General features: G+C 40.6%; 1 protein-coding gene across 1 annotated transcript; it reads right to left on the bottom strand.

Annotated features, from left to right (window-relative positions):
* Positions 1 to 47,005: 47,005 nt before the first annotated feature.
* Positions 47,006 to 136,517, bottom strand: LOC124805724 (sialin-like). The gene is made up of 8 exons (XM_047266294.1): positions 136,502 to 136,517; positions 132,938 to 133,125; positions 125,500 to 125,733; positions 85,530 to 85,617; positions 78,638 to 78,885; positions 65,648 to 65,840; positions 49,093 to 49,334; positions 47,006 to 47,161 (listed from the first exon to the last, which is right to left on the bottom strand). Exons 1-8 carry the CDS (start codon positions 136,515 to 136,517, stop codon positions 47,006 to 47,008), a joined length of 1,365 nt encoding a protein of 454 aa, XP_047122250.1.
* Positions 136,518 to 144,179: the final 7,662 nt, after the last annotated feature.

Genomic DNA, 144,179 nt, shown 5'->3' with positions numbered 1-144,179 from the left:
ACGCACACACACGCACACACACACACACACACACACACACACACACACACACACACACACACCTACCACAGTTGCACCAACATGGTAGCATGAATATGTTTGTGGGGCAGACTCAGGGTGCATAGTGCTTTGCCTTCGGTTTCTGCAGGGGAAAAGACACAGAACTCAGAGTAAGTATGTTACCCAGGCAGACTCAGGCAGTATGAAGTGTCTTTCACTACCTCCACTGGCAACCCAGAATCTGAAGAGCTACGATGATTTCTATAGGAATGCTATAATGAGCAGTGTTTCCATTGGTCCATTGTTCATAACCTGAGACATTTGCATTAAGCTTTGTGTGTACATGTTAACCAAGATAATTTCCCATATGCCTCCAGAATACATAAAACAAATTTATAAAGGAATTAGAAACTAGTTATATACATTTTAAAGCCATTGTGTATTGTCCTGAAAAACATGGTAATTTCCTGTACATGAGCCTTATTCAGAAGTCCTTGTCTGATATACTTAACAGCAGACACGGTTACTTATAACATCGGCATCATGTACATTGCATATAGGGCTGGCATCATTTCAACCAATAGCTCAAATGTAAACAATTAACCATAAATGAGGATCAAATAATCTTGAGTACATATCTCCATTTTTAAAGTACCTCACATAAATGAAAAGACGTGGATCCAATTTCTTAAGTTATGTACATTTATCTGGTAACTACAACATACCTGATGTACAATTACATCAGGAATAAGTATGGTGATCAACAAAATAGCTGATTATTGTATACACACTGTGGGCATAGGAAACCTTATTGGAGTACAGTTAATGCCAGTCATGCAACATCTTAAAATATTGGAATAAAAATCTTTGGTGTAACATCTTCTTAGCATTCGTCACATTCAGTGCTATCATTATTACTACAAAATCGTTGTCATTCCTGATGATAAAAGAGTAACATATTAATTATATTTTCATTAACAAGCTGCAAGCTGAAAATTCAAATATCAAGTGTTAACCCACAAACTAGCTCTGTTATCTGTTGAGTACATTCCTTTTCAAGACTTACATACAGAGCACAGATCTGACAGAAAATGTTCATTTTAAATGTATTTTGGTTCTTGTTTCAAGTGCTACACAGTGCATCTGTAAATTTAACATTAAACCAAATATAATATCATTAGTGAGACAAAAATCTTGCTTTACTCCTCATTGGCTACCTGAAACAATAATCCATAAAAACTTCCAATATAAATCATTGCTGCTCAAATAACATCATATTCTATTCATCATTGACTTCCTGAAGTACTTATTCTTAAAAACATCTCTTCACCTAGCTACACATCATAATTCAGTACTTATTATTTCCTCTTTAATGCTCTTTATGAGTAACGTTTACATTATTCAATAATATCAGCATCTTATTTCATCACACAAATATAGCTACATCATCATAAATCATTTCTCACTTTCGACATCGACATTTTCCACATAAATCTGAACAAATCCAGCTTTGCCTCACATCTTGCCCAACACAATCATTGAGCAAACAACATGAAACAAAAACTCCAAATGCTTAATTTTAAAAAAAAGGACACGTTTTTTGACCTTCTTGAAGAGCTCAAAATTTTTGTCAACAAAAACACAGCGTCTGACTACTTATCCAATGACCAAACTGAACTGATAAATAAATTTTTCCTTCAAAATTTTGAAGATTTACTGGTTCAAAACAGGTAATCAATCAACCTGCCCCAACCTTCTCCCAACACCCCCATCCCATAACGCTCCCTCTATCCTTTTCTTTACATCCTGACTATGTGGTGTCAACATAAATATCCTACCACAGAATAAATCCTGTACCATACCTCTAAATGTCAAAGCCCTCTAATGTGAACATGAATCAGTGCTTTTATACATATTACCTTTAGCTGAAATGAACAGAATCTGCCTTTACTAATATTCCAGGTCACATTAATTTAAGAACAGAAATAAGTCAACAGTTCATTTGTAGTTTTGTTCTTGTTTTTAAATATAAAGTTCACAGTCATACAGGCAGCTTTAGTTCATTACAAATAGTACAACTTTTATACATATTACCTCTAGCTGCAATAAACAGACTCTGCCTTTACTAATATTCCAGATCATATTAATATAAGAACAGAGCAAAATCAGCAGTTCATTTGAAGTTTTGTTCTTGTTTTTAAATTTATATATGAACTTGTGGTCATACAAACGGCTACAGTTGACTGCAAATACTAAAACTCTCTATTATTTTATTCCTAGGCATTCCCGTTAATGCCAATCTTGACTAAAGTATTTGATGATAAATTAACTGTATTACATATTAATATATGAATAGAAATAAGACATCAAATGACTTGAAGTTTGTTCTTGTGGTAATTTATTATTTATTTATTTTATTTTGGGCTTTCATGTTAATGGAACTTTTGATTAAAGTATTTGCCCATATATCGACTTTAATACATGGAAACAGAAACAAATGGTATCTCTAAGCAAAGTAGGCCTATATCGTATCTTTGAGTCAAGATCTTTCTAACAAATAACAGTTGTATAGCATATGCATGATGCTGGCAAAGTTTCGTTATCACAATGTATATGCATACATATGGTGTGAAAGTACGTTATGTGGTACCAACTGGTCGTCAAAATCGAAGCAGACAGATGGATACTAACACCAAAAGTCGCCCATACTATAGCAGTAAGTATAAAAAACATTTTGGATCCAAATCGATAAATACTCATAGCGATACAGTAAAGCTTGTTCCATCTTCTTGTCACAGAGCCAACATTACAGTACAGAATGGCCATGTATTCATTTAAGAAATCGACGCCCAATATCAACTATGTAGTGAAAAGAAGCACGATTAAAAAGTTGACAGAGAAGTGATAAACATGTCAAATGAAATCCAAACGTGTTTGGTTACTGACCTCTACAGTTTTACCAGTAATAACACCCTTAAGTTTGGTTCGTCACAACGGAAATGTTGAACAACAGTTGACCTTTGACGTTTACTGAAAGCTGCCTCACTGATAACCGAAACAGAATTACCAGAGTCTGCTACTACTGTTAAAGAAACCTGTCCAAAATGAACTGACACTATAAGATGAGTAAAGATGTTCTCACCGTCTATCTCCTCTTCCAACAAGGTGTCTCTAATATCACCAAACAGGACAAAATTTATTCGTCTCTCCTCCGAATCCATGTCACAAAATGCTTTTCCTAAGAAAGTCCAGTACCGTATCATTGGTTATATTCCCTATTGATTTTGGATATACATCTGTTTCACATTCACTATCATCATCTGACCACGACATGTAATTAATTACCCAGTCAAAAATACTGATTTCCCTGGAGTTTAGTCCTCAACAGTGTCTACATTAACAGCATTATGATCGGTTTCACCTAACATCTTTTCCTCATTTTGGTTACTAATAGGATCACACCGTTCATTTTCTTCTGTAACTGGTTCACAGTGCATGATTTTTATGGTATGAATGGAGGAATTCTCTGTATCGACGAACGAGTCGCATGTGCCTTATATATTACAGGGTTGAACTCCTCATGCACATCTTGCCTAATCTGTTTTATCACATCCTTGAAGCGCTTAATTTTTTTCTCTACAAAATTCTTTAACCTCCTCCTTAACGCTTTTGAACTCTGATGACAGTAGCTGCAAAAGATTGTTGTCCTTATCTTTGGCACAACTACCGGAAGGAACAGAGACTGGCTGTGGGTGCAAAACCTGAATCTTGAACAGGAGCTGACTGTTGAAACAAATTACATCCTTGGTCAGATGCTGATAGTGAATGTGTAACAGATGTACATCCACAGGCAGTAGTGAACATAACTAATGATATGGTAGTGGATTTTAGTGATACTTTCTATGGAAAATCATTTTGTGATGGATTCTGTCTAAATCAGAAACCCCAACTGCACTTTCTTGTTCTATGTTTGATACCGAAAAATTACCCCAATCAATCCTGTCAGGCATTGGCCTATCTGTCTCAGTTAAATCAGTGGTTTGTGAGGATCCCTCTCCAATTGTCGGTTCTCTGTCTACAGAATTGCCAAAAGTTACATCAGCTGCAGCCCTAGCATTTTACCTAGCTCTGGAACCATTTGAAATTTTAATGCAATTACAGCGATATAGCAAACAAAAAGGAAATCTAGGACACACTGAAGATCTACACAACAAAAGTAACTACTGAAAACACTTCCTACGAATATCAATGAAAGCAGAAAAATATTTAAGTTACCAGTGACAGAGTTTACTCTGCAAATGCAAGTTAAGCTTTTGATAGTATTACTATACAGTAAAATGGCTATACTTCAGTAAAGGACACACAGTCGTACATCCTATCAACATTTACTATCTATCTGACCAAATAATACTTAAGGATTTAGTAAACAAGAACACTTTCAAATTGGAGTATATGAATCAGTAAAAGAAAAGATCAATATCAGAATCATTTACTCTAAGCATATACATAACGCTACAAAAGCACGAAAGTGTAATGATCTCACCTACACTACACTCTGTATAATTCTGGTCACAAATCAGGGTTGAAAAACGCAGATAATAAAAAAAAATTCCTCCTCAAAGAAACTTTAGTTAGAAAAAAAAATATCTTTTGTGTTGCCTAGTGAAAAAATGCCAAAATAGTGGATAATTACTTCAGTTATTACGTAACAAACCTTAAAAATAATTGCTAAGTCAATATCTGTGATTGAAATTTTAATATGTATATGGTTGTAAAACAAAACCATTCCTTCTGACTGTTTCCATGCGGCCACCACGAATTCCTCCCCTGTGCAAATTCTCCATCGCAGAGAGGCACTTGCAACCTACGTCCTCAATTGTTTGCTGGATGTATTCCAGTCTCTGTATTACTCTACAGTTTTGTCCTCTACAACTACCTCTAGTATCATGGAAGTCATTCCCTGACATCTTAACAGATGTCCTATCATCCTGTCCCTTCTCCTTGTCAGTGTTTTCCACATATTCTTTTCTTCCCGATTCTGTGCAGAACTTTCGCATTCCTTACGTTATCAGGTCACCTAACTTTCAACACTCGTCTGTAGCACGACACCTCAAATGTTTTGATTATCTTCTGTTCCGGTTTTCCCACATCCCATGTTTTACCACCATACAATGATGCTCTCCAAACGTGCATTCTCAGAAATTTCTTCCGCAAATTAAGGTCTTCTCTTGGCCACGAATGCCCTTTTTGCCGGTGCTAGTCTGCTTTTGATGTCCTCCTTGCTCCGTCCAACATTTGTTATTTTGCTGCCTAGGTAGTAGAATTCCTTAACTTCATCTACTTCTTGACCATTAGTTTCTCGCTATTCGCATTTCCGCTACTTCTCATTACTTTTGTCTTCCATCAATTTACTCTCAATCCACTTTCTGTACTCATTAGACAGTTCATTCCATTCAGAAGCTCCTGTAATTCTTCACTTTCACTCAGAGTAGCAACGTCATCAGTGAATCTTATCATTGATATTTTTTCACCTTGAATTTTAATTCCACTCGTGCAAACCTTTCTTTTATTTCCATCATTGCTTCTTCAATATCCAGACTGAACAGTAGATGCGAAAGACTCATCCCTGACTTACAGCCTTTTTAATGCGAGCAGTTCGTTCTTGGTAGTCCACTCTTGTTATTTTGTCTTGGATATTGTATATATTGTACGTTACCCGTCTCTCCCAATAGATTACCCCTATACTTCTAAGAATTTCGAATATCTTGCACCAATCTACATTGTCGAAAGCTTTTTCCAGGTCGACAAATCCTATGAATGCGTCTTGATTTTTCTTTAGGTTTGCATCTCTTATCAACCGCAAAGTCAAACTTGCATCTCTGGTACCTTTACCTTTCTTAAAGCCAAACTGATCGTCATCTAACACATCCTCAATTTCCTTTTCTGTTCTTCTGAATATTATTGTTGTCAGCAACATGGATGCACGAGCTGTTAAGCTGATTGTGCGATAATTCTCGCACTTGCCAGTCCTTGCACTCTTCGGAATCGTGTGAGTGATATTTCTCCGTAAGTCTGATGATATGTAGCCAGACTTATACAATCTACGCAGCGATTTGAATAGTCGTTTTGTTGCCACTTCTCCCAATGATTTTAGAAACTCTGATGGATTGTTATCTGTCTCTTCCGCCTTATTTGATCTTAAGTCGTCCAAAGCTCTCTCAAATTCTGATACTAGATCCCTATCACTTCTAAATCGACTTCCGTTTATTCATCTATAACATAGGACAAATCTTCCCGGTCAAGTCTTCACTGTATTTTTTTCACCTATCTGCTCTCTCCTCTCCGTTTAACAGTGGGAGTCCCGTTGCAGTCTTAATGTTATTACCGTTACACTTAACTTCACTGAAGGCTGTTTTTATTTCCTTGTTTTGACTTCTCCTGAGTCAGTCCTTCCCACAATCATTTCTTCTTCGATATCTTCACTTTTTGATGCAGCCGTTTCGTATTAGCTTCCCTGCACTTCCCATTTATTTCATTCCACAGCGACTTGTATTTCTGTATTCCTGAATATCCCTAAACATTTTTGTACTTCCGTCTTTCTTCTGTTATACATGGTTTCTTCCCAGTTACCTTCTTTGTACTTATGTTTTTCTTTCCTACTTCTGCAATTGACCTTTTAGAGGTGTCCATTCCTCTTCAATTGTACCGCCTACTGAGCTTTTCGTAACTGCAGTATCTACAGCCTTAGAGAACTTCAAGCGTGTCTCGTCATTCCTTAGTACTTCTGTATCCCACCTCTTTGCGTATTGATTCTTCCAAACAAATTTCTTAAGCTTCAGCTTACTCTTCATCTCTACTACATTGTGATCTTAGCCTATATTTGCTCGCCGGAACACCTTGAGATCTAGTATCTGATTTCGGAATCTCTGTCTGATCATGATGTAATGTAACTGAAATCTTCTCATATCACTCGGCCTTTTCCAAGTATAACTACTTCTCTTATGATTCTTGAACAGTATATTCACTATTACTAGCTGAAATTTATTACAGAACTCAATTGCTCTTTTTTCTCCCTCGTTCCTTGTCCTAACTCATATTCTCCTGTGACCTTTTCTTTTACGCCTTCCCCATGACTATTAGATTTTCATCCCCCTTTACGTACTGTATTTCCCTTTAAATAGCCTCATATACTTTCCCTATTTCCTCATCTTCAGCTTGCGACGTCGGCATGTATACACGATCTATCGTTGTCTGTGTTGATTTGCTGTCGATTCTGACAAGGACAGCCATATCATTGAACTGTCCACAGCAACACACTCTTTGCCCTACCATACTATTCATAACGAATCCTACTTCCGTTATGCCTTTTTCTGCTGCTGTTGATATTACCTTATATTCACCTGACCAAAATTCCTTGTCTTCATTCCACTTCACTTCAGTGTCTCCTACTATATCTAGACCGAGCCTCTTCAGATTTTCTAACTTTCCTATCAGTTTCAAGCTTATGACATTCGATGCCCTGACTCGTAGAACGATATCATTTCATTGGGTATTCAATCGGCTTTTCATGGTCACCTCCCCCTTGGCAGTCATGTCTCGGAGATCCGATGGGGGACTATAACGGAATCTTTTGCCAACAGAGAGAGCGTCATGACAATTTTTCAATTACAGGCAACTTGTCCTGTGAATACACCGTATCTGACTATAATACAGTGGTTTCCATTGCATTCTACATCCTCACGCCTTTGATCATTGCTGATTCCTTCCGCCTTTAGGGGCAGTTTCCCGCCCTCTTTGACAAGGTCGTTAGCAGAATGAGGTTGACATCGGCCGCCAAAGGTGATTATTAATCAAACTTTAAGAGGTCGTGGATTTTGAACCTGGGACCAAGGAGGTTTTGATTACTAATCAAAGATGTTGCCAATAGACCACGGGTGCAGGACCAAATCTTTACCTGAATGCAAAAATCAGCATACTACCTTGTAATTACGCATCCTGTCAGAAAAGGCCAACAGGTGAAAGTTTTTGTAGGGCTATATTTAAACAAGTGTTAGTGAGTGTCTAGTTCATGTATGATAAAAGTGTAAATCTTCTTCTTGATGTCGAAGTATGTAAATTTCAGTGCAGGGCACCTGAACTATGTGAAAATTTATTTTTGAAAGGAAATATGTGGAGCTCACGCTACACCATGCAAAATCCACACTAGCCGGTACAGCAAACCGTTCTTATGCAAGGAAGCGATCTGTTTTGAATGAAACCTAGATAAGCCATCTGACTACAAAACAAAATTACTTTGTTTAAAATGTCGGCCCTGAATATTGCTATTCTTTGTCTTTAGTCCTGCAGACAGTCACTGTACCAGAACTTTTATTGTAATTACATACCAAAGGAACATAAAAATTAAGCCTCTGACTTTCTGATAAAACTGCTCAAAATTCACAAAAAAAAGCACTTTACAGAAACCTTTTACTGGTATTAATTCTCTGAACTGATACTGATAATATTTTCAACAATACACTCTGCCAATTACTGTGCCTTAAAGAGAACGTGTACTTTGATGGTAACCTAGCTGAGTGAACGAAACGCTCGTCTACTCTGCAACTTGTTGCTATTAGGAATAATCATGAGATTGTTGAAAATCAGATTTCATATTCCCTACCTGTGATGGGCAATGGAAGACGGTATCATACCAATTTTTATAATTCTTCTCAGTACACAACTCACAACTCACAACTCACGATGTGCAATGCGAGTGTACAAAGAGAGTCATGAAAGTAAATGAATATTGGGAACTAATCTTAACGACTGACAAATGAGAAGAAATAGTCCAAGTTTAACTGTGCTTCGTTAAGCCATAGCAACAGTACACCTTCTCATAAAGTTCTAACTCCTAGAAAAGTTAGCTAAATATTTCTTAATAACTCCTGCGTACAATTGTCCCCCTTGACATTATTGTTTCAACTATAAGACTAGACCATACGCTTCATTTTAAAATTTCTACAGCAAATTTCAACCATACGCAGTGTTCTAACAGCTACACAGCTACAAATATAAAAAGCTAAATTACCCTAAAAGTTGACTTTTATCATTTTACCATTAATATAATCTCATTTGCTCAATATCTTGCCTCAAAACGTATTATTACAAAATCCTTTTTAAATAATGCTGACTCCACCACATAACAGAGCAGCTTCCATCCCATTTAAACCACCTATATTTCCAGACTCTCCAACACACGCTGCTACTGCTATTGTCTTATTTACTCTGACAGAGCGAAGTTAACCTCTGTGACCCTCGTCTCTGGTCTCAAACACATGTTTACAAAGAATATGGTTTTATCGACATTACAGACGTCGAGAACATTTATCAAATTCGCAGCTTCGTTCACATTTATGGCCAAAACTTCCTGAAATTCTTCATGACAAGAGGGCAGCCCCTTTCACATATTCTAGCGTCCACTGTTCCACTGACTATCCCCAAATGAAAAATTGACTACATGTAAACCCACAACAACCAGAATACCAACATGCAAAACAAAAACGTTTAACTTAAGCACCAACCAAATACGTTTGATCGTTTCTCATTTTTCTATGCTAGCGGCTTTTCCTTTTTAATAGAAGAGTGAGAAGAAGTGGTTTCAATACGACGTCGCTCTGTTAACTGACTATTTCGCGATGAGAACTAAGCTATTATTAAGAAGTGCCGATACAAGTTGCCTGATTCACAAAACCTCTGTTAGCTAGTGGCACCAATCGTGACGTCACGAATGGCATCACTAGTGTCCGTCGGGTAAGTCTTGCACGCATATAACAGGCTGTTATGGTGAAGGTTGCTAAGATGTATTCGGTAGTTCTTCCTGTCTTTGCAGTCGCAGCAATACAATATATTTCTTATCAGTGATCAAGATGAAAGGTAGAAAATAATAAATGGATGGGCAGAGGTGGGGGGTGGGGGAGGGGGGCGAATGAGCAAGCGTGAGACATTTCTTCGCAAGAAACTTCACTTAAAGGACTAATATTCGATCCTAAATTGAGAATGAGCGAAGATAATTATGAATTCTTACTGTCCCTCTTACACGCTCCTAATTGTGAAGCAAGTGGACAGAGAACAACGCCTATCAAATACAAATAAACATATTTTGATACGTAAATATTGCGATTTCTAGCATAATTTCTCCTTCAAGTTCTGATGGCATCTCTTCGTGGCAGTATTGTTAAAGCGGAATTTTTATTTCCTTTTTACTTTCCTCACAGTTGTTTGTAGTCTACACTCTTTTAAAGCACGGCGTGTTTCTTTATTTCTCTTGCTTGCGGCAGTATTATTTTGTGGTAGTGGTCTTTCAGTGACAGTATGGAATTTGTAACTAGGTTTGCATGCGTATCAAAAATTTCATGGCATGTAGGATGCAGAACATTATGTATCTTTAATAGGCAGTCATCTACACAGCCCATGGATTGTAATAGCACTTTTGCTATTCACTCTACACTTTCGGAGATCTCATTCAAATTTGAGTTTTACTTGATGATCGACTTGGCAGTGAAGGTATTCTATTTTGTAAGAAGTAGTATTCAGGTAGAGATACAGGTATACCAAATATATGTCTGTCCAAAGACAGGCAGGTAGTTCTTAATGCAGACGAATGTAAAGAAGTGCCTGCACGAAACACGTAGGCGTGGCATTCTTTTCACTAATTTGCTTCGTTACTATTGACTTCCTGCTGCTATTTTGTGCTTCGATGGCAAAACTGTATTTGCAATATACTTACACTGACGGAAAAATATCGCAACACCAAAAAATAATCACTGCAGAATAATGAATGCTGATACATTAATAACCAGGGTAACCAGCAGAATGCTGAGAATAGAAGCATGCAAATGTTCATGCATTATTTTGTTCAGGTGTCCGATGTCAGTTTGTGGGATGGAGTTCCGTGCCTGTTGCTCTTGATCGGTGAGTGCAGGAACAGTTAATGCTGTTTGTGGATGACGCTGGGGTTGTCGTCTGATAATGTCCCATATGTGCTCGATTGGAGACAGATCTGGTGATCGCGCAGAACAAGGCAACATGTCGACACTGTAGAGCAAGTTGATTACAACAGCGGTATGTGGGCGAACGTTATCCTGTTGGGAAACACCCCCTGGAGTGCTGTTCATTAACGGCAGTACTGCGGGTCAAAAAAGCAGATCGACGTACAAATTTGTAGTCAGTGTGCGTAGGATAACCACGGGAGCGCTCCTGCCGCCATACGAAATGGCACCCCACACCATAACTCCAAGTGTAGGTCCAGTGTGTCTAGCATGCAGACAGATTGGTTGCAGGCCCTGAACTGGCCTTCTAACCAACACACGGCCGGCCATCACTGGCATCGAGGTAGAACCAGGTTTCATCAGAAAACGCAAACCTTGCCCTCCAATGAGCTCTCGCTTGACACCACTGAAGTCATAAACGGCAGTGGCTTGGGGTCAGTGGAATGCACGCTACAGCGCGTCTGTCTCGGAGCTGTTCTTGAAGTAACCGATTTCTAACAGTTCGTTGTGGCACTGTGGTGCCAACTGCTGCTCAAATTACTGCTGCAGATGCAGAACGATTAGCCACAACCAAACGCCGAACACAATGGTCTTATCTCTCGCCAGTGCAAGATGGCCGTCCTGAGCCCGCTCTTCTCGGGACCCTACATTGCTGTGACCACCACTGTCAGCAATCACATACAGTGGCTACATTCCTGTCAAGTCTTTCTGCAGTATCGCAGAACGAACATCCAGCTTCCCGTAGCCTTAAGCCCGGTCCACACGCAACGATCTGTCTGCGCAGACATCGGCGCAGATGTCTGTACAAGCAAAAGATCGCTGCAGATGTGGTGTGTTCACACGACACAAACCCCAATCTACTACTCGCCCGCCATCTGTCGGTGTAGAAAAGAAATATCAGTGGCAAGGGACTACGGTTCCCGTAAACGTCAAAAATTTAATTAAGTTATTTTGAAATATAGAAATGGCGTAAGTTCTGTTGTGGGTCTGTGTTCGCAGCTTGTGCTGCAGAAAACATTCAGACCAACCGCAGGAAGCAGAGAAAGCGGTCAAAATGGTGTAGACAGTGGCTGCTAAAGCGAAAGCAGTTCTCTCACGTAAATTTACTGCGAGAGTTGCAGGGCGAACTTAAGGACTGGCGAAATTATTTGCGGATGGATGTCGAAACTTATAATTATCTCTTAAAGCTTGTAACCCCTCATATTATGAGAAAAAATACTTGTATGAGAAGGGCAATTTCTCCTCATGAACGGCTGGCGGTAATATTGTTGTTGTTGTTGTTGTGGTCTTCAGTCCTAAGACTGGTTTGATGCAGCTCTCCATGCTACTCTATCCTGTGCAAGCTTTTTCATCTCCCAGTACCTACTGCAACCTACATCCTTCTGAATCTGCTTAGTGTATTCATCTCTTGGTCTCCCTCTACGATTTTTACCCTCCACGCTGCCCTCCAATACTAAATTGGTGATCCCTTGATGCCTCAGAACATGTCCTACCAACCGATCCCTTCTTCTGGTCAAGTTGTGCCACAAACTTCTCTTCTCCCCAATCCTATTCAATACTTCCTCATTAGTTATGTGATCTACCCATCTAATCTTCAGCATTCTTCTGTAGCACCACATTTCAAAAGCTTCTATTCTCTTCTTGTCCAAACTATTTATCGTCCATGTTTCACTTCCATACATGGCTACACTCCATACGAATACTTTCAGAAATGACTTCCTGACACTTAAATCAATACTGGATGTTAACAAATTTCTCTTCTTCAGAAACGCTTTCCTTGCCATTGCCAGCCTACATTTTATATCCTCTCTACTTCGACCATTATCAGTTATTTTGCTCCCCAAATAGCAAAACTCCTTTACTACTTTAAGTGTCTCATTTCCTAATCTAATTCCCTCAGCATCACCCGACTTAATTAGGCTACATTCCATTATCCTTGTTTTGCTTTTGTTGATGTTCATCTTATATCCTCCTTTCAAGACACTGTCCATTCCATTCAACTGCTCTTCCAAGTCCTTTGCTGTCTCGGACAGAATTACAATGTCATCGGCGAACCTCAAAGTTTTTATTTCTTCTCCATGAATTTTAATACCTACTCCGAATTTTTCTTTTGTTTCCTTTACTGCTTGCTCAATATACAGATTGAACAACATCGGGGAGAGGCTACAACCCTGTCTTACTCCCTTCCCAACCACTGCTTCCCTTTCATGTCCCTCGACTCTTATAACTGCCATCTGGTTTCTGTACAAATTGTAAATAGCCTTTCGCTCCCTGTATTTTACCCCTGCCACCTTTAGAATTTGAAAGAGAGTATTCCAGTCAACATTGTCAAAAGCTTTCTCTAAGTCTACAAATGCTAGAAACGTAGGTTTGCCTTTCCTTAATCTTTCTTCTAAGATAAGTCTTAAGGTCAGTATTGCCTCACGTGTTCCAGTGTTTCTACGGAATCCAAACTGATCTTCCCCGAGGTTGGGTTCTACTAGTTTTTCCATTCGTCTGTAAAGAATTCGTGTTAGTATTTTGCAGCTGTGACTTATTAAGCTGATAGTTCGGTAATTTTCACATCTGTCAACACCTGCTTTCTTTGGGATTGGAATTATTATATTCTTCTTGAAGTCTGAGGGTATTTCGCCTGTCTCATACATCTTCCTCACCAGATGGTAGAGTTTTGTCAGGACTGGCTCTCCCACGGCCGTCAGTAGTTCCAATGGAATATTGTCTACTCCGGGGGCTTTGTTTCGACTCAGGTCTTTCAGTGCTCTGTCAAACTCTTCACGCAGTATCATATCTCCCATTTCATCTTCATCTACATCCTCTTCCATTTCCATAATATTGTCCTCAAGTACATCGCCCTTGTATAGACCCTCTATATACTCCTTCCACCTTTCTGCTTTCCCTTCTTTGCTTAGAACTGGGTTTCCATCTGAGCTCTTGATATTCATACAAGTCGTTCTCTTATCTCCAAAGGTCTCTTTAATTTTCCTATAGGCGGTATCTATCTTACCCCTAGTGAGATAGGCCTCTACATCCTTACATTTGTCCTCTAGCCATCCCTGCTTAGCCATTTTGCACTTCCTGTCGATCTCATTTTTGAGACGCTTGTATTCCTTTTTGCCTGTTTCACTTACTGCATTTTTATATTTTCTCCTTTCATCAATTAAATTCAATATTTCTTCTGTTACCCAAGGATTTCTACTAGCCCTCGTCTTTTTACCTACTTGATCCTCTGCTGCCTTCACTACTTCATCCCTCAAAGCTACCCATTCTTCTTCTACTGTATTTATTTCCCCCATTCCTGTCAATTGCTCCCTTATGCTCTCCCTGAATCTCTGTACCACCTCTGGTTCTTTCAGTTTATCCAGGTCCCATCTCCTTAAATTCCCACCTTTTTGCAGTTTCTTCAGTTTTAATCTACAGGTCATAACCAATAGATTGTGGTCAGAGTCCACATCTGCCCCTGGAAATGTCTTACAATTTAAAACCTGGTTCCTAAATCTCTGTCTTACCATTATATAATCTATCTGATACCTTTTAGTATCTCCAGGGTTCTTCCATGTATACAACCTTCTTTCATGATTCTTAAACCAAGTGTTAGTTATGATTATGTTGTGCTCTGTGCAAAATTCTACCAGGCGGCTTCCTCTTTCATTTCTGTCCCCCAATCCATATTCACCTACTATGTTTCCTTCTCTCCCTTTTCCTACACTCGAATTCCAGTCACCCATGACTATTAAATTTTCGTCTCCCTTCACAATCTGAATAATTTCTTTTATTTCATCATACATTTCTTCAATGTCTTCGTCATCTGCAGAGCTAGTTGGCATATAAACTTGTACTACTGTAGTAGGTGTGGGCTTCGTATCTATCTTGGCCACAATAATGCGTTCACTATGCTGTTTGTAGTAGCTTACCCGCATTCCTATTTTCCTATTCATTATTAAACCTACTCCTGCATTACCCCTATTTGATTTTGTGTTTATAACCCTGTAGTCACCTGACCAGAAGTCTTGTTCCTCCTGCCACCGAACTTCACTAATTCCCACAATATCTAACTTCAACCTATCCATTTCCCTTTTTAAATTTTCTAACCTACCTGCCCGATTAAGGGATCTGACATTCCACGCTCCGATCCGTAGAACGCCAGTTTTCTTTCTCCTGATAACGACATCCTCTTGAGTAGTCCCCGCCCGGAGATCCGAATGGGGGACTAGTTTACCTCCGGAATATTTTACCCAAGAGGACGCCATCATCATGTAATCATACAGTAATATTACATACGGTAATATTAAGATTAGGCATTTTCAGTTCGCTACTGTGTAGAAGCAACCTGTTACAAACTTTTGTTCCAGGATACAAAACAGTTAGCAACGAATTTATTTTTTTATTACTGTTTCTCTGTTTGCCGAGGCGTCAACTGCCCGCAATTTTTCAATTAGAGCATTGTACGCTGCTGTCTTTATGTCTCGGTCATTATATTCTTTACTTTTAATATTCCACAAACATGGGTGGTTTCTATATATTTCAATGAACTCACTTACAAACTCTCGAGAACACTGACGAGTATCAGCTATTTTAATGCCCTGTGCGAACAAATACAAACACTAGACTAAGCAAACAGCTGTTTCGCGCCAGATTTGCGGCGATCTCCTGTCCACACGCTCCATCCTGTCTGCGCAGATGTGGTTTGAACCCACAGATTTGAGAGGTTTCGCTCAAAACTCCAACTCCAACTTCCAGGTTTGCACACACCTCAGGTTGGTGCAAATCTTCTGTCCACAAGCAACGATCTGTCTGCGCAGATGTGATGTGCGCAGACATTTGCGCAGACAGATCGTTGCGTGTGGACGGGCCTTTATACGCGACCTTGTTCAAACTAAGTGAGATGCTGACTGCGGCGTCTTTGTTGCCTTAAAAACATTCTTGACTAGCATCAACTTACCATGTCCAGTCTCAAAGACAACTAACGCACACGGTCGTTGTAGTGTGTATTCAAAGCATGCCTGATCTGCATCCTTATAGTCAGGTTACTAGCACCGCTCATATGCGACTAGTGCGAAATTTGATCAAACACCATCTTTCAGATGTATAAACACATCTACCAAGTTTCGTTTATGTCGTACAACTCGTTCTTGGTGCTGCGATATTTTTCCGTCAGCGCATATATACACATCAAAAAAAGTTTTGCATCATCTTGATTCCGAGGGTTCCGGAACCTGTACTGCAAATTGGAATAGAGGTCAACATAAACATCATTTCCTCCCTTTTTATTGCTCAAGAAAACCACACGTTGCATGTTGTACCACCATACAGCGAGACCCTCAGAGGTGGTGGTCCAGATTGCTGTACACCCAGTACCTTAAAACCTTTAATACCCAGAAGCACGTATTCTTGCATTGATGCATGCCTGTATTCGTCGGTATACTATCCACAAGTTCATCAAGGCACTGTTGGTCCAGCTTGTCCCACTCCTCAACGGCGATTCCGTATAGATCCCTCAGGGTCGTTGGTGGGTCACGTGGTCCATAAACAGCCCTTTCAATCCATCCCAGGCATGTTCGATAGGGTTCATGTCTGGAGAACATGCTGGCCACTCTAGTCGAGCGATGTCGTTATCCTGATGGAAATCATTCACACGATGTGCACGATCGGGGTGCGGATTGTCGTCCATGAAGACGAATGCCTCGTCAATATGCTGCCGATTGGTTGCACTATCGGTCGGAGAATGGCATTCACGTATCGTACAGTCGTTACTGCCCCTTCCATGACCACCAGCGGCGTACATCGACCCCACCCCAGAAAAAGCAGGGAACCTCGACCTTGCTGCACTCGCTGGACAGTGTGTCTAAGGCGTTCAGCCTGACCGGATTGCTTCCAAACATGTCTCCGACGATTGTCTGGTTGAAAGCATATGCGACACTCATCGGTGAAGAGAACGTGATGCCAATCCTGAGCGGTCCATTCGGCATGCTGTTTGGCCCACCTGTACCGCGCTGCATGGTGTCGTGATTGCAAAGACGAACCTCGCCATGGACGTCGGGAATGAAGTTGCGCATCATGCAGCCTATTGCGCACAGTTTGAGTTGTAACATGACGCCCTGTGGCTGCAGGAAAAGCATTATTCAACACGGGCGGCCTGAGCGAGGCATGTCACCGACAGTTCCTGTCTCTCTGTATCTCCTCTGTAGTGGACTGACAAGACAGCCAGTCCACAGTGGCGGGTAACCGAAAGGCACGCGCTTAAAGTCACGCAGGCTGGCGTGAGGTCTGAAACAGGATACGTAATGAATGCTATAAAATAAAGTACGTAGCTTCTGGAATACTTAAGTTAAATCCACAATTGGTGAACATTGGTCTTGTTGTTGTACATGCTTCATTAGATATATAGCAAAGGATAAATGGGGTCTTGCTAGGTCGTAGCAATTGACTTAGCTGAAGGCTATGTTAACTATCGTCTCGGCAAATGAGAGCGTAATTCTCAGTGAACCATGGCTAGCAACGTCGGCTGTACAACTGGGGCGAGTGCTAGTAAGTCTCTCTAGACCTGCCGTGTGGTGGCGCTCGGTCTGCAATTACTGATAGTGGCGACACGCGGGTCCGACGTATACTAATGGACCGCGGCCGATTTAAAGGCTACCACCTAGCAAGTGTGGTGTCTGGCGGTGACACCACATCCTCCATATCCGAACAACATCGCTTTGGTTCACTTCGAGACGCCTGGACACTTCCCTTCCCTTCTTTAGAGCCCTTCCTGGCACAAAGTCACAATGCGGACGCGATCGACCGTCTAGGCATGGTTGAACTACAAACAACACGTGGTGTGTACCTCCTTCCTGGTGGAATGACTGGAACTGGTCGGCTGTTTGACCCCCTCCGTCTAATAGGCGCTGCTCATGCATGGTTGTCTACATCTTTGGTCGGATTTAGTGACATCTCTGAACAGTCAAAGGGACTGTGTCTGTGATACAATACCCACAGTAACGCCTATCTTCAGGAGTTCTGGGACCTTTTTTGATGTGTGTAGCTAGTCCAAATAAACAACACTGACACATGTAAAATTTACATAAAAGAAACATCTCCTTGTCGTCGGAGTTCTTTTCAACGAATCAGTCAAATGTCTCTGCAGTCTGGAATTGGGACAGAGGGAAGCCCAGCAAGGCATATTTGAAAGAGGCCTTCCAGTTTCGACGTTAGCCTGATAACCAAGATTAGCTCCACAAAAATCTTGGTCGAAACCTAGAGTTTCATTTCTGGGACAATGTCAATTGCTACAGACAAATATCAAAATTTAGTGTACGTGTTTGTTGTATGTGTCTGGTTATGTGTCCTGTGTGAGAGCTGATGCGTTAGACATATGACTGTACACCGTTCTCCAGCCATTAGAGCCGTGTGGTTCTGGTCATCCAAATACTAGGCGATGTCGTAGTGGGACAGAGAACGTTCTCTGACTCCACATATTAAAGGAAACGGCCAGCCAGCCGGAGTTGCCGTGCGGTTCTAGGCGCTGCAGTCTGGAACCGAGCGACCGCTGCTGTCGCAGGCTCGAATCCTGTTTAGTTAGGTTTAATTAGTTCTAAGTTCTAGGCGACTGATGACTTCAGGAGTTAAGTCGCATAGTGCTCATAGCCATTTGAACCATTTGAAACGGTATGACGCATTCACTTACTCATAATCGGTCAGCGCGAACCACCAAGCATAGAGACTTGAAATCTGGAGAGGGTATTGAACTTACACTTTAGGCATCGTTTAAAATGGGACTTTTCGAAATTCCATCCCTAAGGGGATGAAGCAGAGGTTGAAAGGTTCTTTTTTAAAAAAATATGTCGCTATTTAGGCAATTGTGGAGCAAGATCTACTAAAACTGGTATTTTGTTTCTCGCTCAGAAATAAAAAAACCTACATGTTTCACCACTTTTGTAAATTCAACCCCTATGGGGGTGGAATAGTGAGTGAAAGATATTTTTGAAAATAAGTCATTATTAAAGACCTACTAAAGGATTTTCAAAGTACATCTTTGGAAACTGGTATTAGATTTCTCTGTCAGAAATAAAAAAAATTACATGTTTCATCATTTTTAGAAATACAACTCCGAAGGAAGTGAAATAGGGGAAGCAAATTTTTATGAAAATATTTCCTTGGATTAAAACATTTTTAAAGCTAAATAGATGAAAAATTGATATTTGACCTCTTCTTCAGAAATAATGAAACATGTGTTACGGGATGAAATAATGAAACATATCTTCGGAGATGGAAGTTTCTATAGAAATATCACCACAAGAACTCAAAACATAGGATTAATAATAACCTCCGACTCAGAAGGACATTTGGAAAAAACCCTGCTTCTATGGCCTTCATTAGTGTGAAAAGTTTAGAAGGTGCAACTTCTGAACAAAATCAAAGAAAGCTATTATCAGTCACCACGATTAATCGGCTTTGTCAGAAGGCATAGAAAAAGAAACGACACTTTAATATATTAAATATATAAATATATAATAACAATAATAATAATTATTATTATTATTATTATTACTATCGTTAATAACCATTTAGGAGAGTGTTAAAACACAATCAATTTTCATGGCACTTTTTGCCTCTTCTTTTCTTTTCCCAAAATCCTCTCACATATTCACTGTGATTCTTCTTGCTCTCTTCTGTACACTTCTTACCTGGTTTCTTCTCGAACTTCTGTTTCCTGATTTTTTTCTCTGTATTTTTCTGTTTTTACTTGTTCTGTGGAGATATTTAGTTTCTTGAGATCTTCCATGGTTTCCTTTGCCCACTTAGTTTTAATCGTATTACTCATCACTATGTTAAAAATCTTCTTGATCAGCCTATATTGCCGGCCGCGGTGGTCTAGCGGTTCTGGCGCTGCAGTCCGGAACCGCGGGACTGCTACGGTCGCAGGTTCGAATCCTGCCTCGGGCATGGGTGTGTGTGATGTCCTTAGGTTAGTTAGGTTTAAGTAGTTCTAAGTTCTAGGGGACTTATGACCTAAGATGTTGAGTCCCATAGTGCTCACCGAGTGAGGTGGCGAAGTGGTTAGACACTGGACCCGCATTCGGGAGGACGACGGTTCAATCCCGCGTCCGGCCATCCTGATTTAGGTTTTCCGTGATTTCCCTAAATCACTCCAGGCAAATGCCGGGATGGTTCCTCTGAAAGGGCACGGCCGACTTCCTTCCCCATCCTTCCCTAATACGATGAGACCGATGACCACGCTGTCTGGTCTCCTTCCCCAACCAACCAACCAACCATCCCATAGTGCTCAGAGCCATTTGAACCAATCAGCCTATTTTCGTTCATCCTATAAATGTGCGCAGTCCTGTTTTCTGTATAATCTCTCCCAGGTATTTGAAATTTTCTACTTGTGCCATCTTTCCATACTTTGTTACCAATGTGTTCCTGTCTGTGGATTTTGTGTCCATGTACTGGGTTTTTTCATACGAAATTTGTAGTTCTGTTTTGGCTGCAATTTCATGTATTGTGTCTAAGGCTTCTTTTCTGTTATTTGTTGCGATGGCTATTTCATCGGTAAAGGCCAGACATTTTATGCTAATAGTTCTGTTTTTGCGTCTCCCCGTCATTACCCCATTGGCTCCTTTGTCCCATGTCCTGATTATTTTCTCTAAAACTGCGTTAAATAAAATGGGTGACAGGACATCTCCCTGTCTCACTTCTGTCTTGACTTCGAACAGTTCCGAGATCTCTCCCATGAACTTCAGTTTGGATTTTGTATTTGTTAATGTTTCTTGCGTATCTTCATTTCCTCCGGTGTATTGAAAAGTGTTTCTCTGTCTATGGAATCGTAGGCCTTCTTGAAATCAACAAATGTTATTGTGGGGTTTCTGGACTTTCTCGTTGTTAATACTGTTCTCAGACACCAGATCTGTTCACTGCATGATCTTCCCTTCCTGAACCTTGCTTGGTACTCTCCAATAAGTGGCTCCAATTGAGGTTATAAGCGATTTAACAAAACTTTGGATATAATTTTGTAAGTATAAACATATAATATATATTTATATGTAATATAATTATATATATTAATTACAATTATCAAAATTATTTAATTATAATTGTGTGTATTATATAAATTTATTATATTTATATATTGCGCATATTTAATTATGATTACATATAATATAATATATGTTTATATATAATATATGAATACATAAAATTATTTTTGTTATAATTCCTTCACAAACGTGAGCGAAGCAGTAGTAGCTAAGCTAGTTGGGTTTAAATGAGAGGGACTTACCAGTACCAGTATTTGCCTAATAAAATAACAATGAGTTCAATGTTACTGGGTCGCTTAATTGCATCGAAATTATCTGCATTTCGTTAAGGGATCATACATTCCTATAATCTACAATATAAAATCCGTTTTTGGGAGCCTGTCTTGGACTTATTGTTGCAGATGGCCTATCTAACGGCTTCTAGGGGCAACAAAAAGTTCACTTTCAGTATTTCGAGTAATTATTGGCCGAATTTAAAAATTTAACATGCTATCGTAATCTTATCAGCAAGAGTAAGTTTAACACGATAAGTGTTGCAATTAGAAACTAAGTACTTGAAGCTGATGGTGCTCAAATATTTCAACTTTGTTCATCCATTGCTCGAAAATGATAAGATTTAGCAACTTCCAACAAACCACACACGTAACTTCAAGCCTTGACGAAAATTTTTCTCGCTGACAGCCCCTACAAAATGATGGAAGGAAAAAAGTTTATCGTTGGTTACATTTTCTCTGTTCATTTCTTCAAACTTCAGCATGTGCCATGATGTTTAAAATTTTCATTTCTTGACTACTAATGCTATTCGCAACACACTGTGCAGACATTATTTATATATATCAATGAATGCACCTGCAGAATTAAATCTCTGTACGGGGCATAGTTAAGGGCGCTATGACGTGTCAAAAACTAGCTTCTCCTTACATTGAAGTGTAGTAAAACATCAATATCAGGAGTGACGTTTTAATTTATCATTTGTTTACTACTTATACCATTCGCAACACATTTTGCGTATAATATCAAAATACATCAGTAAATCCACGTGCAACACAGTAACACTGTACCGAAAATAGTTCAGGAGATACGACGTCAGAAGTAACGAGATGCGTCAAAAACGCGCTTCTGCTTAAAATGGAGCGCAAATTTCCGATCCTGTATTTATTGAGCGGAATGAAAGCATTTAGCGACTTTCAACAAAGTTTAAGCATAATTTCAATCCTTTTCTAAAATTTTTCTCATTTACATGCCTATCGTCAGAATAGCGGAATTAGAGTGCTGTTAGGATTGTTGCAGAGCATTAGGAAGAGCTCGTGGCCGGCCTCGGCCAGTGCATTATAGTGGTACCACCTAGAAATAGGTGTGTCCGATTATTTCACGTTAATTTCGCCACATTTTGGGATGAATCAGCAATATCGTCATCATGTTCCTCCTCTGGATTGTCAGGAATAGATGAACTGGAAGTGGACGGCCGCGAACATAAGTGCGTTTTCTTCATGTTCCTGAGCATATTTTCAGTAGGAACAAAATTTTTACATGAGCTGCTCTCCTCAGACACTGGCTGGCAAACAAACATCCGTTCACAGTGGACGTGAGGGGCCTGTTACTGTTTTTCACTTTTATAAGAGTCATTTTACTGAAAACTCTTTCACAATCATCATTTGAATCTGGAAAGGATAAACATTAGAGCGTAAACTTTGATAGGATCGGGTATCCACTCTCGCCAAATAAAGATTTTATATTAAGTACGTTCCCCCAAGATACGTCCACTTCTGAATAGTTCTTAATATTTTCGTCAATTTTTACGATAGTAAGTATCCTCCAGTCTTCATCGATTTGTTCTAGACGCTTATCATCATCTAGAGAGACTATTCTTGGCAATTTTGACACAAGAGAGGGAGTTTTTTTCTTTGCTTGAAAGAGCCCTTTTAGCAGTCAAAACTGCAAGCAGTGGCAATACGTCATCATCAACATTATACCTCTTTTTCAGTTCTGAACATCCCGTCTGCATGAAATCTCTATATCAGCGGTAAAAGTCTTACACGGCATCCCGTTCATTATATCTTTCTGGTTTCTGAACTGCCTTCAGAACTTCAACTTCTATACACATTTCGCTGTCAGGATGAAACTGTGACCTGTTGTTGGTGTCAATGTCAATCAGTTTATTGGTTACGACATATTACCGGTCAATGTAGCAAAGCATTTCCTTGTAGCGTTCTACCATCTTTACATTTAAAGTCAATAATAAAAACTTTACCACTCTAGAAATACTTACTCAACTTGTGCATCTTGTTGAAATATAGGCCAAAAATACATAAAAAATTTAAAAAAATTCTCATGAGGGAAATAGAGACGCAAAGCATTCCAGTGGTTTAAAATTCTCATTACAACGGCCCACAAAGACAGCCATCTTGTCTGTGATTGATGCATCAATTTAGGAATTTTGATGTCCAAAAACTTTTGAAATTCATGAAGTTGTGACTGTCTCCTAGCACTAGCTTTAAAATGGTTATGAATGTTTCTTCACAACGTCTGCGAAGAAATTCACAAGCTTCACTAGCACATGTGTGAAGCGAGTGACATATACATTTGAGAATAATTAGTCCAGGACGTTTTTCAGTTAACCCAGTAGCGACAGAGTTCCTTGACCTCACCATAGAATTACAGGCATCAGAAGCAAATTCTATAATATTGTTTTCAGGAACTCTGTACTCAGAAAATGAAAGCATTAAATTAGAATAAAGGTGTTTATTTGTTGCACCTTCGTTAGCATTGTGGTACTCATCCTGCTTAAAAATTTCACACAGTTGCCAAAATTTACTTTGAATTTTATTTGTGTCTTTATCAAAGTACCTATCCACGACACACGACGTTTTCACAGACCCTGCGGCTGTTGGCTTATCAACAAGAACATTGAATTTTGTATGTCTCAGTTGTTCTGCAAGTTAGTTCTTATGTCTCTCTCCTATCGCCCTCTTCAAGATATGGTAACATTTACAGCGACGCAAATGTATAGCGTCAGCGAATTTAGAATCTGGAAAGTAACTCTTAACTATGCGCTCCAGGTGATCTGCGACGTTGAAAGGACGTTTGTGTTCTGCTACGAATCCTGCCGATTTAATTTCAGTAATGTGGGCCTGGTTATTCAAAGACGCCTCAACTGCAGATGATTTTACAAATGTACTCAAAACTGTCTGGTTTATGGCTGGCACCACGTTTACGTTTTTGACATGATTTTCGCTTTACGAATGTTTTAACATATCCCAATTCAGATACTACAAAATTTACGTCACGGATTCTACGTCTAGTCCTTTTTAGAGATCGATTCATCAGTGCACGACCAACCTTTAATTTCAGGATTAGTTTCCCAGAGTTTTCTATATTTTTGTTTTCGCCTCTTACATTTAAACACGCCATCTGTAGAGTTTTTGGGAGTACTAGGACCACTATCACTGTCCTCTGTTTCCATTGACACAATTTTGCACTACTTAACACCTTACAAATTGCTCAATGTCCTCACTTGAGACAACAAGTTAACTGTAATAGTTTTCGCCTATGTGTTAGCACCGCACAGGATGTAAAGCAGTTAATATGTTGAATTCCCAAGGGGACTCATCTCGGGGAAAAACCTAAGTTAACATATGGAGAAGCAGCGTAACGAAATTGTGGAATCCCACGGCTGGACAGACCGGCATGTAGAATGCTCAAAATCGTATTTACGCAATAAACTGTCAAAAATGAAATACACCATCAAAATCAAAGTAACAATGTTTCAAAAGACCGTGCAATAGACGTGCGATTCGTAAGGTGGATCGTATGTTCGTGTACCGTTTTAAATTATTATTGTACATGTACGATTCAGATCGTGCGGTTGGCAATGCTGCAGAAAATACACAACATTCGTACATAAAGCATAAACACAATACATCAGTTTTACCTAGTACAACGAACAGTATATTCCCAGACAAAGATTAAAATTTCGTGTACAAGATTGTTGTGTAGTGCTACACAGCATTCAAACATATAACTACAACACATTAATTGTGCCTAGTGAAATGTGTACATATTACTCAGCATTCGCACATAATGCATACCTACAACACATTAATTATGCCTAGTACTTTGAACAGTACACACATAAAAAAAAAGTTTTGGATCACCCCAGTTCCCAGAACTCCTGAAGATAGACGTTGACTGTGGATATTGTATCACAGACACAGTCCCTTTGACTGTTCAGAGATGACACTAACCTAGCCCAAAGATGTAAACAACCATGCATAAGCAGTGCCTATTAGGCGAAGAGGGTCCGACAGCCGATCAGTTCCAGTCATTTCACCAGGAAGGAGGTACACACCTCGTGTTGTTTGAAGTTCAACCATGCTTAGACGGTCGATCGCGTCCGCATTGTTACTTTCTGCCAGGAAGGGCTCTCAACAAGTGAAGTGTCCGGTTGTCTCGGAGTGAACCAAAGCGATGTTCTTCAGACACGGAGGAGATACGGAGAGACAGGAACTGTCGATGCCATGCCTCGCTCGGGCCGCCCAAAAGCTATTACTGCAGTGGATGACCGTTACCTACGGATTATAGCTCGGAGGAATCCCTGACAGTAACGCCACATGTTGAATAATGCTTTTCGTGCAGCCACAGGACGTCATGTTACCACTCAAACTGTGCGCAATAGGCTGCACGATGCGCAAATTCACTCCCAACGTCCATGGCTCTAAGTACTATGGGACTTAACATCTGAGGTCATCAGTCCCCTAGACTCAGATCTACTCAAACCTAACCAACGTAAGGACATCACACACTTCCATGCCCTAGGCAGGATTATAACCTGCGACCGTAGCAGCAGCGCGGTTCCGGACTGAAGCGCCTAGAACCGCTCGGCCACATCAGACGGCTCTAACGTCCATGGCGTGGTCCACCTTTGCAGCCACGACACCATGCAGCGCAGTACTGATGGGCCCAACAACATGCCGACTGGACCGCTAAGGATTAGCATCATGTTCTCTTCACCAGTGAGTGTCGGATATGCCTTCAACCAGACAATCGTCGAAGACGTGTTTGGAGGCAACCCGGTCAGGCTGAACGCCTTAGACACATCGTCCAGCCAGTGCAGCAAGGTGGAGGTTCCCTGCTGTTTTGGGGTGGCATTATGTGGGGGCGACGTACGCCGCTGCTGGTCATGGAAGGCGTCGTAACGGCTGCACGATATTTGAATCCGACCGATAATGCAACCATGTCTGCAGCATATTGGCGTGGCATTCGTCTTCATGGACGACAATTCGCGCCCACATCGTGTGAATGATTTCCTTCAGGATAACGACATCGCTCGACTAGAGTGGCCAGCATGTTCTCCAGACATGAACCCTATCGAACATACCTGGGACAGATTCAAAGGGCTGTTTATGGACGACGTGACTCACCAACCATTATGAGGGATCTACGCCGAATCGCCGTTTAGGAGTGGGACAATCTGCACCAACAGTGCCTTCATAAACTTGTGGATAGTATCCCACGATGAGTACAGGCATGTATCAGTGCAAGAGGATGTGCTACTGGGAGTTAGAGGTGCCGGTGTGTACAGCGATCTGGACCACCACCTCTGAGGATCTTGCTGTATGTTGGTACAGCATGCAATGTGTAGTTTTAATGAGCAAAACAAAGGGGAGAAATGATGTTTATGTTGATCTCTATTACAATTTTCTGTACAGGTTCCGGAACTCTTGGAACGGAGATAAAGCTAAACTAGTTTAGATGTGCGTATATTCCCAAACATATATTGAAATGCAGCCGTGGGTTATAGCGTAAATGGGTGTGTCTGTTTATGTACTTAAAATTTTCATCGCAAAATTATCGTGTACATGCTGCCTTACATGTAAACAACAAGTAAAAATATTAAACGTTCCAGTAATATCGCCTGCGAGAACTTTTCTAAGTAAATAACTTTTTTTACGAAGTATTAGAAGGTAGTCTTTAAACTTTCTGTTAATTTCAAATAAGAACGCTTTATACACTATGACCGTACATGCGACGTAGCTTTTTTTTCTTTTTTTTTTTAATGACAATGCTTGTAGCGACTAAAAAGTAGGCAAAGGAGTTTCCCCTGCCCGACGACGTTCAAAGAGGGAGAAGGGTGCTATGTGCTATGCCCTTGCTGTGCGACCCACATTAGTGTGACGACTCTTCCTTTTTAGTATCGCAGAATTCGCTTCTAAAATTATTGATATCTGTTAAACAAGTTATGATCGGCTATAAATCGCCAGTCTTTGAAAATGAAATCTATTTACTGTAGTTAATGACAAGATTTTCAGTCGGGATGGATACTAAATTCACACAAAACCGATTTGATTAGTACAGACCATGTATCCAGCTTTCATTAGAATAAAATAGTCTATAATTTATTGATTGAGGATGACAATGAAATCGATGTGTAACACTATCACGATTTTGCTTGTAGCACGTGTTCTTCTTCCCACAACACTATTTGTATAAATAACAGTTCAAAAAATATTTCTCGTTTAACACGTCACATACACACGCTCTTCGCCAATTCAGGTCCTTCTAAATCCGACAGTATGGACTGACTTTACACCACAATCCGCACCGATAGTTAATTATTGACATCCTATATTGAACTTTTTTGTGCGTCCCGCGCATTGGGCCACCATCCAGTCCGATAAAAGCCGTTACGTCTTTCTTGACTTCACTATTCTAAAACTGTCTCTATCTCGTCTGCCTCTCAGCATTATATAGGAAGGAGTGGTTTAACGTGCAAGCATAGCTGCGCAACGTTAATCAAAACGTTAACTTCGCTAATGGTTAATCGATTACTAAAAAATCTTAACTTCATTAAACGTTAAAGCACTACTTAACAGGCGATTTATCTAAATTTAAAGTCGATCGTTAACGCGTAATAGCACACTGTGGCTGTAGTGAAATAAGCAAGTGAATCAAACATATTACCGTTGCTTAAATAGAAACTTTAGGTTGGAGAAATTTAGTTAGGACACTGAAGATGAATAAAACATGGTTTAATCAATTAATCATTTATGTTTATAATTATTTAGTTATCAGTGTTAAATCTTAATCGTGTAGACGCCAACGCCTCAAGCATTCTGGCCCTTGCCAGGATGTAAAAAGTGAATAGTCATGCCCAAATAACTTAAAACTGTGAGCTGTCTGGCAATCAGATGTAGTTGGCAGGCAATCGATTTTTCCAAGTAAAGTGAAATAATTTATGACTGATTAAACCACCTCGTTATCACGATAGCTGTAAAGGACTCGAGACTTAGTGATAAATCACATATCAATGGTAAGCAATGAAAACCCCGTAAATCCATTTTGTTAAATTTTTCCGTTGAAGCAAAAGGTTTCTCAAAAACAATATAAAGTGATACAGAAAGTTGCTACTTGTGTAACTATAGCAGAAACCTAGTTATTGACAGATTAGAAAAATCCATCCATGCATCACTCTTTGATTATGGAGTTACTGGTTGCTGGAATTACGAGGTTTCACAGGCAGATGGAGTTACAAAGTTTTCATTGCCTACCACCGGTATTACAATTCATAATTCTCGTAACTATCGCAGCAAAATCTAAAATTATTAACTTTTGCTTTCAATGTAATCACATAATAACTGTAACAAGTATACTGTAAAAATAATATGTCTGTAATCTAGATTTTAAAAGCCCTGAAAAAGAAAGACTACACTACCGTTCACAAATGTAAAAGATAAGATTTCCTTTGTTGCCAAAACATAATGTTTTAAATTAATGTCTCGTACTCGTCAAATATTGGTAGGTATGTTGATTTGAATTGCAATGAAAAAGTATATACTTACATAACAAGACGTTTTTAAACGAAAATGATCATCAACGATACAGAACTAGTCTTCTCTTCTAAACTGAACTTTTTCTGTGGTTAAAAATTCATATCAGCTTCTCACATAACTTCTATTATACGATTTATAAAGGAATCATGTTCGTGACAAAAGTTTATTATGAATTGGTCCACACGAACTTGAGACACACCGCTGCCTACTGTTACTTCTCTGTCGTAGTCGTTTACACAGATTACTGCTACTGACTCCGCTGACGATATCTGACAGCCAAAGACTGTTTTTGCTTTTGGCTTTCCTCGATCAGATTCTGCCTTTACTGTTTCTTCGAACTGAACGTACCGGCGATTCATACATGTTGTTTCAGATTGTTAAGGCTCGAAGTATGAGCCCAAATTGTTGATTTTTTAGGCAAGCACCATATGGAATCGAAAAGTATTTCTTATCCCGATTTCGAAACAAAATTAACGTAATCACTTAAATGCGACCACAGATCAGTTGTAGAGCTAGAATTGGTGAGGAAAGCGTTTGTGAAGAATCGAAATTTATTAGCATTTAGTATAGTTTTAAGGGTCATGAAGTCGTTTCTGAAAGTATTTGTATGGAGTGTAGCCATGTATGGAAGTGAAACATGGACGTTAAATAGTTTAGACAAAAAGAAAGAGAAGCTATCGAAATGTGGTGCTACAGAAGAATGCTGAAGATTAGATGGGTAGATCACATAATTAATGAGGAGGTATTGAACAGAATTGGGGAGAAGATAAATTTGTGGCACAACTTGACTAGAAGAAGGGATCGGTTGGTAGGACATATTCTGAGAGATCAAGGGATCACCAATTTAGTATTGGAGGGCAGCGTGGAGGGTAAAAATCATAGAGGGAGACCAAGAGATGAATACACTACGCATATTCAGAAGGATGTAGGTTGCAGTAGGTACTGGGAGATGAAGACGGTTGCACGGGATAGAGTAGTATGGAGTGCTACGTCAAACCAGTCTCAGGACTGAAGACCACAACAGCAACAACAGAGCTAGAATCCGATTACGTGCTTTAGTCTCCACAGTTAGTCCACTAACAAAAAGTAGTACTTAACGCGAAATCAGTAAACAAACGATCAACAGCCAACGCCTATAGTTATTCTCCTTCCCAATCAGTGTTTACCTCAATTGTGCGCACCACAACTTAGCAATACCTACTTTACTGGGACTTGTCAGAACATGATTTCCGCCGGTGGCGTGGGGTCATTTTTGTCATAAATGGCAGGTACTTGATTAACAATTAACCGACTCAAAGAAAATTAACTGAAGTTAAAGAGTCCGTTAATGTCCTTTAAAAGTAAGTTAAAAGTTTATCCGTTAGTCGAAAAGTTATCGTCATTGATAATGGTTAACAGATTAACGGTCTTGTGCCCAGTTATGGGCACAAGCGACGTAAGCGGCCGCTCGGTGCGTCAAGCTGAGTGGTTCGCCGAAGGCGCCCAAGTGATAAATCATTTTGTGTGATATGAAAATGTCATACCCAGGATGGAATAATGATTATATTTTGAAATGATAGATTGCTATTCACCAGGTAGCGGAGACGATGAATAGCAGACAATCACAGCAAAAAAGACTACTAAACACGTAAGCTTTCGAGCAGAGGGCCTTCTTCTGATATAAACAACAAGGACATACATTCACAAAAACGCAGCTCACCCACACATGACCACTGTCTCTAGCTGCCTGAGCCCAAAGTGTGTGTGTATGTTGTGTATTTCAGAATAAGGCCTACTGGCCGAAAGCTTACGTGTTTAGTAGTCTTCCTGTCGTGCCTGTCTGCGACTCAGCATCCTCGCTAATTTGTCCTTTTCGTAATGCCATTAAAATGTGATGCCGTATTTTACGGACTGTAAGATGCACCTTAATTTTCAAGCAATTTTTTTAATAAAATTTTTACCATTTTTATTATAAGATTGCAAACCAAGACTTAAAAAGATTAGTTTATAAAATCGAATTGACCTTTAAAATCCCTGAGAAATCGTGATCTGAACTTTCTTATTCTTTTTCCTCTTCGTCGTTATCGTTGTCCTCTTGATATATAACATGGTCCTCACTGCCATCGAGAGCGTCCTTATGCTGCACTTCTTGAAATATTTGACAATAATGTCTTCTCTCACTCTTCGTTGGTTGGTTGGTTTGGGGGGGGGGGGGGGGTGGGGGAGATCAAACAGCGAGGCCATCGGCCATCCTTCCCAAGGACCGGGAAGGGAATTCAACTGTTCTCTTTCAAAGGAAGCATCCCGGCATTTGCTGAAGCGATTTAGGGATATCACGGCAAACCCAAATTGGATTCCGGACGTGGGTTTGAACCAGCGTCCTCCCGAATTCGAGTCTAGTATGCTAACCACTGCGCCACCTCGCTCCGTCTCTCACTCTAGACCACGACTGTTCTATCCACTGGCACACATGTTTGACTGTAGGTCACTTTAAAGCTCCGTTCGGCATGAATTAATGTTGGGTTCATCCATCACCAATTTGTTCCATTCCTCTGCCACATGCACTTTAAACGGTTTAATTCTTGAGATATCAAGAGTTGTGAAGTAAGTCCTCCCGCAATAACACCAAGCTGTGTATTACCTGTCTTAGTTTCTCTTTCACAGGATTTTTCAAATGACTACTAACTGTTGTAGCACAAGAAGTGAACTATTCTTCAATAAAGCAGCTTTCCTTCTCTTCCATATTCTATCAATCCATAATTTCATACCAGCCTCTTCCATCCAACCCTTGTCATGTACGTAAACAACAACACCTGGCTGTTTTTCAGAAGGTTTTGGTATTGTTTTGCGCTTGAAAATGATCATAAGGTTACGTTTAGAACCTTCAGTACAACAGGAAAGCAGAACAGTGTAGTGCATTTTTACATGTCCACTTGTTTTTATAGTTAGTTTTAGAACCTTTCAAGGAAACAGTTCTGTAAATCGGCACATCAAATGCCAGAGGAGTTTCGTCCGTGTTCGCTATTTGCCGTAGTTCCATACTGGTCTTCTTTCGATGTTGAATAATAAAACGATAGAAAGATAATATTTTCTCTTTGTACACTTCTGAAATATTTTGTTTTTGCTTCATAAAACTATAATAACAACCAACTCCGTCCTTAAAGTCTCTTTAAGTTCCAGTCTAATGCTAGCTTATGGCCGTGTATTTGAAGCATTTTTATATTAATTCTTGTGTCATTTTAATTGTGTCCATGAATACAGTTCAATACGTCATCTTCTAGTTTTGCCATTTTGCATTCTGTCCTCTATTTGCTTATTTAGTCTTCCTCATTTTTTGTCTATTCTTCTTTAGTAGTCCGCCAATCGCAACTGGTTTTTTCTGTTGGTGGAGGGCGGAAATGCCGCTCAGTTCCTCTGTTTCCATGTTCTCCTGCATATGCTATTACTTTCAATTTATAGTCCGCATCGTATGAATACTTTTAATTTTTTCTCCGTTATGAAACTAGCTGCTGACAAAAATATTGTACAAATGATAATTAATTGAAACACTCAGCTTGAGACACATGTTGTTGATATACCTCGATGGAGACAGCTGAAAATGTGTGCCCCGATCGGGAATCGAACCCAGACCTCCTGCTTACATGGCAGGCGCTCTATTCATCTGAGCCACCGAGGATACAGATGAATAGCGCGACTGCAGGGACTTATCCGTTGCATGCTTCCCGTGAGACCCACATCCCCAACTGTCCACAATCTACATACGTAATGTTCCTAACAGATATATTGGCCATTCACTCATTATTCGCGCCCACAAATGTGACGATTCCCATAAGAGTTTGGGCAACCTGTGCACATTCGCACCTGTCGGCAGCTGAGAGTTTCAATTAATTATCATTTATTCTAGAGAAGCTGCTTAGTCATCAATGGTACCCGTCCTTTCGAGAATAGTTACTATCTTCATATATAAAAATATTGTACTGTTACCGATAACATAAATCACTTGCAATTCAAGTTCATTGGTATCACAGACTGCAGTGACACATCATAGGCTAGACAGTGTTATGGGTTTGTGATGGGGGGGGGGGGGGGGCAGGAGGGACACAGTGTTAGTGTGGTGTGCGTACTGTAAGACCTTCCATACACACACCATCAGATTATTTGACTTGTCGCTCTAGTGAAGTAGGCGAGTGTCACCAATATGTCTTGTGGTCTTATTTTGGCGTGTTTATCTTCTGCCATTAGGTCAGACGATAGAAATGCCACTTGCACGCTTAGAGTAGCAGATTGACAGTGACCAACTTTCAACAGAACTTGATTAATTTTCACACACATTTATTAAAAAAATGAAAATCATAAACCTTACTTAACTTGATTCTGGATGCTATTTACAACTGACAATCTGAAGTTCCTTTGGTCTTGGTACATGAATCTTATTCTCACATATCTCTGATACTTGACAAAGTGTCTATACATTTCTCTTCATGGCTATGTACAGAAATATGATAATCTTATTAGGCACAGACTGAAACTTGACTATAGACTGGTACAGACTAATGCAGACTAATGCAGACTGACTAATCAGAGGTCTGTACACTCGTTGTAACACCTCGAGCATTCCGGTATCACTGCGCAATTGTGATCTGCAAGGAGAAAAGATTCTACATTAGCAGCAATCTCATTGGCTGTGTTACATATTAATACGCGGATCGGCGGAAGCAGAATTTGGTCCGTCTCTAAGACAGCGCCATCTCGTAGTGCGGAGACGGACGAGCGCTGAGCCGGCGCTGTTGTGCTTAGCGGGGCGCGCTCTAGTGGGAAACTTGTGTACGTGCTGACTATGCGGAACTATGTACACAACAGTTAGCCAGCTTGTGAATCCCCCCACACTCACGTTCGTTACATCGGTACACTGCTCCTGCCATTTGAATCCAATATTGCCAGATAGAGACAGGTTTCCTGCGACATCGAATATCCGGCCATTTTTAAGACTGGCGGGAATTTTAAATCAAACACTGCACCTCTTTATATCAATTTCGAATATAAAACGCACCTGACTTTTGGAGAAGATTTTTCGAAGAAAAATGTGCATCTTACACTCCGTAAAATACGCTAGTTACCTTTGTAAACACCCTACATGTCATCACATAATTTATCTTCTGTATATTATATTTATGATAAAAGTAAAATGGTTGTGACTGGATATTATAGACCTCAGGGCATATTGATTACTACATTGCAACTGCCCTTTACATAAAATTACAGAGCGCTTCGCCAGTGCTCAGTGATACGGTAGACTTTCTCTGCGGGCACAGAACCACGAACCCCAACCAGCTGCGGCGCCTCCCTCCTCTCCCCACACACTGCGTGGCCAACAATGACACACAATCAATATGGTAGCAATATTTGTTCCAGACCGCAATCGCTATGTTCAACGCTTGTCTAGTACTTTTGTGAAGTTACTCCGCATTTTTACTGTGTTTGTACTAATGAACAACTGACGAAAAAAAGAAAAAGAAAATCGCAGGCGAATACTATCTAAAAAGAAAATCACAAGAAAGGGAGGAATACTAAAAACGAACTACTGCCATACAAAACTCCATTATGTTGCCTTCCACAAGCAGAGAAAATTTTTACGAAGCTGCTATTTCTTCAAATATCATTACAGTATTTATTTATTTATTTATCGTATGGTGCTATACACATGGTTTACACTTATTAAGTTATGAAATTATATGATAAAATACACTATAGAATACATAAGTGAAGGATATATATTCAGATAAAATATAATACATAAACACAATAAAAAGTAACATCACAGCAGATATTTTGCGCTACACAAGTCTTCAAATTCTGACGTCCAAATTGGCGATCCATTCGAGGTCGGGCGGTGTGGCGTTGAAGAAGTCAGCCCGACTACGATGGTAGGCTCTTAATTCACAGTCCTGGGCGATGTGCTGTATTGTTTGATTAGGTGCCCCACAGTCACAGCTAGGGCTGGGAAGCTTTCCCCACTTGTGTAGATTGTGTGCACGTAGTCCATGTCCTGTTCGGATTCTGTTCAGGCTTTTCCATAGCTGTCGTGGAAGCTCAAAGCCCTTAGGTTTCTCTGATGGACCGATAAGTTCACGGTTGTCGGGGGAGGCACTATCACTCCAGCTCTCGAGCCATCTAGTATCCATGCTGAAGTTGTTAGCTGAACGTTGTTGGGCTAGTCTTAAAGGGGCATTTCTGGAGCGGAGTCGTGTTCTTTACAAAGTTGGGACATCTTTATGGATAGGAAGTAGGCGGTTATTCATTATTTTTGTGTATTCCTTCATCAGAGCTTCCTGTCTTCGTAGGGAGGGTGGAGCTATATGAATAAGTGTTGGAAGCCAAAATAGTGGGGTAGTCTTTATGCAGCCAGTTATGGTTAGCAGCGTAGAGCTGGCTGTCCACCTTGTTTATATGCTTGCTGGTTAACCACGCTGGTGCACAGTACTCGGCTGCAGAGTACACTAAGGAGAGTGCAGAGGTTCGTAGTGTGTCTGCTGCTGCTCCCCAGTTAGTGGTGCAGAGCCTCTGAATGAGGTTGTTCCGTGAGCTTATTTTACTGGATACATTTTCCAGGGGTCTTTTGAAGGATAATGTCCTATTTAAAGTGACGTCCAGGTACTTTGGATATGGCTGATATCGCAGTTGACTGTTATTCATATGAACCTTCAGCTCATATCCCGCCATCCTGTTGTTCAAATGAAAACAGCTGACTTCAGTCTTGGTGGGATTTGGTATTAGCCTGCATTTGGTGAAATACTCATGCATTTTGTTTAGGTCAGTTGTGAGGATGTTTTCAGTGTCTTCAAACTGCTTGCTTTGGATAGCTAGGGCCATGTCATCAGCATAGCTGAACTTCCTTGAGATGGTTTCACGCAGGTCAGAGATGTAAAGATTAAAATGAACTTAGGTGATGACCTTCCTACAACTACAACTGTCTCTTCAAGAGTTGAACCACTGCCAGTGAGGGTAAGAGCTTTTGCTACTTACTTGATTCTAAACTTAGTTTCTTGTTTCTAAAAATTACGAACTTTGTATGAAAATTGAAATTTATTAGCGTAGTTCTTTATTGTTACAATCAGCAAATAATTTGTTATCAAATAAGTAAAAGTAACTTGATCTTCAAAAACGAGGAATGCAGTAAACTCTCGACTAAATGTCTACCGACCATCCAGCCTTCAGAGAAGTAGAGGTAGGGGTGTAAATATGGAAGCGTGTGGGTAATGTGGAAATGTCTAGTATCTGGCCTGCAGAGTGATGCACTCTAGCAAGGCAGCCAGAAATTGTTGCAATAGTTTCTATTTGTCACGGTAGAGGGTTAGCAGGCAATTGAGCAACAGACGCCGTGACAGTGATGCAATTCACGTTCGCGCATTTTCTAAACCTTTTTCGAGATAAGTTGTGGTACTACATTTATCTACATACTTTGTAGTTATCTTTCTTTACGTCTGAAGGCTTGTAAATGGAGGTGCATAGAAGGTTTTAGCAGTCCTTTGTCAACCTTAAATGGATAGTTACTTAATGTAATCTACCGAAATTTAAAATGGCCATTGTGTAGGTAACGTGGAAGCATACATACGATGACATTGTGGAAACGTTTCCTCAATACCAACATCAAATACATTGCTTCTAATACGGTTTGCGTCTGTTTCTAGATGCCACGAAAGCTAACTGATCGGAAACCAAGTGCTGTTGTGAAGAAGTGGGATGTTGAAAATATGATTAAGGCTATGATAGTATTAAGGGAAAAGCAGATGGTGTTAAGAAAAGTAGTAAAAGCTTTCAGTGTACCTCAGACGACAGTTCAAATGTTTGTGCGTAGTGATATGTCACCTGAAGAATGTGTTTCTTTGAGACTTGGACATAAGCCTGTACTGCCTGATGCTATTGAGTAACAGTTGGTACAGTATCTCAGTGAAATGGATAATCGCTTCTATGGCCTTACCAGATTAGATGTCAAGAGAATGGCATACCAGCTAGCGGAAAGAAATAATATTAATCATCCTTTTACTTCAAATGCTGCAGGTAGAGCTTGGTTTGACCTTTTTCTTAGATGACACAAAAATAAACTCACAATCCACAAACCTACGGGGACCTCATTCTCGAGAGCAAACGGGTTCAAAAAAGAAGCTGTAGACAAATTTTTTGACACTTTGGAAGCTGAGTACAGTAAACACTCCTATAGAGCTGATCGTGTGAACAATGTGAATGACACTGGGATCTCTGTCGTCCAGAGCAGAATACCATATGTAATTGAACTGAAAGGTAATCGCAAGTAGGTGCCCTCACATCAGCAGAGCGAAGATCCCTGGTGACTGTCATATGCTGTATGAGTGCTGGCAGTACTTTCATACCACCAATGATGATCTTCCCCAGGAAAAACTGGACTGATACTCTACTGAAAGGAGCACCACCTGGAACAATTGGTAAATGCCATCCTTCAGGCTGGATTCAAACTGAGCTCTTCACCGACCACTTCATTTATAAGGCACATCCCTCAAAAGAATCTCCCGTGTTGTTAATTCTTGATGGGCATAACAGTCATGCCAGAAACCTTCAAGTTATAGAACGTACAAGGGAGAACCATATTACAATGGTGAGCATCCCACCTCACACCTCTCATAAAACTCAGCCACTTGACAAGACCTTTATGGGCACTCTAAAATCCTATTACGCTGAGTATGTTCGCCAATGGTTGGAGCACGGCAGCCGGCCCTTAGGACCATATGACATATCTGAGTTGTTTGGGAAAGCCTACCTAAAGTGCCAGACTGGCTCTATTGCTGCAAAAGGATTTTTGGAGACTGGAATTTTCCGATGTGACAGGACTGTTTTTACAGAAATCGACTTTATAGCTGCCACATCGGCTTTAGATGAGGCCAGAAGTCTGAGAGGAACTTATGAGAATCCAGCATCTCCAGGTGGAAGTAATGACCTCCGACAAGAAGACACTCAGAACGCATTCAGACCTGTGACATGCGGACGTGCATTGTCCTGTTGGAACAGCAAGTTCCCTTGCCGGTCTAGGAACGATGGGTTCGATGACGGTTTGGATGTACCGTGCACTATTCAGTGTCCCCTCGACGATCACCAGTGGTGTACGGCCAGTGTAGGAGATCGCTCCCCACACCATGATGCCGGGTGTTGGCCCTGTGTGCCTCGGTCGTATGCAGTCCTGATTGTGGCGCTCACCTGCACGGCGCCAAACACGCATACGACCATCATTGGCACCAAGGCAGAAGCGACTCTCATCGCTGAAGACGACACGTCTCCATTCGTCCCTCCATTCACGCCTGTCGCGACGCCACTGGAGGCGGGCTGCACGATGTTGGGGCGTGAGCGGAAGACGGCCTAACGGTGTGCGGGACCGTAGCCCAACTTCATGGAGACCGTTGCGAATGGTCCTCGCCGATACCCCAGGAGCAACAGTGTCCCTAATTTGCTGGGAAGTGGCGGTGCGGTCCCCTACGGCACTGCGTAGGATCCTACGGTCTTGGCGTGCATCCGTGCGTCGCTGCGGTCCGGTCCCAGGTCGACGGGCACGTGCACCTTCCGCCGACCACTGGCGACAACATCGATGTACTGTGGAGACCTCACGCCCCACGTGTTGAGCAATTCGGCGGTACGTCCACCCGGCCTCCCGCATGCCCACTATACGCCCTCGCTCAAAGTCCGTCAACTGCACATATGGTTCACGTCCACGCTGTCGCGGCATGCTACCAGTGTTAAAGACTGCGATGAAGCTCCGTATGCCACGGCAAACTGGCTGACACTGACGGCGGCGGTGCACAAATGCTGCGCAGCTAGCGCCATTCGACGGCCAACACCGCGGTTCCTGGTGTGTCCGCTGTGCCGTGCGTGTGATCATTGCTTGTACAGCCCTCTCGCAGTGTCCGGAGCAAGTATGGTGGGTCTGACACACCGGTGTCAATGTGTTCTTTTTTCCATTTCCAGGAGTGTATATTGCAGTGCCAGAGGGCCCTCGAAGTACAAAGGTGCCGGAAGTGTGGCCCAATGGATATGATTCATTGGGCCCGCTGGATCCTGCACGGCCGCTATCACGGAAACTTGGAATTCCGTTGCTATGACGCCTAATGCAGGGGTAATGCAGGAGTAGGTTTAATAATGAATAGGAAAATAGGAATGCTGGTGAGCTACTACAAACAGCATAGTGAACGCATTATTGTGGCCAAGATAGATACGAAGCCCACGTCTACTACAGTAGTACAAGTTTATATGCCAACTAGCTCTGCAGATGACGAAGAAATTGAAGAAATGTATGATGAAATAAAAGAAATTATTCAGATAGTGAACGGTGACGAAAATTTAATAGTCATGGGTGACTGGAATTCGACAGTAGGAGAAGGGAGAGAAGGAAACGTGGTAGGTGAATATGGATTGGGGGTAAGAAATGAAAGAGGAAGCCGCCTGGTAGAATTTTGCACACAGCACAACTTAATCGTAGCTAACACTCGGTTCAACAATCATAAAAGAAGGCTGTATACATGGAAGAAGCCTGGAGATACTGACAGGTTTCAGATAGATTATATAATGGTAAGACAGAGATTTAGGAACCAGGTTTTAAATTGTAAGACATTACCAGGGGCAGATGTGGGCTCTGACCACAATCTGTAAATTAAAACTGAAGGAACTGCAAAAAGGTGGGAATTTAAGGAGATGGGACCTGGATAAACTGACAGAACCAGAGGTTGTACAGAGTTTCAGGGAGAGCATAAGGGAACAATTGACAGGAATGGGGGAAAGAAATACAGTAGAAGAAGAAAGGGTAGCTTTGAGGGATGAAGTAGTGAAGGCAGCAGAGGGTCAAGTAGGTAAAAAGACGAGGGCTAGTAGAAATCCTTGGGTAACAGAAGAAATATTGAATTTAATTGATGAAAGGAGAAAATATAAAAATTCAGTAAATGAAGCAGGCAAAAAGGAATACAAACGTCTCAGAAATGAGATCGACAGGAAGTGCAAAATGGCTAAGAATGGATGGCTAGAGGACAAATGAAAGGATGTAGAGGCTTATCTCACTAGGGGTAAGATAGATACTGCCTACAGGAAAACTAAAGAGACCTTTGGAGAAAAGAGAGCCACTTGTATGAATATCAAGAGCTCAGATGGAAACCCAGTTCTAAGCAAAGAAGGGAAAGCAGAAAGGTGGAAGGAGTATATAGAGGGTTTATACAAGGGCGATGTACTTGAGGACAATATTATGGAAATGTAAGAGGACGTAGATGAAGATGAAATGGGAGATATGATTCTGCGTGAAGAGTTTGACAGAGCACTGAAAGACTTGAGTCGAAACAAGGCCTCCGGAGTAGACAACATTCCATTGGAACTACTGACGGCCTTGGGAGAGCCACTCCTGACAAAACTCTACCGTCTGGTGAGCAAGATGTATGAAACAGGCGAAATACCCTCAGACTTCAAGAAGAATATAATAATTCCAATCCCAAAGAAAGCAGGTGTTGACAGATGTGAAAATTACCGAACTATCAGTTTAATAAGTCACAGCTGCAAAATACTAAAACGAATTCTTTACAGACGAATGGAAAAACTGGTAGAAGCCGACCTCCCGGGGGAAGATCAGTTTGGATTTCACAGAAATGTTGGAACACGTGGGGTAATACTGACCCTACGACTTATCTTAGAAGCTAGATTAAGGAAGGGCAAACCTACGTTTCTAGCATTTGTAGACTCAGAGAAAGCTTTTGACAATGTTGACTGGAATACTCTCTTTCAAATTCTGAAGGTGGCAGCGGTAAAACACAGGGAGAGAAAGGCTATTTACAATTTGTACAGAAACCAGATGGCAGTTATAAGAGTCGAGGGACATGAAGGGGAGGCAGTGGTTGGGAAGGGAGTGAGACAAGGTTGTAGTCTCTCCCCGATGTTATTCAATCTGTATATTGAGTAAGCAGTGAAGGAAACAAAAGAAAAATTCGGAGTAGGTATTAAAATCCATGGACAAGAAATAAAAACTTTGAGGTTTGCCGATGACATTGTAATTCTGTCAAAGACAGCAAAGGACTTGGAAGAGTAGTTGAACGGAATGGATAGTGTCTTGAAAGGAGGATATAAGATGAACATCAACAAAAGCAAAACGAGGATAATAGAACGCAGTCGAATTAAGTCGGGTGATGCTGAGGGAATTAGATTAGGAAATGAGAGACTTAAAGTAGTAAAGGAGTTTTGCTATTTGCGGAGCAAAATAACTGATGATGGTCGAAGTAGAGAGGATATAAAATGTAGACTGGCAATGGCAAGGAAATCGTTTCTGAAGAAGAGAAATTTGATAACATCGAGTATAGATTTAAGTGTCAGGAAGTCATTTCTGAAAGTTTTTGTATGGAGTGTAGCCATGTATGGAAGTGAAACATGGGCGATAAATAGTTTGGACCAGAAGATAATAGAAACTTTTGAAATGTGGTGCTACAGAAGAATGCTGAAGATTAGATGGTTAGATCACATAACTAACGAGGAAGCATTGAATAGGATTGGGGAGAAGAGAAGTTTGTGGCACAACTTGACCAGAAGAAGGGATCGGTTGGTAGGACATGTTCTGAGGCATCAAGGGATCACCAGTTTAGTATTGGAGGGCAGCGTGGAGGGTAAAAATCGTAGAGGGAGACCAAGGGATGAATACACTAAGAAGATTCAGAAGGATGTAGGTTGCAGTAGGTACGGGGAGATGAAGAAGCTTGCACAGGATAGAGTAGCATGGAGAGCTGCATCAAACCAGTCTCAGGACTGAAGACCACAACAACAACAACAAGGACGTTTGTGAGGTGGTATCGATATGTGGAACACTGTTGTTGGTGCTATTGTTTCATATTAAACTTGCCTGGTTGTATGTCTGATCCAATATGTGTTGGCAGGCATTGTTCAAACACTGCGTGCGACACTGATGTAAGTATTTTCTGCCGCAAATCTACAGAAGATCAGAATAAAATATTTATTCATCTGTACATAAGTAAATGGAATTATTATAAATATTTTTTATCATTTCCTCATCTCTTGGTGATAATGATCGAGAGAAGGGATTTCCTTTCCCTTTGTGCAAAATACCTGAAAATTCTTACGGAATGCATTGCAGTTATGATGTTGATGATTAATATGTGAGATTTTTACCTGAGCTTGAATGTGAGGAACTGTCGGATTCTTTGGAAACTATATAAACCAGGGGCGCTGCTGAAAGTTTGTTGTCTGCATTGTGCTACTTATAGTTTTTGCATTACTTAAGTTCTCTATTATAAACAAGTAACCATGCTCAAAAGTATTTACAGATCTGTAGAATCAGGTTTCGAATGTGTATTATTAAGATTATAGGACTGAAGCTATTTTCCAAAGACAAGAAAAATTATCTTGATGATGAAACACTTCGATTTGCGAATGACGTATGTGATGTGATCGGCATTCCTGTGGAAAAAGTAAAAACGCCAGGAAGAAGAAAATGATGCCCGGAGAGAAGGTTGCAGACGAGACACTGACTTTGCAACAGGAACTTAGAAGGTCAGTGTTAGGATGCGTCGACAAGTGTCTACAAGAAATCGATACACGTTGCAAATCCATGTAACATATATCAGATCGTTTTGCTGTTTTAGAGTCCAGCAATCTTATTACAACCTCGTCAGCGGAACTTCCCATAATTGTAAAAAGTTTAGTTGACAATTGTTTCTCAAGGTAGTATCTTTGCAGAAATTCCACACCTAAGTTTTTCGTGCAAGCTGCCAAAGTACCAAAAGAAGAGTCTCTTGGTAAGACATGTTTAAGATTCTAACAATTCGTGGCTGAATATCAGTTTTCTTCGTCTGTTTCCAATCTCATTGTGACGTCAAGATTTTTCTTAGCTTTCTGTTTTTCAACAGCATCATGTGAGTTAAGGTTTTCAAAAATCATCCTAATTAAGAATTATCTTAGATCCATTACGAGTGAAGCACCACTCTCTTTGCTTTGGAAATTTTGACAGTCGAAAATAGTGTAGCTAAAGGTATCGATTTTGATAGCGCTAATTTTCAGCAGAGAAAGTTAGAAGGAAGAGATTCTATGTTAAATATTTAAGTCACTAAGAAGATCTTTGGTTTTTTATTGTTTACAAAAATACGATTTACTAATTTTTTTATATTAATAAAAACTGTATACGAAATAGTTAACATCATACTTTGCTTACTTAACCACTCGCGTCCCAAAATTGTTCCCCTCGGCCCAATAAATTTATATTTTTGTGAGGTTGGTGGCGATTGACGGGGAAGGGGGTGAGAACATGAAACTCCGCACCGGTTGCCCATCTGCCTCGGTACATCTCTGGGGCACCACCCTCACAAGTCAGTTGAAACTTCCCGGAAAATTAAAAGTATATATCGAAACGGGACTCGAAGCCGGAACCTTCACCTTACACGGATAATTGCCCGGCAAGATATTGTAGGTTCGAGTTCCGGTCTGGCATACAGTTTTAACCTGCCAGGAAGTATCCAGTCAGAAGATACTCCACTGCAGAGTGAAGTTTCAAACTGGAAACAATCCCCTAGACTGTGGCTGAGTCATTTTTCCGGAACTCCTTTCTTCCAGGAGAGCTAGTTCCACTAGGTATGCATTAGGATTTACGTGATGTTTGAAATGTAGGAAAGAGGTACTGACGGAAGAAAGACTGTGAAGGCATGTTACGATTCGTGCCTGGGTAGCTAAATCGGTAGAGCAAAGACAAGGGTTCTTGGTTCGATTAACATGCAACACAGTTCTAATCCGTCATTATGTTTCATATCAGTACACACCCTGCTGCATTCATTCTGGTGTCACAGGACTGTTCGACTGCCGAGATACATTAACAGAAATGGTAAAAATTCTTAACTGACAGAGAAACGAATTAAGACGCCGTACATCTGCTTAGAAAAGTTCAAGAACAGTCTTTTAGGGCAGAAACTGCGAATACTCTTCAGTCTGCTACGTATCTGCCATGCATATGAAACTAGGCAAATAAGAGCTCGTACAGAAGCGACCACGCAGTTATTTTTCCCCACGGTCTTTGCTTCAATGGAACGGGAAATTACTTTAATATCTGGCACAATGAAAAGCACCCTTTGAAACACGTTTCACTGTGATCCGCGCAACATGCATAAGATCCAGTCACATTAATGTGACCCGCGACTGTGTTCGACGTTAACGCGCAGTATTCACTTACAGAAGGCAGGTGGTAGCACTAACAGTGGAGGGTATTTAAGCGTGTCGCGTAAGGGGGAGGGGTGTGCGGTGGGGGGCGGAGGACGCGGAAAACAGTGCATTCGTTCTCATAATGCGGGAACTGAGCGATTTATCTGACGTGCAAATAGGGATAATCATTGGCTTTAGAGCTAAGCGTGGAAGCATTTCCGGAACGGATAAGCATGTAAACTTGTAACGTGTCGCCGTAATTAAAGTATATCGTGCATACCATAATGGTGCTACCCAAAACAGGCGCCGGTGTCGTGCACCACGGGGCTTAGATGACAGGGGTGAACGATGACTGCGAGGCTGTGTAAGGCTGAACAGACGCTCAACTGTCGAGCAACTAACCGCTCAGATGAACCAAGAGGCTACGAAAAGTGTCTCCTGAACGATTGGTCAGCGAATGTTGGTGTGTAGGGGTCTCTGCAGCAGGCACCTGGTACATTTATCTATGCTATTCATGTGCAACGAAGTCTGCAGTTTGCACGCCAGTACGGCTACTGGACATCCACTGAGCGCCGACAGGTGGCATTTTCAGATGAATCACGTCGTTGGCGTCTACGGCGTGAATCACCTGAAAGTAAACACACTGCAACAATCGTCGGAAGGGTCTAGTCCGGAGTTGGGAGCATTATGCTCTGGGCAATCCTTCTGTGGCATTCCCCGAATGATTTTTGTTGCTTTCTCCGGGTGATCTCGTCATTCTGGAAGCACAATGGATCAAGACAAGTATGCATCTATCATTGGGGACCATGTCGACCCCTACATGCCGTTTGTTTTTCCTCGGCAGGGTAGCACCTACGAGAAGGACAATGTAACGTGACTTCTCATCCCTACGTTTCAGAACCTCATTGCTTCTGTTCCTGCACGTCTTGTAGCGGTCCGCACTGCTCAAGGTGGTTATTCAGGCTTCTGACTAGTGGTCACTTTAATGTGACTGTGCAGTGTGTGTATAAATGGCATGAACATGGCAAATAACAGAATCTACCATATCTGTTTCTTTCAATTCGACTCGGAGTCTAGATGGAGAAAAAACAAATTCTTGGACAAATCTCGGAGTGGTAACTTTACGAGGTTACCCAACAACTGTCTGTCTCTTTGACCAAAGCAAGTGAATGTTACACCCACGACAGTTATAAACGATAGCAGCACTTCAGATAGCCTTTGCATTACTGCCGGGATAATAGCGTGTTACGTTTGTATGTGTCGGATTATTAACGCTGGTACTGGAACGGAAAATAGTCAAAGGACCGATCGATTTATGTCTCAACGAGTCGCTCAACCTATACGATGTACGAAGACATTTGGACATACATCATGAGAAAAAAGAGAGATTGTTTTCTGACTGAGCCTTATGAAATCACTTTAATACGCCAGTCACAAATCGAAACAGATTAGGAAATCTAAAATAATTATAGCAGTGGGTTTAAACCCTGTAATGTTAAGATTGTTATTTTATTTGGCAGCACCCACTAAGCCGGAGAATGTGCCTTAGATATCAGGAATTGGCAATACGGTTTTAAAAACTCCCCACGCAGACGTTAAAATTAGTCATCATCACCAATATTTGCTGAACTACAAAGTACTTTGAAAATCATAATAGCTACCTGAAAACTAATAGATCTTACTTTACAGAACGTTTTTTCACGCTTACCCTGTTGCTAGATATTGTACAGAATCCGCAAGACAAGTATAGCTATGAGTGACGGTTCAAAGACAACATTTTGGAGTGTAGTCTTAGGAAGGTATTATGAAAATGCTCAGAAAGTATTACGCTCAGTTCTTTATATCTTTCATGTACACAGACAATACCTTGATTTATTTTTTATATAAAAAATACAGATCACATGGTCCGGATTCCAACTTTCAGTGTACTTTTACATGCCTCCTCAGTTACATCACGCAGGGAAAGTATAGAAGTGGCCAAAATAAAACTGAACCAGAAATACGAACCAAACCGCAATCTTAATATCATACAACAGCTGCTCAACGTAACGGTGAGGACTTTTTGTGCATTACGTCGCGTATTCTGAGTTCGCATATCCAGATTTTCAGAACCAGGCCTCATCTAATGAAATTAATAATTGAGGATTCAAATATGCCGATACCATTCAGAAGCCACTGCCAGAACTGAACATGTGCAGGTTAGTCTGAAAACTTTTGCCTATGCACAACAGAAAATTTGTTGATACGAAAAGACGGATCCTTTATGACATTCTTGCAACCTATCTTTTGCCTGAGTTTTCTTTTTAGACCTCCGAAAAAGTTTCGAATAGCTTTCTAACGATGTTTTTTCATTTTCGGTTAAGACGTCACGATATGTCCAAAGTGCTATCAATTTTATTTTGGCCACTCTTTATAAAAATTCAATCAGTCGAACCTGTAGGGATAACATATGGTCGAAATGCCTACGGTAGTGAAATCGTATGAGACTTACGTTGGCTGAATGCCGTTTCAAGAAAATCATACACTTTGGTCTTAAGCTGCCGCTGGGGTTTACAGAGCAATGAGTGGCTTATCCAATAAGTAATAAGAGACATAGATTACACAGTTATTTGGTAACATCACAAATTTACGATTTGTTGACATTTTTTCTCGGCGTCACTCTGATCCATTTCAGCTAGTCCTCTACTTCACCTCAACGCGTTTCACGTTAAATAATGAATTAGAATAAAGCTGTTAGCTGGTTGGGAGATACAAGCCAACAACATTCTAGGCCCTTATTCTGTATGTGCTAACACTGCAGTTAACGTCAAATATAGGGACGAGATGCAACAATAATTCATCATGCTTTCAGCGTGTAATCTATTCAGTGCTACATTGGCGTTCATCTTATTCTGGACATTAGAGAATATTCAGAGTATTTTGTACGCGAAGTAGAATTAAACATTCCTCAGACGACACTTCACAAGTTTATTTATGGTACACATTGCTGTTTCCTCTTCATTTTTCTCTTTTCTATCCATGGGGTTTCTTGGTCTTCAGCAGAACCAAAAATGAGATAGAAAACGTAAGGTAATGTGGCCATACCCATTGATACGTAGAACACATATTTCCATTGCTGCACCGTTTGCTGTAACAGCGTAAACAAACAATGATTGACATTAAGTCTGAATGTATGTTGAATACATGGTTTAACACATAACCGACAAGAAATATTTGTAACAGCTTGTTAGAACGCTGCCACGACCTGTATGAAATGATTTATTACTAATTTTTGCGTGTTATTGCTAAACAAAAGTCTGCACTTCCAATACAGCCAACTGATCATGAGTCAATCGCCATTTGAAATTGATCCTACGAACGGGTGAAACGGAACGATAATATGAAAATAATTCTGGAGCAAGTTAGTTATTACGCAATGAATAACAATATCAATGAATGTAAGAGTATATTTATAATACGTACAGACAACTGAGATAAAGGTGCGTTAAGTCGAAATAATACTGAATCTCTACACAAATGTGTTATTTACGAGGGTTGACCAGAAAGTAAATTCCGACCGGTCGCGACATGGAAACCACAGTGAAAGCCAGAAACGTTTTATTTGCAACAGTTCTATACACCTTCCACCTACTTCTCACTTAGTCGCTGCTCCAACTTGGTGTTTTGTCGTAGTGTTGTATCAACTTTCCAATATCCTCGTAAAAAAAAGCAGCTGCCTGTGCTTGCGGCCAGTTATCTACACTGGTCTCCCGCTCGTTGTCCGTGGAAAAATTTTGTCTTCATAGCCAGCGGTTCTTGTGAGCAGAGATGAGACTCAGGGCAGCCAATTACGGACTGTACTGTGGGTGGTGAAACACTTCTCATCGGAAACGCTGCATGAGTGTCTTCGTTGCCCCTGCAGTGTGCGGCCGAGAATTGGTATGAAGAAGGAACTGCTCGACAGTTGTGTTATGTGGGCTGCATGCCACAGGAGAAATCTCTAACCAGGCCCTCATACTTGGCGGGAGACGCTATTCCCTACGCATCTTTACGTGCTCACTGTTCACTCAAAACTGAAACGAGCGAAGCGACACGGTCGACGGACATACTAGAAACACTGCCCAACACATCTGTGCAAAGCTTTACCGGATTTTCCCAGTGGTTTCCATTTCTCTTACTTCCTGGAAAGCCCTCGTATATTAGAGAAAGGCACATTAACAATAAATGTGATTCCGTAAGCAGTAAGAAATAAATTGAGTCGCTAATTTTACTGCAAACGCCCAAATTACAGTCTATTCTGAAAGAAATGAAAGAACGATACAAGTCGCCAAAGAAAGGGCAATTTTTTGACGACATTGACCAAAATAAACTTGACAACTTAGCATTTAACTTCGTTTTGTATGAGATGAAATTTATTTCAAAAGCTAAGGCTATTGTAAGTAAAGGGAGTTCGCACGGTTGTCAGATGGGCATAAAAGGAGTCGATACTCCAGAATTTTGCTCCCCAGCCATTTGGCTTGGCGGAGAGCAGTTAGGAAGTAGGGGAGAAAAGGACAGTGACGATAAACTGCTCACTAACAAAGAAGAGCCAGCCACCCCACAATGCAACGTGGAATAGAGAAAGAGAGATAGAAATAGAGAGAGAGAGAGAGAGAGAGAGAGAGAGAGAGAGAGAGGATGGGGAGGGGGGGTCTCCGCCTAAAACTCATTATTGGGTACAAACTTACAAGAATTTAATAAATAAACACGGCTGACCCAAACAGGGTCTGCGAGATATTCACAGGTATTGATCTTTCAGATGAGACATTCGAGCCTCTCGCATAGCGCCAATTGATTGCCAGCTACTCCCGTCTTTCCCAATTTGAGTCAACAACTCAGTCCTTGAATTAACCTTGGGTGGCTCAATTGGATATCACAGGTTCGGTACCTGCGAGTTGCTCTGAGAAGTAATTTTTATGACTGCTGGTTTAGACGCCCCGTAATTTCTATACAGTAGCTTCGCTATCAACGAGAAATTGACTTAAGATGTAACAGGAATGTAAAACAGTACAGTGAATGGCAAATGATGCATGAACTTACTCTGCCAGAAACAAAGGCGCTGGTGACAAGTGGTGTGAGGATACCAGTTAGATTGGAGGCAGTCAGAGCGAGCCCAGCCGCGCTACCGTAGGCCTGCGGGAAGAGGTAGAGGTGGTTCATGTAGGAGCCGCCGTACACGGCGCAGCGGCTAACCATGGTCAGCACGAACAGCACGATGATCACTGTGACGTCACAGTTGACGAGCGTCACTCCCAGCAGGCACAGCGCGCTGCCGATGCACGCTGTGAATGAAGAAACCAAACACCTTCTGTGGCGAAGCTTTCCGAGTGACACTGTGCATTATTTGCTTATGATTATAGGTTTACGGCATGAAGTTATGACTATCTACAGCTATATAACCAATTTAGCATTTTTGTGGTAATATATTGTATGCAGCTAAACTTACTTTTTTTCAAGTTGTTTCACCCCATCTTTGGAAGGTTGTCGGTTTTTATATTCAGGGCTACCGTAGACTGTTCATTCGTTTTCAGAGTTCTATATTTTCCAAAGTATTATATGTACTAATATGCACTAATAGGAGTGTTGCATGAATAGAACCGTAAACTCACTGAGTTTACATTGTAGCGTTACAAGTGCAATGCCTTGTCACAATGGCGACAAAGCAAGGAAAGAATTTTTATGTATTGGATAAAGTGTGATGTTCTCTTACAACAGTGCAGCATACATTTTGAAGGAATTCCGGCAGAAAACCAAAAAAGAGATTCCGGTTGTATTTAAAGTACACTAGTTCCAAGACGCAATGGATACATTCACTGCGCGATGACAGTGGTTATGTCACTAATAACAGTACCATTAAAGCAGAGTTATTAAACATGGTCTTCGGAAATTCGTTCATCAAAGAAAAAGAAGTAAATATTCCAGACAACTGCCAACATCAGTAAATTAGAAGTAGATATGTTCGGAGTAATAAAGCAAAGGCCTCCGCTCCACGGTGTATACCAGTCATGTTCCTTTCAGAGTACACTGCACAATAGCTCCGTACATAACAATCATACACAACCACTCGCTCATCTAAAGATCTGTACCTAAACCCTGGAAAGTTGCACAAATCACACTAATAACCAAGAAAGTAAAATGAGTAATTTGATGAGTTACAGACTCACATTACTAACGTCAATTTTCAGTAGGAATTTGGAAAACATGTTGTGTTTGAACAATATGAATTTCCTCGATGGAAAAGATTTATTGACAAATAACCGAATCAGATTCAGAAATTAGTCACGGTTTCACCATTCTAGCTCTTTATTCTCACTAGGTAATGAGTGCTATTGACAAGGGATCTCAGAGTGATTGAATATTTTTAGATTTCCAGAGGTCTTTTTACACCGTTCCTCGCAAGCAACTTTTAGTCTAATTGCGTACTCATGGAGTATCATCTGTTTTTTAAAGTGGATCCGTGATTTCCTATCATAAAGGTCGCGGTTCGTAGTAATTGACAGAAGGTCATCGAGTAAAACAGAAATAATATCTGGCGTTGACCAAGGAACTGTTATAGTCCCTTTGCTGTTCCTGATCTATGTAAACGATTTAGGAGACAATCTGAGTAGCGCTCTTAGATTATTTGGAGATGATGTTATTTTTTACCGTCTTGTAAAGCAATCAGATGATCAAAACCAATTGCAAGTTCATTTAGACAAGATATCTATGTGGTGCGAAAAGTGGCAATTGACTCTAACTAATAAAAAGTGTGAAGTCATCCACACAAGTATTAAAAGGAATCCGCTAAATTTTGGTTACACGATAAATCACAAAAATCTAAAGGCTGCAAACTCAACCAAATACTTGTTGATTACGATTACGAAGATTTTAAATTCAGATGATCATACAGATCACGTTGTGGGGAAAGTCAACAGAAGCCTGCGACCCATTGGCAGAAGATTAAGAAAATGCAACAGGTCTGCTAAAGAGACTGGTTACTCTACACTTCTCCGCCCTCATTTGGAGTATTGCTGTGCGGTGTGGGTTCCGGGTCAGAAAGATTGACGGAGAACGTCTAAAATGTTCAATGAATGGCAACTCGTTTTGTACTATCGCGAAAGTTCCATTGATACGATCCGCGAATAGGGGTGCAAATCATTAAAACAAAGCCGTTTCTCGTTGCGGTATGATCTTATGAAATTTCAATCACCAACTTTCTCCTCAGAGTGTGAAAATATTTCGATGGCACCTTATACATAGGGAGAATGACCATCGTAATGCCGGACAGAGTGGCCGAGCGGTTCTAGGCGCTACAGTCTGGAACCGCGCGACCGCTACGGTCGCAGGTTCGAATCCTGCATCGAGCATGGATGTGTGTGATGTCCTTAGGTTAGTTAGGTTTAAGTAGTTCTAAATTCTAGGGGACTGATGACCTTAGCAGTTAAGTCCCATAGTGCTCAGAGCCATTAGAACTATTAGAACCATCGTAATAAAGTAAGGAAATGAAACCATATGCTTCTAGAGACATTTTCATTTCCGTATCAACGATGATTTATGTAAGGAGATCGATGTGGCGGATTAAAATTTATACTAAAGCCAGGATTCAATAACACGTTTCGTGTTCACTAGGTAGATGCGCGAACCACTAGGACGGCCTGGCACCGTGGCTTTGCGCAACTGCACAAACTACCCTAGAACACCTCCCTCCTCAATCCATATTTCCATTCAACTTCAACTCGAATGGCAATGCGAAGGCTCTCAGACTGTATGGGAATCGCACCTCCGCATCGAACGAAACGGGGGATCCTATCTGAAACCCAGCCATAGGTGCTTTAATCAGATGAAACTATATGGTTCCACAAAACTTTTCAAGTCCAAACATCTGTGTTGTGTATAGGCAGACCGAAGCAACGAATGGAAGTTTGTACCATGGCTGGGATTCGAATCCGGGTCTGCTGCTCATTAGGCAGATGTGCTAAGCACTTTGCCACCCTGACACAGTTGAAGAGCGTCTGCAATGCTGTTAAATTCAGGGGGAATACGATGTAGGCTGAGGCGTGAATCGGAAATTGGATTGAGGAGGGAGGCATCCTAGGGTAGTGCTTGCAGTGGTACAAAGGCACTGTGCCAGGGTGGCGCCGTGGTTAGTGCATCGGCATAGCGACCCATGTTCGAATCCCAGAACTAGTACAAATTTTCATTCGCCTTTTCAGCCTCCATATATACCACACAGATGTTGAGACTTGAAAAGGTCTCTGGAACCGCATAGTTTCATTCTATTAAAGCATCTATGTCTGGTTTTCAGGGACACTCCCATATTACTTTCACTGTTGAGAGCTATTCTAATAGAGCTGGAGAGCCTCTGCAATGCTCTTAGGGTTTAGGGGGATACCAAGTGGCCTGAGTCGTGAATAGGAATTTGGACTGAGGAGAGAGGCGTGCTAGTGTAGACCGCAGAGTGTGAAAAGCCACAGTGCCACGCTGGCGTAGTGGTTAGCGCATCCGCCTAGTGGGCAGGAGACATAGGTTCGAGTCCCGACCTTGGTAGAAATTTTCGTTCGTCGCTTCAGTCTGTGTATATACAAAATTAGAGAAATCGGAACACGCACGAAAAGATTTAAGTGTTCGTTTATCCTCTGCACTGTTCAAGATGGAACAGTAGATAAATAGCGTGAAGGTGGTTCGATGAGCGCTCTGCCAGGCACTTAATTGTTAAGTTCAGATGTAGATGGAAAAGAACAGCTTTGCAAATACAGCATTGTGTGTTTGTATCAACAATATAGAGACTCTGAGCAACAGCAGTGGACCCAATATTGGGCCTAGGGGAACACCATACGTGATTTATGCCACAATTAGAATTATGTCCCTGGGCTTTATTGGTTGAATTAGTACGTACAACTTTCTGTAGTCTTTTGGTTAAAATGACATTATCCATTGATTGGCTATACTATCAGACACATAAAACTTCAGTTTATGTAGGAGAACACTGTTATTCATACAGATAAATGCCTGCTTAGATAGGACGCAGAAAATACTAGCTGGTGCTATTTTATTATTTAATGCTCGTAAAATATGGCTAGCGAACATGTAAATGCAAAGGAAAGGTTGTCACTGTAAACAGTTAAGTACCGGTCGACCAAGTGTGCCAGATGCAACCGTAGAGAGGGCGAGAGGAAGTTTCGTACACAGCCCCGAACGTATGCGGCTCGAACTTGAGATACGTCAGCCCGCCGTGTGTAAGATTTTGGGACGGCGGTTACATTTCAAACCGTACCATCCGCAGCTCGTACAACAATTAAAGCCGGAAGTTATGGCGGGTGCCTTCAGTTTTACACTTGAGGATGAACATTTCGGCTCAAAGATAATATTCAGTGACGATGCAACCTTCAATTTACCTGTAAGGGTTAATCATCACAATGTGAAAGTATGGGGTACAGGCAGTCCTCGTAAAATTTTGGCGCATGAACGACATTTATTGAAGGTTAATGTTTCCTCTGCAGTGTCACAGACGAAGCTGTATGGGCCGTTTTTCTTCGGAGAAGACTTTGAGGGACACTTCTTATCTCGATAAATTGCAGTTGTGATTGTTTCCACAACTGACTGCTCATTCCGTGGGTTTCATATTCCAACAACACGAGCCACTCCCTCACTGAAGCATCGGTGTTCATCGCTACCGAAACGACAGCTTTCCGCATCGCTGGACTGGACGTTCTGGTGAAGCTGATATGGCTCTGTTTCCTTGGCACTCCAGGCCACCGGACCTAACTCCTTGTGACTTTCTCCTTTGCGGCTTCATTAAAAGCCGTGTTTATGCACTCCATTGCCGAGAGTACTGGAACATCTGAGAGAATGCATCAGTGCTGCTTTGATGACCACTGACAGTATGTTACTACGTAAGTTATGGAACGAACTTGACTGCCGTTTGGACGTGTGTCGTCTGCCCCATAACATTTGTAGCGTGCACAAAGCAAATTTGCTGAGTTTACAATTCTGTTGATGTGTCAGTCACATTTGTACACGTAAACCTTGGAAAACATAGAGCTTTGAAAACGAATGGATCATTTATAGTAACCGTGTATTTTCAATTATTTCACTTTGTGCTCGACGTCCTGTAAGTATTTCTTAAATAAACAGATCAACTTTGGGGCTGAATTCAAACTCATTTGCACGCTCCTTCTATTCAGTACAATTTCGTAAAATAACTTTCGCCAACTCGATTTGAATTAACATCGTAACGTCCCACGTAAATTTAGAATGTCCGCTAGAAGACATTGTTATCCAAATAACTGCCATTTTGCTTTCTGAGAGGACCCTAAGGTTTTCTCCCCCGAGTGCTCCAATAGAATGTACCAAAACGGTTTTACTCTCTGAAGACAAACGAAAAACTGCAGCAACAGATGTGTTATTAGATGTTGATAACTTTGTCACAAAGAAGCAGTAAATGAATAAATATCGATTAGATGAGACAATTTGTATTTAGTTCTAATAAATTACGTTAACACCGAGAATTCAGTTATGTTTCAACACAGTCACGTTGTTTAGAGTCAACAGCGGCACTGAAAAGTTATTATGGAAGACATACTGAGAATAGCAAGCAATACAAAGTATTGGATTTCTACGATAAAGATGAAAAGGAATATCATTAAGAATATGGATTTTAAGAATACGTATTTTCCGAGTGACGGAAGGGGACTGACTATTATAGCGCCAGTTTCAAAAACTGTTCATTGCACATGTAACATGCTTAGTTTTATGAGTGGTCCACAACACCTTGCGCAACATGTTCAGACTGTCCATCTTCTTGAAGGAAGTCATTCTTCTGCAAAGGCTATTCTTTAATTTGAAAGGAAAGGTTTATTTCATAATTTAGCAAATTTAGTAGGAAAATGACTGCCTTCAAGAAATTCACAGCGTCTGTGGACCCATACAGGCAAAAAATTACTGTCCATCTTCTGCGTAAATACAGGTTTCAGCTGCTCCAATGGCTGCTGCCTCCTATGGTCCCGCAAATCGCTCAAGAAGACATATTTCGCTACTAACAGGTACTGCATAAACAACAGCTTTAACATAACCTCCATAGAAAGAGAACCAGTGGGCTTCAATCAGGTTGAGAGCGGGAGGTAAGAAATTCGGTCACTTCTAGCTATCGACTGACCAGGGTAACGTACTCTTACATTGTTGATTATTGTTCGGACTCGCACACATGCAGGGGCGGACTCATACGTGACTTACTTCTCTCGGTAGACTGCTGGTAGTGTACCTTACAAGCATACATGTAAAACGTCGTACAAGGTGTGTTACTAGACTGCCCCTGTATACTTGTCTGGTATAAATAGTTCTATATAAAGTTTAAGTTAGGTTACTGTGCTACCAGCCAAGTGCATAATAATAAATTATACTGCCCTATTATCTTTCGCGGGAAAATACTCTACTGACTGAGGTACCCAAGCACGATTCACGAGCCGCCCTTACGCTTTACATCCGTCATTTCTTCTGTTAAGTTTCGTAGATACGAAAGAGGTACTGGGGGAAGTAGTTTACCTACCTGCTGACATTGTTTTCCAAAATGTTTGAGAAGGTGATGTATTCTAGAATATTATCTCACCTTAGTAACAATAATATCCTCATCAGGTCACAGGTTGCGTTTCAGAAGAGATACTCTAATGAGAATGCTATTTACATGTTCGCTCTCCATATTTTACGAGCACTAAATAATAAAATAGCACCAGCTAGTATTTTCTGCGTCTTATCTAAGCAGGCATTTGTCTGTGTGAATAACAGTGCTGTCTTAGATAAATCGACGTTTCATGTGTCTGATAGTAAAGCCAATTAATGGATAATGTCTAATTTAACCAAAAGAATACAGAAAGTTGTACTTGCTAATTCAACTAATATAGCCCGGGGACGTAATTCTGATTGGGGTATAAATCACGTATGGTGTTCCCCTATGCCCAACATTGGGTCCACTGTTGTTGCTCATATGTGTAAACTATCTTCTGTCTAATACACAACAAGCAGGATTATTTCTTTTTGCAGATGACATTAGTATTTTAATCAGTCGAAGCATATATGCAAAAACAGAAGAAATGGTAAACAGTGTTCTGAACAGTACCACTAACTGGTTTTCTGCCGACAGTCTCTCCCTCTATATTAAAAAGACACAACACGTTCAGTTCTGCACATCTAAAAGTGCGACACCAAAGATAAGTGTAACACATGGTGACGTGATAATAAATAGGGTGGAAACTTCAAAATTCTTAGCTGGCCATACCGATGAGACTTCAAATTGGAAAAATCGCGTTTCGGAACTCCTACAACAACTTAATTCGGCGACATTTGCGCTTAGAGTCATTGCAAATACTGGGGAAAGAGAAATCAGTAAGTTGACATTCCATAATGTCATACGAAAATCAAGATTGGTAAAAAGAAAAATGGCAACTGGATCGTGTCTGTATGGATAAAAATTACCACAAGGAAATCCACAACGTGAATGTTCTGAGAGGCACAGATACTATATCAGATAGTTTACATGATAAAAATAAAAGAAATTAAATTCACCCCACTGATTAAGAAAAAATCCCACCCCCAGAAGAAGAAAACCTACAACCCTCATACATTGATAAGTAATAATAAATCCGAAGGACAAGCAAGGAATATAAAAAAAACAACTGATCTACTGGAAATAGTTCCCTCAGTCGAAAAAAAAAAACAGCTGAACAGGTAGCCCCAATAAATTCAAGGAAAAAACACAAGTCGTGGAACGATGTGTGTGACAAAGCAGTGGCAGACAGACACCAAGCCCAGTTAAGATATCAGAGCCATAAAACAGAAGAATCACGCTTGGAACTCGCAGAACAAAGAATGATAACCTACAAAATAATAAGAAGGCTTAAACCCCAATGTGAAAAAGATATGCTTTTAATGATAGAAACAAATAACATGAAAAGAAAGTCAAGGAATGGCTGCAAAATAATTAGCGGACATATCTACGAAGATATGACCCTCCCATATTAGGATTCAAGTATTAAAATAAAATCATGGCCCTTAGCAGTAGAAAATACAGAAATTTTAGCAAAAACTTTTAACAAATTACTAAACTATGAAGTCCACAAAGAACTACTTCAAATAAACACAGATACCCCTATTAAAACACCAGGAGAAAATATAAACCCACCCACAATGCATAAAGCTTATAAAGTTTTGAAAGAGGCCAAAAATTACAAATATCTGTAGAACTTTGAAAATATGCAGCACGTTACAATATGATCGATATTACCTATAACTGTTTTATCTAACTTCTGTATCTGTTTTTACTTAATGTGACTTCTCTACCAGCAAGCTCTTTGATATAACCTCTGTGTGAATGTTTCATTCATTGTTTATCACCGAAGTGGCGTCAAATCGAAAGACTTGCACCAGGCGAGCGGTCTACCCGACGGGAGGTCCTCCTCACACGCCATTTATTTACCATTTATATGACAGTAATTGACCTGTGGATATAACTTCAAAAGTAATATGCTGTAAAAGAATGAAAATGTAAAACTTTACTTGTAGTACAGGTTCATGCATAGGGAAAGTAGGTTTGTAAGCATGTAAATCTTAAAAGTAAGTCCTTCTGCAACAGAATTGGCAAGGCCTGAATAGAAAATGTGGATCTGGCAGTCGAGCTGCAAGGCTCCTGTGTGGCATGAGTCTGTCGGTGGCCAGCAGGCAAAGTGTACACATCTTGCAAACCGAAAGGGCGACAAGAACTGCAAGATTACATAATATAGCCTTGGATGTGGAAGTAATTTGGCTTATTATTTATACACATTGTACTACCAAAATCCGACGCTAAGAAGAGAATTTTCACACCTTGTAATACAGAAGAGCCTTTTTTGAATAGCACAGGAGATCGACACTGCCACCACCTTCATCTCAAATTATTAACTGAGTATTGTATAATTGCATGGACCAGTTATATGGTTTCTTTCTTCAACAATAAGTTTGTGTTCTGTGTGTTGAGCCACAGTACAACGTCCTTAGTCATTTACCATACAGGGTACTATCCCAAATGCTACGATAATTCTGAACATTCTATTTTACTTAACTGAAAAGCAATTATCTTCCTTAACATAAGCTAATAAACCTTGTAGAGTTCTAAAGTATATTATTATTTAGTGGCAGGCCGGGGTGGCCGAGCGGTTCTAGGCACTACAGTTTGGAACCGCGCGACCGTTACGGTCGCTGGTTCGAATCCTGCTTCGGGCATGGATGTGTGTGATGTCCTTAGGTTAGTTAGGTTGAAGTAGTTCTAAGTTCTAGGGGACTGATGACCTCAGAAGTTAAGTCTCATAGTGCTCAGAGCCATTTGTGCCATTATTTAGTGAGCATAAGTTTTGAAGCACTCCACGTAATTTTCACAGATTGATAGTTAAAGTTTCATCAAAGTACAATTACTAAGAGAATATTTAAAGTAACGAATTTAAAGATCTTTCTTATTAGAAAGTAGTGTTTATTATTTCATGCATTGTATAATTAAGAGTGTTTGTAATATTCTGCAGTCCTTATTATTCCATGTACTACATAGTTAGTAATGTTTCTAATACTGTATTGTGACAATAATGTCCAGCATAGATCTGAGTCTAATGATAGACTAGTGTCCAGGTCCCCAAGCTAACAGTTGAGCCAGATTTAAATTTATGTTGACAGTACTCAAAAAGACCAACTTTCATTCTTATAACTTGTGTGTACTATAGCATGCAAATAGCTACAACTATTCAAACTGTACCAGATTCATGTATCAGATATTTTTACGATATATTTTGTAGGCTTGTTTTTTGATTTCTAGTTTCTTGAATGTTGTTAGCTAGTAAAACTAAGTCCCAAGCAATTTAAGTTTATTTGATTTTTCTTAGTTCCAATTCTTATGTTTTTAGGATTTTCCTTATACCATACTGTAACCATGTACTCCAGGGCGCAGCGGAAAGGTAATGGCCAAAAACCATCTCCCTGTCTTAATCCTGTTTTAATCGTAAACAGTTCAGATATTTCTCTTCTGAACTTTACTTTAGATTTGTTGTTTGTCAGAGTTAAGTTTATCATTTTTATAAATTTCGCCATTGAAGATCGTTGGATGTTATCATAAGCTGTTTTGAAATTTACAAAGGTTATGACTTGTTGTTTTTATCTTTTTTATAGTAATCCATTGCCAATTTCAAAGTCATTATCTGTTCTGGACAGCTTCTCTGGTTCTAAATCCTCCTTGGTATTCTTCTACTTCCAGTTCAAGTTGATTTTTACAACGATTATATAAAATTCTTGACATGACTTTATGTGTGATATCCATAGGGAAATTCTTCTTTTTTGCGTAATGAATGGTTTATAGCTGTGGTCTAGTATTCTAGTAGTTCTTCTTTGTCCCACATTTTCACAATGCTTTGTTGTAATGATATCTTTACTGGTTCTGCTTATAACACGAATGGCTATTACTAAATTAGCTTCACACTGATAACATTACTCCCTTGGAAGGATACTTGCTTGACTGTGGTAGTGCATAAAAGGTGTCAAACTATTTTTGTTTCTCTAAAGATTTCTATAGAAGGGAAGCAGTAGCAGAACAAACAGGAATCGTACCAAGATTCTTTATTAGTAATCCAGTAAACTCTAATTATGTAGAAGGAAACGGTCACCAGGCCTAATTAGGAAACGTTGTGCCAAGTGTTAGCATGGTTCATGTAGAACATTAACTTTTGCAATTTCACACTGAAATTCTGCTTTGGTGATAAGATGCAAGGCAGTAGCGCAGTTTAACAAGTAATGTATAGCAATTTGACATGAATTATACAGGAAGAGCATTAATGCGTTTAGGCAACAACAGGCTCTCAATGACACTTTCTATCTGTTTAACACAGCAGGAAGCTAATGACCGTTATAGCTAAATGATTACTATTGGTGGAGCTCTACTAACTTGGACAAGTGGTTCTTTTGTCAGTTTAATTATAGGAAACAACTAACATTGAAGTAGCTATGAAGTAATTGTACCTTTCGTGCTAATTATTGTTTGTATTCTCTAGGAACATTCACTTCCTTATACTATTTAGCAAGTTTGGAACATGAAGCATAAGTAGCAGGGATAAAGGAAATCGGGGATAGAAAAAGAGCTAGAATTAACCGTGGGTGATTTGCAAAAAAATACAGAAAATTTAATGGACAGAAAAAGAAGATTTAAACCAAGAACAGACAAACGACAAACAGTTACAAGGTATTTAGAGATGAGGAACGATAAAAAGATCAGAACAAATGAAAACATAGTAGGTAATTTGGAAAGAATACCCGTTGAAATAGATCACCAATAAATGATTGACTGAAGTGCTCCAATGGACCCTTGAATGCAGAAGAAGAAGATGATGATGATGAATGTTCTCAGGTAACTCATCTTTAAGAAAGAAAATCTTGATTGCTCAATAACGTTCTGTAACGATAATATGTATTCCCCACTCACGATCATCTTATAGACATCTATTTAAGAAGTTGGATATAATGAGTACTGCTTCACAGTTTGTTGTAAATAACTCATTGCAGTTTAAATTGAACAATGATGTACATAATTAAAATACCAGAAGGAAAAAGAGATTATTACTCCACATTAAGGTGCAATAGACATTGCCCAAAAAGTGGTTGCAACTAAAATTTTTGATTACTTACACAGTGACATAAAATATCTGACAGATGACAAAGTAAAATTTGAAAACAAACTGAAAAAAATGCCTTGACAGGTCCTTCTATTCCGTAGAAGAATTTCTATTATTGTAATGCGGAAAAGGTAGAGGGTGAGAATTAATAGCTTCTTCTTCTTTTTTAAAAAATTCCTTATAAATGACAACATGTGACCATATTAACAAATTAATTTGGGATGTGAATGTAAAATGACTCGTTCCTCACCATTAAGATATATCGTGGAAAAGATCTATGGAACATGAAACTAACTGACCAACAAAAGCTCTGAGTGTGGATCATGAATTTTGACTGGACATCTCAATCGGTAGAGCACTTGCCCGTGAAATGCAGAGATTCCAAGTTCGAGTTCTCGTCGGGCAAACAGTGCCAGTAAATTTCACCCAGATTGCAGTTACCAAGTGTCAAGCGGAAAGAGAATTTGTTTCTCTATTAAACGAACAAGTGACTCAGTCATTCGTCCATTCTCTTTTAGGGCTTGTAATATTCGCATAATTTTTTTTCCAGAACCTTTTAGTATCACAATATATCTGATTTCTCGCCAGTTGCTCCTTTAATCACCCGACCAGTAATCGAGATCTTTAACGCGTGATAACGCAATGCCACCCAGAGTAGTGGAATTACTGACAGAAGGAACTTTGATCATAAGAGTTTCGGCGGCATTCTAAATGATGCAAACCTTTGAAACAAGCGTCATGGCAGTCTGACATACAGTTGCGCAACAATTGTTTCATCCCTGGCAGATTAAAGTACAGATGACGTATTTATGCCTCAGTGTCCGGATTTCCGGCATATCAATACTGTGCTCAAGGTTCAAAAATGGTTCAAATGGCTCTAATCACTATTGGACTTAACATCTGAGGTCATCAGTCCCATAGAGTTAGAACTACTTAAACCCAACTAACCTAAGGACATCACACACATCCATGCCCGAGGCAGGAGTCCAACCTGCGACTGTAACAGCAGCGCGGTTCAAGGACCGAAGCGCCTAGAACCGCTCGGCCACACGGGCCGGCTGTGCTCATGGTTATGCTCAGATTCCAACTACGCTCTATCACGAAGAGGGTATAGCGTCGGATTCATTTTGTAACTGCCCAAAGAGACGTATGATATTTGTGTACGAACTACTCTTGTTGAAAAAGTGTGTCTGGACTCTAATTCTTGAAGAGAAGGTTTAAATCCCGCGAGACCTCCCAGATTTAAGTTATATGTAGTTTCTCAAAAATCGATTAATTCAAATGCAATGACATGGCTGATAGCATATCCGTCCTTATGCTAGTAATCCGATTTTAATTAATTTAGTGGGTCGTCTTTCTTACTTCCTCAAAGATGCTGGCTCATAAGACCTAACACACGAGTTCGTAGAATGTCTGTGACATTTCACTCAGCCATCAAAGTTTAGGGAATCACTACCAGAGCTCATTGCCTGAATTCATATCTGGTAATGGCCCTAACCACAAGTTCCCATGTAACACATATGTTTACTCCACAACATCGCCAGCTTATGCCATTCCCACACCCCCCGTCCATCCAGCTGATCGCTGTCATGCTTGCACTCGATCATAATCAGTGGCAATGTTCAACCCAAGTCCTGGAAAATTAAGCTACATTCTTCGTCAGCTGTCCAGATCTCATGGTTACGAGAGCACAATAGTTGTAATGGCTTTCACTCTACTACTGTTATGACGGTGGACTACGTACATGACGTTGAACCCCAAGTAAAGCCATTGCAAGCCGCCATCCAAGGCTCCAGTATACATAGAGTCATAGTCCAATATCTGTCTCCATATCCCAGGCTTCCGCAGCTGTGTGATATGCAGTTTAGTGATCATTTGGTGCTCAAGGTCTTGGTAGACCCTCACGTCGTTTGGTGCTGTTATAAACCAATGGATCCCACATTTGGGCACAGTGAGAACTAATGCGTAGATGATCAAGTGCTCAGTTCGAATACCCACTTCTCTGTGCCTGACCTAACATTTCATTGTTGTAGTAATTTTTTCCGTTAAATGCATCTTGTCCTGACTGGAGGAAGTCCTTTAAAATGGTTCAAATGGCTCTGAGCATTATGGGACTTAACTTCTAAGGTCATCAGTCCCCTAGAACTTAGAACTACTTAAACCTAACTAATCTAAGGACACCACACACATCCATGCCCGAGGCAGGATTCGAACCTGCGACCGTAGCAGTCGCGCGGTTCCAGACTGTAGCGCCTTTAACCGCTTGGCCACTCCGGCCGGCGAAGTCCTTTCGATGGAGCGAAAACAGGAGGAATCTTCACATGCTTTGGAGGAGCTGCTGGTCACTCAGAACACAGGTCGCACCCAGTTGGATAGCATGCGAGCCTTTCACGGCTTATTCTTCTTGCTCAGCCTGTGCAGACAGTCAGTAGCGGAACGGAAGACTGGTGTCCCCTACAGCAGAACGAAAACCACTGGTGGAAGTGGCGAGAACTCTGCTCGTTAGTAATCTTTGGGTGGAGTCCTCAGCTGTCCACTTGCCATTATCCTGCTGTGTGTGGTCTCCAGACACGTTTCCTTAAGCAAAATATATAGCCGCTCGTATGCCTGAAAGTTTCCAGACTTATGTATTCAGGGACTTATTAAATCACATTTTCCGATGAGTATGACAGTTGATTTTTTCAAATAGCCCATTAGCTTTATGTGTGTAATCTATCATTTTGTGTGATCTGGGGTCATGTATTCAGCATCAGTTCATTTTGCATCCACGGAGCTCCTGATGAGCAAGAGGTCATGTTCACACTACAATCGGCTTCAGGAACCTTTATCATTACCATCATTCCTGATTATGTACGGTATAACGGTACAGCCTCCCCCAAGATTCATATGAACTGTCTGATTCCACCTTTTTTATATGCATTTGGATAGTTATCGGACAATTCAGTGCTTCCTAAGGCCTTGTACACGTGTTTTTATATATGTCCAATATATATGTCCAATTTGCTATAACACTTGATATTCATTGTCAAAGCATGTAGAATATTCTGGAAGGACGTGCGTTGTCGTGATTGTCAATAGATTGTTGTCATTAATAAAATTATGTACATATGCTAAATTAAATATCTAATCAAAGAAATTGAAGAAATAAATATTCAGCAACAGACAATAAGAAGCTGTGGAAGTGTTGGCATAAATAACTAACACCTCTAATTAACATAATTGCAATTTATTAATGAGTAAACACAGAGAATCTCATTGTCTTGAGAAACAGCTTTAAAGTTATTACCAAGCAATATATTTTCATTTGTTATCTATTTTTATGTCCTCCTCTGTAATTAATATTCTTTGTAACTACATTTATAATTAACTCTCCAACTGTTTACATCACACAACTTTCCTATTTACAGAATTTTAGGCCTTGTATGAAATTTTATGTATGTAATAGAATAAAGCAGGAGTTCTGAACTACCATTGAATGTTAGTAACCAAATCCAAACTGTAATTAATTACATAACTAAAATAATACAAGAGGCATTATTGTAATTGAAGTTCAGATTGATTTTCTTATGTAAACTATAGATATTACCACAAAAGATTAAGTTATTTGATATTGTACTTTATACCTTATTCGGCTGTAACATCAGTTTCTTTACGTTTTGTTAATTATAATTGATGCATGGAAATTGTACAAAATTAATAATGAGTTATTTTGAAATTTATTGTTAAAATCCTATATAAAGCGAAACAGCGATGCTGCCCAAAGAGACTCAGTCAGTCAGTTTAGAAGTTAGTTTTGGAAGTCAAAGAGATCAGTGAAGTCTGTCTGTGTTTTGTTTACGTGACGAGTGTGCAGTTCGGTTGTAAATTGTTGTTCTTCTTGTGGTCTTCAGTCCTGAGACTGGTTTGATGCAGCTCTCCATGCTACTCTATCCTGCGCAAGCTTCTTCATCTCCCAGTACCTACTGCAACCTACATCCTTCTGAATCTGCTTAGTGTATTCATTTCTTGGTCTCCCTCTACGATTTTTATCCTCCACGCTGCCCTCCAGTACTAAATTGGCGATCCCTTGATGCCTCAGAACATCTCCTACCAACCGATCCCTTCCTCTAGTCAAGTTGTGCCACAAAATCCTCTTCTCCCCAATTCTATTCAGTACCTCCTCATTACTTATGTGATCTACCCGTCTAATCTTCAGCATTCTTCTGTAGCACCACATTTCGAAAGCTTCTATTATCTTCTTGTCCAAACTAGTTATCGTCCATGTTTCACGTCCATACATGGCTACACTCCACACAAATACTTTCAGAAACGACTTCCTGACATTTAAATCTATACTCGATGTTAACAAATTTTTCTTCTTCAGAAACGCTTTACTTGCCATTGCCAGTCTACATTTTATATCCTCTCTACTTCGACCATCATCAATTATTTTGCTACCCAAATAGCAAAACTCCTTTACTACTTTAAGTGTCTCATTTCCTAATCTAGTTCCCGCAGCATTCCATTATCCTTGTTTTGCTTCTGTTGATGTTCATCTTATACCCTCATTTCATATTGTAAATTAATGTAAATAAATTTTGTGAAGCATGAAAATTTCGTATTCATTCATCAATGGCGAGGCAGGTGAAATTTAAGTTAAGTGTAACGATCCGAGGAGAACGTTACAACGGGTCAGTAATTTGGTCGCTGTTAACGACTTTACTGATAACAGCAAATTTAGTAATTTACGCATAAACTTATGTTAATAACGTTTCAAGTACAGCTTACCTACGGCATCCCAAATTCTCATGGTAGTAATAACACGCATGCCTTTTTCGGTAAATTTTTGCGTTAGGAAACTGTATACGCTGCAACTGATCCACCCAAAGAGATACGGCAGCGCCGATATGAGACCAGCCTGTAACAGAAACAGGATAGCGTGTTGACATAATTTCTGCATTTACCGTAGCGGCCGCGTAATTTAAGTGCAGATATACTCACATCATCAATGTCATAGTGGAGAATATTCCCCACATATGTCGGTAGCTCTGAAAGCAACGTGAAGGACACCCATCCTGTTCCAAACATGATAAATGCGTGTACCCACATTGGTGCACTCGTCAGTATCATTGGCCAAGGGTTTCCGATGAGGTCGTCCTGTACATTTAAATTTGTATTATGGTTCTGATTATTGTTTTGGCAATTATAGATATTAAAAAAATGCTAAAGTACTGACGTTCATGAAACAAAAATGGAAAATAACGCATTTGAACATTTCACTACGAATTTGTAATTTAAAGTCCTCTTAGATGTTCTGTGGTTATACGCAAGCACACCACACACACGCACACTAGCTAACATGCTATTACAGTTTCTTGATTTCTGTTTCTCTTCCCAACTATGAGTTCATTAGTAGTAAACTGTTAATGTGTCATGCTGATAAACAGTTATTGCATGTTGAATAAAAGTTTTGGTACACTTGTAAGTAGGCTGTTTATGTTTTCTTATTGGCATTGTTACATAGTGCTCTGTATGAAAATCACTGGCTGTGCTGTGTGCAGTCTGTGGCTAGTTTGCATTGTTGTCTGCCATTGTAGTGTTGGGCGGCGGCAGCTGGATGTGAACAGCGCGTAGTGTTGCGCAGTCGGAGGTGAGCCGCCAGCAGTGGTGGATGTGGGGAGAGAGATGGCAGAGTTTTGAAATTTGTAAGACTGGATGTCATGAACTGCTATATATATTATGACTATTAAGGTAAATAAATTGTTTGTTCTCTATTAAAATCTTTGATTTGCTAACTATGCCTATCAGTAGTTAGTGCCTTCCGTAGTTTGAATCTTTTATTTAGCTGGCAGTAGTGGCGCTTGCTGTATTGCAGTAGTTCGAGTAACGAAGATTTTTGTGAGGTAAGTGATTTGTGAAACGTATAGGTTAATGTTAGTCAGGGCCATTCTTTTGTATGGCAGCTATGCGGGAGGTGAGAAAATTTAGATTTCATAGCCGAGTGGCTGCTCATAAGCCACACATCACGCCGGTAAATGCCAAACGACGCCTCGCTTGGTGTAAGGAGCGTAAACATTGGACAACTGAACAGTGGAAAAACGTTATGTAAAGTGACGAATTACGGTCTGCAATGTGGCGATCCGATTGCAGGGTGTGGGTATGGCGAATGCCCGGTGAACGTCATCTGCCAGCATATGTAGTGCCAACAGTAAAATTCGGAGGCGGTGGTGTTATAGTGTGGTCATGTTTTTCATGGAGGGGGCTTGCACCCCATAGCACAAGCCTACATTGATGTTTTAAGCACCTTCTTGGTTCCCACTGTTCGGGGATGGCGATTGCATCTTTTAACACTATCGAGGACCTGTTGATAATGCACGGCCTGTGGTGTAATGGTTACACGACAATGACATCCATGTAATGGATTGGCCTGCACGGAGTCCTGACCTGAATCCTATAGAACACCTTTGGGATGTTTTGGAACGCCGTCTTCCTGCCAGGACACAACGACTGACATCAGTACCTCTCCTCAGGGCAGCACTCCATGAAGAATGGGCTGCCATTCACCGAGAAACCTTCCAGCACCTGAGTGAACGTATGCCTGCGAGAGTTGGAAGCTGTCATCAAGGCTAAGGGTGCGCCAACACCAAACTGTATTCCAACATTACCGATGGAGTGCGCCACCAACTTGTGAGTCATTTTCAGCCAGGTGTCCGGATACGTTTGATCACATAGTGTGTATTGTGTTCCTGCGTAGCGTGCTTGTGATATATAAAATTCACGTGATTTTTAAACAGTTCACTTATATTTTGTGAGATATAATGCTAATGTTTGAGAGGCTAAAGGATTTGATTAAGGATTGTGTTGTGTATCATGTATATTATTTATTATCTTTATAATCTTGAAATATTCATGCATTTCTTATGTTACTGAAATTATAATGTCATCTTTATACGTTGTGTAAACAGTATGTGGACGTTACTTATTTGTGATGTCATGTACAGTATAAATCAGCAAAACTCGTAGGTGTGCTAAAAGCTTTAACAAAAATCTACATATATTCTTCTGTAGCTATTATGTTCCACCACACTATCGCAAAAGATAATTAAGAACGCAGTGTTACGTTCAAAGATACATGTTTCCGGAGTATTGACATCGCAATGAAGTCCTTACATAAAAACTGACGTGCTGATGATGCTGTGACGTGGAAATGCACGTTAGCGTAGTAAAAAACGCTATTGAAAAGACAGTAGATGAGTTTTATTATTAAGTTATCCATTCAAAACACTGGTTTTGCTTAGAATAACCACTATCGCTACCATGAAAAATGAAATAGATGATTTACCCAACAAACCAATTTTGTGAAAGCCTGTACTGTCCCAACCAACTGCACTCAGCGTCTGAAGCGCCTTCCGATTCCTATCGCTGGTTGCGAATTATTTATAATAAGTTCACTGAGATTTTGTTCCAGACTGTATGGCAGGGGTTGGACTTAGAAGAATCCGATGTAGTTGACACTTAGGCCGACAAGATCGCCTCTGCACCACAAGACTTAAGCTCAGGGAAGAATACGAAGTATTATAACCATATGAAGACACTTTGTTGATAGGGAATGTGCCACGGGGTGCTTACACTAGTAGTAATCGCATGTCCCACTTTATGATATCCTCCTCAGATCCCCGAGATTCCTGCCGAGTTCCGTACTTTAACCCACTCAGTAGCCTACTTTTCAGCCAAGCAAGTGAAGAGCAGGCGGCCCACTATCAGAAGTTGTTCTCGACATGTCCTGTCGGTGGGTTCCATGAAGCACATTCGTGGAGTCCTTCCTAGTCCCTCTGAGGACTCGTCAGTGGGACGCCACAGTGATAGAGTTTTCTGGTGCCAGGTGTGGCGTTGGTTTTAGTACCATTGGGTGGAGGAATCGGCTAAATAGAGTACAGGAATAGGCCGAGGGGCGTCGCACCTCGCCATCATGCAGCGAGAGGGGCATCGCAAGGCACACCACAGCAGCCAAAAGGCCTCACACCGCAGAATACCGCGCCTCCACCGTGAGCGCAGCGCTCACCTCACACAGTGCAAGAAACAAGGACAGTAGAGATGGGAAACGACGCTGAAGTAAACTCAAATGAGAACAGGCTGCACCTGATTTACAGAGAGACTACTAAACGAGTGCCTCATAAATTTGATGGAGATAGGGAAAAAATTATCAGAATTTGTGGATAACTGTGATAAGGACTTTAATCTAGTAGACCCTAATGCTAAGCAAGTATTTCTAAGATTTATTATTGGGCAGATAACGGGCTCTGCCCCTCGGTAAATTATTAGTTAGGGACCACATAGAAATTTGGTCCGATGTGAGGGCAATTTTATTAGAAATCTATGAGAGTAAAGCCACTATTGATTACAACGTGTGTACGATGTTCAGTAGTAGGGAAGGGAAGGAGGAAAGTGTGGCTCATTGGGGCTCTCGTGTGGACACCATGCAATTTCATTTCAGGTAAGCGATGAAGAGGGTTATGGAAGCTGAAGAGGTTGCGGGGAACAAGGTTTTGATGGGGAAGTTAGGGCGAGCCATATTCGTTCAGGGGTTATACGATGACAGGATCAAGGCTGTAGTACGGGCTCAAGGAAAAGGAATAACACTATCCGAAGCCATTGATTTACCGGCTACAGAAGAGTGCGTGATAACGTCTGAAAGAGATAAGCGCTGAATAGTAAATGTAAACTGGCCAGAGAAAAGGGCCACAGTGAAGTGTTTCAGTTGTGGTAAGGAAGGGCACATAGTGCGAGAATGCAGGCGGAAATATACTGTCCGCCAGACAGACACTGTACGGGAGGGCTCCCAAAAATCAGAATGTAGTCGGCTGCCCATAAAGGAAATAGATATCCGAGAATTCAAAGGGAACCCAATACATCACCATGTGACAGCAAAATTTTAACATAAATGCCCTGACCCAGGAAAAATGAACTAAGAGGTTTCAGGTAACAGCACTGAACACTTGCAAAAGAAATGATGAACTATCTGTTAATAGTCCTGATTTGAAAGTGTATGAGAGTGACTTAGAACTTGTAGAAACCTGTTCTGATGGGCTCAAGATCTGCCCTGCAGCTCTTGTCTTGTAGGCAATGAAAGTGACCCATATGCCGCCTCTGCTATAGCAGAATCGTAACTAATTACTCCATATCTTGTTATATTGTAGCAAAACTGTAACAAACTGCTTATGTTACAGTGGAATTGAAACAAAATACCTCATGTTACATCAAAACTGTAACAAACAGTGAAACTGTAACAAAATGCACCACGTCAATGGAAAATTGTAAAAATGTTACATCATAATACAGAAAAATCGTCCCTCATGCTACAGCAAAATTATAACAAAATGTTTCAGGTATTTCAAGTTACTTAGTGCAGTTCTGTCCCACTGCTTCCATTACCGCCATTACTTTAGGAACATATTAAGCCTAGCTGTCACCTTTGTGGCACAGATAAACCACAATCATCATTAATTAAATTTAGTTATTCTCCCTACATCACATTTAGAAATAGGGGTTAGCTATGAGCTATGTATGATGCTGTTAGATGCAGTATCTCTATGCTCCTCATCTCTGTACTCTCGTTCAAAGTCTGTGGGATCCAATAATATGTATTCTTAACATCAACACAACAGTAGAAACCGCACTGCCAGCTGCACGACCAAGTCTATGTCTAAGAGTTAATCAGAAATTACGCTCCAGAGAAGAGGTATTATTCATATCACTTCCTACTTTGCCCAGTGTATATAATTTTGTGTGGCTTTTTCAGCTTCCTAGTTGTCACGATTTTGAGTCTGTGACATAACTTGTGAGATTGTGTTAACCTTTAAGCACTTTTCTTAAGCCACTTGCCTGGCAGTACGTCTGAGAGATCAAGATGTATAAGTGCTGTGTTCATGTTTGTAACATTATTATCATACCTACAGCATGGTGTTACGTTCAGATCTCAACCACCACTGCCTGCATACTATTTACGCCAATGAGCTTGCTTTCATCACATTGTCCTGAGATATGTGTGCTGATAATAGACTGTTTTTAGTGTTTTCCACCTCCATTCTGATGTTCAAATTCCTTTATCCAAAATGATTTCACGAGAACTAAATCATTATTCTTCCAAGGAAACCCATTTAAGTTTACTGAGCATTTCTGCCCCCCCCCCCCCCCCATGAACCACGGACCTTGCCGTTGGTGGGGAGGCTTGCGTGCCTCAGCGATACAGATAGCCGTACCGTAGGTGCAACCACAACGGCGGGGTATATGTTGAGAGGCCAGAGAAACATGTGGTTCCTGAAGATGGGCAGCAGCCTTTTCAGTAGTTGCAGGGGCAACAGTCTGGATGATTGACTGATCTGGCCTTGTAACATTAACCAAAGCGGCCTTGCTGTGCTGGTACTGCGAACGGCTGAAAGCAAGGGGAAACTACAGCCGTAATTTTTCCCGAGGACATGCAGCTTTACTGTATGATTAAATGATGATGGCGTCCTCTTGGGTAAAATATTCCGGAGGTAAAATAGTCCCCCATTCGGATCTCCGGGCGGGGACTACTCAAGAGGACGTCGTTATCAGGAGAAAGAAAACTGGCGTTCTACGGATCGGAGCGTGGAATGTTAGATCCCTTAATCGGGCAGGTAGGTTAGAAAATTTAAAAAGGGAAATGGATAGGTTAAAGTTAGATATAGAGGGAATTAGTGAAGTTCGGTGGCAGGAGGAACAAGACTTTTGGTCAGGTGATTACAAGGTTATAAATACAAAATCAAAAAGGGTAATGCAGGAGTAGGTTTAATAATGAATAAAAAATAGGAGTGCGGGTTAGCTACTACAAACAGCATAGTGAACGCATTATTGTGGCCAAGATAGACACAAAGCCCATGCCTACTACAGTAGTACAAGTTTATATGCCAACTAGCTCTGCAGATGATGAAGAAATTGATGAAATGTATGACGAGATAAAAGAAATTATTCAGACAGTGAAGGGAGACGAAAATTTAATAGTCATGGGTGACTGGAATTCGTCAGTAGGAAAAGGGAGAGAAGGAAACATTGTAGGTGAATATGGATTGGGGGGAAGAAATGAAAGAGGAAGCCGCCTTGTAGAATTTTGCACAGAGCATAACCTAATCATAGCTAACACTTGGTTCAAGAATCATAAAAGAAGGTTGTATAGCTGGAAGAATCCTGGAGATACTAAAAGGTATCAGATAGATTATATAATGGTAAGACAGAGATTTAGGAACCAGGTTTTAAATTGTAAGACATTTCCAGGGGCAGACGTGGATTCTGACCACAATCTATTGGTTATGATCTGCAGATTGAAACTGAAGAAACTGAAAAAAGGTGGGAATTTAAGGATATGGGACCTGGATAAACTGAAAGAACGAGAGGTTGTAGAGAGTTTCAGGGAGAGCATAAGGGAACAATTGACAGGAATGGGTGAAAGAAATACAGTAGAAGAAGAATGGGTTGCTCTGAGGGATGAAGTAGTGAAGGCAGCAGAGGATCAAGTAGGTAAAAAGACGAGGGCTAATAGAAATCCTTGGGTAACAGAAGAAATATTGAATTTAATTGATGAAAGGAGAAAATATAAAAATGCAGTAAATGAAGCAGGCAAAAAGGAATACAGTCTCAAAAATGAAATCGACAGGAAGTGCAAAATGGCTAAGCAGGGATGGCTGGAGGACAAATGTAAGGATGTAGAGGCTTGTCTCACTAGGGGTAAGATAGATACTGCCTACAGGAAAATTAAAGAGACCTTTGGAGATAAGAGAACGACTTGTATGAATATAAAGAGCTCAGATGGAAACCCAGTTCTAAGCAAAGAAGGGAAAGCAGAAAGGTGGAAGGAGTATACAGAGGGTTTATACAAGGGCGAAGTACTTGAGGACAATATTATGGAAATGGAAGAGGATGTAGATGAAGACGAAATGGGAGATACGATACTGCGTGAAGAGTTTGACAGAGCACTGAAAGACCTGAGTCGAAACAAGGCCCCGGGAGTAGACAACATTCCATTAGAACTACTGATGGCCTTGGGAGAGCCAGTCATGACAAAACTCTACCATCTGGTGAGCAAGATGTATGAGACAGGCGAAATACCCTCAGACTTCAAGAAGAATATAATAATTCCAATCCCAAAGAAAGCAGGTGTTGACAGATGTGAAAATTACCGAACTATCAGTTTAATAAGTCACAGCTGCAAAATACTATCGCGAATACAAGACAACTGCTCTTATGTCTATAATGGAACTTTTCCCTGATAGGGCTACTAACAAATTTTCTATCACACAGATATCTACCTATAGTAAAAATAAGTGTTAAACTAAGAAAACTACAGCCATATATCAAAAGAATATTTTTCGTTGCAATGTAGCAAGTTGAATTAAACTATAAAGCGATGTAGCATGTATGGACATCTTGGCGGAAGCATACGTCACATTTACAGGCACGTGCTCAAGTGCATGCCTTAGTAGTTCATTGGTTCAGACGGGGTAGCTTGGGCTGCAGCACGGTACTCTTGTCACAGCGCCATTAGCTTCCACACTCTGGTAGTGGACAGTTCCATATTCATGTGTGATACAGTGGTTGTTGACTTAGATGGCTGAGGAGCTGGCCAAGCAATGGACTCTGGGCATAAAATAGCGCGAGTACCCGTGCAGATATATAGCAGACTTACTGTCGTGATTCATAAGATCATCTCGTGTCATATCCTGTTATCCACTGGTGTCTCTCTTCGGCTTCAAACGCTGGGTCCACTGTTAAGATGCGCTGTGGTACATCTATTGATGACAGTTTTTTCGTCTCGAAATGCATCACACAACAAGGTTACAGACCACCACTGTTGTAATACGTTGTTCACTTCATTGCTTATATTCGTACCAATTTTGATAGTCAGGATTCAGCTTTTAAATTAGTATAAACGTGTTTAGCTGACAAATGTGCTTGATACACGCCTGGTGCATATAAGATTGACGAGTCTTTGACAGAAATGGGTTTTGATTATGAGCAAAGCAAGTTACTGATGGTTTAACGGCTTCTACTCATATCACACATTAAATTTTGGTTGAGAATTTTTAAAACATGTCGTTTGAACATTCTACAGCTTAAGTCCTCCCAGAGGAAGGTGTGTTTGAATTTTTAATTTCCCTACAGGATGAATGTATGGGCCGGTGAGCAACTGTAAACTTAGAACTATTTTGAATTTCCCTCCTTTTTTGAGTATGGGTTAGAGCATAAGTGTGATTCTTGCGTTTTAAAAACTACTCCATTTTCACTTTGTCACAAATAACTTACTTGCAGCAGAAAGTGAAACTACTATCCTGGATTTTGAATTTCCAGCAACTGTTACCTTAGGGCAGATGTGTTCTATGGTTATGTAGGAGATCATCAAGCATTTTCCGCACAGTGTATTTAATTTACTGCTGCTGATTGGAGAGTTACAGTGGGTGGCGTGGCACTGTAGCCCCCCTGCAAGGCAGAGTACCTGCTAGCACTCCGTCAATGGAGCGGCATGGCTGGGTGGCACTTGCATTTGCGAAGATACCACCGCAGTGGACTTGGTGCCTGGAGGCTTCTAAGCAGGCTGCAGGAGATCTCTTGCTGCATATTTGTTTAAATGAAGATGCAGTTGTTTCCATTCTACTAAACGCGCACACACACACACACACACACACACACACATACACACACACAAAATCATTGTTTAAACAGCACACATAGGGCAAGTGAACTTAGGGTGGCAAATGTCTGAACATGGAAGCTGAGTTTTAAATGTAAGGCAAGTAGGTTTTTCATTTTCGCACCATTTTACACCTAGTATAATTCACATTTGACCTCATAGTGTTGCACTAAAGCCTACTATTTTGGATCCTGATGCCATCGAGTTGAGGAAAATCCAGAAAATATGATAACCATACAAGCTGCACCAATATCCTCACTTCCACCATTTTGGATTTTTCACCAATAGGATAATTGTCCATCTTGTTTCTTCTTCTTTTTTTTTTTTTTTACTTTCTTGCCATTTTCTACTTAGAAAATCTGACCTATGTCGTCGGGGATAGGAGTGGGGTGGAGAAATCTGTAATCTTACGAGGTAACGTCATCGACGATGTCATCAGAAATCTGGCAACAATGCAGACTGCACCAGTAATGGTACAGTTATACTTCTCGCCTGATGTGCGAAAAAAAAAAACTACGTTTTGTTGGAGGCTGCCCATTACGATTTGTCTTGTTGAAACATCAATCACAAAGTTATTTCATTCGACGAGTCTCGAGTGCCAGTGGGAGAAGATACGGTACAATCTCTTCATAGAGCACTTCCGACGTCTGTCGAGTGAAAATCTATCAGTGCTGCCCTATTTACGTGATTTGCATGTTTTAATCAAAAGTTTATCTGAAATAAAAGTTAGCTGGTGATAGCATAATGAGTGATGAGTCACATTTCATTGAGATATTTGTTTCATTCTGTAAGGTAAATGCTACGAGAGAAAGAACTGTATTTGACGCTAATCGATGGATGAATGCATCTGATAATTGAAAGTTGTTGGTTCTGGACACTTTCTTGATTATTGGCCCTCTAACTTCTTCTTGTAGTCGCTAAATCTAAATATCTGTTGATCGCTTAATGTATGGTATTACAGATGCTTACTGGTACAAATATTATCGTTTGATGTAAGTTTCCATGAAAAGTGGTGCATACGTTCTCCTTAAAAGAAGCACTGCTACCTTCTATCATTTTTAATTCATTTCTTAATGTTGGTATGCTACTTTGGAAACAAACTGGACTGTGATTCTGATGTTAAACAGATTTGTGGTTAGGTGATCGGTCTGTAGTTTTACTTCGTCTCTTCCTTCTGATTTACTTTAGGTTCATGTGTGTATAGTGCATGTTTTTCAGCAAGAAGAACTAAATGCTAGTTTCGTGATTCTGTGTAAGCTGCTGCAAAAAGTGGGAGGGGGAAGTTGGTTGCAGTTTACCTGGTGGCCATCCCAAAGGGGATGTTCCTAGCTTAGCAGTGCTTTGCTGGCCTGGAGTCGATACTGCGTCCAAGCACTGCATCAGCAGGCGCTGTTTTGGCGCTGTAGGTGGAGCACCCCACTTGTAAAAGGCAGCAGTGCCTGTGGATACAGGGCTCTGTCGACAAATGTAGGGATGGACAACGCTTGCACTTCGGCGAGGGTGTATAAAGATTGTCAGACGATGTCTTACGGGCACAGAAAACATGAAAGCTTTTTATCGTGTGCTTTACTGGAGTGTTGGGTGAAAATATTTTCGCCAAGATAGCATTTTTTATGCTGCCTGAGGAGCAGAGACCACTTCGGCTGCGCTCTGTTTCGTATTTTTGTGCGAGCAAAAGGCACCAGTCTGGCGTCGAGCCTGGGAAAAGATTTGAGCACGTGCTCATTCAGAAAATTTCCTTAGGTGGGAGATGTAACTTCGTCTTTAAACTTTCCATTGGGCAGAAGCTTTGGAGCTAGCCTTCGGACTGGGGAAAGAAAGAGCAAGAAATTATAATACCAAACCATGGAGCTGGGAAGAAGCGGAGTCTCGGGGTGATTATGTGGTAGGCATCCTTGCAGTAAAGTTGTTTTGTGTCTTGACCTTCATTACGCACCTCTCGCACCAACTACTGGATTAAAAATGTCACACTAATGAACTGCGAAAGGGGAAGGGCATGAAAGCGAGAGACATTTAGCCATCCCGCAATTGATGTTTGGGGCTCATCCGGTTGTGGTAGTGGGCGTGTTGCAGCAGTAGTTTCTGGCACTCAGTTGGTAAGACGTATCTGAGGCACGGGGATTCGAGACCATGATGAAGGTTAGCTGCGTTTGGACCATAGTTTGGTTGTATTCATTCTGTATTCGTCATTCTGTACTGTTAATGTTCGCTTGGCTAATCAATGATTTACTGGACAAAATTTGGTGTCTCAGAGTATGTATAATACGAGGTGAATTCAAGTTCTAAGGCCTCCCATTTTTTTTCTAATTAACTACTCACCCGAAATCGATGAAACTGGCGTTACTTCTCGACGTAATCGCCCTGCAGACGTACACATTTTTCGCAACGCTGACGCCGTGAGTCCATGGCAGCGGCGAAGGCTTCTTTAGGAGTCTGGTTTGACCACTGGAAAATCGCTGAGGCAATAGCAGCACGGCTGGTGAATGTGCGGCCACGGAGAGTGTCTTTCATTGTTGGAAAAAGCCAAAAGTCACTAGGAACCAGGTCAGGTGAGTAGGGAGCATGAGGAATCACTTCAAAGTTGTTATCACGGAGAAACTGTTGCGTAACGTTAGCTCGATGTGCGGGTGCGTAGTCTTGGAAAAACAGCACACGCGCAGCCCTTCCCGGACGTTTTTGTTGCAGTGCAGGAAGGAATTTGTTCTTCAAAACATTTTCGTAGGATGCACCTGTTACCGTAGTGCCCTTTGGAACGCAATGGGTAAGGATTACGCCCTCGTTGTCCCAGAACATGGACACCATCATTTTTTTAGCACTGGCCGTTACCCGAAATTTTTTTGGTGGCGGTGAATCTGTGTGCTTCCATTGAGCTGACTGGCGCTTTGTTTCTGGATTGAAAAATGGCATCCACGTCTCATCCATTGTCACAACCGACAAAAAGCAAGTCCCATTCGTTCTGTCACTGCGCGTCAACGTTGCTTGGCAACATGCCACACGGGCAGCCATGTGGTCGTCCGTCAGCATTCGTGGCACCCACCTGGATGACACTTTACACATTTTCAGGTCGTCATGCAGGATTGTGTGCACAGAATCCATAGAAATGCCAACTCTGGAGGCGATCTGTCCAACAGTCATTCGGCGATCCCCCAAAACAATTCTCTCCACTTTCTCGATCATGTCGTCAGACCGCTTGTGCGAGCCCAAGGTTGTTTCGGTTTGTTGTCACACGATGTTCTGCCTTCATTAAACTGTCGCACCCACGAACGCACTTTCAACACATCCATAACTCCATCACCACATGTCTCCGTCAACTGTCGATGAATTTCAATTGGTTTCACACCACGCAAATTCAGAAAACGAATGATTGCACGCTGTTCAAGTAAGGAAAACGTCACCATTTTAAGTATTTAAAACAGTTCTCATTCTCGCCGCTGGCGGTAAAATTCCATCTGCCGTACGGTGCTGCCATCTCTGGGACGTATTGACAATGAACACGGCCTCATTTTAAAACAATCCGCATGTTTCTATCTCTTACCAGTCCGGAGAAAAAAAATCAGAGACCTTAGAACTTGAATGTACCTCGTATATCTGTCACGTTTGCGTACCCACTCACACAACATGCAACTAATGATAAAGTATGAGGTTGCCTTTCAAATCCAGTATGGTATTATTAATTTGTTCACCCACTGTCAGAATGTTCTTGCCAACCTTGTATTATACTAGTTAACTGTATCAATTTTTGTACATAGTATAATGTCATTATTCCCTCATGCTTCGCCATATGAAATTAGTGTACCTTGTTGTTCGCATGTGAAAACGTACAGGGGGAATAAATGTTATAATTCCCCTGGACTCTGGATTTAAGTATTTGGAAATTGTATCGCATTTCATATTAGGTCTTATAAATGCAGAGATTTTGAAATCGTTTAAATCTTTTATTTTCATTAAAATATTTAGCGTTCCTTTGCCTCACCATTTTAATAACTAGTTGTGTTCATGGGAGCAGTCAGTCAAACATAGGTCCAGGCGGAGCCGACACTTTTTATCGAACTGCCGTTAGTAGTTCGGTCAGTGTCTTGCAATTTCTTTAGATCTTCGGGAACAGTAAATAATGAAAAATACTATGATATGATCAATTTCAAAGATGCTGCAAAGGGCAATACCGTAACAGGTATCTTACATGCATTCATTGTGGAAATAATTATAAAAATACATTCTTAAATGGGTCAAAAAAACAACGTTATTGTCATACCTTATGGTGTGACTCAGTATTCTTCTCAGTCTTTTTTGCACGATTACGCTTCGTATTTTCGAGGATGTAGATCTTCTCTTTCTCTGAGACTCTGGGGTGAGATTCCGGCTCGTCGTACACAAAATAAAACCAGGGAAGTACTGAGAATATTGTGATGCCACCGTATATGTAAAAGACAGAAGTCCACCCCAGATTCTTCACCATGGATCCTGACGACGCCATTGAGAGCACAGTACCTAGATACGTTGCTGCAACAGAAAACAACTGAATTAACTGCTGTTGATTGATGTTAAGAACAATGAGGTGCCACAAGGAAGGTAAATGTGGTCTTCGTGATCAGTGGCATAGTAATTTGCTTGATAATACACACATGAAAAAAAGTTTTGCATCACCCTGGTTCCGAGAACTCATGAAGATAGACGTTGACTGTGGATATTGTATCACAGACACAGTCTCTTTGACTGTTCAGAGATGTCACTAAACCCGCTCAAAGACGTAAACAACCATGCATGAGCAGAGCCTATTAGCCGATCAGTTCCAGCCATTCCACCAGGAAAGAGGTACACGGCTCGTGTTGTCTGTAGTTCATCCATGCCTAGACGGTCAATACCGCAGTTCTATCGCGTTCGCATTGTTACTTTGTGCCAGGAAGGGCTCTCAGCTAGAGAAGTGTCCAGGCGTCTCGGAGTGAAATGGTTCAACTGGCCCTGAGCACTATGGAACTTAACTTCTGAGGTCATCAGTCCCCTAGAACTTAGAACTACTTAGCCCTAACTAACCTAAGGACATCACACACATCCATGACCGAGGCAGGATTCGAACCTTGGAGTGAACCAAAGCGATATTGTTCGGACATGGAGGAGACAGAGAGAGACAGGAACTGTCGATGACATGCCTCGCTCAGGCCGCTCAAGGCCTACTACCGCAGTGGATGACCGCCACCACGGCTCGGAGGAACCCTCACAGCAACACCACCATGTTGAATAATGATTTTCGTGCAGTCACAGGACGTAGGTAATAGGGTGCATGAGGTGCAACTTCACTCCCGACGTCCATGGCGAGGTCCATCTTTGCAAACACGACACCATGCAGCACGGTACAGATGGATCCAACAACATGGACCGCTCAGGATTGGTATCACGTTCTCTTCACTAATGAGTGTCGCATATGCCTTCAACCAGACGATCGTCGGAGACGTGTTTGGAGGCAACCCGGACAGGCTGAACGCCTTAGACACACTGTCCAGCGAGTGCATCAAGGTGGAGGTTCCCTGCTGTTTTGGGGTGGCATTATGTGGGGCAAACATACGCCGCTGGTGATCATGGAAAGCTTCATAACGGCTGTTCAAATGGTTCAAATGGCTCTGAGCACTATGGGACTTAACTTCTGAGGTCGTCAGTCCCCTAGAACTTAGAACTACTTACACCAAACTAACCTAAGGACGTCACACACATCCATGCCCGACGCAGGATTCGAACTTGCGACCGTAGCGGTCGCGCGGTTCCAGACTGAAGAGCCTAGAACCGCTCGGCCACACCGGTTGGCCGTAACGGCTGTACGATACGTGAACACCATCCTCCTACCGATAATGCAACCATATCGGCAGCATATTGGCGAGACATTCGACTTCATGGAAGACAATTTGCGCCCCCATCGTGCACATCTTGTGAATGAGTTCCTTCGGGATAACGACATCGCTCTACTAGAGTGGCCAGAAGGTTTTCCAGACAGAAACCCTATCGAACATACCTTGGATAGATTGAAAATGTTGTTTATGGACGAGGTGACATACCAACCACTCTGAGGGATTTACGCCGAATCGCCATTGAGGAGTGGGACAATCTGGACCAACAGTGTCTTGATGAACTTGTGGATAGTATGCCACGACGAATACAGGCATGCATCAGTGCAAGGGGACAAGAGGTATTAGAGGTACTGGTGTATACAGTAGTCTGGACCACCACATCTGAAGGTCTCGCTGTATGGTGGTACAACATTCAATGTGTGGTTTTCATGAGCAATAAAAAGGGCGGAAATGATGTTTGTGTAGGTCTCTGTTCCAATTTTCTGTACAGGTTCTGGAACTCTCGGAAGTGAGGTGATGAAAAACTTGTTTTGATCCTTGTACAATTAAACAAAAAGACATTACATCACAATTTATGAACTGTGAGCGTAAAATGTGAACAATTTAAACAATGATATATAGCTTAACGAACTATTCAAGAATAGAACTACATCTACATACACTACCGCACTTTGGTTTCAATAAATCTAATAATTGAAATCTAATTCCCCGGATAAGGAGCAGCACAACAACCAAAGGAACAGCACAACACTGGTAAACAAATATTTTTATGCCCTTGTTTTCGTCTACATGCAATATTACCCGGAAGAGCGTCATGTACGTACAGAACAGTTACCTGAAATAGTATGTTTGTTGACCTTTGTGACGAAAGAGTTCTCATTCTCTCTAGTCTTGTGTCATCCGCAGTCTACTTCAGCCAGTGGTACATTACATACTGTATAGTTACCGGACTTCAGTTCCTTAGTAACAGTTGGTAGTGTGCACATCGTTATTATGACTCCAAGAATGGAAATATCCATAGACAAACGTGTTGCAGTTGTAGAACTCAGACAAGCAGGTTTATTGATTTCCCAAACTGCGAAAAAATGTGGTGTTTCTATAGGGAGAGTGCAATACACCCTTCACCGCCGGAAGGGAACAGGTAGTAATAAGGACCTACCACGACCTCCTAAAACCACTAAAAATGACTAAAAATTCATCAGAATTACTAGTAAGAGGAATTGGTTCAAAAGAGGAGCACAAATTCGCGCAGAACTGATAGAAATGAACAAGAAAAGTGTATCAGTTGCAACAGCACAAAGGAGACTGATTGATGACGGCTTCAAAGGACGTGTGGCAGCAAGGAAACTCCTTCTGAAGCCCATAAATAAAAAGATGACACTCGAATCGGTAGGAAACATAGTATGAGGACACACGAAGAGTGGGAGGAAAATTTACTCAAAGATGAATCGAAATTCGAGATTGTTGGCAGCAGAAGAACATTTTTTCCGTCAATCTGAAGGAACAGGAGTGGCTCAGTAGTGCATTATACTTATAGATAAACATACTGGGTGTTCTGTTACGGTTTGGGAGTGTTTTTCAGGGTTTGGATTGGCGACGTTGTAAAAATACGAGTATAAGGATGTATGGCCCAGATGCATTATCACCGTATACTTCAGTATCATACGATGTCATGCAGATTGCACTTAACGGAGGAAGAGCTCACATTACATCAGTATAATGAACGAAGAAGAAAAAGATTTACATGATCTGGTGTATGGAATGAACAGTCTAATGAGTACAGAATATGGATTGAAAGTAAATCGAAAAAAGAGAAGTAGCAGAAACGAGAACAGAGAGAAAGTTAACATTAGGATTGATGGTCACGAAGTAGATGAAGTTAAGGAATTCTGCTACCTAGGATCAAAATAACCAAAGACGGACGGAGCAAGGAAATCAAAAGCAGACTAGCACTGGCAAAAGGGGCATTCCTGGCCAAGAGAAATCAACTGGTATCAAACATAGACCTTAATTTGAGGAAGAAATTTCTGAGAATGTACGTTTGGAGCACAGAATTGTACGGTAGTGGAACATGGACTGTGAGTAAACCGGAACAGAAGAGAATCGAAGCATTTGAGATATGGTGCTACAGACGAAGGTTGACAATTATGTGGACTGATAAGGTAAGAAATGAGGAGATTCTGCGCAGAATTGGAGAGAGAAGCAATTTGTGGAAAATACTGACGAGAAGGGACAGGATGATAGGACATATGCTTAGACGTCAGGAAATGACTTTCATGGTATTAGTGACAGTTATAGAGGACAAAAACTGTAAAGGAAGACAGAGATTGCAATACATCCAGCAAATAATTGAGGAAGTAGGTTGGAAGTGCTACTCTGAGATGAAGAGGTTGGCACAGAAGAGGAATTCGTGGTGGGAAGCATCAAGCTAGTCAGTAGACTGATGATTCAAAAAAAAAAATCACCGAATGGCCTTCTATAACAAGTACGTTGCATTGAAGAAGAAACTGAAGGTACTAAAAGATGTGGTGTGGCCGTCCCGAAGTCTTGACTGTAATCCTAGTGAAATGGTCTGAGGTAAAGTTGACAGACATATCTGGAAATTTCGCATAATAAGCAAAGAAAGTTTCTGGAATGTTGTTCAGCACACTCCCTGCTGAACATGTAGTCTGACAATGCAGTGACAGCATGCTTCGAGTTTGTGAGGCAGTTGGTGAGTCCAGGGGAGAATACTTTTATGGAACTGACATATAGTTTTTCTGATTGTATTATTTATGTTTAAGCAAACATAATGATATTTTTGGAGAAATAAAGTTTTGTTTGTGTCCATAATTGAAATATCAGATAACAGTCATGTCCTATTGAAATTAATCAGCGTTACTGTATATTCTCTGCAAGCCACTATACAGTGTTTGGTGTAGGGTAGTACGTATCAAAATCAGCGATTTTTTGTCCTATTCCATTCAAGTCCTCAGCGAGGGAAAAATGACTATTTATATGCCACAGTACGTGACCTAATCTCATTTTTTCTTAACCTTAAAACCTACGTGAGGCATACGGTGATCGCAGCAGGACTGTCGTACAGTCGTAATCGAAGAGCGATTCTGTGAGTTTTATACAACATGATTTTGTTGGAGAAACCTCCATTGTCTGCTAAAGATTGCCAGTTAACTTCCCCGGGAATCGATGTTCCACTGTCGTTGGGGCTCTTACGACTTGCAGCCATTGCAATAGCGCATTTCTGAATTCGTTCGATTTCAGGGGCAGAATGCAGGAATTTTAATGGTTATTTCCTGCTCTCACTAATATCACTTCTCGGAAATGTGCTGCTTCTTGCCAGGACTTTCCACAAGTTTATTACCAAAAGGTGCTCGAAAACCCCTGCTTCATTGGAGAATGAACAGCCCGCCATGCTCTGACCGCAAACCAGTGAGGCCTGGTACAGAGATATCAACCCACTTTTTTCGGACTGAGAAAACCCTCTACACAGGATTACCGGAAATCAGCTCTGGTACACACAACAGCCAAGAGGACGATCCAACGCTGGGGCGAGGAATAGTATGTTTTACGAGCTGTTGATTTATGTTATGGGCATTATCTGGCATTCATCCACATTTCAAGAGAGCTCTATACAGTAAACAAAGATGAAGTTTTGTTTAAGTTTTTTTCGTTCTTGACAACATCTAATTTCAGTACTTTCCTGTAGACAAAAGAATAATCAGCACACTCACTTTTAGTGCAGCTGACCTTATCTGAGAAATCGTTTGTGTGTATTAAGAACATTACCGATCCTGTTACGTTTGCTTGGGGCACAATCGCTGTTAACTTTGTTTCTGTGGACCGAAAACTAAACTAAAATTCAGAATCTGGTTTAGCATATATAAGGCTTTCCACAAGAATATCCCTTATTTCATGTGGGTGGCACATAACTGATGCACTGTTGCAGGTCGATGGCATGCACCAGCATCTCCTCAGTGAACATAACTGTTAAAAACTTTTCCTCAAATACAATTTTTTCCTTTTTTCCATCAACAACATTCATGAGACACTCCTTCTTTCCAATCTAAATTACTCGTACTTTCCACATAACACAAGTCTTTCATCGATGCAAGCAGCGATTATGGAGTATCTCACCCAACACGTTAATCTGATATTTTATTTGAGGTGAACATCTTAGCTGAATCGTCCCCCCCCCCCCCCCCCCCCCCCCCTCATGGTTCTATCTCTGGCTGATAACTGTTAGAGAAAGCATTACCAAAATTACGCGTGAATAGCTCGTGAATATTTCCTTATCTTCAATGTTCACTTTTTGTATTGCTGAACCAAAACAAAATAAATTTGAAAAAGTAAGTAGTCTAATCAAATGTAACTACATGGTTTCAGAGATCTTTCACAGTGGCCTATGTCTGTGATGTATACATGCCAACTGAAGTGACGAATGAAAATTTATACCGAAGACAGGATTCGAACCTGGGTGCCCTACTCACTGGGCACATGCACTAACCATTATACCACCGATGCAGAGTGACTTTGTACAATCGGACGTACTACCGTAGTACGCCTCCCTCTTCAGTCCAAATTCCCAATCATGTCTCAGCCCCAAGGTCTCGATCCCAAGGTGCTATACCAATTCAATTGGAGACCGTCCGCAATGCTGTTCAAGGGGAATAACAATTGGGCTAAGGCTTGCATGGGAATTGTGACTGAGGATGGAAGATACTAAGGTATTCCGTGCAGTTGTGCGAAGCTACTGTTCCAGGGTGGAGCAGTGGTTAGCCCATCCGCCTAGTGAGCAAAGACCTGGTTGCAAATTCCGGCCTTGGTACAAATTTTCATTCGTCACTTCAGTATGTTTATATACGTCACAAACGTTCTAAGTCCATATGACAGTTTTGGTCCTCTCCCTGAAACTGAAAAGATGTACATGAAACAGGAGTTCCATCTGTTAAAAGGAAATACTACTTTGTTGGCAATTCACACACTTTGCTGTAGTAAATTTACGTATGCATACACTGTTTAAACGAAAGCTTACGTGCATCTGTTTCCTGAAGAAAAATTATAAAGAAGCATGATTGAGATAATTATTTGGTTAATTATGAGGCGGTTGCCGACATAATTAATAATCTACAAGGCTTAACATAGTGGAGCGACCAGTTTATCATCTTACGAGCGTTCTCTGCTTCCAACTCATTGCAGTGATTCAAATAATATTTGAAAGTACCCACTGTTGGAAGAATCTTCAGAGCTGCCCACTGCAGTCCAACTGTGTGTGATCTGTTAATAACTGTGAGGAGATGTTAGACTAACCTGAAAACAATGCTCCTGTTATTCTCTGCCGCTCACTCTCGGGGAACCACTTTGGGAAGAGGACGTGCATCGCTGGAATTATGACGCCCTGCAAAGGAGAATGTGAATGATACACTGACTGTAACTGAAGGCGGACGTTAAGCCCACTGATGTAGTTTTTATTAATATTCAGCTATGTTTCTGTTCGTTTTGCACAACATTTTTGTATCCTTCTAAACGACTACTAATGCGACTTTTTATTAGATGCAAGGTGAAAGATGACAACTGGTGACGATGGAATCTTTGCAAAGGAGGTTCAGCGGAAGAGTTTAGCGTGTGGTCTCTTAGAGGCTGCATGCTTTCAAATGGACTGAGTGTAAGCCGTCATCGGAAGCGAGGGATTAGCACACAAAACAGGTATCCCTTCTGAATTAGGTGCTTTGGTGCTGTGACTGATTCCAAGTGACGAAAAACTCTCCATAAAATTAAATTTACGCATGAACAGCGATATGCACTGAAGTGACATAATTCGAGGGATAGCTCTTTATATCGTGTCGGACCTCCTTTTGCGCAACGTAATGCAGTAACTCGAAGTAGCATTGGTTCCCTAACTCGTTGGAAGTCACCTGCAGAAATATTGAGCCATGCAGCCTCTTACAGGCGTCCACAATCGTGAAAGGGTTGCCGGTGCAGGATTTTGTGCACGAACTGACCTACCGTTATGTCCCATAAATGTTCGATGGTGTTCATGTCGCGCTATCTAGGTGGCCGAATCATTCGCTGAAACTATCTAGAATGTTCTTCAAAACAATCACGAACAATTGTGGTCCGATGACATGGCGCATTGTCATCCGTAACTGAAGTGCATGAACGGTTGCAAATGGTCTCCATGTAGCCGAACATAGCCATTTCCAGTCAATGATCGGTTCGGTTGCTCCAGAGGATCGAGTCCGTTTCATGTATACACAGCCCACATCTTTATGGAGCCGTCACCAGCTTGCACAGTGCCTTGTAGACAACTTGGGTTCTTGGGTTCATGGGGTCTGCGTCACACTCGAAACCCACCATCAGCTCTTACTGACTGAAATAGAGACTCTTCTGATCAGACCACGGTTTTCCGTAGTCTAGGGTCCAATCAATGTGGTCCTGAGACCAGGAGACGCGTTGCAGGCGATGTCGTGCAGTCAACGAAGGCGCTTGGGTCAGTCGTTTGCTGCCATAGACCATTAAAGCCAAATTTCGCCGCATTGTCCTAACGGATACGTTCGTCGTACGTCCCGCCGTTACTTCTGCGGTTATTCACGCAGCGATTGACAGTTAACACTGACAACTCAATGCAAACGCTGCTGTTCTCGGTAAGTGAAAGCCATCGGCCATTGCGTTGCCTGTGGTGTGAGGTAATGCCTGAAATGTGGTATTCTCGGCACGCTCTTGTCGTTGTGGATCTCGGGATATTGACTTCCCTAACGATTTCCGAAATGGTATGTCCCTTGCGCCTAATTTCGACTAAGTATGTTAATTTCCGTCGTGCGGCCATAATCACGTCGGAAAACTTGCCACGTGAATCACGTGAGTATGGATGTCCGCCCCCGCTAGCTGAGTGGTCGCCGTTGCGGTAGATCAGCGTGTTCGGTCAGAGAGCTGGTTGGCTTCTGTAATAAAAAACTGAGTGGAAGGATCAATAAAAGAACTTGACCGATGTCATGTGACGTCCAAAACGACCAAAAACGAAAAAAAAAGCGGTCAGAACGACAGAATGTCAATCCTCAATCCTAAGGGCTCGCGTTCGATTCCCGGCTGGGTCGGAAATTTTCTCTCCTCAGGGACTGTGTGTTGTGTTGTCCTAATCATCATCATTTTATCCCCATCGACGCGAAAATCGCCGAAGTGGCGTCAAATCGGAAGACTTGCACCCGGCGAACGGTCTACCCGACGGGAGGTCCTAGTCACACGAAGTTTACCTTTTACATGAGTATAGACGATCTGAGTACACATGACAGCTACGCCAATGCAGTGCCCTTTTGTACGTTGTGTACGCGATACTATGGCCATTTGTCTATGTGCATATCGCTTTCCCATGACTTTTGCCACCTTAGTGTATAACGTGCGTAAGAAAGCAAGAGCAAATCGATATATGGAGAAATTTGACACACGATTTTACGATAATTTAACACAGATTAATATAACAAATTTAACCACGCTGTATCGTATTTTAAACGTTACTATTAATATTTTTGTTTAAGTAATGAACTACAAAGGAAAATTTATAAAGCAGATACAATAATCAGCAATGTGTCTTTTGATGGCATTACGGAAACGGCTTGAGCTAACGGGACGATAATCTGGGTAAACATATTTATTTACCCCACAGAGTTAATGAACAATATCAATAAAAAACTGGCTACTGTGAATATTACGCATGTGTTAACTCTTATTATTCCACTTTAACGGTTAAGTAACAAACTGTGCAAGATGATATAATTTCGCTAGCACGAGATGAAAAGCAATGATAAAGTGCTATACAATGGTGTACAAAACTTAAGGACGAAAGTAACTTTCGCCAGATCATTCGCTGCCAAATAACATAACTCGATGAAACTAGGCCCATACAGACAGAGAACTGCTACAGTACAGCACAGTACCGAAAGTAACTGAAAGAAATACGCAATGAGACAGATGGGAATGATAATAAAAACGCTGAAGGCAGCACGATTCATGAAGGTCCCTACGACATTACAAAAAGTTTGATATGGTTCTTAAGGCTGTGTCATCACCGCGAAAGACAGTGTATGCTCTGCAGCGTGCTGACATGCTGGCGACAAGACTGGTAAGGAGTTCTTGTGGTTGGGCGTTTCATTCCTCCACCAGCGCGGTTGACAACTGATGGACTGTCATTGGTGCATGTGGACGGGGGAGGAGGGGAAGAGGACGGGCAGACCAGTCCATTCGCCGAATATCCTCTTGTTCCAAGAGCTCCTTCACCTACGTTGTTTGTTGTGGTCGGCGCATTTCCATCCATGATCCATGAAAATGAAGACAGGGCCGAATGCATCCACGAAAAGACGCATGCGGGAAAGAAGTACTTTGTCACAGTTACGTTGACCGGTGACTGTACCGGTTTTAAATATTTTGAGGTCAATAGGCCTATGCAACTTTATGTCTTCCCACACCATAATATATGGGCGACCAAAACGACTGTGTTCAACAATGTTCTTGGGTGCATTAGGTGTTCCCACGTATCGCCATATGAGAGTACATTAAGCACTGTGACAACTAACACTTTCCTTTTCTGCATGTTTGTTCCTCTTACGAGAGACCAGAATATCTCATGTACACTGGGTATAGAGGGATTCTTGGTGTTCTGGCTGGATTTTGTAAGGGATCCACGATCCCACGAACATAGGTATTAGTATCCGACATCCAGGTCGATAGCAGACAGGAGTCGATTGTCGAGCGCTGCAGGAGGCAGTGAACCTAGTGTCGATTGCGCAGTAGTACTGGAGAGTAGAGTTGGGCAACACGATTCTTTTTCCCGATTCGATTCCTACGATTCAATCACACATTGCGATTCGATTCCTACGATTCGTTCACGATTCTTTCACGATTCATTCTAGTCTGCGATGGCACGATTCTTACGGAATGCAAAAAGTTCTACATCTTACTTACAGATGGCAGTACATGTCTGAAATTGTCAATGGGGTTCGAATCGAACTGTGTCATGATAAAATATGCCAAAAATAGTTTATTTATGTGTAAACATGCATATGACATTACAAGTGTGATTCTCGATTTATACGTGTAATGCCTTAATTGATGAAAGGTCACGTTTGATTTGATTGCATCTATTGTTTTATTTCAGTATGCGGGAAAGAGAAGTCGATTTCTGCGATATGTGGTGCAAAATTATGTGGTATGCCAGTCTGGTCGTGTGGCTTGAACATATCTAACTACAGACGTCTGTTTTATAGTAACAAAATCTAGAGGTGAGGCAGACGTGGTTTTGACTCATGTCATCCTATGTTTTTCTGTGCTAAGATGTCTTTCCAAGTCCACATCAGCCTTGTAGTTCATAACGCAGCTGACAACCCTCGCACAAGGCAAATTTAGCTTCACTTTCATTTCTTCTAAATACCAAGCATAGGTATTTTGCTTTTAATTTGTCTAAGAACTTGCCACTGTCACAACTATTTATGTGAGAAGACGAGACCGCCAAGTGTCAACTTGGTTTTCACGAGTAGTATTACGGCCCACGAACTTTGTTTGTTCGTTCCGAGCTTCCTTTGTTCACACGCATCCTCCACTTGTCTACCATCTGGCGGTCGTAATCATTCAGCACGACTCGGCTTGACTCGGAAGTTGCCTTCGAAGCATAGTGTACTAAGAATCGATGAATCGTTGGAACTTGGAATCGTCACGACTCGGAAACAGGCACTATTCTTAGGATGCTTTTGAACGACGATTCGTCCGTATCACGATTCGATTCTTACGATTCTTTATTTAGAGTCGTTCAAATGAACGACTCATTCACGAATCGCCACAACTGTACTGGAGAGTGTCGAGTGACAAGTGGTGCTGGAGAGACAGGCAAGAATGGTGGTCGAGTGAGTTGTAAACGGTAAAATTCACCAGAGTATGACGAGTGAGCACGTCCCCCTGATCGTCATGGGGTTGACCCTCACTAATACCGATTCGTGAGTGATATGAAACCGAAAGTGACAAGTGCCGAATTACGTGTTTCGCGTCAACCGCGTTGGCCGGCAACAACCACGGATTGCAATGAGGATTGTTGTGAATGTTAACCATCAGCATTGCTTGTGACGAAGTACTGAAAATCAGCAACCAATAAAAAGATGTAACTGTAATTAGACGTGTAAGGCGAAGGTAGCAACTGCCTCAGAATTTGTGTGTTAGTAGGAAATATATATCAGTTTGTTCATCGCAACCTTTATGGTCCTTAATAATAAGCAAACTTTCAATCATTCCACTATTCAGTCTCAGAACAGCCGCATTCGGTTGAAATACCCCCGAAACCACAGTAGAAAACCCGATAGCCTTTCATCCATTAAGCACGCAGTCATATAATCATAATAATTAACTGTTTGGCAGCTTTGATGAATTACACAAAATCCAGTAAAGGAATTAAACGGGGGTGTTTCATCTTGGCTCCCGTGAAAAGGACAGTTGCAGTCTTCGGATCCGAACAGTGATTTATTAAGCACCATTTTTGTTTTCAGTGGAATGACATTTGCAATTATCGGACAATTTTAGTGCAAGAGCAATCCGGTATTGTCGTTACCGTGACTAAAATTAGAGTATTTCAACTAGAAACAGTGTAATATAACATATTTATGGTGAAATTAGAAATCGCGGGAATGAAGCACATTATTTAGACAATACAGTGCAAAAGTGACTGAGAAACAGTAAACAATTTGTTTTTTACGAGTTTAAGTGACAAAAGCAGTGTTAATAAACAATATGTTGAGTATGGACACGAAAACCGCCGTGAATTACTGTAAAATTCATATTATAACGAAAAGAGCGTTTGTGCATAATCGCGAGTGAACCAGCCAAAATTCCGTTACGAAAGTACCAGAAACATGCTATCAAGTGACTTTGTATCCGAAATTATCTTTTGAACGGTGTAGATCGCTCAATTTGATGTGGACCCATAAACTGTTACCGCATTTGCGAGTGTTGACTGTGGCGTAAATGTTGAATGACGTCACCCAGACTGTGATCGGCTAGCCAGAGCGTTTGAAGCACTGAAGCAGTTCCACACGCCGCGACAACAAGGATTAGGATAGCGGAGATGTATCACACCGACCGGTTAGAGTTGTGGCGATTCGTGAATGCGTCGTTCATTTGAACGACTCTAAATAAAGAATCTTAAGAATCGAATCGTGATACGGACGAATCGTCGTTCAAAAGAATCGTAAGAACGATTGCGTGTTTCAGAGTGTCGAGTGAGAAGTGGTGCTGGAGAGACAGGCAAGAATGGTGGTCGAGTGAGTTGTAAACGGTAAAATTCACCAGAGTATGACGAGTGAGCACGTCCCACTGATCGTCGTGGGGTTGACCCTCACTAATACCGATTCGCGAGTGATATGAAACTGAAAGTGACAAGTGCCGAATTACGTGTTTCGCGTCAACCGCGTCGGCCGGCAACAACCATGGATTGCAGTGAGGATTGTTGTGAATGTTAACCATCAGCATTGCTTGTGACGAAGTACTGAAAATCAGCAACCAACTAAAAGATGTAACTGTAATTAGACGTGTAAGGTGAAGGTAGCAACTGCCTCAGAATTTGTGTGTTAGTGGGAAATATATATCAGTTTGTTCATCGCAACCTTTATGGTCCTTAATAATAGACAAACTTTCAATCATTCCACTATTCAGTCTCAGAACAGTCGCACTCGGTTGAAATACCCCCGAAACCACAGCATAAAAACCGATAGCCTTTCATCCATTAAGTATACGGTCATAAATCATAGTAACTAACTTTTTGGCTGCTTCGATGAATTACACAAAATCCAGTAAAGGAATTAAACGGGGGTGTTTCAATGTGTACAGCTGTATAGCGAGTTTGGAAAGCACGAACCAGTGAAACAGCTGGATAACTTGGGCGTCTGTGGTGTCTTCAAAAATTTATAGTTAAAGAAAACACACCAATCCAGGAAGATTGTTTTTAACGGATCCAGTTCACCAAACAACAGAGTTAGCTGAGCAGATGTGTGACCATCTGTTCAAGTCGTGGGAAAGAAGGACTGCGAGACAAAAACGGTCTTGGAGGAGACAGTGGAGGTGGCAGGAGGAAATTGTATACTAGGTTTAATTTTGGTAGCTATAAGTTCTTATTCGTACTTCATTGTGCAAAACTTCGTACAGTTGACAATCTGCCGGGAGTTCACCAATCCAAATAACGAAGCAAGCTCCTTCGAGACTGAAGAAGTATGAAAGCCTTAGAAAGTATTAAAGAGCCTTTGTATCGAGGGTTTTCGAATATGAAGTAAGGCTGACGACACTAGTATAAAATCTGGGACACAGAGATAGTGAACAATAGTTTGGTAATTGCGTATGCAGTGTCCGTCACTGGTGTCTCAAATGGAACTGGTTTTCGAAAATGAAAAAGGGTTGTGAATGTATGGATACGTACAGGCCTTTTTAGTATTATTACATTGCATTTATTATATCATCACCTTATTATCAATTGTTTACAATTGCAAAGAAAAAGAGTGATATACTGTAATAGATTGGGCAGAGTGGCAGCACAGTTTGAGGCTTCATGTCACGGACTGTGCAGTCCCTCCCACCGGAGGTTCACGTCCTCCCTCGGGCATGTCTGTGTGTGTGTGTGTGTGTCTCTGTGTGTGTGTGTGTGTGTGTGTGTGTGTGTTCTTAGCATAAGTTAGTTTAAGTTACTTTAAGTAGTGTGTAAGTCTAGGGACCGATGACCTAAGCAGTGCTGGCCACTGTGGCTGAGCAGTCCTTGGCGTTTCAGCCCGGAACCGTGCTGCTGCTACAGTTGCAGGTTCGCATCCTGCCTCAGGCATGGATGTGTGTTGTTCTTGGGTTGGTTAGGTTTAAGTAGTTCTAAGTCTAGGGGACTGATGACCACACATGTTAAGTCCCATATTGCTTAGAGCCATTTGAACCATTTAAACCTAAGCAGTCTGGTCCCTCAGGTATTCACATACATTTGAACATTTTAGGAATAGCTTGTGTTATTCAAACTATTCCATCCTGAAGCCAATTATCCACTACTGTCGTGTTGTACCTGTTGTTTTTTCCCAACTAATAATCAGAATATGGAACAGAGAAAAAAAACAGATGAAGAAGGCAACTGGACACATTATTAGTTCACTAAATCACAACACAGATGTAGCAGATTTTAATTTCTTTGTTTTATTTCGAAATACAGCTTGAATGTTTGTCTGGTCCACATTGCATCTTTCATTGTTTGTTTCCTTTTAACGAACTCATTTTTAGTTAAACCTGAAATATTTGTTGTATTTTAATCAAACACACATGAAGGCTGTTTTCTTAGAATCTTTAAAGAGACTGTTATGTAACTCCAATTGGTGAAATATTATCTTGTTTCTCTTATTAAAATTTTCTGTAAATATTTCAACAGTAGTAACCGGTAGCACATAAGATGTGTATAGTTTTGGAAAGAGAATAACATTTTTTGTATATTTAAGTTTCATACATCATGTTGCGACTGTGACTAATAGTTATTGTTGCTGAATAGTTGCTCTTCCTAAACAGCATCCCATATGAGCAAACCAGTGGCGTCTTTACCTGCTGTTACTAATAATTTAGGTAACTGGGCTATGCACAGCTCTGTTTAGAAAGAATGGCTACATGTAGTCATAGGGTCGAGCTGCGCATGTCTGGTTTCAAGCCCTGCAGCTAATTCACTAAGAATAATAACTTGTAGCTGTGATCCTGCAGTCAAATAGTCTATGCATTGGTTAGAATTGCAAATTATTGAAATACACAGAAATATAAAATTACATTTAAGTGAATAAATTAATAATGGTTCTATTCCAATATCTGTAGTTGACGTAGATGACAGAGAGGTATGATGAATAACATTTATTCAAGAAAAGACGTCTCAAATAAATGGGAAGTGGTCCCATGATATTCAGTTAAAATACAGACAGAAAATACTTCTATCAAATGCAGTAAAGTTACAGTGAGAGTGTTGCCAGAATGGTAGCAAAATCCCCAAACTAAATAGTCGTCATAGTTATGTGAAACCTAAGTGCATTTCGTGATCACCAAGTCAACACATGCAATACAAGAATAATAACTCATAATCAGTCTATCCTCCATTGTGTAATACAAGCAGAAAAGTCCTACATTGGAGTGCATTCAAACCTCTTGTGAGTTAGAGTCCCTTCAAAACTTAGAGTATTGTAGCGGTTTTTCACTGCCAAGAATCAGTCACCTATGGTCTTGAATCATGGACATCACCATAGGCAGGTCTGCCTTCTTCCAGGACTTGATACCCAGTGTCCTGAATTGGTCCCTTGAGTTCTTCATTCGAGAAACCCCAGTCTCCACTTGACTCCCGCAGTGTTCTGCTACTGTCTACTTTTTCATTGGCTGAAGGCCATCTTCAACAAAAATACATCATTCTAGACTTGATTTGACGACTAACCAGACTAAATTAATACATTAAAACAATATTTAAATAACGAAATGTTATAAACATTCTGCAACAGATAATTTATAATAATTATAAATAAAGGTTTTGTCCATAAGTAAATATGCCAGCATTATTTTGCAAGAATGCTCACGTTAAATGACAGAGATTTGTCGTTAAAAATTATTTAAATAATTATTTATGCCCTCTTGACAGAAGTGTCTTTTGCTTCTCTTTCGAATTGTAGTGTCCGCTATCACAATTGATTGACTACTTTCAAATTAGCACAGTTTTTTTTATAGCACTTGGAATCAACATTTAAAGAAAGTTCCGGGCAAAATAGTAAAGTGTCCATTGAGTAAAAACTCTAGTAATGCAGATATGGGGTACTGATGGTATGTCCGTTTGCTGTATAAATGTAGAGAATAGCATGTTCTGACAATCATTTGCCTAATAAAAAAGATGTAAAAACGTAATAAATCAAGAAATAAAATACATACAGATATGTAGCTTTCGGAGGTGATAGCTATCATGCAACGCTACCACTGGATATAACGTTAGTTGAAATCACATGAAGCGATTAAAAGTTGTTAATTCAGAGGGTCATTGTGAAAATGTTTATTCAGTGTGAAATATCAACTTCTGTAGTTTTAAAGATATTGAAACATTATTGTGTCATTGGATGCGGCTCATTTATCTGAGATCACAGATGTATTAAGATTTGCTTTAGTACTTGACATGAATTATTATAGACTCTCATAGAGCTGTAAGGAGCCATCTTTCAGTTTGTCTCAAAGTCCGCCACTGCTGGGAGTGCAGCTGGCCCTCTTCAAGCGAGCGACACATCATCCAAATTCCCCATACTGGGATTTTCCCGTTTCCAGTGACGCTGCTCGTCTCTGCACTAGGCTGGAAGGAAACATTCAACTGGCTGGGCTGGTCATGGTGCACTTTATTCTCGGCTCACTGTCGTTCTGTTGAGCAACAAATTCATTTTACCTCGTGCTAATGCTGGGTGGCCGATTAGATCGCCTAATTATGCAAAACGTTACTCACCTCCACTTAATGTGACATATTGGCTCGCTAACTTGCCACACTAAGATTCACCAAATTTGACATACTTACAAAACATAATAAAGTCATACATAATATAATAAATAGGATACCATACTTGCACGTCAGAACTATATGGTAAGAATCTTCTGGTGTACGAAACAGCATCTATCTGCTATGATATATCACATCATCAGCTTAAATTTTCTATGTGTAACAGAAATGATAAAAATTACAGAATGTTAATTAAATGCCAAAACAGACACGTAATGTTCATGTAATTTTCGAGTCGGCTCGGTCTTCTCAAAATGTTTTATAGCGCTTCTGCGCTCATTTGATAGCACATTTTTACTGTGACCACATCGTAACACTTCACCATCACTAACACAGCACGCGATTGGTACTCTGACGTCGAAGTTCAGATCGTTCGCAGTCCACCCGCCTCTGCCGAAATTCGCGACGCTCTTGGCCACATACTGCCCTGTCAGTGCTGAAGGACGATAAGTGTACGAAATACGACTGTGGTTCATTACTTATAGTCATATGACTTCCAGAGTCCCCATAGATCAGGCAATGAATGCCCTCCTCAGTATAATCGATACACTCACAAACAAGATAGCAAGAAAAAACTGATTTATAGTATAGGCAAAACACTTGGTTCAGCTCCACGTTTCAAATACTCTGTCCGTGTTCCAATCAGAAAACATGTCTTCTGTGCTACGACATTTCTTCGACACCATAAATCAACTAACATTTTATGATTTCTCTTCTACAGTTTTATCACATCTAATAAGAAAATTTAAAAGTAATACCACCCTGTGCAGATTCGCCCTTTTAACTTTTGTTTCAACTTTGCATATATCTACATTCTAAATTCATCAAGATCCTTTGTGCGTAAAAAAGCGCTTTTCCCTGGAATTATTCTCTAAAATGTATTACGAACTTGTCCCCAAAATTTTACATACAATAAGTTATTCAAAACTCTTCCGAAATAACATACACCACAGAACTAACCCAATAATATAGCCCCAGAAACCTGGCTCAAACTTTTCACGTAACTACATGTTTTATTCCCACAGTAAATAAACATTTTAATGATGTCTGATGACCTCCGCGCAGCAAATTTTATGCGAACAATAATTACAGATAAACTATATACAGGGTGACAATTATTGAACTAGAAATCATCGTAACTTCTGAACCGTTTGTGTTAGGACATTCAAATAGCATGGCTGCCCACGGGGCATGATGGGCATTAGTATGCGCACCCTGCGCCTGGTTTGGTTTGGCGACGAAGCTCACTTTCATTTGGATGGGCTCGTCAATAAGCAAAATTGTCGCATTTGGGGGACTGAGAATCCGCATTTCGCGATCTAGAAGTCTCTTCATCCTCAATGAGTGACTGTGTGGTGTGTAATGTCCAGTCATGCAATAATCGGTGCGATATTCTTTGATGGCATGGTGCCTACCGAACGGTACGTGAATGTTTCGGAAGACGATTTTATACCAATTATCCAAAGTAACCCTGATTACGATAAGATGTGGTTAACGCAAAACGGAGCTCGACCCCATCGAAGAAGGAGAGTGTTTGATGTCCTGGAGTAGCATTTTGGGGATCGCATTCTGGCTCTGAGGTATCCAGAGGCCATTGGCATAGGCCTCAATTGGTCATCATATTCTGTGGATCTAAACACCTGCTTTTTATGGGGATTTATTAAAGACAGGATGTATAGCAATAACCCTAAAACCATTGCTGAGCTGAAAACAGCCATTCAGAAGATCATCGACAGCATCGATGTTCCGATACTTCAGCATGTCATGCACAATTTTGCTATACATCGGTGCCACATAATCGCCAATGATGGCAAGCATATAGAACATGTTATACCTGAATCCGAATATCTGTGCCGACTTTTACATATTGAATAAAGTGTCTGCACACCGTAGTTTGTAACTAATTTACGTTTTTTTTCATTTGGTTCAATAATTGTCACCCTATATTCCACACGAGGAACCGATCAAAAATAATAAAAGTAACATATTTAAATAGCCCCTTGAAATTTCCCCACAAATTTTAACATATATGACAATTCATTCCTTTGTTTCGCAAATAACATAATTAATTATGTTCCGCCGACTTCCACGCACCCAAGAGTCTTGCGGCCAATGTCGAGACTCTCCTTGCACTATGTTGTGTCAGTACACACATTTCATCACTTACAACTTAAATTTACCAAATTGTCGCTTACACAAAGCAGAAATAACCCCAAAACATGAAAAACACATATTTCCACTCTTATATTGACGCACATGCCGTTCTTCTTTTACTGTAAGCTACTCTGACACTCTTTCCTCCTATACCATTTATCTCACCAGTGTATCTTCTCAATCTCACTTTTTTGCCTTTTTTCAGCTGCTCAAAATCGAGCCCTCTTTCCTCGTTCATCAACTGACTCTTACATTTACCGACAAAATTTGTGGCTAATGTTGGCACATCAGGCTTTGGTTGGAGAAGCGCACACTTGAATTCTTCATCAACATCGATTGCCTCACTAAACCTCTTCTCTAAACTGATCACTTTCAACGTCCCTTATTTTTCTTCCGTATTTATGGTACACATTATAATTTCAGATCAACCGTCAATCTCGTTATCCTTCCCTAGATTCTCCTGATCTACTTCCAACTCATCTGTAGGATTTAAATTGCCCTCAAAATTCTTCGTTTCATCATCCTCTTAAGCACCAAGTATACTGAAGTAACATTCTCACAACTAGCCACACAACTTAAAACTTCGCCTCCCTTACACAAAATCTTACATATTTTCGTCGAATCCCTATATCAAAATTAACTCTAATAACATCTGGCGATAACTCGGAAGATTCATTACTTAGAATATTCATTACTTTCTTCGATGTGTTACAGAAATCAATACCAATAACTCTGTTACCTCCGGTGATTTACCACATGAATTGACGCTATTGCTTCGTTCCACGTCAGAATTCACAGTACACTGGAACTGCGCCACACTCTTACCTACTTCTGTCTCCGCTACATTATCTCTACTCTCAGACGCCTCCGCCACTTTACGTTCTAACATACCGTCTGACACACTTTTCACATTCACCCTTCAACTTCCACTCAAAATTCATGCTTTCACCAAGAACCATCGGTTCACTTGCATCAATAGAAATTCCTCCTCCGAGATAATAGATCAGTAGCCTTCGCAACTTCAGAACATAAAACGTTCCCTTTACCTCACTTTAACAAAAAATCACCCACATCCGTCGATAAACAATAAAATTCATCATCAGATGACGAGATTATTGCTACAACACTTTCACAAATAACTTCGCATACTTCCGCCGATACACCGCAAAATTCATTTACAGCTGACGAGACTAGAGCTTCGCCTCAATCACAGATATCCTATCCTACTTCCGTCGATACAAAATCATTTACATTACTTTCACCTACAGTACTATATTTGTTGTCAGTGACCAGTCTCTCATTAGAATTAGTCATACGAAGGTTGACAAGAAAGTAATGCACCGCATTTTTTTCTTCAACAATTCTTTATTGAACATAATGAGAATTACACACACGAAAGAATGGTATTTTACCTACACATCCTATTTTTTCCACGTAATCTCCATCCCTCTCTGTGGCCTTCCTCCAGCGCGAAACAAGGGCGTGTATGCCCTCTTGGTACCAATCCTTGACGTGGTGGGCATTCTTTATGTCCCAAACAAGTGGAAGCTCGCTTAACATGTCAGGTGTGACAGCCGTGGATGGTCTCCCCGACAGCTGCAAATTGTGGAGCTCCTCCCTACCCAGCAACTAACTGTACTTCTGTCGACAGCAGATGCTCCATAGACTTTGCACAAGCGTTTGTGAATATTCCCACAGTTTCTTTCTCTGCAGTGAGAAATTCTATAACGGCACATTGCTCGTAACGTACGTCACCTACAGATGATATTCTGAAATTGTCCTGCAGCTACGCTATCTGTCGGAAGTGACGGAAACTTGGTGCGCTCGCTCAGGAGATTTCAGATAATACATACGTAACGTTTCGCATTCGTAGCATTGTTTTCGGCTGGGGAAAAAAAATGCGGTGCATTACTCTCTGGGCAACCCTCGTACATCCACTTCCACCAAATTCAGATCCACTTCAGCCTCTCTTCTGATCACAGAATTTTCCACCAAACATACATTCATTCCATTGTTCGCTCCCTTTTGACAAAATAAGTCCTCATTATTGAATCTCTCAACACATTTTACAACTTTCTTGCGCCCTATTTATGGTTGAGCTGCTTGAAATAATTCCCCATTGCATTCTTACTTGTTATAACTTTCATCTCCAACATCTGTAGTCTTTTTGGCGAATTTTCGACACCCAAATAATTTTTAAGATAACGTGTCCTTCTCATTACGGTTTATTTGATCGCCTCCGGATCTGAGATGCGGCGATCTATTATTTCTCTCCTCTGGTACTGCATTTCCTGAGTCTCCTGCTCCTCAAATCTTCGTTCCTTATTTTGATTTTCGTTATTAAAGTTCCAGTTTCCGTTTCCCTTGCGAAAATTATTATTACGTTGTAACTGTTTTGATGGTTATTCCCGTTCTGGCATCGATTTCCCTGTCTACTGTTCCCATTACGTGGCTTGAATTTCAAAGCTTGTTCGAGTTTCTCAATAAAATCTAAATACTCGTCAATAGGATTTGTTGGACCGTGCACAAGATCCTATTGTAAAAATTCCGGTAGTCGTCTCTTGAGCGTCGTAATTTTCGTCAACTCTCTCACTGGACAATTTATATACGTCAACTTAGCTAGTTCACGCACACAAAAATCCCGCAACGACCCACTTCCGTGTTTTGACACTTGATCCGTTTAGGAATTAATTCTGAAGTCGCGTTTGCTTCGCTTCACTCCTGAATTTCTTCATGAAACAATTCTCAAACAAAGGTATTAAATGAAGGACTCAGTAAATTTGCCCATGATTGTGCATTGCCCTGAAGCTGTCTTTTATGGAAATTGATCTTTGCCTCTTCCTCTCACAAGAACATCGTTACACGCGGCAATAAACTCAACTGGATGGTATTTACCGTCTTTTGGAAAAATCCTTCCAAATTAAACCATGGAATACGTATCATAGTAGTAGCCTGATTTGCTGCTAAAGAATGTAATTCTGACGTCGTGTCTTTAAACTGTTGTTCATGTTGGACAGCTTCTTTATTTAATCGTGATTCGAAATGTTCTCTGTTTATGAGCATCTCCTTTTCACATTGTGCTACTCTACTTGACAAATTGTTAACAGTCTTATTGGGGACGTCCTAAAGCGAATTTTGCCTCTACACAGATTTTCACTTCGTAAACGCACGTGATATATCTTTTCCAACTTGTCTCCATTATCTTTTTCTACGGCGTCGACTCTGGTCTTAACCAGGCCAACTTCCACAGAAATTTTGTCTACATCTGTCCTTATAGTTTCTAATTTTGAATCAATCATGCCTTCTACATCAGATTTAATTTTCTTCACCTCATCTTTTACTGTTTCTGCTACACGTGTCTCTACTGAATCTATCTCTGTTTTTATTGAACCTATCACTGTTCAGAGTTCAAATTTGTCAGAATTTCCTTTAACCATGCCATTGAATAATGGCAATTATATATATCCCTTCTCTGATTTCGAACTATTTACTCCACTAACATCGTCTCTATCAACACTATCACGTTCATATTTAGGACCAACCTGGCCACTCACAGTATATAACTACGCATGTTGGGTGATTGCTTCATCATTGGAAGCTCCGTCACTGACGATGACTCTACGAGTTCACACATATTGACACTATCGGCGCAGGTACTTAGCTTATCAGTTATGCTGGCTGCTGCTGTACCGCTGCTGCTCCAAGTGTCGATGCTGATGAATTCTTAAGTCACCGCCGGTGGCCCGTGTTGCTATGCCGCCACTACCACTATGCCGCAGTCGAGATCTCCGCTGATGCTGGCCGTGGCAGCCTCTACGTAGCCTTCTTCTTCTTTCTTGAAGTTCCCCACAACTAGCATTTGCTACCGATTCTCACTCACAACAACTGCTACAAAATCTTGCGCTCAGAGCCCGCAAGCAAACTGCCAAACATGCAATAGATTTGGGACCAGGATTAAAGAATATTGAAATGTGTTAGAATTACAACTGCAATTCTAAAGAGATGACACTCATCTCCCGAACGAGAAAATCCCAATTGCGATTCGACTTAACGGTTACGGCTGCTGAGTAGTTGCTCTTCCTAAACAGCATCCATACGAGCAAAACAGTTTCGTCTTTACCTGTGGTTACTCATACTTGAGGTACTTACTCTATGAACGGCTCTGTTTTAAAAAAATGGCTAAATGTAGCCATAAGGTCGAGCTGCGCATGTCTGCTTTCAAATCCCGCGGCTAATTCACTGTAAATAATGACCTGTAGCCTGTGACCCTACAGTCTAATAGTCTAAGCATTGGGGCCGCTGCTGTGGCCGAGCGGTTGAAAGCGCTTCAGTCCGGAACTGCGCTGCTGCTACGGTCGCAGGTTCGAATCCTGCCTCGGGCGTGTATGTGAGTGATGTCCTTAGGTTACTTAGGTGTAAGTAGTTCTAAGTCTAGGGGACTGATCGCCTCAGATATTAAGTCCCATAGTGCTTAGAGCTATCTAGCATTGGCTAGAATTGCGAATTACCAAAATACACAAAAATATAACATTACATTTAAATGAATAAATTAATAAGGGTTCTGTTCCAACGTCTGTAGTTGATGTAGGTGACAGAGAGTTATGTGGAATAACGTTTATTCAAGGAAGGACGTCTCAAATACACAGGAAGTGGCCCTACGTTATTCAGTTAATATATACATAGAAAGTACACTTATAAAATGCAGTAGAGTTGCATCTGCCCTAGCAAGCAAGATCACCAGATCTCTTGTCAACTGAACACGCGTGGGACATGGTGAAGCCGGAACTTACTCGCTCTACTGGACTTGCAAGAACCATTATCGAATCACAACAAAAGGCGCAAGATGCTTGTGACAACATATTGGAGAATGGCATTCGACATGTTTAGGATCGTTTCCATGGAAGAATACAGGCCTGAATTTTCCACAGAGGGGCTTACATTGTGGATTAACGCAACTGTTTGGGGACGCTTTACCGTGAGATGTATGTTTCATTTGGTCTGAATTTGTTATCGTATACTCTTACAATGATGAACTACCAGTCACCTTATTTGTCAATAACACTACAGTTTCCTTGAGGCTGTTGCATTTTTTCAGCAGTGTATTATGAGTGCACAGACATGATACTGAATATCATGTTTGTGTTGCTGATGATGATGACACAAGGGAGAGGTGAAACTCGGTGGCAGCACCTAGCCTACTCCTCTCGAATAGTACCAAGGGGCTGTCGAGATTAGCATCCCCATTAGACTGACGGATTTCCATCGATGGCGTCACAAGCATGCTCTCCATGACACAGTGTGGACAACGCTGCAGAATAATGCAGGACATTAGCGCAAAGCTGATGATCAGGCAGATGTACACAACCACCTCTCCACACCCGACAAAAATTTCGTCCACAACCGGGATTCGATGATGATGATGATGATGATGATGATGATGTTTGGTTTATGGGGCGCTCAACTGCGCGGTTATCAGCGCCCGTACAAATTCCCAACCTTTTCTCAGCCCAATCCCACACTTTCATGAATGATGATGAAATGATGAGGACAACACAAACACCCAGTCATCTCGAGGCAGGTGAAAATCTCTGACCCCGCCGGGAATCGAATCCGGGAACCCGTGCTTGGGAAGCGAGAACGCGACCGTGAGACCACGAGCAGCTGACCCCGGGATTCGAATCGGCTACGTCCGTGTCGAGTGCCGCTATAAAACAACTTCATCTACCTTATTTCACACATTTATGTTTGGATTTATTAACATACAAGTCCAATTTATTAACGACACTAAAGAAAAATCCTCTCATACGGTATCTATATCATTACAATTCTTTCTTCAAATTTCCATAACTGTTGACTGTATCGATAATTCACTATCAACATAAATTATGTTAAAAAATCAAAAACCAAAATTTTTTTAAAGCCAATGACATATTTTACCATTTTTCAGTCGAAAATGGGTTTGGTGTTCAACAGCTTCACAGATTCTTCAATTTCATCTTTTCCATATTTTGGAAGACTCACTCTCATTAAATACACGAGTGATATCAGTGCTCACTGTGTCTCCAGTTTGTCACATTGCAGTGTTTCCTTTATTGCTTTCATTGCTTTATAGATCTATCAGACATGCGAAGAGTTATGCTTGTTAAACTTGTCCCGAAATCTGATATCTGTAGTCCTGTTGGTAACAGTTCCTCATTATGAAGACCGGTATTAAAGTAAGCCTTTGCACGTACAGGGTGGGGAAAATTAAAAGTGGCCTGGACAAGTGAATACAACTGGACGTGAATGTATGATACAACCACACCATCACCAACTTTCAACAGGATGGAACAACTGCCCGTACAGCCGGCCGGACCTTGGAGCACATTTACATGATCTTTAAACTTGACAAAGTTGTTAACGGAGGTCAGCTTGGTAGCGGCCCTAGCTGACCACTACGGTCACCCGGTCTGTAAGTGTGCAATTACTTTGTGTGGAGCCCTCAAGTGTAAGATGTATCGCAACAATTCTGATAGTCTTCATGAACTGCAGCAGAATATTTCTCATGAGACTGCAGCAATTCCAGCAATCGAGCTTCTATCCGCCTTCAGCAACTTGCTGACCAGGTCCCGAAAGTCAAGAGATGAATGGTGGTCGCTTTCAGCATCTGCTATAGTCAGGTTAGTGCTGTACTTCCTTTCCTCTGCTGTGTTTCTTTGTACCCAGGAATTCTGTTCTCCGGAACGCTGTTGTTTGCCCCACCATGTAGTATCTTCTCCAGACTCACACCTCTCAAACTTTCGTCTAAATCACTAGCCTCTTCCTTCTCTCTCAAGAATTCTTTAATAACCGGTTGCTTATACTGATATCAAGGTTTAAATAACTCGTCTCTCAATCTCCTACCAGTCCTTCAGGCTCCGATATCGTAATCATAGTCATCACATGGCTCTATATAACGGAAAACTGCAAAACATTTTTATCGTTCCGTTCGTTAGCTATCGAAAAAGAACAAAGTAATAGGACTGGAAAAATTTTTAAAACCTTATTTCTTAATGGCCCTATCTTCTCTGTGCCATCATCTTCATAATAATCATTGTTCCACGTGAGTCTTTCATACTCCTCTTTTGGGTAGTTGCTTTTTCCCCTCTTCGCGAGGATTCTTTAGGAAGACAAATATAATTCCGAAAAATCTGTGAACGCTCATTTTCGAAATAGCCGGAACTCAAGAACCCTCTTTTCGATCTTTTTCTCATTTTAGTTCTATAAGGATACGTAGATGTCCATTTCATGTCACGTGATGTGATGTGAGAAGTCGTGTCCTTGTTGAGAGAACGAGGACCCCTTTGTTCAAAATCAAAACCTCGTTTTCTTTTCAGATGGTATCTGATGAGTGTGTTGACAAACTGTGGCAATTGATATAAGATATTCGTTTTTTAAGCCAAGCACAATTTATTTTGTGTTTGCATGAGACATAATTTGCGAAAAGAGGAGAATGACAGAAATATCTTGCTAGGCACACCAATATGTTAATACTACCGCCGTCTAAAACAAGGCGATGTCTCCGTGTTTTGTGCATTCCCCTGTGGCTTCGAGATTATAAGACCACAAATTCCCTACTGATTTGTAACTACATGTTCAGGAACGCACACACATTTATTCTGATGTGTGTATAATTATTTGAAATGAGGAATGTTGTGAAGGATCATTTTTTGATATTTCTTTACTTCAGAATTTCAAGCTGAATCCGTTACAAGAAGACGCTGAATATAAGAAATTATCTTCTTTCAACATCAAGAAGCTGTATAAATACGTCACTATTCATGTTGACTCAATAATCTGTGTTCACGGAAAACTAAAATGTTCGATGAAGGAATAAAAAGTGTTATCACTCAAGACTTTATTTTCTGAAGAGTGAAGTTTTACGCTGTACCATGCTCTATGTCAAGTTTGAGTACAAAGCGTTGCATATGTTTTCACGCCAAGATACGTCGAGTTTGCTAGTTCTCCACTTCTCAAACTGGAGGCCAAATTTCAGTTTTACGCGACACTTACGTCGAAACGTTTAAAACGAGAGCCACGATGAATGTCGTCCTCCAAGTGACATTTCCTCTGTAAGTGAAAATTATCACTCCTGTAGGGGTTTCTTCATAAGCGCTAAATAAAGGCCTATTACAGTATAGTGTTTTACAGAATCTGTGACAAAACTCAAATGAATTAACGACGTTCAACCTTCAAAGCAAGCACTCGTCTGATATCTAGTGGATTGCTTCTGGCTAGGAGCTCTTTTCTTCTCTAACCTGAAATTTCTCATATAAGCTGATTCTGATGTAACCTAAGACACATTTTCGCCCGTAACGTATAACTGCTTGGTATTTGCCGTTTCTTTCAATGTCAGTAGTTTTACATATATTTACTCTACCAGTTGCAGTTATGTGTTTGAAGTTTTTCCTTTTGATTTGTTTCTTGAAATTATGCCCAAAGTTGCTTACATTTATGGATAGTCAGAAACACTTTTTATCCAAAATGATATAATATATTAGTATATCTTTGCTTACTTTGATCCAAAGTTCACGTTTCCGCCTCTTGTCGGCACTGCAGTCGTGGAAAAATCCAAGATGGCCGTGGGGGTTGGGGGGAGCTCAAAAATGTAATATGGTGGTTGTGGTGAGGGGCAAATCAAAAATTGCAAGATGGTGCTGGTGGGAAATGTAAAAAAATGTAGGATGGCAATGGAGAAAAATTAAAGAAAACGCAAGATGACACGTGCGTAAAATATAGAAAAATAAGATGGTGTTGGCTTCAGAGAAGTTAAACATCCCAGTTGTGCTTTGCCCCATTCCTCTCTCCTGACCATCCCTCCAACCAGTCTGCCTACGTGTAGCATTATAATGAGGCAGTAAACCACATGAATTGCATAAAAATGGCGCCAAGATCGAAGTTATGTAGTATTTCCGAAAAATGACATAATCCTCATTTGAATTGGCGCATATTCAAAGATAATTGCATAAAATGGCATTATGTTGAAAGATATTTGCCTCTAAATAACATGTCATGTACACACACGCAGACACACACACACACACACACACACACACACACAAACACACAGAGTCACTCACTCACTTACAAACACACACACACACACACACACACACACACACACACACACACACACACACCAGAGAAACGTGTTATGGGTGTCAATGCCGCCGTTTTCTGGTCTGAGAGAGACACAGAGACCTTGTGGAGGCCAGTCTGTGCGAAACAGGTCCCTCTTTGTCTCAGCTGCAAAGATGTCTCATAACACAGCCAGCTCGTTGCCAAGAGAGAGACTATCCAAGAGGCATAAACAATATTTCACAGAGAGAATGAGTGTAAAAACGAAAAATACTGTAGATATAAAATTAATTATCGGAACTTTTTTTACATTTTCATATCATGTTTCTACATTCAATGTTCTCTCATTTCAGTGTAACCTATTATGTTTTCCACACTTACTCTATTTGAGCAAGTGCAGTGGACGTTTCTTGATTACAAACAAACTGAACTATTATGTATCACAACACATTTTGCTTGAGTTCAATCTAATCAGTTATGAAGGAGTATGTGAATTCACATGAGTTACAAAGTTGATAGGAACCTCCAAGTTAAAATGTGGAATTAAAATGTGCAATTTACATTTGTCATACACACACACACACACACACACACACACACACACACACACACACACACACACAAACACTTTACATTTTTATATTTAAAATAAAATTAATCACCACCATGATTTTTCATATTGTAATGGTCCCAAGCCAATGTATTCACCTTATCCAGAAGATTGCAATGTTTATCATCGTGTGCAGATGACCCTAGTTTGTATTGATTATTCCTAGAAACCACATGTTGCTTCGACTAAGTTACAAACTGCACTGTTGTTCTAACAATGAACGCGGCACGCATCGCCTACAATGATCACTGATTAACCTGTTAACAGAAGATGTGTCATGACCTTTGCTCTGCACGTTATGCGTTTGAGTTTGGTGTCGAGAGCATATATTTTTGCTCCTAGACTGACAAATTCTGTAATATATTTGCTATTCACTTGGTCTTTCATTAATACAAGCTCTCTTTTATTTACAAGCGGAGTATCATTTCTGTTACTTGCATGGAAACCCGAATATCAGACCTGGTATGGACATCGTTTGCATGGGCACCGACTTATAAAAGATATTGGGGGGGGGGGGGGGCGTGGCATACTTGGGGTCTTACCCCGGGAAATTTTCTTAACTTTAGATGAAAAATAGTGAGTTTTAAAGATTTGTAAGCATTGTAGAGTCAAATGATCAACATTAGAACCCCGAAAACTGGACTCTCGATAACTCGACACTCCAAGAAACCCGACAAGCCTGTCACATTATTTGGCTTTGAAAAAAGAAGCAAACCATAAATACGCAGGGTATTTTCGTAAAAAGCTAATATAATTTACAGTAATAATCATGCTTATAGACTATCGCACAGCAGTGAATATACAGGTCTGAAAAGACTGAAATTATATTTAAATAAATCCTATACTAGCATAGAAAGAATAAAACATAAAATATTGCTGTCGACAGTACTAGCACTTTGATTAATAAGTGAAATAGCTAATTTAAGCCTACTTTGAATAAGGCTCACAGTTCATTAAATAAAAACAATATCTCAAAGTTCATGCTGTAACACAGTTAATACAGTATGCCTAATACATTCAGTCAAAAAGTATGTAAATAGCGGGTTTTTATTGGGTCTTACATCCTAGAAATATTTAAGTATTTGAAAATAACTAATACAGTACTATAGTAATATAGTAACACTGTACTAAACTAGTACTAACACTTTGTAACTGAAAATTTAACATTATGTATGTATTTAATTCTCAATTTTATAAAGATTTTTAATATTGCTCTAAATGTCATTATTACGGCTAGAGTGCCTTTAGAAAGGTGCAGTTGTCGACCGTCTGAATGGAGTACTGAATATGAAGTCGCTGATGACTGGTCGGATATCCAATTAATCCAAAACATCTCGGTGGGCATGAAGAACAGCCAAGTTGTTCAATCGCCTCTGTCCCATCGTTGATCAGAGATATGACTTCAGACGTCTAAGGGCGCTAAATAACCGTTCTGCTGTTGCTGAAGTGATTGGAACTACTTGAAGAAGCTTAATGCACTTCACTACTTCACATAAAATTTCTTCAACTGCAGGCTCTTGTGAAATGTACTTTCTTACATCACGCAGGTTTTTTAAGACGAGTTATGTTTTATTAGCGATATCGGCTAACATATTCGAGTGTAAGTGCAGTTTCTCAATGTTTAGGTCATTTTTGAAAAACTCAGTTGATTTTTCCAAATTAGTTTCACCTCTGTTTACTGAAAGCAAGCACTCTTGTTCAACTGCAATGACCTGTGTGAGTCCAGTTGAAGCAAACCGCTCAGTAACGCAAGATTGCACCTTTTCACAAACTTCAATGTAAATAGCTTTGTAGTATTCCTCTGGGATTTTGAAAGTGTGCGGTGAGCTGGCTTCGTTGTTTTCATACTTCTTTGGTATACTTAAATTCCGAGGAAGCGAAGGATCATCAACGTGTGAAGCTTTTTCGTTAATTCCTAAAAGTGTTCAAAACCATAACGCCTTCCATTCAATATACAAATCAAGCCCTCATATCTTTTTACCAGATCAGCAACACTTAGTGAGGGCATTGAATTTTTTCATTGACACCCTCTACTGGGTTCATTGCATGGCAATAAAGGCGTAAAAAGAAATGAGTCTTGAATTGTAACACTGACTCAAGGTAGCCTTCATATTTGTAATCTGCATCTGTTTTGTCCTCTGCAGAAAATGCTTCAAAAAACTCTACAAATTCTTGAAACTTTTTCAACATTCTCAGGATACTAGAAGCTCGCATACTTCATGGAGTCGGGCAAAGGGGTCGACGATCAGCTTGGTCCTTGGCGCTTTCACATTGTATGCTTCTGAAAAGTCACATCCTTTTGTAGGATTCCCTTACGGTGTTTATTAAGACCTTGGCTAAAGCCATAATATCCCTCATAGACGTAAGATGGCGGAGACAGTCTACAACTGCCAAGTCTAAACTGTGAGCAGTGAGGTGCACATAACATGCTTTTGGCCGCAAATCCAAAACTAACATTTTTAGTCCTTTGAAATTACCTCTCATATTCGAGGCACTATCATAGCACTGTCCTCTTAAGCTATCCATTGACAAATCAAGACGAGCAAAAAGGTCTTTTAAAATATTAAACAGAGTTTGTGATTCAGCGGTGGGGGTTTCATATAAACCAATAAAGCCTTCGTTGGTGATTAAGGAATCGTCGACAGTACGAATAAAAAATGACACTTGTTTGTGAATAGAAGAATCACTTGTTTCGTCAATCATAATAGAAATATGTTCAGCCTTCTTGACTGAAGACGGTACCTTTCTCAACACGCTTTCCTAGTAGATCAATGATCTCGTTTTGAATATCGTAGGACGTCCAATTATACCCCGAACGCCCTAACCAATCTTTAAACTCAGGTATGCCATTCTTTCGGAGTTTCAACAATTGAAAAAAATTGGATTTTACATCTTCGTGCCCTCTAATTGTAAGTCCTTGTCGGTATAGAAATTGAACGGTAGTAAAAATTGTCTCAAGAGCTAAACGGCCTTTCTTCATATCACTATCTAACTGTTCATTCAGTTGGGAGGCCACACTTCGGTTAGTGATAGCATTTAGTTTCAGAACACCTTCGTCACGCTTAAACATATTTTCATAAAGACGGAATTTTTCCAAAGCCTATTTCCAGTTAGAAACCCTACGGAAGTAAATGCATCTTCTTTTTTTGAAGAAAACTGTAATAATATTTTATCATCTGCCTCTTTGCAGGTTTTCCAAGAAACTTTTTCGTTGGATGCTTCATATTCTAGCCATGTGTATTTGATCAACGAAGACTTCTTAAATGATCTTCCCTCACTGGATTGTCCAGGCTTCGGCTGTGAACGGTTCTCTCCTGAAGATGACGAAGCAATTGACGACACAACAATTGTTGCGGTATCATCAGCTTCCAAGCACGCCTTTTTGGTAACAAATTTATCCATTGCAAACTTAATTTACAATACACTAAAACACTAAAGTAAACGAATAAAATATAGTCATATAAAATAGTCCACTACACACTAAAGTTGGAACACTGGACATGTCTGCATGTATGCACTGAACGAAACTATCCACACTGAATGATTGCGACAGCTGGGTGGGCTTTATATAGCCGCGGCGTCGTAATGTCTCGAAGCGTCAAGGCGTTGAGAGGCGGAGAGTTCCAGGCGTTTCTGCTCCAGTCCTTTTGATGTCGCCGCAGCACTGGCCCGCCGGCGCCAGACTTTACCAGAAGGTTCGCGCACCGAGACAAATTCTAAGTGTGTCCGCAGCACCGTAACACTATCATGATTCGTACCACTCGTTTTCAGTTAACCTCCTTACTACCGTAATAATTATTTTTTAACTCATTATTGAATGTATTTTAAAAGGTAACTATCGTCAAACAAGGAAAATAAAAAAGTCCAACATATTTTTGTGATTTTACAAAGCATAATATAACTAATAATTTTCTTCAATTATTGGGGGAGCTCCCCCCCCCCCCCCCCAAACGAATTTTTGAGGGGGTTTGGGCCCCCTCAGGCCCCATGGAGTCGGCGCCTGTGATCGTTCGTGATATACTCATAAATATTTGGAGATGTAATCTGAAGTTATCAGCGTTTGTATAGCACAGTTTATATGACTTGCCGAAAAATTTTCTCGTATGTATCCGTAATGAAAGGGTTTTCGAAATACGCAAAACTGTCACCATGTCATCAAAAACTACATGAAACGTCCGTAGTTCAGTGCCAACAAAACTTCCGTTAAAAATAACAGTCCTTTGAAAATTTGGTATATCAATTAATGCAGCTGCTCCAAATATGCCTTCCCAGCATGAAAATGCCCTTACGTCCTGTATCTTTTGCACGTTTTACATGGATTTCTCAAACACACTATTATTCATCAGTTTGAGAAAATTTTTTCTAAAATCATCACCTGCAGTCACGCTTTTTTGTACCTTAATCTCAATTGGTGTCCTCACCCAGGTAGTTTGCGTAAATTATTAAATTTAAAGAATCTTTTTTAAGCTAGTTTATGTTGTAAACATTGCTTTATATTCTCGCACTGAATAACGAAGTTTTTCTCATCATGTAGGGTCAAAAATAATTTCTTAGAATACTTACTATCATGTGGTGGTGACATTTATGTCGGACATAATGGCAAATCTGAATGAAAATGATCAGCACTCTCGGAAGATTCGAGACAAACTTTTAAATGTACCCTATGTCAAAATTATCACGTACATTTCCCACCACAAAAGTTTCAACCCACTCTGGAGAAAGCCATACTAATTTCGACACCTGAAGATACTGCAACATCGCCCACTGTAAAGGCTATTCACATCAAGATACATGATGTAACATTCGTCAATTTTGTCATGTGGCCTTGAAAATGTTGTAGGTAGCTGCAACTCTGCAAGAACAATGAACAATACCACCTCTAATGTCTCTTTCAACAAACTTAAGTTATTCGATAAAATTGAAACAAATGCGCTCTCAGTCATAATTTTTTAATCTTATTAACCAGGTTTCAACACTTTTAAGAGTGCCTTCATCAGAATTTAGACATTTAAAGTGGTCCGTTGCAACCTGTGGTTGCACAGGTATGAGCAGCCCTTAGAGGCTCGTCTTCATGCATTCTTTTTAAATATTTTGTGACTCAAGCCCTTCTAGCCTGTTATTTATTTTATACTTGACATGTAAGTAATGTCTGTCTTGTATTGTTAGTCAGTACTTACAATTTTTATATAAAAATTTTTTTCTTCCCACAAATTTGTAATTATGTTATAGACCACTTTAAATGTCTAAATTCTGATGCAGGCACTCTTAGAAATGTTGAAGCCTGGTTAATAAGACTAAAAAATTGTGGCCGAGGGCTCATTTGTTTCAATTTTAATTTATAAACGGTCACTGAACCAAGCAGCCTTCTTCAAAACTTTGTGAAGTTATTCGACATCGGTAAGAAGCTGCCATTCCGCTTTAGTATTTTTCAGCAGAGGATCACAAGCAAACCAGGTGCAATAATGTAATGCACAGTATCCAATTCATATGTCTTAAGGCATAGACGGCGAAAGTTTCAGAACATGCCAGTAAGGAGTACCATGTCAATTTTCAAATATAAATGGAAATAATATCCAAGTGTTTTAATACAGTCCATACGTTCAAGTTCTTTGGTCCTTGCCTTGTGTTAAAGTCTCGCTTGTTAATAAAGTCTCCAACTCTTCAATCAAAGGTAAGTGATCTTCCAGCAAAGATGATTCATTGCTCACACATTCATACAGACAATTCCCTTCCGATTAGCTGGATAAAACTCTCATCAGGAAAATGTGTCCTCATTGTATTGAGTACGTCTGATTTCATGTGTGGTGCGCACTTTTCGAGCGAGCAAGCCAAGAAATTTAGCGAATCGGTAAATCGAAAATTTATGTAGCAGTGCCAGTCTTGATACAATACTGCATTACTTTTCGTAAACGATTTATGTTTCTCCTAGTAAAGGTGACATGTTGAGCTGCAGACAGGCACAATGAAAGGACTGTTACAAACTGAGCTTTCTTCAGAAAAGATAACACACACATTACCACAACCAAGCACACCTCAGGAACTCATGATTCTCTCGTCGTACTGAAGCAGCAATCTAGAATGGGCGTTGGTAGAGAGCGGCGTAGAGTGAAGATGAGGGGACGAGTATTGGGAAGATGTGATAGGACAGTATGGCTGAAAACTGTTGGGTGGGAGGCGTGGGGACAGTAGCATACTGTAGATTGTGACCGGGACGATTTCGGGAACGAAGAATGTGTTGTAAGGATAACTCTCATCTGCACAGTTCAGAAAAGCGGGTTGTGGAGGTGAGGACCCAGATGCCCTGGGTCGTGAAGCAACCATTGAAATCAAGCATTTTATGTTTAGCTGCATATTGTGCAACAAGGTGGTCCACTTTGCTGTTGGTAAATTTGGCGATGGCCATTCATCCTGGTGGACAGCTGTTTGATAGGCATACCAATATAAAAAGCTATGCAATGATTGAAGCAGAGCTGGTATGACACAGCTGCTTTCACAGGTCGCCTGACCACTGACAAGGTACGATAAGCTGATGACAAGACTGGAATAGAAATTGCTGTGTCGGTGGATTACGTGCACCTGGATCTTCCATGCCCGAGAAATCTATGGCGAGGGGTTGGGATTGGGAGTGGCATAGAGATGGACTAGGAAGTTGTGGAGTTTGGGTGGGAGACAGAACACCACTTTAGGAGAGGTGGGAAGGATCTTGGGTAGGATGTCCCTCATGTCAGAGGGTGGTGATAGATAACCAAAGTCCTCACAGAGAATGTGGTTCAGTTGTTCCTGGATGGGGTGACAAAGGTGGTTCTCGTTTGTAGCTGGTTGTTGCAGGTGGTGGGAAGATTTGGGGTGTGTGGGGATATGACATGGGAAATCTGTTTGTGGAATAGGTCTGGAAAATATTGCCTGTCTGTGAAGGTTTTTGTGAGACCTTCAACATACTGGACAAGGGATTTCTGGTCACTGCAAATCCGCTGTCCCCAAGTGGCTACGCTGTATGGGTGAGATTTTTTGTTGAGGAAGGGAAGGCACTGTCGAAATGTAGATGTTTTTGGTGTTTGGCGGGTTTGATGTGGTCAGAGGTGTGGATGGAGCCATCAGAGGGTGGGATGTCAACGTCCTGGAAGATGGAACGATGGGTTGAGGAGGAACAGGTGAAGCAAGTGAGAGAGAAGGTGTTGAGGTTGCAGAGGAATGAGTATCGAGTGTCTTGGCCCTGAGTCCAGATCATGAAGATATCATCAACAAACGTGAAACAAACTAGTGATTTGGGGTCTTTGGGTGCTAGGAAGCTTTCCTCTAGATGGCCCATAAATGGGCTGGAATAGGAGGGTGCCATTTGAGTACCCATTGCTGTGCCACAGATTTCTTTGTATACCTACCATTCAAAGCAGAAGTAGTTGTGTGTTGAAGCAAAGTTAATAAGATGTATGAGGAGTGAGGTAGTGGGTTTGAGTCTGCAGGACGTTGGGAGAGATAGTGTTCAAAAGCAGCAACACGGTGGGAATGTGGGGATTGGTGTGCAGGAAATGGCGTCAACAATGAGAAGGAGTATTGCTGACATTGCAACCTGGACTTTCTGTTGTTTTATTAATATTTCACCATTTACAATGGCAAAAAAGAAATTCTACCCAGATTTAATTTAACTTCTTTGTCGTCAACTGTCAACTTTTGTTCCAAATGTTCATAATGAAGAAATGCCGATTGTAACTGTTCAGATTGTGGAATACAACAGGGATTGCATAGTGAGGCCTGTAATTCACATTGCATCTGGCATGTGCCGTACCTCGACACACACTGCTGAAATGGCAATGTGTTAATATCGCCTTTCTTAAGTGGTTCTGGTCATATGTGGCACACCTCTGCTAAACGAAATGCTAATTCTTCTTTGAGACTTATGTCTATCTTCCTGAAATACCTTCCTCGAGTGGAGCTCAGCTTTAATAACCCATTCCCCTGCCCGAATAGTCCTGAATACCTCTGAGCAGTTCTGAACATTCCTGTTGAATCAGCAAGTGGTGGGGAGGGAAACAGTATACACAGGCACATTTCTGGAATTTTTTACCTCGTGTGAAATGCCTGCCCAAGCTCCCGCCAATTTTCACGTGTTTTCTGACAGACAGAAAAGGGAGAAGTTCAGACTTATCAACAACATATGCATCAACTTTTCTCATCCTCATTTCCAAGAAACATAATTTCAAAAGCATCTGCGACCTCAAGATAAGCATAATCAAGTAAACGTTAATTATATGCATGTGTTCTATAACTGCTATCATCTTATTTCTCCTTCACATTTCAAGTAAGGGACTCTCTTCCATACTTCAAGCAAGGAATATGCAGACGCAAGGAAGTCAAAATGTATGCTTGTTTCCTAATCTTAGTGCAGTATTACCCTCGTTCGCAAGAATTATAATTTCACAGTGCAATCATCTCAGTTGCTTATTCTCTCTAATGTGTGAGGAAATCTTCAGTAAGGGCATCTTCTCGAATTCAGTTGCCCATGACAGGGCACCAATTGCCCTCAGCTGAAAACACTAAATGCAGAAGGATATGATCACATTTTACAGCACTGTGTAGTGTGTACAGAAGATAAATAGTTCGTGGAAAATGATTGTATCAGCATGAAAATGCTCCTGGCCAAAAAAGCAGCATCAAATCTATAACATTTCTGAAACGGAGTGGCAGCCCAGAGTCCTAAACCAAACCTGACGGAACATCTTCAGGATGAGTAAGAACATTGACCTTGCTCCAGACCCCAGTGTCCAACATCACTACCCTATCTGGCTTCCGCTCCTAGCAGATTTCAAGCTGTCATAAAGGCGAAGAATGTCTACAACTTGTCTTAACTTTAGAACGTGGTAATTTTTGTTAGGGTGATTTGTTGCAGTTTTTGCTGTTATGTGGCAACAACGGCGATGTATGGTGAAATGCTTATCTGTAACCATGAGGGGAGAGAGAACTAAAATAGTCCTTGCAATAATTCACATGATAATGAAATACTCGTAATATATATTGAAGGACATCTTAATTAGTAGTCTGAAATTAACGATGGCTGTTGAAAGGGTCAATGTAGCTGTATATCATTGATATAGACGCCGGTAAAAATATGTGCTTTCAAAACAGTTCACGTAATTGCAGTGCTTGTACACGTAACACATTGTAGAATGCAAGGTAGCACCCAGCTAGGCAATCATTTTATCGCAGAGGAGGCTGTCGACTGCTAGAGAGTGTTGTTGCATGTGAGATGGGGGGCTTAGATTATCTCACGTACCTTAAAGAGCGTAGTTAAATAATTTTTATCACCTCCTAGTTGTGGTCAGCTACAGCAAAGACATGCAGACAGAGAAGCATTGAAGTATCTTGCATGAATATCTGTTTTCTATTGTTGTACAAAACAGGGATATAACACACACATCCATGACTGAGTTTCACTTATTATCTATTCATCGCAGCTTGCATTCTTCCAAGATCATAGTCCTTGTGAATGTGTAGAACCAATATAAGATTCTTCGTCAGCAAGATAGGACTTGCTAACTAATGCTTACTGATCACTTTTTTCCCCATCGGAACTTCCTGACTCAGCACGGTGGCGTGTTAGAAAGGCTAGGAGAATCACTACAGTTGCTCATTTTCGTTGCTCCACCATCACGGATGACACCATGATTGTAGTCACTATCATCAGTTATCACATTCTTCTTTCTGCATGCAAAATGTAAGTACGATATACACTATACAGTCTTACTAATGTAAACTCTTTTTTTGGTTACTAATTGCTTGTTGTAATGTATGAAAGATCTTCTGCTGTTCTGTATTCGGTCTGTGATCATGTGGCGTGCTTCCGTGCTGCTCCAGGTTCAGAACACCTAATCTCAACGAGATGATAACAAATCGCTGGGAAAGTCTTAAGAGATTACATGGCTTACTCTGCTTGCATCTTAGAGAACTTGAAGCACGTGGGCAATGGGGAAAGTGCAATGTGCAATGAAAGACTATTGGAGAAGGGCAGTGTCATCTAATATTGAGCGTGGTATTTCGCAACACCACGTGGTGCTGATTCAACTGCGAGACTGCAAAATATGTCTTCCACTAATCTTCTCAAGCATCTGTGTTGTTGAACTTCACTCTCTTAACAGCGGCGCCAGGTGCATAATTTCTTATGGAAGAGAGAACAATATGGACACAGGTAATTTCGAAAATAGTCATATGCGATTTTCCTTTCAGATGAGCATAGCAGAAAAACCGTGTGTATAAAAATCTCAGTTTGGATTCGCAAAGTACCATGGAGTGGGACTACAAGAAATATTAACATTATATCTCTGAAATTGTTACAGCGCCATGTTTAATTCACAACCGTGTTTAGTTCTCTTATACAAAGTCTTTCATTTTGGTTGTGATCTGAATGATTTTCAGAAGTAAATGTGAAGGTAGCATATTTGGTTAAGAGGGAGTGCTTTACATATTCTGAATACCTTGTTACTTTTTAAGTGTATGATAATTATTAATGCATCTGTTGCATTGAGCTGTTTCTGTTCCAGTGTAACGAACCGGCTGGTCTTTACATGCCGGATATATTATCAATTTTGTACACAGTTTGCATTCAAAACGCAATTCAGTGCCATTCAGACTTTATTAAGGCAGACACAGCAACCAGAGCTTGCTTGTCTAATGGAGATATCTCATATATTTCTAAAATTGTAATAACCTACTGTTCACAGTAGATGATATTTAAAAAATGTACAAGATGACGATTAAATTCGTATTTTTAGGCTGTGTGTGTTAACAAGTAAAAGTACACTTTCATTTACTGCATGAAAATTTTTTATGATAAAATTTATATTTGTTGTGTTTTATTTGGCGTTTTTTCGTTTCATCAATAGTATATTACTCTGATGATTATCGGGGCAGGTGTGTCAATAATTTGCTTGTGTGTGTGTGTGTGTGTGTGTGTGTGTGAGAGAGAGAGAGAGAGAGAGAGAGAGAATGCATGCAATTCAGAGGCAAATATGTTTAAACATAGCGCCATTGTGTGCAAATGCCTTTGAACATGGTGGTACTTCTGGCGACACTTAGATAAATTTGTTCTGAAATTCTGCGTATCTTCTAACTTGGCGCTGTTTTTATGCAATTCTAATGATTAACTGCCTTACTTTAAAATTTCGCTGAGGTTGACTGGGGAACAGGAGGGTAAATTGGCACCAGGAAGGGAGTACAAAGCACAACTGGACAAGTTCTGCCATCCTAGATTTTTAAACTTCCGGCCATCACCACGGTCTTGCATTTTCTTAAATTTTTTCACCACTACCATCATCCAGTTTCGGATCTCCCACCACCGCTATTTTGGATGTTCAAATAAATTTGTTTTAACATTCAGTTCGTCATAAGAATTTCAAAACTCACGCCATCATTGATCTTTTGGCAGCGCTCACTTGTGGCAGAGATTTGAACTGTGGATCTAAGTTGGCATATGTTTTTTAGGATCCACCATCCATGATCTAACCTCCGGAAACATGGTATGAAAGCACCGCACCACTTAATTTTAAATACTGTATTACAGTGGCTATTGAAGTAAATGAAATTTTTTGATCGAAACATGACGTCAAACTATTGATAGCTAGTTCTTACACAAGACAGTATTTTACTTAATATGAATTGCTTAAAATATCAATATCAGAACCTCGATTACTTTTCAAATATGCTTTCTACACCAAATCTGATTCCTGATACTTAATTCGCACATAAAAAGCTATTGTCCAGTATGGATTATGATGACATACCACTTAGCTTTAATTTAGGTAATTTTATTGTATGAGTCTGTTAATGTTTCGAACACAACCTACGCTCGTTATCAAATATAAAATTACGTAATAAAGTAAGTAAAGTAAAGAATCAATTACTGTTTATTAGGCTGGAAGTATACAGTGGAAAATTTCCAATTAACTGATGCAATCTGTACATAAATTTGACTATATGCAATCATAAAGCATTCTTCCAAAAGATGGGACGAGAAACGACCGAGCAAGCAGATGGGCCTCTAGAGTCAGTGGAAGCTGTATCATGTGAAGGGGCCAATGCGACTTCCTGGAACTTATAGGAGGTTGACATATGGATACATTTCACATGAAACGAAAATTAAGGAGCAGTTTGAGTAGAGGGATGGCTTTTGGACCCAGAGGTATGGGCTCATCATATCTCTGAAGTGGAAGGGATACAAAACGTGCACCCAAATAACGACTTTTTCGGTAATAAATATGTGTACTAAAATTCTTATTATAGTTGATCCGAGTAGGTGTTAGTGTTCATCAGAGTTGATGTTGGTAAAATATTTTAATTAGGTTTTCTAAGAAAATTGGCTTATCTTATATCACAGTTAAGGAAAAGGTTACTTGAATGGATAACCATTCCTCCTTTGACAGAGATCTTTACGAATGTTGGCTAAGAGCAGATCATCTCGACGGAGACAATCGAATATACAGTGTTGGCTCTGTAAGCTGAAACAATAGTTAATTTGATGTTGCTAAGTGAAATATACACAATCGCATATGAAGTGACTTTGAGCGGTGAAGAAAGCGTTTTATTTTGAATGACAACGATGATTACAGACTTTGACATCGATATATATATATATATATATTTGTACTCAATAAATAATACTAATTTTTACAAATCTTGAGATATGGACTCCGTCATGTTGTACAGTTTTCTTTGGAGATGTTTCACCTCTCATATCGTTTTGGATGTGACATGTGAGTAAACACTGAGTGTATTTTGAAAAAAAACATGCAGTTTAATATTTAAGGACTATTCCGTAAGGTCTTGGAGGAACATAGTTACACTAATAACTTGAATACACAGTATTAATGTTCCACAATTATTTGTTTAATAGTTCCTTATGGACCAGCTTTCGGCTTCTTAAGCCATCGGAAGATAACTTAATACCAAGCAGATACTCCACACAACTTCAGTGAAAATTCATAGCTGTACAAAGATTGTTGTACATAGATATGTGACATTTTGTGAGTATATCGATATAAAATGCAAGTTTAATGCAATACTTAAAGAGTCTCTGAACAAACAAATCTTATATTACAGTATATTCGAATATTAAAACTATATTCATACAGTTTCAATGTTAAATATCCCGTAAAATAAGATTTATTTGTATGTTTGTATGTCTTATATTACAGCATATTGAAATACTAAAACTATATTCATATAGTTTTAGTATCTAAATATACTGTAATACAAGATTTATTAATTCAGAGTCTCTTTAGGTATTACATTATGCTTGCGTTTTGAATCGATATAGTAATAAAATGTCACATATCTTTGTACAGCTATGAACTTTCACTGAAGTTGTGTGGACTGTCTGTTTAGTGTTAAGTTATCTGATGCGGGCCTAAGCAGCCAAAAGCTGGTTCATAACGAACTATTAAATAAATAATTGTGGAACATTAACATTGAATATTCAAGTTATTAATAAGCAGTTTAAGTACTACATCGCAATAAAATCGTCAAAACATCTTATCTATTCCTTGCTTGTTTAATTTGCTTTCCTTCGGCTATGTTACGTGTGTGAGTGCGTGCTTTAGATCAATTAGTTTACTAGATGTTGATTGTACGATAGTTGATTACAGGAAATACAGTCTATAAATGTTTAAAGAATCTTGGCACCGTAGTCCTGATAGGTAAATATTGCAACTTTCGTCGAGAGTTGTTATTGTACGCAACCTGAAGTAGGTTCGACAAGGGTATGGTCCAGTCCGACGTGTCGAAACCAACCCTGAAATTTTATTCCGGCAGAATGCATGAAAAGAAATACAATGTTTAAATTTTAGGTGCTAAGACACACTGCAAATATCTTTTTAAAAAAGTGGTTAAAGTTACTTGTGTTTGTCGTACGAAGAACCGCTTACAGCAGCGGTTTGTACAGCCTTTCCTGCCTAGAGCGCGATTGACTGTGGCAAGAGAACGTAGCGCCGCATAGTGCTAATATCCGGAGTGACACAAACGAATTTGTAGCACCTAAACTACACAAAAAAGCCACGTATCATTAATGTTTTTCGAGTAATAGGTAGTTCTTATTGAGAAATAGATTGTTGCATACGTAATTCATACCAAGGTCACAAGCAGAGGAAAATGAATCAAGTCGGTATTTGTTGTTATGTTACAGATAATTTCCATCAAACTTGACTTGTATTACTGAAACAAAATTTTTCTTACACATCATTTTGTAGCAATTCCTGTACCACAGTTCTTATAATAACTTCTGAATCATCTATAGTTCAGTAACAATGAAACTATTTCTAATTTATTCACCACAGTCGTCGCAATAGAGCAAAGTGTCATTTGAAAGAGGAAAATAAATATTTTACTTAAACCAGTCATACCTGATGAGAGAAAGATTAATGGTTTCAGATAGTCACAGTATCTACTAACTTTATTTAGACATAATTGCTGTGGAGTAAGAAACGGTCCAACCCTTTGCTCTGCTTATTGTGCTGCATACCGAGCATAGTTAAAGCGATTCCTAAAAAGTGCCAATGGAAGCTGATAATACGCAAACGACTGAAAATTAAGAATACTGTTCTGATAATCCTCAAATGACATGGAGCTATTAGAAATTACATTGCCCGACAGTTTCTTTAAAAATATTTTACACACTCAAAAAAATTATGTATTGAGAGCCACATTGGTTGTCCCGGATGGAATCTGAATTATATCAAGTCTTTTCGTCCTCCTGAAAGACAGAGGCATCATTATGTCCAGGCCAAATTCCCAACAAAAGCAGCAAATTAATCTCTGCAACTGGTTAGAAACCACTTCCAATGAAACATTAAAAATTGTCCTTTCCTGTTTTTCCAGATTGTGATAGGCTGATTATAAGATTTTTGCCACTAAAGAGACCAATTTTTTATTTTTGGTCCTAATATGCTTTATGTCCCTGAAGAGAGATACAAAGCTGCAGAAACAGTAATCACATTTAGACTCTACGACACGTCGCAGATTCTGCAAAGTGCCTTCACAGCGCTGCACGATGCTTACGTTTCCATGCTCGAGGACCTCGGCGAACAGAGGGCCCCTGTAGCCGAAAAAGTATGTCATCATGATCTTACAGAAATTTATGTGAACAGCTTTGAATGTTTTTAGCGGAGAAGAAGTGGGACGTTTCTACTGTTGGTTTTGCCGTTTGTTCTCGGGCTGTCGGAATGGTCCTGTTGTACGATGACGCCCGCCCCCACAGTACCAACTGGACGGAAGCTACGCTTCAGCGAATTGTTTGGAAACACTGTGACATTCTCTGAGCAGCCCAGATCTTTCATCGTGTAATTTTCAGCTCTTTGTTGACCTGAAGAGAGACATACGTGCATGTCGGCCTCAGTAGGACGGGGAAGTGCAAGAGTTGGTGCCGCTGTATATCTGTCAGCAGCCAACCAAATTCTACGAAACAGGAGTTGATCGTCTGATTTCCCAGTGGGATAAATGTCTTAACGCGAGTGGTGGTTACTTTTGAATGGATGCACTCTATAGTCCCAGTGTGGCGGACGTTCGGATTTCATTTGATTGCTATTTATATAATTGTGTAGGCATTTCTCTTACTTTTCTATATACGCAGTTAGAGCAATGTGGCTTAAAGATTTTTGCGTTTATGTAGGGAATGAATATATTAATGTAATGTGCCATTCGAAAATACGATGGTTAACACTGTTTCCAGCAGCAGAGAGAGTCATCTGGCTGTTTGAAACCTTAAAAGATATTTTCCTGCCTCAAGACAAAAATGAAGTCTACTTACGTTTAATTCACACCCAGCTGAGCACTTCGCAGCGTGAAATAAAGAAAATTAAGGGGAAGCACAAAAAGTGTAATAGAACTGATGTTCTGAAAAATACTCTTGAAACTGTTACTAAGAGAAAAGAGCACCATTGAATTTCTTTTAGTCTGTTATCAAAAGAGGAGACTTTTAAGAAAAAGTTGGCAATTTTTGTGCTACTTGTAATGAATATCTGAGCAACTGGAGCACCTCTTATTCACCACTACTGTCGATGTTTGATTGGATGTTATTGAAGAGAGCGCCAAAATGGAAACATGTTGAAGAGACATTTTCTTATTTCAAGGTAAAAATTTAAATCGATGACTTCATTCTTTATAATCAATTCAGAATATTGGCAAATTTCGTCGAGCAAAATCTACACAAACTCAGTGGTGGGTGAATTTTTAAAAAGCTCTGTGACCATCTTCAGCAGTACTCTGAGACGCCAATAATTGCAAGGTATTTGTCTAAAATACAAGACCATAACGCCGATGTAGAAAGAATATTTTCGTTGATAAATATCCAGTTGACTAATGAAACGAATAAAATGAAGATGAAGTCTCTGGAAGTACTCATACAGATTTTTAAAGCTACAAAATCGGCTATGTAGAATTTTACCGCTACGTCTCTAAGAAAAGACATATCAAGAAGTCTGGAAAAAGTGAAGAATACGCTTTTCTTCAAGGGCAGTCAAGTATGGTATATTAATTTTATTTAATTAAAAATTCTATAGCTACAATATTTTGGAAAATAATAATAATTTTTTGTTATAAATATCATTAATTAAACAGATACTGCCGAAATAAATCACAGTAAATTTGTTTTTATCCTTTTTAGTTACGATACATAGGCTAACGTAGTGTTAACAGAATGTATTAACAGAACATTAATATTAAAAATAAAAAAATAAAAAATAACCTCTGTACATTTGGGGTGGGAGGCCCATTGGAGCGCCCAGCTGGTTGTGCCCCGTTTCTTTTTCTTTTTGGAAAATGATTTGATCACCCTATACATAACCCATACAAAGCCTGTTCGGTAGTAATTTCCTTAGGGTGCCACGTGGACGAAATGACACTGTGACAAGAACGTGCGTTTACAATCTTTGGGCTGTGCGAAGAGGTGCGCCTCACCCGCAGCAGGACAGGTAATTCACCGCTCCCGGTTAATTCTTAAACAGTCCCTTTTTCTTTTTTTTCTGTTTTTGTGCCTCCCCCCTCCCTCCAACCACCATGCATACGCCCTTGACGCATACCAGTTTCGCCATAGCTTCCTCCTGTTCCGCCGCTGCAGTTCTTTTTGCTGTCGGAGAGGGAACAGGCACGTTTAGAACCCAATAAAATATATACGGTAAATATAATAGGACCGATCTGGAAGATACAGACGCTTCCAATGCGGCCAGAAGTTTCTCCAAGTTGATTGGAGGGTAGGATGTTATTCGGTAAGCAACACTTGCAAACACATGAGATGTATACGGTGATTTTCAGAAAGGCCGTTGTGTGGTGGTTCGAATGATACATCGAGACGTGAAAGTCGTTTTAACGATTATATTCTGTTACGTTGTAACACGTTGTTTCTTACGAAGTTAAAATTGTATCAGTTTCTGGCTGCACTCGCATTATCGCTTAGTGCCAGATTTGGCTCCGGCTGAAGATAACGTGATCACGAAAGCGACAGTATACAGAAAAAACACACATATTCAACGTATGACAAAACAGCAGCTGATAGCAGTTACAACAGAGCATTTCGTTAAAAGCTATGCAATCGTTACGGCATTGCTTTTTTGGTTGTGTGGTAAGAAGAGGAATGAATGCTGAATTATGAAACATCGAAACGAGAGTATTTTAAGGCATGACATTTCTCTCCTCGACCTTTTCAACAGAGCATCAACAAATCTTCCAGCCAATATATTGATAGCTATCTGTAAAGTACTGAATATGGTATTCGGTAGTGTACTTGTAATTAGCAGCCAGAGAAGAGAGTTTAACGTCCCGTCTACATCGAAGTGATGGATAGCTAACAGTTAAGATAACAAACGCTGCGTGTTACATAAAAATGATCCACGTATACTTACCGATGCTAACCCGACGATAATGCGTGAAAACATGAACAAAATGGCTCCAGCGTAGGCGCAAAGAGGTCCGAGAGCCGTAAACACCCCTGCGGTGAGGAGTCCCATTCCGTACACCCAGCGAGCGCTGAACCGTGCCGCTGCGTAGCCACCAAGTATGTTGGTCGCTGCGTACCCATAGTAATACGACGACAGGATGTACCCCTGCATCTCGTCGTCCCAGTCAAATTCGCCTTCCTGGAACAGGAACAAAAACTGAATTCTAGACTCGGCTACTAGTGGTGTACTTTATCGCAAGTGATCAAGCAACATATGTAAAACATAAAACGTAATTGTTGCTGCTTTTTCAAGAAAATAAACTGAGACGATACTCTCTGGGTTACGTTTCCTTTTTCAAGTAGCTACAATAATTTCTATTAGTTAGCAAAATGTATCATTGAACCAACAAAAGCTGCTGCAATGTGTATCTATTTATCGACTAGTTCGATCTACGAATCATCGTCAATACAGGAAAGGTTAAGGGACAGTTCGTTGACACTCAAGTACGTAATTACTCGTATTATCAGTTGCGGCAGCTGTCACTTACACAGCAGCATTATACATTTTCGTATTAGTCATTAAATGAACAAATTGACAGTCCGTTACACAGTTCCACTTACTGTCTCGCCAAAGTCGTGTCAATAACTCCCACTGCGGAACAGTGCAAAGGACTGTCAATTTATGCCCTTAAGGGCTATTAGAAAAATCTAAGACAATGAAACCATGTATAAGTGACGGCTGCTGCAACTGGTGATAATTACGTACTTGAAACCAAGGAACCTTCCTTTAACCTAATGTAATAGTTGTGACTCTTCAAGCGTTCCCGGATATGTTGTAAATAGTCTTCACGGGTTTGCAAATTCCATGTGCAATGATTTGCTGATAGATGGCGCCATACTCAGAATACCCCCTGCCGAAAATCTTAGTGCGGGCCTTCCGCGTGTGCGCTGTACGCAACGTTTATTAACAGTGCGGCCAGACGTCACTCATGTCATGACGGGTATGTTACTGAAACAATCTTGATGTTCTCGTTTTGATTTAACAGCACCCAATGCAGGGCTCCTGGCTGTGCTCAGTTGAAATCCCTTATCCTTGTTGATGAGATTATCAGCTGTACGGATATGCATTGCTTCCTTAATGACGCAATCCCAGAAAGATGATACCGGGAATAAAACTTTCGTCTTTTCGTAAATCATCTGATGTCCTGTATTCAGACAGTGTTCTGCAATTGCAGACTTTTCCGGTTGGCGTAGGCTTGTATGACGCTGACATTCATCGCAGCGTTCTTGTAGCGTGCGACATCTCTGGCCTATACAGTGTGTTACAAAAAGGTACGGCCAAACTTTCAGGAAACATTCCTCACACACAAATAAAGAAAAGATTTCATGTGGGCATGTGTCCGGAAACGCTTAATTTCCATGTTAGAGCTCATTTTAGTTTCGTCAGTACGTACTGTACTTCCTCGATTCACGCCAGTTGGCCCAATTGAAGGAAGGTAATGTTGACTTCGGTGCTTGTGTTGACATCCGACTCATTGCTCTACAGTACTAGCATCAAGCACATCAGTACGTAGCATAATCACGAACGTGGTTTTGCAGTCAGTGCAATGTTTACAAATGCGGAGTTGGCAGATGCCCATTTGATGTATGGATTAGCACGGGGCAATAGCCGTGGCGCGGTACGTTTGTATCGAGACAGATTTCCAGATCGAAGGTGTCCCGACAGGAAGACGTTCGAAGCAATTGATCGGCTTCTTAGGGAGCACGGAACATTCCAGCCTATGACTCGCGACTGGGGAAGACCTAGAACGACGAGGACACCTGCAATGAACGAGGCAATTCTATGTGCAGTTGACGATAATCCTAATGTCAGCGTCAGAGAAGTTGCTGCTGTACAAGGTAACGTTGACCACTTCACTGTATGGAGAGTGTTACGGGAGAACCAGTTGTTTCCGTACCATGTACAGCGTGTGCAGGCACTATCAGCAGCTGATTGGCCTCCACGGGTACACTTCTGCGAATGGTTCATCCAACAATGTGTCGATCCTCATTTCAGTGCAAATGTTCTCTTTACGGATGAGGCTTCATTCCAACGTGATCAAATTGTAAATTTTCACAATCAACATGTGTGGGCTGACGAGAATCCGCACGCAATTGTGCAATCACGTCATCAACACAGATTTTCTGTGAACGTTTGGGCAGGCATTGTTGGTGATGTCTTGATTGGGCCCCATGGAGCACGTTATCATGATTTCATACGGGATACTCTACCTGTGCTGCTAGAACATGTGCCTTTACAAGTACGACACAACATGTGGTTCATGCACGATGGAGCTCCTGCACATTTCAGTCGACGTGTTCGTGCGCTTCTCAACAACAGATTCGGTGAGCGATGGATTGGTAGAGGCGGACCAATTCCATGGCCCCTACGCTCTCCTGACCTCAACGCTCTTGACTTTCTTTTATGGGGGCATTTGAAAGCTCTTGTCTACGCAACCCCGGCACCAAATGTAGAGATCTTCGTGCTCGTATTGTGGACGGCTGTGATACAATACGCCATTCTCCAGGGCTGCATCAGCGCATCAGGGATTCCATGCGACGGAGGGTGGATGCTGGATGCATGTATCCTCGCGAACGGAGGACATTTTGAACATTTCCTGTAACAAAGTGTTTGAAGTCACGCTGGTACGTTCTGTTGCTGTGTGTTTCCATTCCATGATTAATGTGATTTGAAGAGAAGTAATAAAATGAGCTCTAACGTGGAAAGTAAGCGTTTCCGAACACATGTTCACATAACATATGTTCTTTATTTGTGTGTGAGGAATGTTTCCTGAAAGTTTGGCCGTACCTTTTTGTAACACCCTGTGTATGCCTCCCCATACCGACAACGAATCTTGTACCCACCACGTTTTGTCAGGCCAAGATCATCCTTAACAGAACCCAACAGGTTCCTCAGTTTTGCTGATGATCGAAAAACACACTTAATGTCATATCTCTCCGAGGACTCTCCCGATTCCTGACGACATGGCACCAAAATACGGCAAAAAGGCCAAAGTGGTGGGTGTCTTCATAGCTCCTTTCTGCTCCATAGATTGAACGCGCTTGGGCCTGAATGCATTACGTACCTATCTCTCAGAATAACAGTTTTGTCAGAACACTGCCGTCAAAAGGAGTGGACAAATACCACGCGCTCTACGAACTAACGTAAGTAATGCACTACCGCATTGTGGAGGATGATGGCAGCTTGCGGCTTGCAAATATAGATCTATAGCGTTGGCTTGCGGTGGACGCTGTATCCCGAGGTTCCATATTGTTTCCTTCGTACCAAAATATCAAGAAAATGTAAAGTAGAATCTTTTTCCACTTCCATTGTGAAGTTTATATTCGGACGGAGCGAATTTAATTGCTGAAGAGGCGTAGGTAAAGTACGAAGTCCATGGGTTCTCTCAGCACGACTGATGTATATAACTGGATAATGGCTTTCGGGGCCGAAATCTGTCTTGGATGTTAAAATAAAAAGAAAAGTGCAACTGGTGTTGGAATTTTATTCAGAAACAATGCTATAGTTGCAGGACGTGCATCGAAGTTCTGCATATGCTAGATAAGAAATTTGTCGTAATCTGTACTCGAGTACATGGCTAGCTGCTTTCCTAGCGTCGGCCCCTAATTTCCGAAAAAAAAAGTATGTTTAAGTTTCATGTGTACGCCTTAGGCGTGTTTCGACCGAGCGAGCGTAACTCAGCATCTAAGGTTCACGGTTATCACGCTAGTGGTTCAGGTTTGCCAACCCTGTTACTTTTACATTTACAGGTAGTTTCCTCGAAAACAATTCAAAATGTTCTTGACTTGCTAAAGACTATTAGAGAAATCGTTTCGAGGGAAGAGTTCATAAAAATATGTTCTTTAATTTTACATCAAATTAGCGCCCTGTTTTCACAGGTCTGACCAAATACGAGTCGTTCGCATCGAAGTTGATCGAAAAAAAGGATAATCTGTTTGAATTGAAGCGAACTGTGTTTTCATTAAGTGTGCATGATGCTCTACGAATTGGAGTTCCGGTTGCTTCTACGACATATAAAAAAAAAAACCACTCCGTCTACAGGCCACAAGTGGCCCATCGGGACTATCCGACCGCCGTGTCATCCGCAGTGGAGGACGTGGAGAGGAGGGGCGCGGGGTCAGCACACCGCACTCCCGGCTGTTATGATGGTATTCTTGACCGAAGCCGCTACTATTCGGTCGAGTAGCTCCTCAATTGGCATCACAAGGCTGAGTGCACCCCGAAAAATGGCAACAGCGCAAGTGCTGGCCACGGCCGACAGCGCTTAACTTCGGTGATCTCACGGGAACCGGTGTATCCACTGCGGCAAGGCCGTTCTACGACAAATACCATCTGGAATTCTGTTCTAACATAGTAAGCGATGCAAGCGATGCGATTAAGGGGAATATGTAATCTATTGTGTAAAAAACGGAATACGCATTTGAAGATAGTTAACTGTAAGTATTGATTTATTAATGAAATTATAGCTGAGAAACTACTATTTTTGAATTATTTTGCATGACATGTAATGTTTAAGGATATTCTGTACGATGAAATTGAAAAGAAAGTGCATAGGCAGGATTTGAGCCCCAACTGCCAGCGTGGTATGCATGACCCTTAACCACTGAGGTACGCTTGCTTAGTCACAAAATGACTAACGTTACAGGCAGCGAATAAAACTTCAACATAGATTTCCTCGAAAATAGGTGTCGTCGCATGAAAAGCCGCTAGCCGCCTAGTCAGGACACGTCCCTCTTCAACATACCTAGGGCCCATCAAAACACGTCTGGTGGATCCATGTAAGTTTGGGCAAGTAAATAAATGTTTATTAATTTCCATTATTTCAAGATAGTTCATCTTCCTCCCTTAGTGGGTATTATGTAAGACTTTGTACTACACATTGCAACTTTGGCCTTCTTTAACCGGGTGGTCTGCAAAAGTAAAGTCTGATTTTCTTCCCAACTTCTGTCGTGTCCTTTCAAGCGGATGGTTGCTGCCCTGCCAGACCGGCATCACTACAAGACCTTAATAAATGATTCAAGGTTCATATTTAGGAATATTCTCGCTGAACATGGCCAGAAAGCTTAAACCCAGGAACATTAAACCATCGTTTTATATGCTCATCGTCCACCCCCGGTAGCTGAGTGGTCTGCGCGAGAGAATGTCCATCCTAAGGGCCCGGGTTCGATTCCCGGCTGGGGCGGAGATTTTCTCCGCTCGGGGACTGGGTGTTGTGTTGTCCTAATCATCATTATTTCATACCCATCGACGCGCAAGACTTGCACCCGGCGAACGTCCTACCCGACGGGAGGCCATAGTCACACGACATTTTTTTTTATGTGCTCTTCACTATTGGGCACGCTTTTCCCAATAGTAAAGACAGCAGTTTAGCTTTGGAAAAGAGTGGAATACACTAAATCACTTTTTACTGGGTTAAATTATATATAGACCAGTCTTTCAGGGCACTACCCACACCATAGGAGTTGGAGAAGGTGACTCTATTTTTGCAGGCCTCCTGCTTAAGATGCAAGATGCATGATGAAGTCATACGTAGCATCCACAAACGGAAGAATACGAATTAACTTGAAATAAACATATGTTCACTTGCTCAAGCTTAGTATTGAGTGATTAGACACAGTTCCTTTATTGGTCAGCTCTAGCTGCAAACCACTCTGTAAATTACCCCTTCCATTCATGTGCACCATTATTCCTCTATTTCAGGTACTGTAATTACACCTGCCCTGTTAAAATTTTACAGTTGTTTCACTTATCTGTTTACTGGTTCAAATAGCTCTGAGCACTATGGGACTAAACTTCTAAGGTCATCAGTCCCCTAGAACTTAGAACTACTTAAACCTAACTAACCTAAGGACATCACACACATCCCTGCCCGAGACAGGATTCGAACCTGCGACCGTAGCGGTCGCACAGTTTCAGACTGTAGCGCCTAGAACCGCTCGGCCAACCAGGCCGGCTATCTGTTTACTCTCACTTGTAATATTTTACCGCTCCGTATTACTGGACCTGTTGGGCCTGTTAAGGACAAGATTATCTTGTTCAGTCATTTTTAATTTGTAGTACAGTTCATTATTCAACATGTCACCCATTTTATTTCTGCGTCTACATCTGCATACATACTGCGCAAGCCACCGTATGGTGCGTCGCGGAAGATACCCTGTATCACTACTAGTCATTTCCCTTCCTGTTCCGTTTGCATATAGATGGAGTGGAAAACCACTGTCTATGTGCCTCCGTATTAGCCCTAATTCCTCGTATCTTATTTTCGTGGTCCTTAAGCCAAATGTACGTTGGCGGCAGTAGAGTCGTTCTGCAGTCAGCTTCAGACGTCAGTTCCCTTAATTTTCTCAATAGTGTTCCTCAAAGAGAACGCCGTCTTCCCTCCAGGGATCTCAATTTGAGTTCCCAAAGCATGCCCGTATCACTTGCTTGTTTTTCCTACCAACCGGTAAAAAATCTAGTAGCCCACCTCTGAGCAGCTTTGATGTCTTCCTTTAAGCCGAGCTGGTACGGATCCCAAACACTCGAGCAGTACTCAAGAACAGGTCACACTAGTCTTTACAGATGAACACACTTCCCTGGAATTCTCCGAATAAAGCGATGTCGACCATTCGTTTTCTTTACCACAGTCTCTACATGCTCGTTCTATTTCATATCTCGTTGCAACGTTAGGCCCAGATATTTATACGACGTGACTGTGTCAAGCTCTACCCTAACATTACGATTTTGTTTATTCTACTCTTCTGCATTAGATACCATTTTTCTACATTTAGAAATAGCTGCTGTTTATCACATATACCAGAAATTCTGCCTAAGTCATCTTATATCCCGCTACAATCACTCAACTTCGACACCTTCCCGCAAACCACAATATCATCGGCAGATTATCACAGATTGCTGACCACCCTGGTCTCAAGATATACATAGAAAATGATAGCGGTCGTATCACAGTAGCCTGTGGCACTCTTGACAGTACCTTCGTCTCTGATGAACACATACCATTCGCTAAATAATTTTACATCGCACTTTCATTGAAGTAATTCTTCTCTGCTTAGCCCTAAATCAAACTTTGACAATTGTCATCTTTGGAAACCAACCGATGTATTCTGTAGATGCACTAATCTGTAGTCTTTGATCTCAATTTCACAAGACATATTTATCTTTGAACCTGACGATGACGTAACAGTAGGAAACCGGACTGTAAAATAATAAATGTTGTGGAATATTATACCACTATCATATGTTTTTTCATTCATAATTTGATCATTTATTACCTGTTGTGTGAGGAACATCTACATAGATGGTTTATGCTATAACACATCCAATTTCCTTAGGTGATACATACCTGAGCGGTACCGGAGGAGTTGGCGTTTGCGTTGTCTGGCGTAGGACACGTTTCATCTGCAACTTCCGTATTTGTAGAGTGCACGACCATGCCATTAATCGCCACCGATAAAGTGACTTTGAGTATGTACTGGAGGACAATCCCCAGGAAACCGAGGAAGCCGATTACAGCGCGCAGCGGAATCAGTGCTGCAATAAAGAAGATATTCTATTATAGTCGCGTGTGTTGGGGGTTCCAACATAACTACACTAGTGTCCACAATTAAAACAACGAACAGCTATTTTCCCGTCCTGTATGTAATTCACGATATAATCTTACGAACTGTCAGCAGATGTCCGTACGATCGTGTTTTGCACGGAAGGTGGTGGTATTCCAGACAACGGACAACCACGGCAGCGACGAAGTCAGGACACCTATCAAACGGATTAGTGTTTTCCGGGTAGTACTACACCCATAATCGCTAAGTACACAGTCACAGATGGTGCAATATGGCACAGAGAATAAACCTACAGACTCTCTGCAGTGGAGGACCATTGCAAGAGTGGACTCAGGAAGTCGCAAACTGATGTGGCCCTATGGCTGAATGCGAATCGTTCTGTTGTTTCTCGGATGTGCGACAGTTTATAGAGACCGAAACTGTTCCGCAAATACCACGGAAGGGCCGACCACGTCAGAAAGAGAGGACCGTTATTTGGCTGTAAGGGCACGACGGTACTGCCTTAGTGTACAGAAGACTCCGTCAGAGTGGCTGTTAACGTCGGAGACCTGCAGTATGTGTACCTCTGACGCAGCTTCACAAAATGGACCGTCTAGAGTGGAATCGTCAACATGCTGCCTGGGCGGTCGAACAGCGGGCTAATTTTCTTTTCACAGATGACTCCCGAATTGGTCTGGAGTGTGATTCTTGACATATTCGCATGTGGTGGGAATGTGGGACACGATTTTGGGACCCAAAAATTGTGGAAAGAGACCGATATCGAGGAGGATCCATAATGGTGTTGGCAAAGATTATATTGACCACTCGAACAGCTCTTCATGAAATTGCACAGGTGAATCGGCAACTTTTACTTGCTGTCTGGCAACGTGACGAGATCTAGGGACCTCATGTGCATTTATTGCGAGGTGCTGTGGGCCCAGACTTCGTACTGACGGACGTTATTGCTCGACCTCATAGAGTACAAGTGGTTGATGGTTTCTTGGAAATGGAAGATATTGCAAGCATGGCGTGGCCTTTTCGTTTTCACTATTTGAATCCCATACGGTATGACTAGGACGCGCTATGAACATGAGTTGCATCACGTCAGCATCCACCAATCACTCTCCAAGACTTGCGAGCGTCTCTGCAGTAAGTATGGGCTTTGTTGCCACAACATGAGATTGATGACATCATTCACAGCATGCCCCGTCTTTGTCAGGTCTGTATCGCTGCCAGAGGGTTGTTTTGGGGGACAGACCAAACTGCGAGGTCATCGGTCTCATCGGATTACGGAAGGACTTGGAAGGAAGTCGGCCGTGCTCTTTCAAAGGAACCATTCCGGCATTTTCCTAGAGCGATTTAGGGAGATCAAGGAAAACCTGAATCAGGATGGCCGGACGCGGGATTGAACCGTCGTCCTCCCGAATGCGAGTCCTGTGTGCTAACCACTGCGACACCTAGCTCGGTATGTTGCAATTGTTTACGTTCTGTGTTCTTTACATTGTTTCTACTTTACTGTCACCTGCTTATACTGTTTTGTGGCAAAATAAAGACAACTTTGCAAAATTTCCGTTTGTTGATTTAATTTTGGACACCAGTGTATGTCTCTGTGTCTATGCTCTTGGGAATTGCCACCAGGCTACAGTGAAAAACCAAATGAGAAATATGCTAATTATCTTTGTCATTGATTTCCAAATTCACAGGGAATACTGTAAAACAAGATTGTTAGTGTGGCTATTATCCGCAGCAAGTTTAATTTCTTTTTATTTACATGCGATATTTGTAGATTAGAAAACCGTTCACGCCAATATTTTTACATTACCAAATTATTACTTCAGTTATTGGTTTTTTCAACTGAAATCTGCGTTTCTTCTTATCTGGTCATACGTTAGAGGTAATACTGCCAAATCACTTTGTGAGAGTACAGTGTCCTCACATTGCCGTATCACAATGTGCATGTCCTTTAAGTTTGCCACTGCATGATTTTGAATTGTACTATGTGCATGTGATGATTACATTTTTTTTGTTGCGGTGGGATCTGTTAATGTGAAGCGATCCTTCCACGTGTTTTTCTTGTGTTTATGAGGTGCCGTAACAAGGCGACACTATGTCACTGCTGCATTGGAAAGTGCAAGCTGCTGGCTCTTGGAAAGTATAACCAATGTCACAACACACGACATCCAAGTGTTTACGAATTCTCTGCCGAGCGACGCACGGAGGTAACGAGCCATGCTTCCTTATAACAGCCAACACATTGTTGTGAACAGAGCAGTCATCCACCGAGTGGCGCTTGGTGACGTCCTATCATTCTACATTACCACTACCACTGTACTGTGGCGAGCAGCGCAGCCATCATGACTCCCCCTTCCCCCACTCCACGGTCGCCCTACCCAGTAAGCCACATTCGATGGGGTGTTTACCAACAAATCCACGTGATGCGAAGTGGCGACACCATTATGAACGCCATGTGAAGCATTTACTATGCTAGTTAGATATTTATCAAAACAGCAGAGTACCCATGAGTGCAGTGATGAAATGTAATAGAAAAGTGCAACGAAAAAATATTTTTGGATATTGTAATGATGTAAGGTGTGTACATATTCATGTATTTGTCTAATGTACTGTGTGCCACTGAAATAACATTTCCTCTCCTTTTCTTTTCGAATCCATTAATTTCCAATGATAGTGGCTATCACCTTAATTATTTATTTATCTGTGTGTGTGTGTGTGTGTGTGTGTGTGTGTGTTTTGTAAAGCCTGTCATTACTTCTCTTTTTGCTGTATCATGACAATATTTCACCTTTATGATGAAAGTAATGACATAAGATTTTATGAATGATTATTACTATCCGTTTATCAGCGCTTTATTGATTGACCTTATGAACTGATTGCTTCATTGACTAATTAAGAAGTTTGTTACTTTATTAGCTACTTTAATTATGAACTAATGAATTAAAAAAACAGAATAATATTAAAATTTTGTATTTTGGGGGATCCACAGCCTCCAGATGCTTAATGAACGTAAACATAGTTCGTAGTAGGGCTTTACGTGATTTTTATTTAATCGTGCGATTAGTTAATTTCGACTACTTGTGGTCGAACAGCCTACTACGGATGTTTTTATCTTTCTTTATCGATCTTTCATGGACACAAAGGGGATTGTTTTGATGGTGTATAAAATATTTTTTCTTGGTAATGTAGTGCAATAACTAGGTGCGAAAGGTCGTTGCTTCAGTATCAGTGTGGAAGCGATCTTTAGCAAATTGTGGCATGTAGACTGAAATGCGGAATGTTATCAAAAGTGTTAATGTTTACTGAGTGTTTGAATGAATTATAATTCGTGATACCTTAACAATCGGTGTTCTCACCTGGAGCATCCATCATGGTATCCCTGGAGGAATTATTTAATGAAATTCGCTATACGGAAAGTTTGCTCGAAAAGTAAGGATGGATTGCGACCTAATATAGAGGGGCTGGAGGAATACCGACGGAGCCGCTATAACATCGACACATTTTCGCGTCATTATCTTTGTTTTGTAGATATCTTTTATCGTAAATCAATTGCTGTGGAACATCACTATTTGTCAGACACGAACAGGTTCCTTTGTGAGAACTGTCACCGATTTCTGTCTTAACAGTACGTTTACTTGAAGTCTCTTTTTCCTGTTTGTTATAGAGTATATCTTTTTGTTCTGTCTCATCTCTATCTCTCTCACTCTCTCTCTCTCTCTCTCTCTCTCTCTCTCTGTGTGTGTGTCTGTGTGTGTGTGTGTGTGTGTGTGTGTGTGTGTGTGTTTGTGCATAGTTGAGTATACCCGTGTAAATGTTTTTCTTCTTTTTTTTGGAAATACAGAGATTTTAACAACATGTTGGTAAATTTGTGGCTAATCGAGGAGGGCATTGCGAAGAGATGAATATGGATCTAATAGCTATCAGAGAGCGGGTTAAGAGTTCTAGATGACTAGACTACTGGATTTTTGGTGTCAACACTATGTTGAGGAGATCACCGAAAAGTGATGGGAAAGAAGTTTTGTAGCATTGTTCTGATGATCATCTGCTGGGAATCTTTTCTATTATTTTATGTATTTACGTCAACAATGAGTTGTTTTGTATGCACACTTGGTCACTCAAAGGGTTTTCTTTGCAGCTGTGGTGTTCTTGTATCTGATAATTTACTTGCAAGGTTAGAAGGTGTCTTTTATTGTTTATTCTGATTATTTTCATATTTTTTACTATAGTGGTTGGGTTGGGATTATGTTCTCTGAGATGCTCTGCAAACGTTGTAAGTAGGCTGTTTATGTTTTCTTATTGGCAACGTTACGTAGCGCTCAATATGAAAATCACTGGCTGTGCTGTGTGCAGTCCGTGGCAGCTTTGCATTGTTGTAATACTCGCCATTGTAGTGTTAGGCAGCTGGCTATGAACAGCGCGTAGCGTTGCGCAGTTGGAGGTGAGCCGCCAGCAGTGGTGGATGTGGGGAGAGAGATGGCGGAGTTTTGTAATTTGTCATGAACTGATATATATTATGACTTGTGATGATATTAAGGTAAATACATTGTTTGCTCTCTATTAATATCTTTCATTTGCTAACTACCCCTATCAGTAGTTAGTGCCTTCAGTAGTTTGAATCTTTTATTTAGCTGGCAGTAGTGGCGCTCACTGTATTGCAGTAGCTTGAGCAGCGAAGATTTTTGTGAGGTAAGTGATTTGTGAAAGGTATAGTTTAATGTTTGTCAGGGCCATTCTTTAGTAGGGAATTTTGAAAGTCAGATTGCGTTGCGCTAAAAATATTGTGTGTCAGGTTAAGCACAGTCCTGTATAATCGTATTAAGGGGACGTTTCAACGTGGAATAATTTATCTCCTGCTTTCAGACTCTCGTGTGTTCTCTGTATCGGATATCGAACGTTCTACCTACTTGCCCAGTGTATCTCTTATCACATGTTTTACATTGTAATTAATACATGTCTACTTTTTGGTACAACCGTACAGTATGTTTTTTATTAGTTTTGGAATGTATTTTTCGACAGAACTGTCTGTTTTGTATCCTATGTTAATGCCTTGTTTTTTGAAAATGCTAGCAGTGTGTGAGTTTGTGTACCATCTTGTGTCTTCTCTTATATTTTCCTGATTTTTATTCTGTGTTATTGTTATGGTATTGAATGTGTGCTTGTGTGTGTTTTTATTTTGGCTTACGTAGCGTTGTTGCTTGTTGTTTCGTATTTGATGTTTTTTCTTTTAATTTTGTTGTTAGCTTTGTGACTGTGCTACTAGCCGGTCGGAGTGGCCGTGCGGTTCTAGGCGCTACAATCTGGAACCAAGCGACCGCTACGGTCGCAGGTTCGAATTCTGCCTCGGGCATGGATGTGTGTGATGTCCTTAGGTTAGTTAGGTTTAATTAGTTCTAAGTTCTAGGCGACTGATGACCTCATAAGTTAAGTCGCATAGTGCTCAGAGCCATTTGAACAATTTGAATTTTGTGCTACTATTGCACCCTTTGTTTGTGGCTATGTACATTACAATTCCTAGTTCTCGTTTGTAGTTTTATATGTTGAATGGCACTGCATTATAATCTGTGGATCATAGGTCGAAGTGCTGCTTGCTGTTGTGCATTTGGATGGTTCAAGGTTTGTTGTACGATTGTGTCAGCTGTTGTGGGTTTACAGTAAATTTCAAGTACGTGCTAGCTGTTTTGTTTTTTGACTGTTATATCTCAAAACAGAAAGAAACAAAGTTAGAGTGGCAACACTTACGTAAATAGATAAGAAAAAAGAAAACAAGTAGACATACAGTTAACGACAGTTATCGCTCGCAGTTCTCGTAAGGTAACTCTGCAATTCATTCCAGACCAGTAGTGGTACCCCACAGCAGTTAGCTGACGAAGTATGAAAACTTCAGAATAAAAAGATGGTGTCGAAAAAAGTTTTATAAGTGACAGTGCTACCTCTGGCCAATAATTAGAGGAGAGGAAACGCAGATTTAGGCTCCAAAAAAGAATAACTCTAATTAATAAAATTAGTATCGTAAAAATCATGGTGTGAAGTCTTTCCTAATTTATAAATATCTCATATAAAACCAAAACTACACTATTCCAGATTAAATCAACTAAAGATGCCTAAATGTAAAAAAAGGCGATATACGCCTGAAACATAAATATACACGGATTGCAACATGAAAGGGAGTTTTCAATTTATAAATCGAATATTCACAGTTAAAGTTGTGACAGTGAACTACGTTTTTAATTTGAACACGAATGCACAACCCTTTGTATGTGGTACATGTACATAATGTGACTGAATCTACCAGTGATACATTATTATAAAAATCGATAAACTATGTTTCTGCAAATATCAGGAAATGCTTCTATGAAATTGGCCTTGCGTTAAACTTTAGAAAGAAATGACCCGTCTATTTCCAGAACTTAGTAATGTTGTATTTCAACAAGAATGAATAAATATGGATGAAAGGTGAAAGTATTAGGAGATCATATTGACAGAAACGCGAGTGGAAATTTTTACAGAGAACCTGTCAAAACATTTAAATTCACATACTGTTCTGACTGTACGTTGCAAGCTAGAATTTGGCGTGTGATGATGGATACAATTTTTTGCTATGTTCGAGTTCTGTCGTTTTTAATGGCATTGGATGTATATACCAAGCGGCCAGTACCTTATCACACAAGTAGCACATATGACAGTTAAAACATTGTTTAAATACAGATGGAGTATAGTAGGTGATAACAATAATAAAACGTTGTGGATCTAGCAACAAATATAATTATTTAGGATTATCGAGGAAAAAGGTTCAGAAGTGGTATTTTAACATAACGATTTAATTATATGATAAGATTAATAAGGCAAACATTAAGAAAGAATTGGATATCACGCTATCGGCTAACAGTCTGCGAAATTTTACACAAGTTATTCGTGGGAATACACTTAGTTACTTGTATCGACTTCTTAATTTTTTTATTCAGTAGCAATAATCAAATATTCTTTAATGTGCCTGTTGGTCGCTGATTTCTATGGATACGTTCACTGGCTCTAAAATTTCAGAGCTGTTTTTTTGACACCAGATCCAGTTCATTTCCTCTTGCACGGCTTGGGCCACCACTTGTTCGCTATCGATTCAGAAAATACATTTGTCACAAAGTCATGACATTCTTTATCCTCGTCTGCCAGTTCATAGACGTCAGATCGAAATATGCTTCCATACTATGGCATGACCGGAGAATTATTGCCTATTTAGAGAACACAGTAATCACCTAAATCACCTACAGATTTTCACTTGGTGTCGCACAACATAATGGTTTCGACTATCTCCAGACGTGTGTGGGGTCTACACACACACACACACACACACACACACACACACACACACACAAACGCGCGGGCACGCACGCACGCACGCACGCAGGCATACTCACACAAAAATCCATGTAGTCATCTGTTTTTAAGCAGTTGGGTTAATTAATTATAACATCTTTGTGTATTTATTCACCGATTGAATTTCTCTTGTCAATTTCCATTCAGCCGCGCGGAGTGGCCGCGCGGCGTGGGGGTCATGTCACTGACTAGGCGGCCCCTCCCGCCGGAGGTTCGAGTCCTCCTTCTGGCATGGGTGTGTGTGTGTTGTTCTTAGTATAAGTTAGATTAAGTTAGTTTAAGTAGTGTGTAAGTTTAGGGATCGATGGCCTCAGCCGTTTGCTCCCTTAGGAATTCACACACATTTGAACAATTTGAATTTCCATTCGTGTTTGGAAGTAATAACGATATTCACAAATATGATATTGAAAGAGAAAAGGATCCAATTTTTAATCGGAAAGAGGTGAAGCACGAACCGTTAAATCTCTTTGACAACCGTCTCATAGCACAATCATAAAACTCTTGATATCTTCGAACATATGTACAGTACCTGATGCCAACAATAGTCTTTTCTCTTGGTAAAAGTTTTACACAACTAATATTGGACTCTTAAAATCGTATGTAACTAAAGGTAATCATACTTTTTGCCTCGCTCCCAGTATCCGGCAAAATGAAACCATAAACTGACTGTTCGATTACATTTCGTTTCAGATCTGACCTAGAGGTTTCCACGCAAGGACACATTAAATTTATCGTTTTTGTCTACAGAATAAGTTCGTCAGAGGACTTGTCAAACAGCATTAACAAACTTACGTTTGTACCACTCTTCTAAAAAACTTTCTTATCGAATATTGACATTCCGTAACTACATCGATTCTACTTGAGATTCTGTAGATACTGTATACTAATATTTATATTTCGTAGTTTTTATAAAGATTCATTTTCTCCGCTTTTTATCTGTTGACAGTATGAAGATAGCTAGTGGCTGGTCGAAACTTGTTTCAGCATCGTGAAATGTTCACGTAATTGTGCCATTTTTCCTAAAGACGTAACGGCCCTTTTTCATCCTAACACTACACACGCAACACTTAATCTTGATACATAATATTGTGAATAAAATTACATATGCGCATCTATTGTAACCAGATCGACCAAAATATGAATGAAGCTGTATATTTTATACTGTCGCAGCAAAAGAATCGCTAATGAGAGAAAAATTCGTTAATATACTATAAACCTTCATTTGCCACATAGGAACTGAGAAAAAAAATTGTCCATTTCAGAAAATCAGCATTCGAAATTCTTGCTTCATTATATCGAACGATCTTAAAGTCGAAGTAGGTGATCTCTACTTGGGCTCGCAATGCGTATCAGTGGTACAAACGAGAGAAGTTGATCGTAATAAGTTTGCGCCTGGTGCACGTTGCAAGTTTCCGTGTTATTTCCATTTCTACCAGACAAAAAGTTGGTAATTCTTATGCAATGCAATAGGCTATTATACGCAAGTTCTTTGTGATATCTTCCGTGACCATTCTGAAACATTAAAAAATCATATATATGTCCGGAGTCAAATCCATAACACGATGATGTGTTTGTCATATGTAACAGTACGTTGAATATACGCAGAGAAAAAAAAAAGCTTTACGCATCACGTTCAAATATGGAATATCATCCACTGTGGTGGCGTGATCCGCTTTTGTTATTTTCTTTTTCCCCCTCAGAACTACTCTTACAAGTACGCTTATATGTCAATCGTTCAGTTGAAGGAACTTACTTGTACCTCTGCAGCCCATGTTAGCGAAAGCTATCGCTACGCAGTGTTATGAGGAAACTGTGAGGACTTGACAACAGAATCTTATTCGTTTTATACGCGTCGTATATCTTATCGTCTCTGTAATCAATCTGGTAGTGTCAAATTTATACTTAAAATTATCCAAGGAACTCTGCATAACATATGTAGCGACCAGCTCTGTTATCAGATACCGTGCAACTCTCATCATTACCAATCAGTTACTGCTTATTGTTAGTTTATGAATGACACGTGTAGCAGTTGTGAATATTGCAGAATTCCTAAAGAGGTGTCGTTGCATTTCTTCACGTAGTATGTATTGATTAACGTCAGTTGTTCACGTTAATTTATCACTGAAGCAGAGAGGAGACAACAGAGATTTTATGAAATGAAGTTCGGGATCAACTAGATTTTTATTGTTTATTGGAAAGTGTATCGAGCTTACATAAATGAATGTGTGTGGCTCGACAAATCCGTATTCGTGGAGACATCTGCACTTTAAATCTTTCGGTTGGTCTCCCACAGGTGCAGGAACATAGTTCCTTTGCAGGTTTTGAGTTCGATTTTGTTAGTGTGGCCACTGTACAGAGCTAAGAACATCGCCTGTGAAAAGTTTGAGGTTACTATGAGTCAACATTGTCTGCAAGGTCATTAATATAAAATATGAACAGCAACACATTCGCTCGGCCCACCCGATGTCACTTCTACATTTGTCGATGACTCCCCATCCAAGACAAAGTGATGTGTTCTCCCTACCAAACAACCATCAATCCAGTCATAAATTCCCCGTAATACCCTGAACGATCGTACTTTAACAAGCTTCGGTGTGGTAGTGAGTCAAATGCCTTTCGGAAATCGAGAAATTCTGTATCTACCTGACTGCCTTGATTCTACGCTTTCATTATACCATGTGTTGCTACAACTGCCTCGTGGTCACTGATACCACTTTCCATATGGACGTCGGGGAAAAATCGAAAGTAGGAAGATTTGGTTTAACGTTCCGTCGACATAGAGGTCATTAGAGACGGTTGGCATACGGAGGTCAGTGCTATTTGTTGCCATTAGTTCTAATATATTTCCATCATAAATGAGGATCCGAAAACATTGCTTTACGTAGTTTTCAGAGAAGACATTTCGGCATGTTTCACAGGATAACTTGTCACATTCACCACTAACAAAACAGTAATTATTACTATTAACTGTGGGATGCTAAAAGTCTTCTCTGACGATTACAGCATGATTCTGGAACTTAGGTACAAGCGAACTGAGGTTTCCTTTAAAGGTTCCAGATACATCAGGAGGTGAGACTGGTGGTCGATAGAAGGATCCAGTTACAGTTTCATGCCCATCCTTGATACTGACTAGGAACCATTCCCAGGCGTAAATGACCAATTTTGATGGGACGTGACGGGTATGTAGAGAGGGCAAGATAATACAGTGTGTGTTGTTTCGTTTTTGTCCGATTTCACTCTGAACGGGTAAGACATACCTCGAAAGGTAACTTGGTATATAAGGTTTAGAGGGAATATCTTCGAAACCATGGTACATAAAAAAGTGTTTCATGTACAAGTTGAAATGTCATTAACATCCTTGAAAACTGTATAATCAATTTTTGTAATAATCTGAAATTTTGCAAAATACCCCACCAACATTAATTAATTTTGGAAAATGGAAATTACTGTTACAAAATAAATTAAAGAAGCTATTACGCCACATACACCCATACGGAATAAACCTGGTATCTGAAATACCAGTTTTGGAAAATAATCAGTACCCAATGTGCTGTGGAGTATTTTCATCATGTCTAATTAGAAAATCTAAATGTTGAATATTATTTTAATTATTTACTTTAATTACTTTTTGCTTTATGTGTTAAATTGTTATTTTACATTTTG

This window comes from Schistocerca piceifrons, chromosome 7, assembly GCF_021461385.2.
Source record: "Schistocerca piceifrons isolate TAMUIC-IGC-003096 chromosome 7, iqSchPice1.1, whole genome shotgun sequence".
Taxonomy (NCBI): Eukaryota; Metazoa; Arthropoda; class Insecta; order Orthoptera; family Acrididae; genus Schistocerca; species Schistocerca piceifrons.
The sequence above is the reverse complement of the archived record's forward strand: the minus strand, read 5'-3'. Positions and strand labels throughout refer to the sequence as shown.

Bases quoted from the DNA above. Each gene is read 5' to 3' on its own strand.
- LOC124805724 (XM_047266294.1), bottom strand. The intron at 85,618-125,499 runs GTAAGTATACGT...TCTCCTTTGCAG, and splicing joins TTATCGTCGGGTTAGCATCG to GGCGTCATAATTCCAGCGAT. The intron at 65,841-78,637 runs GTATGACAATAA...TTAAATGTACAG, and splicing joins ATACTGAGTCACACCATAAG to GACGACCTCATCGGAAACCC.